Consider the following 134751-nt stretch of genomic DNA (forward strand, 5'->3'; position numbering starts at 1 on the left):
TTGTCTACTCTTCTTAATCTTAGTTCCAATAAACCTAATTGATATTGGTCATCCTCATAAATTTATCTAAATCTCTAGATGCAAAATTCCTAAAAGTGATCAGTCATTAGAAACTCGAACCTAGAATAAAATATTGTTTGGGCCCAAAATGTTATTGGGCCAAGTGTAGGTTCGAAGCTTTTTCGAGTGTATTATGTGGCTGCCTGGTAGTTTCGGGCCGTTCAGCAAAGGTGGTCGAGTCATATCGCAAGGAGGAATAGTTCGAATAAGCAGGGGGTCAAAGAAGTCCTAATACGATAAGGGGTCCTAGTGCAATATGGATTCTCGACCAACATTGAATATGGCCTCAAAAAGGGGTGAGTTCAAAGTCCTCATAGGAGTAGGATTGGTCGAGGTAGAGTTGGAACAGAACAAGAAGTCCTAATCCAGATATGGTTTTAACTCGATCTCAAGGAGGATTTGTTGCTATAAATACAAGACATCATGCAACACTCAAAGATCTCCAACTCAACACATAATTGCCCTGTGCAACGCTCTCAAACAACTTGAGATTTTTTATTTTCTTTTTCCGCCAACACATCTTCAATTTGGATAAATAACACTGTGAAGGCAACCAGTGAACATCTTTAGTTTGGATAAACAACACTATCACCGTAAAATCAGTCGACCGTGAGGCACCTTCAGTTCGGATAAACAGCATTGCGTCGAGGCCAACTGATTACCTATCCAAGTCTCGGTCGAGAAGGGTTTCCGAATCCTTATTGGCAGAGGTCATCTTATTAGCCTTCTCGGCGAAGTAAGGTGTTACGAGTTACGACATTCGGCGCATTGAACGCCGAGTGATTTTATGATTGGATACTCACAAGTGAGTTTCAAAGTTCGACATTCTGACGGCCGAACTATATTTACCATCAAGACATACATCACCTTTGAATAGTTGTGTCCATATAGTCTAGTGTCGATTCGACATGCTTATACTCTCATGAATATAATCACTGTAACCGAACGTAGAACCAGCAGCCTTGTCTTCAAACTTGAGAATCCAAAGGCCGAGATTTGTTCGTTCCTTAGCTGCAATTGCAAGATAAAGAAGTCAATAACGCGCTTAACGCAACATCAACAAATTTTACTCCTCGGCCAAGCTTGGCCAACGAGTTGGCACGCCCCACATTTAACCGAAGGACGTAGTTAGCTTATTAGTTACTCGGCCTGTGCGCCACGTAGCTTTTGTAATTTTTAGGGTCAACAAATACCCACAAATATTAAGAATATAACATGGCATATAATCGGATAATAATTAACAAAGTACTTCGCAAATATTCATGTCATGGCTTCATCATAAACCTTAGAAAATAACTTAGTTACACATAGAAATAAAAATAAAACAAAGATAGAACCCGGAAACCATGGAAAAACACGTCCCTAAACTCTTATTGCGGAGATGGTGAATGGTATAGTATGGTGCGGTGCTATAGGTGGATGGGATGATGGATGGATGGATGGATGGATGGCTGGATAGATGATGGATGGATGGATGGATGATAGATCATAGGGACCTTATTTATACTAGAAAACCCTAAAAAGTCTGGGAGAAAGTCTCCTAAAATAAAACAAACTCCTAAACAATTAATGATACAAACTAGGAAATAATCCTTCTTGACTTGAGAAACACGTCTTCTTCCTTGCACACCAATTTTGGTGTCGATTTATCTTCTAGAAAATTCTGTAAAAATATGGGAAACGTAGCTTTATCTCTTATCTTTCCAGGCATATATCGCATGCCACTAGGAAAAATCGGGAAATCCTTCAAATCTTCATTCTCCTACGGCTGAGCAATTCTGACGGGAAAACAATTTCTGCGGGATTGATTTGTGAAACTGGAATGACTGGCTCCATGGAAAATTATGAAATTTGGACATAACAATCTTCAGCCTTGTAGCTTCCTTCTCCAATTAATCTTGCATCAAAACTCCTCCGGAAAGTTGAATTATCTCCAAAAACGTCCTAAGTGCACATAATGGATGAACTAAGAAAAGGAAAGTAATAAGGCTCCTTTAAGATCAATTCCTTAACAAAACTTAGGGATAATTAATATGAAAATATGATAAATAATGCACCTATCAAGTACTACCAACATAACATGAATATTTTTCAGAACATGCCTCGAGCTTAGAGATCTAACATAAAAACGAAAAGAAAAAAAGCCCTCCTAGATGCATTTTGGTCATTTCACATATCATGGAACGAATCTACAAGAAAATTAGAGACGAATCTAGTAGTAACATTGCTCTTTTTTTTTTTTTTAAACAAACGATATTATCTACACTAATTGGGATATGTTGAGCTTAACCTTACAATGTGCTAATAATAATGTGATTCAAATTCACCTAACATCACCCTTAGTTTTGAGTTTTGTGATACATTTCTTTTTTGTTTTGCTAATAATTTACATATCTATTTTCGCAAAAATAAAAAAATAAAAAAAAATAAAATTACATATCTCTATCTACAAGAAAACTAGCTATGTTATGCCATATTTCCTATTATTCAATGTCAATCCTAAGGATATTCATGCAAATCCCATACCACCTACAGAACATTCGGCAGGTGCGAAGCGCAAATCCCCTACTTCACCAAATCGAGTCCATACCGATAAGAGATTAAGGAAGAAATTGTAAACGTATTTGGTTCCCTTTTTTTGCGGTGTCCTTGTCACCTTGGTATTTTTGTATTTGCAAGGATGAAAGTTCTATGAATACCAGACTGTTTGTATTTTGCAAGGATGAAAGTCTTATGAATACCAGATAGGAAATAGGTAAAATGCACTTCTAGTAGGCTGGTATTGTCATGGATTCACAAACACGGGGTAAGATTTGAATACCCATATTTTTTTGGGCTTCAGGTTCACCATGACACTACAATGGGTTTAGATTATTATTTAAGTGCTGGCATAATGTTAATGCAATTGACTTGTTAAATGTTAGTAAAGTGATTCAAAAGAGAACCAAAGACATTTACAATTTCTTCCTTAACCCAATAACCCTCTTAAAGGTGTGGACTTCTTTTTGGCCAAGGCCGAGGAGGCTTCCGCTCGCCGCTACAAAGTCCTCGACCCAGAGAGAGAGGCGGCGAGAAACTAGTTCTTCATCAAAACTGCTCTAACACCTCTGACTTGCTACCTAGCTTCTGTAAGGGCTCTCTTCATTAGTGAAAAAGGAAATTGTTATTAGCATTCCAAAAATCTCATTTTGCACTCCAAACTTTTTATAATTAAAAAGAAAAATACACTTGTAAGAAGTTGTTTAGACTCGATTTTACATTTTTGGCCCAAGCAATCGAAGCGGTCGGATGATTATGAAAATTAAGGGTTTTTTTCTTGGCATTACTATTGATTTTAATCGTAGTAATTATCTTGAAAATATCCTTAAGGCTTGCGGAGACACGCATGGGATTCTTTTGTAGATAACCAAGAGTTTTATTGGATGGTAGAGAAATTAAAGGAGATTGCACAGTTGGCTACTTGTCAACCCTTTACAATTAATGCAGCAGTAAGGAGAGCCATGGGAGGGCTTGCCGTGCAACTTGGTATCTAGTCAGTTGCAATAGTTCCATATTTGAATAGGTTTGCATGCACATCCACATGGAAAATTTGGATAAAGTTGAATTTGTGAGATAGTGATGTGATGTGATTAGGATGATTATATCTATGCAAAAGAGGTAGGCTAGGTTATGATGATGACACAAGAAACCTAGGTAGGCTAGGTCTTTGGTTGGATAGACTTTTATTTTGATTGAAAGTCACATATAGTCATCTAGAAGATAGGCTTTAGCCTATGCCACAGATCAATATTTCAATTACGCAAGTAAGAGTTGCAGTTGGACTCTACAGAATTATCAGGTCGTGCCAAGCAAAAGTATGGATGCTATAAATACAAAGTCGTAGGCAACAGTTGCTCATCTCCAATTCAACACACAAACTACCCTACGCAAACCCTCACTTTATGCGAAACCTCTCAACAACCTTGAGATTTTTGTTTTCTTTTTTCGCTAACACATCTTCAATTTGGATAAACAGCACTGTGAAGGCAACCGGTGAACATCTTCAGTTTGGATAAACAACATTGTTACCGTAAAATCAGCCGATCGTGAAGCACCTTCAGTTTGGATAAACAGCATTGCGTCAAGATCGATTGATTACCTATCCAAGTCTCGGTCGAGAAGGATTTTCGAATCCTTATTGGCGGAGGTTATCTCATTAGCCTTCTTGGCGAAGTGAGATGTTACAGATTACTGGGCTCGGCACATTGAACGCCGAGTTGTTTTATGATTGGGTATTCACAAGTAAGTTTTAGAGTTCGGCGTTCTGATGGCCGAATCACATTCACCATCAAGGCATACATCTCTTTTGAGTACTTGTATCCATATAGTTTGGTACCGGTTCGGCATACTTATACTCTTACGAATATAATCACTGTAACTGAACCTGGCGCTGACGATCCGTGAACTTCGCAAGACTAGCAGCCTTGTCTTCAGGCTCTAGAACCCGAAGGTCGAGACGTGTTCCTTCCTCGGCTTCAGTCGCAAGATCAAGAAGTCAGCAGCGCACTCAATGCAACATCAACACATTTTACTCCTCAGCCGAGCTCGGCCGACGAGTTGGCATGCTCCACATCAACTGAAGGACGTAGTGAGCTCATTAGTTAGTCGGCCTGTGCGCCATGTAGGCTTGGTAGTTTTTAGGGTCAACAGAAGTGTAGAATGAGATTTTTGGAGTGCTAATAACAGTTTCCATTGAAATTTTTAATCTTTCGTAAGCAGAATGTTTTTTAATTAGGAATTGAAACAGCAATCAAAATTCCACCCCCAAGCTCAACTTTCTATATCATAAGGTATTTTTTTAGCAACCCAATCCATCATTAGTTAAATAGAGAAGAGATTTTTTAGTATGCCGTGAATATAACGTGGAACACCATATGTCATTATATAATTGGGGGACACTTGAAGAAAAAAATTCTCCAATTATGGTGGCGTAATTATATCTATATGGGCTTAAAGCCTTAGATGCCCTTTATATATACCTTTTGGCTTTGAGTTTGAGGAGGGTTGATAAGTGCCCTTACTTACCCTTAACTATCAATCTGGTTGCATATGTATTAGGAAATGCTAGTAGGACGTTAGTTAAATTTAACAAGAGTGACTAACAGGTAGAGTTGCATGACGGCGTGAGTTCAAACCGCGCTAGTCTAACATTTAATCTAACAAAATCTATCGTTTGACAAAAAAAAAAAAAAAAAAAAAGCAAATAAAAGGAAGATAACACATCTAGGTTCGAACTTAAGACCTGGAGGCATCATAAAAGAAAAAAGGTGCAGAGCTTGCTCATGTGAAGAAACCATAACAAGTCCAGTATATAAGCTGATGTGCAAATGCACTTCTCATTTCTTCGAATCTAAGGCCATCTCCAATGGACAGGGCCATAAGCCATGTTTTGGCATGAAATGAGAAAAAAACCATCCCCAGTGAAGGGTTGGGCCGAAGGAGAAAGGGACCTACATGGCCAAAAAGGAGCCTGATGGCCATCAGGCTGGGTAAAACCAGCCAGCTTGTTTGAGGGGCCTATTCTGTCACAGCCCACTTGTTAGCTGACATTAGATTTTTATTTTTTTAGGACGAAATTTAAAAAAAGAATTTCCTTTTTAATTTTTTTTTCTTTCTATAAATACATAAGTGTTGCAGTCCTATTAGATTAGGAATGTGATTGTGTAAATCCTAATGTATCTAGGAGTATCTTTTATATTCCTATTAGTAGTTTAATTCCTATAAGAGATGTAATCCTAAAAGGGTAAGGATTGTACCTATCCTACTACTATAAATAAAGGCACAATGAGGTGATATAACACACATCTCATAATTACATATCTCTATTTTCTCTCTTGTTGCCATCGGCCCCTCTCCCTCTCTGTCATTTATACAGTTCAGTCAAATAAGCCTACAACACGTTGGTAGCACGCTCTTGCCAGAAGCTAATGAACTGAAGGATCATAGGAGGAGGTTTTCTTCTACAAATTCAAAGGCTTTCAAGTGTTTTCTGCCAATTAGGTTCTTTTAAAATAAATTAAGATATTTGAAACGATCTTGAAACATGAAAATATTCCCCATGATGCATGAACCTCCTATATTTATATTTTCCCTTCAATTATATATATTGTATATATATACACTTGTCAATGCATTACGCATTTATGCTATGTGGAATTGTGAGTCAAAGTATCAAAATTAATTTAGAAGCAATTAAGGGTTTTTAACCCTAGAGATTTGGAAAAAAAAAAAAAAAAAAAAAAAAAAGGAAAATTGGAATTTTTGCAACACCACCGCCGCACCACTGTGGCACCACCACGCTGGCTTGAAGCCTAGCCATGTTGAGGAAACGGTGTAGGCTTGTTACCATGTTGAAACCCAACCAAGCTTCGACCTAGGTTGACCAACCCCACAAGCCTAAAACCCTAGTCCACATCCTGAGCCTATAACCCCAGCCTGTTGCTACCACAGCTAATGTTTCAGGTTGGGCTTGTCCCATGCCCCCAACTTCGCTAGGCCTCGCATGAGCTGACCCGCAAGCCAACTTCGGCTGGGCTTGCTTCCCGCGTTGGCCTCGGCCTAAGAATGCTAGCAGCTTGCTGCTGGGCTTCTTTTCCCTCGGCCCATGGCCTATTGCCACTTTTGTAGCCAACCTAAGCCTCTAGGGCTTTGCTCTACTCATGACACCCAAGCCTAAACCCTTTTGGGCTATGGTTTTCGAACCCAATGCTATTTTTTGGCATTTTAAATAATTTTAACTCAAATGTTATTATTATTTTTTGCTTCTACAATTGACCCTGTATGGTCCGATTTATTGAATTAATTAAAGTGACTAGCAGTCCATTAATCTGACAATTAATCCAAAATTATTAACTTGAAGTTCACTTTTTGGCATTAACGATTCAATAAATTATTTCGTTTCTTTAAACCGTTGACTATCTTTCATAGCCCCGACACACTCATACTTGGGTTCATGAAGCAATCCACAAATTCACTATACGTTATTGTATATTGTATTTTGTGTTCTTGCAGGTACCCCTATATGAACTAAACGTTCATAAACTAAATCGAACCTGTAGTTTCGAATTTAGTGTCTTTGAAACTCGAAGTTTTCATTCAAAACTTACCACATGAAACCCGCAGCTTTCATGCTTAAATTAAACCAATACATGTCTATAGAACCTGAATGTTCTACGATATATGTCTATACGACTAACCATGTTTTGGTGTACCCTCTGTCTTAGGGACATGTCAAACTTGAACAAGCTCGATTTCACCGCTCTGGAAGTCTCTACAAGAAACTACTTGAAATAGGTTCAAGACCTGAAGCTTCATCTTACTGCAAAGAGTATTAGAGTTACCATCGAGGAACCAATTGATGATGAACCCGTCGACGAAGCTCAGAAAGCTACTGTTATGATCTTCATTTGAAGACACATCCATGATGCACTGCAGACCGAGTACCTCATAGAAGAGGATCCCCGTACCCTCTGGCTCGCTCTAGCGGATCTTTTCAATCACTAGAAAGACATTTACTTGCCTGAAGCAAGACACGACTAGCAGCATTTACACTTCCAAGACTTTAAGTCTGTGAATGAGTACAACCCGAAGTTTGTAGAATCTGATCACTGCTTAAGTTATGTAAAGATAACTTAACCGAACAGGATCTCCTGGAGAAGAACTACTCGACCTTTAATGCCACCAATATTGTCCTGCAGCAACAATATAGGGCACATAAGTTCACCAAATTTTCAGATTTGATATCTGTTCTATTTCTCGCTGAAAATCAGAACCAACTTTTGATGAAGAATCATTAAGCTCGACTTACTGGCTTGAACGCTCCGCCTGAAGTGCATGTGACATATTCTAGCAGCCACAACAGACGGAAACCTTGTCGTGGCCGTGGTGATGGGCGGCAAGGCCCAACATAGACCCAAGGTCCACCGAACAGAGGCTTACCCAAGGGAGGAAATATGACCCAGAAGCACCACCCTCTTGCCCCAAGGGCCCCAAACTTTAAGAATAAGGGAAAACCTACCGTTCAATCGAATTCCACTGAATTGGACTTGTGGATCAAATGATCATTGGTCACGCGTATGCCGAGCTACCCCGAGGCTATTGCCAAGCATCATTCCCGTCATGAGATTGACTTTGGGCATGTAGAACATCTCGAAGATGTTACAACAACTATTCAACCCTTAATTACAAAGATTATTCACGACCTTCCCTAAATTTCTTCAAAGGATTCAAGGGGATATTTGCGGACCTATCCAACCAACGTGCAGACCATTTAGATACTTCATGGTGTTGGTTGATGCATTGACACGATGGTCACATGTTTGCTTATGGTATGCACACAATGCTGCATTTGCGAAACTCCTAGCACAAATTATTAAACTTAGGGCTCACCACCTTGATTATTTAATTAAGTCGATTCGACTGGATAATGCTGGAGAGTTTACGTCACAAACTTTTGACGATTATTGCATGTCTGTTGGGATTGATGTTAAACATCATCCCATGTTCACACCCAAAACAGCCTGGGAGAAACTTTCATAAAGCGACTTCAAATAAGAGCTCGAACTTTGGTTATGAGAACCAACTTGCTGGTATCTGCTTGGGGCCATACAATATTGCACACAGTTATGTTAGTTCACTTGAGGCCCACCACTACCCAACCTCATTCATAATTACAGTTGGTTACTGGATATGAGCATGATGTCTCGCATTTACGTGTGTTTGGGTGCGCAGTTTATGGGCCAATAGTGCCGCCACTACGTACCAAAATGGGTCCTTAGAGAAAAATGAAATCTATGTCAGTTATGATTCGCCATCCATTATACATTACTTAGAGCCCTTGACAGGAGATCTCTTTACCGCACGTTTTGCGGATTGTCACTTCGATGAGACAACCTTTCCGTTGTTAGGGGGAGATAAGATCATTAACTTTCTTGTAGAACGTCGCGAATTGTCGTGGATTACTCCCATTATGTCTCATTTAGATCCCCACACGCCTCAGTTTGAAAACTGAAGTGCGACACATTCTAGATCTTCAGAGCATCACTCAAAGTATGCAAGATGTTTTTACTGATCTAGTAGAGGTGACGAGATCATATACCTGGTGCAAATGTACCTACAAGGATGGACGTACTTAACGTACGCCGAACGACCATTGTGGAAGGGCCAGAACGACCCCGAAAGTGGGGTGGACGCAACTCCCACATGGCATGGTACACTGGCAGCTAGCCAATCATCTGCTCCTACCCTGAAGCATGGCAGACCTCCTGGTTCAAAGGATTCATAACCCGGAAAGGGAAAACGACACAAACTAGTGAACCTAGTATGAATCCGACCATTGCTTACTCATCTGTTCCAACACATGAGGCCATTCTAGATTACGGTGATGTCCTAGATGAGACATACCGGCCTCCCAAGAATCGTGAGATTTCGGTCCTTTACACAGTTTTGTACGAGGTTTGAAATCGGAATAAGATGATTGTCGATGATGCATTCACGTATACCGTTACTTCTAACATCATGATTAACGATGACATTGAACCACATTCTGTTGATGAATTTCGACATAGAACAAATTGGTCAAACTGGAAACAAGCAATCTAGGTCGAACTCGATTCGCTTGCGAAATGTAAGATTAAAAATAAATAAATAAAAAAACCCAACTAAGAAATGAGAGAGAGAGAGAGAGAGAAAGAGAGAGAGAGAGAGAGAGAGGAAATAGAGTACATTTTAAGCTTCTTCCAATAGAAGGAAAGGGCCGATGAGAATGGATAGATTCAGATTGCATTATCAATGGGTTGCAGGTTTTCATGGAGGCTCATATTGGATCTTTTTTTTGGATTCTAAAGAATTCTTTTAAAAGGCTGAGAGAGAGCAGAAGATTCGAGAAATGCAAAGATGGAGATCGAACATTTTCTCCCTCGTGGAGATCAAACGTTTCTCTCTATTGGTCAAACAATTATTTTTCTTGCTCATTGATTTTCCACAAAGTACTTAAGAAGAAAGACATTGTAGAACTCAAGATTTATAAACCATGAAGGATTCTGAGTGATTTTAAATTTGGTATGTGATTTCTTAGGATGGATGGTAGGTTTTATAAAGAAAAAAGAAGGATGAGGTCGTAGATAATGCCACATGGCACATCGTGATTGGTTAAAAATCTTATCGAAATCTATCATCAAGGTTTCTAAACAGATAGTGACACGTGGAGCAACGAAATTGGTTAAAAATATTATCGAAAATCTATCATCAACGATTTTAAACAGATAGTAACACATGGCGCGAGAAAAATTAGTTAAAAATCTATTCGAAAATCTATCTACAAAAATTATACTTTCGGATAATGACACATGGCATGACTAGATCGGTTAAAATTCCTACCCGAAATTAAAAATGAAGTTATTTTTATTATTTTATAAAATAAAAATACTAATATTTTAATACGAATAGTTTGGACTATTCAGTATAGGGTGAAGATTTACTGGGATAGTTACTGTTCACTAGATTGAGTTAGCCATTGCCTAGAAGGGCCTTACTACACTGAAATTGCTCTTAGACCATCTCCAACCAAAATGGCTAAATATAACCCCGTCCATAATTATAGTCCTGCAAGATATTATTTTTAAATGAACAGTGCCCGGCTATATTTATATATCATCTCCAACCAAAAAGGGCTAAACATAGCCCCTCGATAATTTATTATTTTTAAGTTTGTTCTTTTAAGTTATTGGTTAATTGAATTAAACTACCATATTAAAATAAGGTTATCTAGACATATTTTGAGTGTCACTTGTCGCTAAATAAATAAGCCTTCAGATTTCTTATCTTTATATAATCTCAATAATTTTTTAGATAGGATTTCAAGTGACACAATGTCAAGTCTTTCCTTTGGCTGAAGTTGTGGTCATATGAAAAAAAAAATATTGAAATGAAAGTCTATTCTTCAAATGTATTCAATTGAAATGAAGTCATTATCACAAAACTCATATCCGAAAGATTCTAATTCTGATTAAAACTAAAAATTTAAATAAATAACAAAACACAAAAACCTAAACCGGAGGAAAAATCGAAAATGCAAATGAAAATTGGATTATTGGAGGCTGACTATGAATGCATGCCTAAACATTCACCGCACAGCATTTCCCAAAAGTGAATTGTTTTACCCGTGGCCGTTGGATTCTTACAAGTTGGATCTGCAAAGAGAATGCAGCAGTAGCTGCTGGGCCCCAGAAAACGGGCTGGGTATCAGGCCGAGCTTGGCCAGCCCGGTAGCCCTTTCGCCATCTTTTAGCTTGGTGGACTCCACTAAATTTTAGCCCAGTTTTTAGGTTGGAGTGTAGATTTTGTTCAAATCATGTCATATTTTGGCCATTTAGGCCATTTTTCAACAAAAGAAAAAGCTATATTTAGCTACCATCCAGATTATAATTCTGTAAGAAATTATTTTTTAATAAATAGTATTAGACCATATTTATATACCACCACAAACTGAAGGGGGCTAATTTTTAGTTTAAGTTTGTTCGTTAATTTATTGGTTAATTTAATTAAATTACCATATTAAAATAAGGTTTTTATATATTTTTTGAGTACCACTTGACGCTAAATCAATAAATCTCCATATTTCTTATCTTTATATAATCTCAATAATTTTTAGGATATGACTTTGAGTGACACGTGTTGCTAAATCTTGTTTAAGTTTCATGTTATTAAATATTTTAATTTTACTTGCATGTTAACAACTTAGACATTAATTCAAAGATCACAATTTAATTGAATTACAACTTAATTGAAATACAACATCTTAAACATTAAAACTACAACGGTGGTCTAAAGATGTTGAGCTCTTGCATGACGGTGTGGATTCAAGTCCCGTCAGTGGTAAATCTAACAAAATCTATCGTTTGACCAAAAAAAAAAAAATACAACAACTTAGATATTAAAGATTACAACAAATTAGGAGTTTAAGGAGTGAAGAATTGAATAGAAAGAGGTAAAATAGTATGGAAGGTAAAAAATAATGTGAGAAATTGTGTAGAAATAGTGAGAAAAATGCTCCTAATCGTAGGAAAAAGAATACATTAATATCAAGTGACTATGCATTTGGATACTCCCCCTGAGTTAGACATAACTTCCAAATAAGAGAACTACAAGCAATTCAATTCAGACAATTTACGCATACCGATTCCTTGGACGAGTTTCTGAAAAGTAGACTTGGGCAATGACTTGGTGAAGAGATCAGCCAAGTTGTCTTGGGAACAGATTTGCTTGACTTCAATGTTCTGATGCTGTTGTTGCTGGTGAAAGTAAAAGAACTTTGGCGCTATGTGCATGGTTCGAAGAAGTTGCAACTAGCATTTGTTTGGTAGACCTCCAAGATATAGCGGTGTCTCCAACGGTAAAAACATAACCCGTTTGAGAACGTGTCCTATGCGGGTCAGACAGATAACCAGTGTCTGCGTAACCAACGAGGTGAGAATCAACTCAAGGACCGAGGGGAGCGGCGGCTCATCTCGAGGATTCATGGGTGTAGGACAAGCCCAAATCCATCGTACCTTAAGGTAGCGAAAAATGTCTTTAACACTATTTCAGTGTCTGCATGTGGGTGCATTATTGTATCTAGCCAAAAGATTAACAACGAAAGAGATATCGGGTCTAGTGCATTGAGCCAAGTACAATAAAGCACTAATTGCGCTTAGGTATGGAACTTCAGGCTTCAAAATCTCTTCCTTATCTTCCTTTGGATGAAAGGGATCTCATTTAGCATCTAGAGTCCGAACGACCATAGGAGTACTCGAAAGCTTCGCTTTATCCTCATTAAAATGTCACAACACCTTCTAGGTGTAATTCTATTGATGTACTGGGATTCCATCTGAACAATGTTCGATCTCCAGACTGAGACAATATTGAGTTTTCCCAAGATCTTTCATCTCAAATTCCGATTTCAAATGCGTAGCAATTTCCTCAAGCTCTGCAGGAGTTCAGATGAGGTTCATGTCATCGACATAAACTGCAACGATTGCAAATCTGGAATGTGACTTCTTAATGAACCAGCATAGGCATAGTTCGTTGTTCACATCACATAACCCTGGCTTGTCAAATATTCATTTAGATTTTTATACCACATCCCCCCGGATTGTTTCAATCCGTAAAGTGATCTCCTCAATCTAATCGGGAGAGTGCTCCATGGTCTAGAACTATTTGATCCGATTAATGGAAGTCCTTCTGCACTTTCATGTACATTTCCGTATTTAAATCCTCATAAAGATACACGGTTACCACATCCATAAGCTACATATTCAGTTTTTCAGAAACTACCAAACTGATAAGGTAGCGGAACGTTATGACATCCATTACGGGGGAATACGTCTCTTCGTAATCAATCCCAAGTCGCTGAGAGAAGCCTTGCGCCACGAGGCATGCTTTGTATCACACTATTTCATTCTTCTCATTATGCTTCCTTACGAAAACTCACTTGTAGCCCACATAGCCCACATGCTTCACATGTGGATAAGAGACATGGGTGGTTGGGCAGATGAATAACCTTTGGTGGATCTGCCATTACATCAACAAAGGTGAAGCAAAGGCACGGAGATGGTTGCTGGAGAAGAGGAGGGATTGGGCGGGGCAAGGAAAGAAGATGGAGAAGAAGAGAGGTGTTTGGTCTCAGGTATAAAATGTGTTTGGTTACAGTGATGGCAAAATATTAGAAGAGAATTAAATGACATGTGTTCTAAAATTATTGGGCCAAATTAAATGGTCAGTAAATTGAGTACTCTACAGGGAGTACCTAAGTATTATTCTATTATTAAGGGATGGCGGAGGATTCGAAAGTAATGCAATAATTTAGGAGGGAGAGATTTTCGAACCCAGGACGCGTGGGTAGAACCCAACACCAAGTCCACTAGAATATTGATCCACATATACTCAAATCATTTGAACCAAGGAATTGAAGCTCAAATCCTTGCTGATCCTGACTTTTTGCTAGGTTTCTTTTACATTCACAAGATGCTTAGTCAATATATCTTCGTCTTCTGTAATCCAACAAATTCATGCTTAATAACGTGAGGAAAAGTTTGCCTTACTTCCTGTAGCCTCAGAAAAGAAGTTGTATCTCCATACCTTGTGCCATTTACTTCCGACCAAAATTTACCTAATGTACCCTTAAGACTGGTGTTCGTCCTAAGTGAATTTGTAATTATTAATTATAATAAGTCATAACCAATTTCAGAGAACTTTCCGACCAAAATTGCATCAAATTATTTTTCTAGATATCTTAATGGTGATCAAATATCAAGACAATTAGATAGTTTAGACACGATGATTAATAATTCAAAACAGACATGCATAATATCATATGTAAATTGAAAAGAAACTACACGTTCTTGCAAAGGCTCATAGCCTCGCCTAGCAAAAGAAAGTTAGTTACACATAATTATAATTAAAATCAAAGGAAATATTATTAAGAAAGATGATTGAAAACACCTTGTGTATATTACCAAAAAAAAAAAAAAAAAAAAAAAAAAAAAAAAAAAAAAAAAAAAAACCTTCCTAGAAAAGGTATTCTAAAAACTAAGAATCAAAATAAATTAAGATAAACTAGGAAACATAATAGAATAAGATAACTATAAAATACATTCTCATTCAAACTTTTGGAAATCTGCCTAGCCACAAAGGCTCCCACGTTCAGAGCCTTAGTCACCTCCAAAACAGGTCCAATATGACTCTTTCTAAAGCTTGAGATGTCTTGAACATATTTCCAGAAGGTTCCATCACCAAAAGACACCATATTGGATGACAAAAAGTCCAAATAAGGCCAAAATGTCTCTTTGATAGCTTTGCGTGCTGGCCTTTTATTTCATTGCTATAAAGTAATCGCTTGGTAGAAAAATCTGAAACTTTAATACAAATAAGTTGAGAGGCTTACAAATATTCTCCAATTAAAATCAATCCATCATTCATTCGTTTGATTACTTTTTGCTCAAGAAGAAACCTCATGTCTTACATTAAAAATATAAATCAATCTCAACAAAACATACCAAGAATGGGGTAAAATATATAATATGAAATCAAGTCATCAAATACCTCCAAACTTAGCTTTTTGCTTGTCCTCAAGCAAAACAAAACTCAAAAACAAAAACTAAACAAACAAACTAAAAACTTACAAGACTTTACTAAAACAAACTTTCTCTTTCAAGTCGCAATTCATAAGAAACGTTAAAAATTAAACATCTTTCCAAAAAAAATATAACTAATCTCACCATAGAGACGAAGCCATTTTGAGTCAATTAGAAAAGAATTCATGAACTTCCTTTAGTGTAAAGTGAACCTACATAGTTAAGAAGACTTGACTAGAATCCCTACTTCTCACCTTATTTATTTAATTTATACTTCACACATACTAACTTTAATATATATTTTTTCTATTTTTTTGCTCTCTTTTTTTATTTCAATTTTTTTAGGAAAACAGTGGTGGTCATGCAATGTTAGTTCCCTTAAGCTTCCAATCCAACTCTATGGTGGAAGTAACCTTCACCCTGTCTATTTGTTCTACTGTTTAAAATAATCTATAGATATTAACTTAAAAAGTTGAAAATTTTAAACTGACACAAAATTTAAAAACCTAAAATTTACTTCCCACCCCCAAACTTAAAGCACACGTTGTCTTCAAGGTATGAAAAATAAAAAGAAGTAAAAACCAAAAACAATGAACAAAAATAAAAGACAAGAAAAAAAAATAGAAAGCCTAGAAGAAGTTTTAAAGAAATCCTAACCTAAAAGAAACGAGAAAAGAAACGACATAACAAATAGCAAATAAAAGCAAGTGGTCATTTACCAAAATGGTGGAAATGTGTTGATCCTTAGGCTAGATATAAGGGCTTCAACATTTTCAATATGTAGGGAATAACAGTTTGAATTTTCATTTTTTCAATATGTAGGCTAGATATAAGGGCCTCATCATTTTTCATCACGTAAATCCAAAGTTTCTAAGCACACCAAATTAGCAAAATATGACAATAACATGAAAACAAGTAACCTTTAAGATAAAAAATTATAAGTGCACTAGGTCATCAATATTACTTGGGATATTAAGTTTTTGCCATACATTGTCTAACTTCAATACCCTGAGCAATTTTAAGGTGCGTTTGTTGCACTGGATTAATTTCAGAGACTAAGCTGGATTTGCTTGACTTAAACTAAGTAGAACAAAAATAATGAAATGTTTGATGCAATACTAGACTATATCCTAGACTAAATGATGAAAGAAAACAAAAAGTGATCAACAAACTGAATTTTTGGTCTCAGACACAGAAAAGTATTAAACTACTACAAGCTTAAATCACACAAAGGTCACATCAAAATTAGAAAAAAACTTAATCACAGAAAGTTCACATCATGGACAGCAATCACTAACAACAATTTAGCCATGAATATGTAAGCACATCATAGACAGGATTGGGAGGTCACTGCATAGACAGGATTGGGGGGGGGGGGGTCTCTGGGAGGGATAATCCCCTCTCTCTGATAGTGATGCACAAATCACACATCGCGTTTTTCTCATCACCTGCTCCAAATGACAACAAAAAAAACATTTTAAACAAAACCCATATACCCAAAACTCAAATCACCCATGCAATCCGTACCTTTTCTGAAAATCACAAGAAAGATGCAAAATTTTCTAACCTGATTGAGCTTCTGCAGAGATGGGCATGGCCGCATGGCCGAGATACTCCCACAGAGAAGCGGGATTCTGATCATCCGCAGATGCTGCTAATTTGCTGAGAGTCATTGCATGTACAATAACAAGGAATGGATCTTAAGGGCTTCAAGTTTGTAATCAGAGGGGAAAAGAAGAACCCAGAAAAGGGTATTGAGAAAAAGGTTGAGGAGAAGAAGCAAATCAATGAGGTCGAGGAAGACGAAGCCCAAAGCCCGTGCAGTCCAAAATCGAGGTCCAAAATGACGGAGGCGTGATCGATATCTTGTCTAATCTAGGTCGGAGGTGAAGATGGAGCAGGAAGCGACGAGAGGATGACAAAACTAGTTCTTAGCTAGTCCCATGGTATGCGGGGGGCCTTGCTAAGACCGCTTAGCGCGGTCAGTCGAGGTGAGTCCTCCTTTTATCCTATTAATGTTAATCCTGCCGAGCAACAAACACCAGACTGGACTAATTTTCAATCTAGTAAAGTCTAGTGAAGGCTAAGAAGGACAAACAAACGCCCTTGTAAGTTCTTAACAATGACGGTAATAATATATTGTTTTTTTCAAAACGATAACTATAGTCAAAGTAAAAACCTAACATGTTTTTCAATTTTTGCTGGAACATGTTTGTTACTTATTCTAGGACAATAGATGGTAAATCTTCGAACGGCAATTGTTGTTTGTTTTTTTTATCATGACACCAAATCAATTGACAATATGTAAGAAGTTCAGCTTCTTCGCTTTAAGATACACAAGTCTCACATAAGATCATGGATGCAACAAGTTTTGATCTTAATCCATCTTCCAACTTGAACCAAACACCGAGATTTCAATTAAATAAACATTCATATGCTAAATTTTCCATGATTGCTAGATTCAGTTCAAATCCCGGTGTTTGGTTCAAATTGCAAGAATGAATTCACTTGATAGGAAGATCAAAACTTGTTGTTACCATGATCTTATGCGAGACTTGTGTGTCTTGAAAGCGAAAAAGGTGAACTTCTTACATATTGTCAACTATTTTGGAGCCACGATTAAAAAAAAAGCAACAATTACCAAAATTCGAAGAACTTGCCATCTATTGTCATGCACGTATGTTAGGTCCTTCTTTTACTTTGGCTACAGTTAGCGTTTAGGAAAAGACAATAGATTCACTGGTTAAAAACTTAAAATTGCCCAAGGGTATTGAAGCTAGAAAATATATGGAAAAGTTTAATGTCTCAAATAATATTGGTGACCTAGTGCACTTATAGTTTTTGAGCTTAAAGTTACTCGTTTTCCAAGTTACCATCATCTTTTGCTAATTTAATGTGCTTAGAGATTTTGGATTTACGTGGTAAAAAACGGTAAAAATCGATGAGAATTTGAGACATTTTTTCGAAGATGAAACTGTTGAGACACTTATATTTACCCTCCATATTGAATAGTGAATAGTTCAAACTGCCATTCCCTACTGAAGGCAATATTCAATCTCATAACTGAGTACACTTCTTGTTGAGTTAACTATTGTTAAAAAATTGGTAGTAACCCACAGTTTTTACCTTTAGACTGGTTAACAACGTAGTATCTGATGTGACCATCTTGAGTCTCTAAGTCGTCCTATATCAAAGTAGGGATATATTATGGTACATGGTATTCAGCTTTTCCAATTTATACATGTTGAATCTAGTTGGAAAATATATTAGAAATATTAGGACCTGTTTGGTATCCTATTTAAATTTTTTTTATCATTTCTCAAAACATGCCTTAAGAACATTTCTTGAAAACAGTTTTCTTTAAAACTCAAAAATTTGATTGGTTTGCGATTTAAACTAGATAAAGAGATCTAAAAAAGAGGGTCACAAAAGAGGGAGAAAGAGGAGAGAGGAGGAAAAAAAGTAAAAGATGATTGGAGGAAAAAGAAAGAAAAGAGAGGATCAGACGAGATAGAGTGAAAGAAGAGTGAGAGAAAGAACCGAGAGAATGAAGATAGCGGATTGGAGGAGAGACAAAAAAAGTATAAAAAAAAAAGGGAGAGAAAAAGAAGAAAAGAGAGAGAGAAAGAGAGATTTGGAGTAAGAGGGGAGGAGGGAGAGAAAAGAAAGGAGTAAATTTAAGTTTAAAAACTCCAAATACTCATTTTTTATGTTTTTAGAGAATAAACTATATTTTTGAGTTAGTCTTGAGTTCCGTTTCAAAAGTCCTGAGTTCAGTTTTTGAAAATAGTCCTAGTCCTACCAAACAAGTTTTTAAGGACTAAAACTTGAAAATTGTTTTTGAGTTTAAAAAGTTGGATTCAAGTAGAGTACCAAACAGGTCATCAGCTTCTCACAATTCAAAGCTAAAACTGAAAGGAGAAAACATTTTATCAACACAACTCGCCTTTCGGTCCCACAAGAGCCTTTCCTCATCTCAAATTTCTTCTTCATGGACACTTTATCAACACTTTATATTCCAGTTGCTTTATTTGTAATCTCCTAGTAGGCGTCGCGTTATGTTCAACATGACGTGGATTGTATTGTTAGTTAAGTGTTGACATTATGATAATGCAAATGACTTTCTAAAATGAGAAAATCCAATTTTTCATTTCGACGTGCACTTGTTAATTACTTGATTGCTAAACAGTACGCCTGAGCTTGCATTTTCAAAAGAAAATCGCCACTAAATATAGGCGCTTGTTGTCACCTTATTGCCAAATAGTACGCCTGAGTTTGCATTTGCGGCCAAGGGAGCTTCGATTCGCAGATGCGAAATCCTCTATGTGTGGTTGGGGCTTATCTTTAGTGTTTTTATCTAAAATTTAACATAGAAAACATGAATAAAAATGCTCTAACGGTGTAAATATAAGCAATAGTGCTTTAGGCCAACTGTGCATCGAACTTTTGTTTTGTGGTTTACATTTTGTCGTCAAATAATTACTCAAACTTTTGAATTTCAGGAATGACAAGTTAACAATCAATTTATTTTCACATTCTCTTAGTTTAAATATATCCTTTTATCAAACAATACGCGCCCTAATCTTGAAATTAAATGTTCTTTTCTTATCACATAGGGTTTAATTTTCTTTTTCTAGGTTACTAAATAGATTTCCAATGCCTACTGGGATTTGGAATAATATAGTTCCCAATTAATAGAATTTAGATTTGTTGCCTGCCGATGATATAAAAGCTCTGAACTTACTTACGCTTGTTATTTTGAAACTTTGGGTTGATATGAATTAACAAAACTCGAGACTGAGTTTGATTTCTACACAGAAGTGATCAGGAAGCTTGCTTGTTATTCAGAGAGGAGAGGAAAGGAGAGTAATACACAAACGACAATGATGGAGGCCTATGGCAATGGTGGCGGAGGAGGAGGACCGAATTGAAGAAGGGAATGGTTGGGTGCTAGGGGAAAACACTGACACGACAAGGCAATGTTTCTGGTTGGGTGCAAGGGGAAAACACTGACACTGACACGACCAGCCAATGAAAACATGAATGAATGCCACATTATTGTATTGGGAAGCAATGTTTCTGGTTGACGACCAGGCAAAAACAATGACACGAAAATGCAACATTGCTATCAATGTGCCAAAATTAGAATGCAAAAAATGTGTTTGGAAAAGGAAAGAAGAGAGACTGAGAGGTGGAGGAGGGTTGACAAGTGCTCAACATAGCATCAACTATTGATCTGGTTGCACATGACGAATTATTGGAATGGGAAGTTGTTTAAAATTAACGAGGGAGACTGAGAGGTGGAGGCTGTTTCGGTAGGTGATCTAGAATAAACAATGAGGAGGACAATGCGTAATTTTCTTTCGTTAAGGTCCTCATATGGTTAGATGAAGCGGGGCAGAATCTAGCTCATGTCGAGAATTATTTGTGTTTCGTTCACTCGTATGCTGTACATAAAAATTCATTTAGTTATTTAGGGAGTTATTGTGGTAAAGGGGTGGGAGCAAACCAGGTATGCAGCTGCATTCATACGGCATCTGGTGTATTGTTAAGAGAAAACCGATGTTTCTCCTAAGGGTGTTTATTTAACTCTCAAAGCATTTTTTGAGAATGTTTATATTTCTTCCAGACATGTCAGATAATTTTGTACCAGTTTCTGTTCCTGCCACAGGAAACCATATGCTCCTTAAATACTGTATGAAATGAAATCCCAAATTATTCCGAATTCGTACAACCAGATCTCAAGCAACATAAAAAATAATTGGAGAAAAAGTAGAGCTCCATCAACATTTGGGACAGAACTCCAATGTTATGTATTCTAATGAATTTTCAATATACAAGCAATGGAAAAGACCACAAAAAATCAAATCTGTTCCATAGGCAAGCAGGTTCCATCAGTCTTGCCTGCTAGCCAGTGGTACCACCTCTGCTAGAGGAGTTGACAAGGGCGTTGGGAGTGGAGACGTTCTGCAGACTGGACATGTAGGGTGCAACCGCAGCCACGGATCAACGCACTTAAGGTGGAAGACGTGTCTACAATCTGGCAGCAGCCGCAGCGTGTCGTTGCCCTTGTAATCCGCAAGACATATGGAGCAGCAGGAGGAAGTGGAGTCTTTCTTTTGGAGCTTGGCCTCGGAGTAGAGCATTTTTTGGTAGCTCTCAATCGTGTTGTCATCGAGTCCTATGTCCACAACAAAGTTTTGCGAAACGGGTGGATCAAGGGTGTCTTGAGCGATCCTGAGTCTGGGCGGGACAGCGGGCTGATGAGTTCCGGTGCAAAAGTAGGAGGCAAGGGTGATGGTTGTTATGAGGAAGAGGATGCCAACTGATACACCAATGGCATAACCGAAACGACCAATGTTGTTGGAGCCGAGGAAGCCGCCGGAGTCGCTTGTGGCGTTCATGATCTTTCCCTTTCTCTCTCTTCCTTGAGAAAAAAGGCAAGAAAAAAGAATTGAAAGGGAAGGAGGAGTTGCAGATGATAGAAGTGGTTTTGGTTTGGTCAGCCATGGCCTCAATGACAAGAGAATTGGTTATTTGGGAAAGGGTGATGCTAGAGAACAAATTTTAGTTTTTTTATATTTTTTGGTAAACCACATGATGTAACGGTTAATAATTACATTTACTTTTTAAATTAATAAAAGAAAATTCAATTATCAACCCTCACATTATTTTATTTGCAAATGATAATCTAAAAATTTGATCTCTTGCATTTTGGTTTAGATAATCAAGTTTTGCGAAGTCAACTATTAGACGAGAGAGAGGAGAGAGAGGCTTGGTGGAGTTATAATTAAGGGAAGATGCAGGAGGAGCTAAGTAGAGAGAGAGAGAGAGAGAGAGAGAGAGAGAGAGAGAGAGAGAGAGAGAGAGAGAGAGAGAGAGAGAGGTGAATGAGGCATTACATGTGAATTTCTTTGCGTTACATTATGGCTCATGTGTCGGAAATGATTCATTTCACCTAATCCTCCTCATCAAACAATCCGGTCTCTTGAAATTTGATCCAACAGTTAAAAACAGAGGCTCATTCTAAAAGTTATAATAACTTTAACTATTGAATTAAAGTTCAAGGGTCTGGATTGTTTGATGAGAAAGATTAGGTGGAAATGATCCGGAGAAGATCCCTTTCCTCATGTGTCTGCAAGTTTTGAAGGTCAATGTTTTGTGATATAATTTTTCAGGTTTAGCTGGTTGTCTCTTGTGAGTAACGTCTTTCTTTCCACTTGGCATCTCTATTTCTTATTTGAGCAATTCAATTAATCAATTATGGGGAATTGCTAGCTAGCTAAGTCGCCTCTCACCATTCATCATCTACTCGGTTGACGATCAAAACTGCCTAACTTCTCGACGTTTCATAAAATCGTTTCTGCTCAAAACTAACTACGTGGAAAATCGGATTAGCTATCTAATTGTTATCAAAAAAATAATCAATCTAAGTGCTTGGAATATCACACTAGTAAAACGACTAACCGATTTTCATTTTTCAATACAGTTGATTTTTTGCATGAATAGTTTCTTTCAACTTGAATTGTTTTGATTATCATATAACATTGCATGATGAAAAAGAAAAAGTGAATGCGGTAGTATTCTCCATTAATTAATTCTCTCTCTCAACTAAACCATTCATGTCCACATCTGATGGAATTCTCTTATATTTTTTTTCCCCATCTGTTTTGGCGTGCAAGGGCCGTTCCATGCATTGCAAGGTTAGTTGGTGTTTAGTGCTATTTTATAAAAAATGAGGTAAGCTGTTTTTCATGTGCCCACAGAAAACAAGATACATGCAGATAATAGAATATCCTCTCCAATCTCTATAGGTGAGATATGAATTGGAAGTTAGCATTTGTTTTTGGTAACATCCTTATTCTAAAAATAATTAAAAGAAATAATTATTTGGGGTTGTCTAGTTTTTTATATTTTGGTGATGCTACAGGTTATTCTATAAATTAGAGATTTTGGCTGTTAATTTTTTTGTCAAAGATGCAATGACCGTTAACGGTCAAATACTCTGATTCAAAGAAAAAGTTCTCTTCATGACTAGTCGATCTTCAAAATTTAACGTCGACAATTTTTTTGAAGTTCTACTCCATTTCTTCCATCAACATGCCATCTAATCCAGTCTAAATTTGATCATTATGTGTCATAACTGAAATAAGGTTCTTAATCAGTTTGGATTTTAAAATTTTGAGAAAGTTACATCCAATATTGTTGATTGGTGTCTAAACTGTGCAATTTTAATTCATCCAACGGTTCCAACCCAATGTGAATTGAATCAGAAATGAATTGGATGGTTGATGTTGTAACAAAAAGAAAAATAAAAGTATTACAAAATTATTAAGGAAGACTTGAAAAGAGACTTTAAGAAAAGATATGAAGTACATGGAGCTAACGAAAGACTTGGTGCAAAAATCGAGCGCAGTAACGTTCTAAAATTCATACAACGAATCACCCTTAATAGAATAAGACGTTATTATTGTTATTAAAATCACAAAGTTAATAGAAATAGACGTGTCATAAAGATTGGTGAAGTGAAAAAAAGTGTTTTGATTAGACCATCTCCATACCCAACATAGTTTCTGAAAGTTTTACAGACTTCATAAAATTTGTAATTTGATTTACCTACAAGCCGAAGAAGCATGGAACAAGTAGGTTTTTATGAGAAAATACGTTCCCTATCCAAACATGTCCTTAAAGCAGGCTTCATAAATAAATTCAGTTAACCTTCTTTATTTTGATTTACTGATTTTGGAAAGAAATTTTAAATCAAAAACAAATATACAATAAATACTCTTAATCACTTTATGGGTGACAATTGCTTGTGTTTAGGTTTTCTAGTTTATATTTATCTTGTGTCCATGCCAACTCATTGATTAATCAACACAAAAATGATATAAGAATTCATATTATTCACTAGAAAAATAAAAAGGTAATATACTTTTATAAGACTCCTTTGCAGTGTAAATAGCAACTTCTTAATTAAAACATTAGTTGAATATTGTCGGTTATATTTTTTGGTACAAGCGATAGTATATGAATAAAAAATTAAATTTATGACCTCAAAGTCTCATTCAAAGCTTTAGACAAAGGTGCTATATATTGATATATTGGGTCCTCATGGCATCTGATACACATTCTGACCAAGCAAATAAGTCAACTTCAAATTGTATTTGTTGTTCGTAGAGTGTGTTATGACCTGTGGCCGCTTGCCTAGTGGGGACGGCTCCTCTGTTGTGGATGAACGGGAAACCCGACTCTACGAACTCAAGGAAAGCTGCACAACAGTAGTAGGGGCATTAAGACCAAGCTTTTTGTAGTGCTAGCAGGAATGCAAGTGAAAGAATAAAGTGTAGAGATAAATGTTCATCATTATTTTTTTTTTCAACGATGTTCTTCATTACTTGAGTTACAAGCTTTTTACATGTTGATATGTTTTAATCTTTCTAATCATGTAAATATCAAGTCATATATTGTATCACATGATGGTGGCATTTGAAATGCCTCTGTGAGTTTTTTCAGCTCTAGAATGGTGGACTGCCATAGCGAAGTCACAAGCTGGTCCCTTATTTATTTATTTATTTTTAAAAAGTCCCATTTTTTTTTAAAATATCATAGGTTCAATCCCTAGCGCTTGTAAATCATACAATGGTGGTCAGATGGTGGCTGAAATGCCTATATGAGTCTTTCGGATCCCAAAAAAAAAAATCATATTCTTATGGATTTTGAGTCGTTTATTGTTTAAGGCCTTTGGGCCTTTACGAAAAGTTCTTTGCTTCTCAGGCCCAATTTCAATTTCTGTTTTCTCCAACTCCGCATCCTCTCTAGCTTAACGAAAAAACCTATTTTCTTTGTCCTCCAAAAATCCCCAAACGTCGGATCAATCATGGCGGTGTTTCTCCCATGGACGACGACCTTGATGATCGCGATCATGACGATGATGGCGGCGGTGCGTTTAATCGACGGTAGCAACAACAACAACGTGTACTCGCCAGAGCCGGTCCAGAGATTTTTGAGGCCCAGGGCGACACCAAAAAAGTGCCCTAACTTTATATAAGAAAATTATTTACTTTCACACGTAAGACATCAATAAAATTATATTTAGAAAAACACTTCAAACTCAACATTTTAGAAACATAGAAAGACTAATTTATTTTGTATCAAGAGAAGAAAACCAAAAACCTCCGGGCTTACAAGTAGATAGATGATGACTTGTGTTTTCCATCTGAACTTTGAAAGTATTTTTGTATAAATCATGAGGCGTTTTTTCTTATTTACTAACCTTGTCAATATGGGACTAAAAAAATAATGATGTTTTCGAGTCTTTAATTGATATGTATTAGTAATGAATAGTCACTAAATTAAAACCTTTTGATGACACATCATATAATTTTCAAATTTGCTCTAAAAATTTGGTCTACGTATTACTCATTGTTGAAGATTAGACTTGAATTGAAACAAATATTTAAAAACAACAATCCACATAGCTACTAGCTAATAATTAAAAATAAATTAACAACCAAACAAAAATTTGTAAAAATTGAAAATTGAAACAAATATTTAAAAATAACAATCCACATAGCTACTAGCTAATAACTAAAAATAAATTAACAACCAAACAAAAATTTGTAAAAATTGAAAAGAATAAACATGCACATAGCATTTCGAACGTAGAATCTTTTGTCAATTTTAAACAACAAAAATCATTGCTTCTAATTAAACTTCTTAATCCTTTAACCAAATTTTATAAATTCATACTCTTATGAAAAGAAATTTGTAAAAATTAGAAAGTAAATAAGCACAAGTGGTGTTTTGAACCCAAGACCTCCTCATTATTTTCAAATGATAAAACCACCACTTCTAGTTAAACTTCCATGTTATTGAACCAAATTTTATAAATTTATACTCTTATGAAAACATATATAAATATATCGCCCTAATAATTTTGGTGCCCCCGTTTTTTTAGGCCCCGGACGATCGCCCTGCCTACACTGGACCTGAGCCGGCCCTGTACTACTTGCCGTGCGCGGACACGACAGTGGAGAGGTCTGACGGGTTCACCTTCGGAATTGCCTTCGCCTCCAAGGAATCCTTCCAACGAAACGGCACCGTTCAGCTGTCTCCCTGCAACTCCAGACTCTCTCTCTCCTCCAATGCCCAGATCTCCGTTTTCCGACCCACAGTTGACGAGATCTCCCTCCTCTTCCGTCAACTCCTCCTGCTTCAATCCGGTTCGTTCTCTCTCTAATTTCCCTCTTTTTTCCTTTCAATTTTTAGCTTGAATTAGGGTTTTGATGTGCTTGTATATCAATTGCAATTTTTTTTTTTCATTTTTTACAATATTTGAAATCGAACATTTTGAACCTCCTCCAAGTATCAAACTTGTACTGGAAAAAGGATGGGTGCTCCAAATGTTCAGGGAGCTCCAGCTTTGTTTGCCTCAACAATCAGCACTGCGCGATCAAGACCTCGAGCTGCATAAACCATGGTGGCTCTGTGGACTGCAGCCTAGGAATCTAACTGGCATTTTCTGGCACGGACAAGCACCTTTCGGTTCTGAACTCATGGTATGAATTTGCAAACCTTAGGCAGTACTCACTCTATGGTCTTTATTCGAATTTGAAGGACTCCCTCACAAGCCAGTACGGCAAGATTTTCTAATGTAAAGGGTATGTGCCATTAGTCTTGTAAATTTCCTACTACTCACTAGATTTCCTCATTTGTTTCGTAGCGGTCGAGGCAAATATTTGTTGTAAACTAATTTTAACTTTGAGGATCATTTTGGGAATGTCATTACATTTGTGAGATTCAATTCGAATTTCGAACTCTATTTCTGCAATGCATGTTTCATCTTTACTTTTAGGTTGCATTACTCGTGAGTATCTGCAGTCGTTGTGGGTGTCTTGGAAAATAAAAATGTTTGAACAAACTCCCAAATGAGGAAATAGAATTGTGCAAGGAGAAATGAAGAGCGTAAGGGGGAAGGAAAGTACAACATAATTCAAAGCGCGTACCCAAAAGGTGTGGCTTGAATGTCATGAAACATTTAGTGCTACAAGTGTTTTAGCCGTTAGGTTATATTTCTTTCATTAGTAGATATTCTACTTCCAATCTTACTCATTTATTTTCTTGAATATTGAACTATGTGCAAAGGCGAATACACAATTTGTGAACACAAGAAAAGTTGCCTTAATGTGAAAGGAAAATCAAGGGAGTCTCCAATAATATACGAAGTATGATTCGCTCCCCTCCTATTCTCATCCCCTTCCCTCCCCTCCTCTTACATTTTGTTTTTTGTCTAATTGTCTCTATAAAAAAAAATCAATATAAGATGTTAATGTGCCTTAATCATAACTGTTCAAGTAAGAGGGGAGGAAAGGAGAGAACTTTCAAACTTCATATATATATTAGGCTTTTTAGTCAAAATGATCATTGAGATTTGCATAACATATAACTTTGGCTCCTGAGATTTAAAATCAATATAAGTGGTCCCTAACATTGTCCACCATCCATTATTTTGGTCATTCCGTTAAAAATTTCCGTTAAGTTGAGTGTATAACACATAACTTTGGTCCTTGAGATTTTCATAACACATAACTTTGATCCCTAAGATTGTCCACTATCAATCATTTTGGTCATTCCATTAAAAAGCTCAGGGACCACTTAACGGAGTTTTTTAATGGAAAGACTATAATAATGGATGGAGGACAATCTCAGGGACCACTTCTATTAATTTTAAATCTCAATGACTAAAGTTATGCGTTATGAAAATCTCATAGATCATTTTAGCTAAAAAGCCTATACATTAAGGGTTTTGTTTTTATTTTGAAAATCGTTCTCTTGTTCTTTTCACTCTTTGGGCTAAGTTGCCAATTCCAAACTAACCCGTCCACTGGGCCTTGCCAAAATAGAAAGACAATCATTAAGCATCAACGTTTTTTGTATGTCTTGATTTAATTTATTTAAGTTCCCTTAAACTCCTAGTAATCCTCAAGTCAGCTATTGATAATTGGCTGAAACATTAATAGAAAAGAGAGCAAAAGAAAGCAAAATAATAAACCATAATTAACTTCATGATATTATACGATATTCATCTCATGCTGCAGCCATTTCCCCATTGGAAGTTCGAATATGGTCCAAGAGAATCGAATAAAGTGGCTCATCGATTGATGAGAATGGGTATAGTTTCAGTTAACCCGGGTATTTGGCTTGAGGATCTCCCTAATGTAATTTTTGATCTAATATTTGAGGATAGTTATATTAGTTAACTAATTGGTGCGAGACGCTCTTTTTTCCTTGGTCTGGGTTGAAATCCTCGACAAAATTTTTATCGAGACTCATTGTAAGTACCTTACCCCATCAATGAATATTGTACTTCCACGAAAAAAAAATAAAAATAAAAAAACTTCTTGATGTTATAAAACATTGTATTTTAAGTGTGATTGTGTAAATCCTAGATTAGATATGATACTAACTATTCTTCCCTATCAGGATTTGTATTCCTGGGAGGAGAAGGATTTTTCCCTCCCTTAGAGGGAATAACACATCTTCTACACAACCCTACAAATGCATCTCTCTTCGTACTCTCTCTGCTGTCGCGTTTCCCTCTCTCCTTGTCAGATTAAAATAAGCCACAACACGTTATCAAAACACTCCTACAACTGCGTTTAGGAATCTGATGTGGAAGTTTTTTGCATCAAACCAGTTCATCAATATCATCACGCAATCAAGTTCTTCCAAAACAACGGTTTTAACTCGATAATTTTGTAGCCATGATAACATGGACATTCACCATAATGCATGACCCAACTTTACGTTTTGCAAATTTTAGATTCTACATAAATTGTGTATGTATTATATCCATAATTGTTGAATTTTGTGAATTGATATTACCATGAATTACATCAAATATTTGTCCATGCATTAAATTATATGTTGAATATGCATGAAATTGAATTTATTTATAATCTGGGATGGAAAAAAAAATTAAAGAAACAAATTAGGGTTTTTGTGAAACCCTAGCACCGCCAGCTTTAAGCCGTGCCATTGTGCAAGCAGGCCAGTAGCCTGCATCGGTTTGGTGAGCCTAACCCAATCCCAAAGCTACAAGCCCAGAGAACCCAAACGATGCATTCCAGCACCACCGTCCTTAACCCACACCCTCAGCCTGAAGCCGAGGCCTTCCCCGTCTATTTTTTCAATGAAACCGCAACCAGCAGTTATGTGCTTAGGACGAAACTCATCGTTTTCAACAACGATCTTCGAAAATTCCAGAAGAATTTCTTGAGTTTTTAATGGGATCGCCTTGAATCCGTTCGATTCACACACCCACGATGTTAAAGCTTTACCTCCGTCGCCAAAAAACTTGGTTCTCCGATGAACCATGGCTTGCCTCAACCATGAAAAACTGCCTGAAGCGGTGCCACTGACCATCTCTGGCGAATTCTCCCGGCCTTCTTTGGTCCATATCGCATAACACCCTTATTTTTTGGGCTTGCTTGTTCTTATCGCCTTGACCCACATCACCAGCCCTTTGGGCTTTGGTAATTACTGACCCGAGAACCAATTGAGCCCTTCTGGGCTCCTGCCTTCTTTTATGCACCGCGCTACACACGTTCCCAACCTTTTGCTAGTGTGTGTCTGCGCCGCACTGGAACAAACCTCATGTCTGGGGCCTCCATGCATGGGCCTACGTGTACCTACCCGCACTTAATCCATGCTTATCTGAGCCTTTGGTTTATTGAGCCTACAACCCACTTGTGGGCTTGGGCCCACTGTTTTGAGCCCCAAGTTTTTAATTGCCTATTTTTTAGGCACTTTTTGGGTTTTATAATTTTTTCACCCATACTTCAATTTTGTCCGAAGTCCAAATAATTAATTCAATTATAATTTTAAACATGAAGATCTATTTGCATATTTTATTGTTGCATATTTCTGTATATATTTGTGTTTGTCTGCAAGAACATATGAACCTGAAATTTATAATTCTTTCGAAACCCGAAGTTTCTAGAAACATGCCTTGTTTGAAAACCTGAAGTTTTCCTTAAAAAAAAAACATCACCCATAAAAACCCGAAGTTTTTCATGTAACTTTAAACCAATAAATATCTATTACAACATGAATGTTTTACTCCTATGTGAATGGATTGATTTTTCTCCATTACACTAACCACATTCTTGTCCATTTATTTTGTGATAGGGACATGTCAAATTTGAACAAACTCTACTTCACCACTTTAGAGGTCTCCAGAAGAAACTACCTCAAGTGGGTCCAAGATCCATGAGCACTTTGGGTCGCTTTGGCTGATTGGTTCGATCACCAAAAGGACATCTTCTTGCCTGAACCAAGACACGACTGGCAGCATATGTGGTTTCAAGACTTGATCGAGGAAGATCTCCTAGTGAATATCTATTCGACATTCTCTGCTACCAATATTGTTATGCATGAACAATATAGGGCTCAGAAGTTCACTAAGTTTTCGGATTTGATCTTTTTACTTATCGCTGAAAAGTATAATAAGTTGTTGATGAAGAATCACCAAGCTCGACATACTGGGGTGATTGTTGTGCCTGAAGCACATTATAGGACAAACCAATGCCCAAAACACCAACATAGACGTGGTAGGGGAGGCCAAAAGTCATCCCGTCAAGGTCAACAGAGCCAAAGCTCATCTAAGGGAGGAAACCGAGCCCAGAAGCGCCCTAACCTCTCTCACAAGGCCCCAAACTTCAAGAATAAAGACAAAACACTTGACACCATGGATGTGGACATGTGCTATAGTTGTGGTTCAAATAACCATTAGTCTCGTGTTTGTTATGCTTCCTCGACAGTTGTATTTGAATATCATTCTTGTCGTAAGAAGTTTGAATTAAATTTTGTGCAAATGGATGAACCAAAAAGTACCAAATAGAGGTTTCTGATGCACTTTATTCTCTATGTTCCGAAATAACGTTGTTGAGTTTCAAGGACATTAGAGACAATAATTACCACGCTGAAACCTATGTAGAAAATAAAGTTGAATTTATATGCATCACGTCCTACGAATATGGCCAAAAATGTATTTTAGAGAAGATGGAGTGTATCCCGAGTAGTCTGTATACTACAATTATACACCTTCTAAAGAGCCAATATGTGGCCGACCTTACCTCAAGGACCACACATGAAATTACACTTTGGCATGATTGTTTGGGACACCCTGGACGAACAGTGATGTGCCACATTCTCAAATCATAACACGGGTATCCACTAACCCGAAGTTTAGGTTCGATTCAAGGAGTTGCATGTCAAACCTGCTATATAGGAAAGCTTTATTAGGCCTTCTTATGAAAAGATTCACTCAAATCCTCCTACTTTTTTACAAATGATTCAAGGGGATATTTGTGGACTGATTCACTTTCCATGTGGACCATTTAGATATTTTATGGTTTTGGTTTACGCTTCCACACGTTGGTCACACGTGTGCTTGCTATCCACAAGGAACGCTGCATTCTCCAAATTGTTGGCTCAGGTTATCAAGCTCAGGGCTCACCACCCTGATTATCCGATCAAATTTATTTGATTGAATAATGCTGGAGAATTCACATCTAAAACTTTTGATGACTATTGCATGTCGGTTGGGGTTGAAGTTGAACATTCAGTACCCTATGTTCACACCCAGAACAACCTGGCAGAGGTATTAATTAAATGCTTACAAATGATTGCTCGATTGTTGTTCATACGTACCAAGCTTCAGATCGCTGCTTGGGGCCATGCAATATTGCACGCAGCCATGTTGGTCCATCTGAGGCCTGTTGCGACCAACTATATAGCGTCATTCAATTGGTTACCAGATATGAACCTGACATATCACATCTGCGTGTTTTTTATTGTGCAGTCTATATGCTGATTTCGCCGCCCTTATGTATAAAAATAGGGCCCCTGCGAAAGATGGGAATCTATATTGAATATTATTCTCCTTCAATTATTCATTACTTAGAACCTTTGACAGGCGATCTTTTTACCGCTTATTTCACATATTGTCACTTTTATGAAACAGTTTTCCCATCATTAGGGGAAGATAAGAACGTCACCATTCCTAAATAACAACGCCAATTATCGTGGAAGACTCCCACTTTGTCTCATTTAGATCCCAGACCATGAGTCTGAAACTGAAGTGTAGCGCACATTAGATCTTCAAAGCGTAACTCAGAGCATGTCAGATGCTTTCATGAATCTAGCGTGAGTGACAAGATCACATATTCTAGTTGCAAATGTGCCTGTAAAGATGGATGTACCAAATATACGAGGGACTTCCCTCCTGGAGGCCTAGGATGCCACTTTGGCAGATCCACATACATTAGCAGTTAGCCAATCCTCTACCCCTACACAAAAACATGGCAGACCACTTGGTTCAAAGGATTCATACTCCAGAAAAGGAAACCCACGGCACAAGCTGTTAAGCATACTATGAATCTGATTGTCTCTTACTTATTTTATCCAACTAATGAGGAAATTTTAGATTACAGAAATGTCCTTCAAGAGATGAATTTACCTCCTAAGACTCGTGAAAGACGTTTATCGACGATTCTTAGGAGGTAAATTCATTAACATATGTAGAAAATGAGTAAGATTATCGACGATGCAGGAACTACTACATATGTAGAAATAAGATGATTATCGATGATGCATTAGCATATGTAGTAGTTCCTGCAATCATATTGAGCGATGACATTGAACCCCGTTCCGTTGATGTATGTCGACGTAAAACTGATTGGTTAAACTGGAAACAAGCAATCCAAGTCGAACTCGATTCGCTTGTTAAACATAAGTGTTTGGACCTGTGGCTCATACTCATCCACATGTGAAGCTCGTTGGCTACAAGTGGGTTTTCGTTTGGAAGCGCAATGGGAAGAACGAAATTGTACATTACAAAGCTCGTCTTGTTGCGCATGGCTTTTCACAACGCCCCGAGATTGACTATGATGAAACTAATTCACCCATTACGGATGTGATTACTTTTCGCTACCTTATCAGTTTGGTAGTTTTCGAAAAACTGAGTATGTAGCTGATGAACATAGTAACTGCATATATCTATGGGGATCTTGATATAGAAATTTATATGAAAGTTCCCGAAAGACTTACATTGATTGGATCAAATATTTTCAAACCCTGGAATATGCTCTCAATTCAGTTGAGGCGTTCACTCTACGGTTTGAAGCAATCCGAAAGAATGTGGTATAACCTTCTAAGGGAGTATTTGACTAGTCAGGAATATGTGAACGACGAACTATGCCCTTGCATGTTCATTAAGAAGTCACATTTCGATTTTACGATTGTTGCAACGTATGTCGATGACATGAACCTCATCGGAACTTTTAAAGAGCTGGAGATAACTGTAGAGCACCTGAAGGCAAAATTTGAGATGAAAGATCTAAGAAAGACTCAATACTGTCTCAGTCTCGAGATAGAGCATCGTTTGGATGGAATCTTAGTACATCAATCGAACTACACCTAGAATGTGTTACGCTGCTTTAATAAGGATAAAAGAAAGCTTTCGAGTACTCCTATGATCGTTCGATTGCTAGATGCAAGACGAGATCCCTTTCATTCGAATGAAGATGATGCAGATATTTTGAAGCCCGAAGTTCCTTATCTAAGTGCGATAAACACTTTATTGTACTTAGCTCAATACACTAAACCCGATATCTCCCTTACTGTTAATCTTTTGGCAAGATACAGTAATGCACCAACATGCAGACACTAGACAAGTGTTAAAAACATCTTCCGTTACCTTAAGCGTACTACGAATCTGGGCCTATTCTATCATTACGGATCCTCGAGTGATGCTGCACCCCTATCTCGAGTCGATTCTCGCCTTGTTAGTTATGCCGACACATGTTACTTATATGACTTGCACAAGGCGTGCTCTCAAACGAGTTATGTCTTTACCGTTAGAGGCACCACAATATCTTAGAGGTCAACTAAACAGACCTTAATTGCGACTTCGTCTAACCATGCTGAAATTCTTGCCTTACACATAACTACTCGGGAATGCTTCTAGTTGAGAACAGTTGTGGGCAATATCTGAAGCTCTTATGATCATTACCCCCTCGTTGACATCCCGATGACGATCTATGAAGATAACGTAACATACATCGAACAACTTAATAAGGGTTACATCAAAGGAGACAACATCAACCACAATGTGTTGGAATTCTTCTTCTCATATCAACAACAAGAGCATCAGAAGATTGAAGTCACGGAAATCCGTTCATAAGACAACCTGGCCAACCTCTTCAACAAATCACTACCAAAGGCGACGTTTCAGAAGGCTGTTCAAGGAATAGGTATGCGTAAACTTTCTAAGTTATAACATTGTTAGTTCTCTTTGGAATTATGTCGAACTCAGGGGGAGTATCCTGAAGTATACTTGTAACATCCCACATCGCCCAGGGGAATGGATCCTATAAACCTTATTTGTATATTCTTATCTCTACCTATAGCACAAGGCATTTTGGGAGCTCACTGGCTTTGGGTTCCATAGGAACTCCGAAGTTAAACGAGTTTGCCAGCGAGAGCACTCCTATGATGGGTGACCCACTGGGAAGTTCTCCTGTAAGTTCCCAGAAACAAAACCGTGAGGGTGTGGTTGGGGCCCAAAGCGAACAATCATGCTATGGTGGAGTCGAACCCGGGATGTGATGGGGGCTTGGGCCGGGATGTAACAATACTTGCTTGATCTTAATGTACTCTTTTTCCCTATGATTAGGAGCATCTTTTCCTTTGGGTTTTTGCTACCTAACGAGGTTTTGACGAGGCACCGTTGATTATATCCCTTATGACATCCGGCAGACGTTTCATTTGACTTTGCATTCTCTCACGCATTTTTCCTTAGACTATGGTTTTGTCCCTACTTGGTTGTTACCATAGCCATTGGGATTTTTGTGAGACTTAGTTCCATTTGCAAGTTCCTACTTTACTTTAAGATTAGCGTGTTCCCAGAATCAATGCTGACAAGTCGACTTCCTCAATTCTACATGATGCTGAATCTACTTGAGTATTTGCACATTCAAAGGGGAGTGTTATAAACATTGTATTTAAGTGTGATTCTGTAAATCGTAGATTAGATTTGATACTAGTTATTCTTCCCTATTAGGACTTGTATTCCTTGGAGGAGAATGATTATTTCCTCCCTTATTACTATAAATAAAGACAATACATAGGGTAAATAACGCATCCTCTACACAACCTTACAAAGACATCTCTCTCCCTACTCTCTCTGCTGCCGCGACTCCCTCCTTCCTCAACAGATTAAAATGAGCCACAACACATAAATAACTATACCCACCTTAATGTTATCACTAATTTAATTAAATGAAGAACAATAAAATTATGATTTTAATAATACATTCCAAAATCGGGGAGCTCTCACCACTTGCAAATTGGCCCCTCTATCACAAAGATGAATCTTAAACCTCGAATTATATAAAGTTGTACTAGATTCTTTGAAGGATATTTACCTTTAATTAACCATCATGCAGGAGATGTAATCGCCCATTACTTGGGAAGGACAAAGATTAAGAAACGTTAATCCACTTGCTTAGTGGCAATCCCATTTCGTCCACCCTAGCGATAATACTTTTTAGTAATTATTATTTGAACAATACTTGACTACTCAAATATGAGTAGGAATTCATACTCATAACTCTTAGTGTTTTAATTACAGAGCTTTGTGCTTATGATCAGAATTGTTCATACTATGAATCACACTGTAAAGATCATATATGCAAAACATAAATTAAAACTAAGGTCGTTTAGTTAATCTATTGTAGCAAATACATAGATGGTTTGTAATGTTTTTACCAATACCGTTCATTTGTTTTTAAACAGTTTGATGACTAAACGACCTTAGCTTTAATTTATTTTTTGCAGAGGCGATCTTTATAGGGTGATTTATAATATGAACAGTTCTGATTATAAACACGAAGTTTTATAAATAAACAATGAACAATTTGAAAATTTTTAAGTAGAAGTTCATACTCATCTTTAAATAGCCAAATATTGTTGTCATTATTTAGATAAAAGTGAAGAAAAGCATAATTTTTTTTTGTTTGGCTTAATTAGTTAACTCCCTTTCCTGGTGAAGTGAATTTGCATACCGCGTAATAGGTCTTTACCGATAAGAGGAAAACAATCCTCCTAAAGACCCAAAAATACGACACAAAGTGAAAATTATTACATAAATAATAAACATAGCCAATCCAATTTTAAGATGCCGATGAACACCATAAGTATACATAGTAAAATCTTGCATGCGATTTCAACCAAAAAAAATCCTGCATGCAATCACGTAAACACCATACACCTGTAAAAAACTCTTTTATATTTTTATTACATATGTAGATGTGAAAAGATCAAAACACAAACACAGTGGATCAAATCCAAGCAAAAATAATTGTATTCACACCAATTATATTGTATTATTGGCACTCCGTCCGATTACGCCATGTAGATAAATGAGAGCTAGTAGCATGCCACTTAACTACTTAGAAAAGCAAAAGCAAACTAAAAAGCGCAAAAAATGTGGAAATCGATCTGTATATTTGGTCGGTAATTAATTTATGATATTTATGATTTTATTCACTCTTTACATAAAAGTGGTGCATGTCATTCAACAAATTTCATATCATACTTTTGGTTAAAAAAATTATATCGTACTTTTTAAAACGATAACTGATATATAGTAGAGTAATTCTAATTGCCTAGTCTTTTATTAGTTTATCTGTTGTCATTTTATATGATACAAAATTTACATGAATAATATCATTCATGTAGAATTTTTTTTTTATAAAAAATATGAATTACTTTTTCTAATTATATTAGAAAGAATCGAATTTTGAATCTATTTAATTTCCACCTAATTATCTCACCATAAAGCGTACCCTAGACCTAATATTACCTAGCTAGCTAGGTCAAGGTTCTTCTTCCATGAATCTCTCTATATGGCCATCACTTTCTTTTATGCTATTCCTTATAATAGGTTTTCATTATTTTCTTATCGTTTTCGATGCTCTCTGCTACCTTATCTTAACAATAAAAATTACCACCACGTATGGCTCGACCTCTTTGTTATTGAAGCTAATCTTTTTCTGTTAGGACTTGGATTATGAATTCTAATTCACGCTTGTACAAACAAAAACACAAAGAATATGGTGTACATGTCCACTTGATCAGCCTATTGTGGATCGATCCAAGAAAGCAAACCCTTTAGACGTTGACAACGAAATAAAGCTCTCTAGTTCTCTCTCCATCTCTCCTGATCACATGAATCCAAAAGGCCATGCCAGTGCTGGTGGTATAGTCTGCTAGCTAGGGTTGAAAGATTAAAAGAAAGTTCAAAAGCTTGGTTTGTGATTAAGTGGATTGCAAACCTAACAGGCACAAAATAAAGATCAGTCCACCTTTTGTACGTGTCCCCAGATTTCCCACTTGGCGGCTCGTCGTCCGCCATCGTGGAGTCATTTTTGGGTGCTCCATATATATAATGGACACGGTTCACAGTTCACAGTTCACAACCCATAGTGTCTTGAGTGGTGGAAAGCTTTCTCAATTCAACATCAAACAGGGAGAAAGCTGAAAGAGAGACAAAAAGTCACAAAGGTTTGTTCATTAATTAGGAGTATATATAATTGTTTGAGTCATGAAGCCATGCGTTGATCACAAAGCAAAGTATTATTTCGCCTTTTACACTAAAGAATACCGTGTTCTTATCATTTTAAGTGGCATACGTCCATTTTTGAAGGAGTGTATCTCTGTCGGTGTACCTAGAAAAAAGCTAATAAAAACAATAAAAATAATTGTTTGAGTGAGTAGCTTCTCTCTTTTGTAACTTTGTTATATATTAACCATGCACCTTTATCAACGTACGTACTACTTGGCTAACGATTTTCTTGAATAATTGAGGAGAGAAGCTAGCTAAGACCAGAGACAGGCAACTAGACATCTGCTTTGAGAAACTGAAAGTATGGGCATGGCAGAGGAGACTAGATGTAAAGTGATTTTCCTGTTTGGTTAGCAACAATGGTTGGACTAGTACTACTTCATATAGGTATGCATGCATGCTTCTTGAAAAAGAAACATTATTACTTGTATTCTGTGCTGACGCTGAATTTTGCCATTTTAAAGATACTATTTAGGTGGGAGGACTTGAATGCGTATACTAGTACCCTTTGCCAAGTTGTCATTTTTTAATTATACAAGCAATATCGAGGGAAGAAAAATAGAATGTAAGATTTCAAGTAAATCGATGAATACTCTGAATTACTTGAGCTACAAATCTCTTATACCATATTAATCACGAATACTACAATTCAATTTTTTTTTAACTAGAAATATAAACAAATAAATGAATCAAGAAAAATAAGATTAATACTTTCCTCTCATGAGATCAGCAACCGTACAATACCTTACAATATTTAAAAGGTAGCACTACTGTCATGGTGAACTACTCAAACAATACTTGATAATTGACATATATGTTGTTGGGCCATTAGTAATATACAATTGATATGTCATGAAGCCATTAGTAATAGATAATTGAATTGGTATTTTTAGTGGAAGTTGTACGTATCCAGAACTTGGTTACCAATGAGCAAAACAATACTGTAATCTAGGGTTTCTGAAGTAAGAAATTGAAGAACTCAGAAGAACTTGAAGAAAGAAATGAAAATGCAGAAATTGAACCTTTCAATTAAGGAAGTTTTAACGAAAAGTTCAAAGTACTGTTCACTTTAACGAAAAACCATATTTTTACACTAAAAAGTCAATCAGTGTACTATTTACTTTACCCTTTATTTTGTCCTTATCATTAAAATTCAAAATTTTCAAACTCTTTTTATTAGTTTTCCTTTCAATTAACCAACTGAAGTCATTTCCACATCAGCTATATATAACTATCCAATCTTCGTTTATCAACTAAGCTATTACACTGCTTACAATTAAACAACCAACACACAAATGACAAGCGTACATATACACAAATGACAAGTGACATCATCCAGCATCATCTATGTTATTAGCTCCAGCTCATTAGAAGCGAAATTAATTATATTATTAACGTTAATTAAACCTGGAACTAGGTAGTTAGTGTCTGTTGAAGTGTAGCTGTTATTTGAGACCTTATGACAACTTGAATTGATAGGTTGCTCCCTGCCCTATCAACCATCCTCTCCAGCCCTCCAAATAACCAAATAAGTTGCTCACTCACTGTCATAGTTGAACTAAATTTCTTGAAGCAACCAAATAAACTTGAGGTACGTCTCGGTGTTTGTCGGGGTTTTGTAATCTAGCTATATGTGTTGTTTTAGTTTTCTTGTAAAAAGTAATGAGAGAAAAATAAACATTGATGTATATGTTATTAGCATCTTTGGTAATATTCCAGGTTTTGGATCAGGACAATGGATCTTGTCTCATCGTTCAAATCATTGGTGTAATCTAAGTCTTTACCTACTCAATCAGACAAGACCAAAGTAAAAAAGTAAAGCAAAAGTTCAAGTAAAAGGAAAATGACTAATGGGGACTCTCGCAGTGCCCAGTAGGAATTTTTTATTTTTTGAACAACCAATAGTATCTAAACTCAAAGAGTAGGAGTGAGTTAAGCCTTATAATAGACTTGTCATAATAATGTGGTTTAACTTCGTCTTTGACGATAATTGAACCTAAAACCTCTTATTAAGAGATTAAAAAAAATATCACTGAATTGTAGTACTAAGTTGCAAAAATGCAAAGTAAGATTTAAAAGTTATTTATTTATTATATCTTCTCGGAAGCAAGAGGTTATTTAGTTAGAAAAAAAAAACAGCGTCTAGGATCGTGCTTTAATACTAGATGCAAATTACATAGGGTTAAGTGCTTTAATACCTAATTTAATTACTCTTCATATTTTAATTTTGACAAGGGTAAGTCCATAAAGAACAAGGTCCATTCTTTGTAGGTTGCTCTAAGCTCTTATTTAAGTTAAAAGTTATTGTTTCGAAGAAAATAATGAGATGAGTCCAAACATTTCTTTTTAGTCATATATGGTCCTTTTAACTCAAATTCGATAATAAATTAAGTCTAAAATCATTTTAAGTATTACCTAAAATCATTTTAAGTATTTAAGGAATCTTATTCTTGTTTGTATTTTGCTTCCAATTAGGGTTTCTTGGGAAACTCGAGTTTGAATTTTAAGCAACCCTAACTCAAATATAAAAGAATTCATATGCTACATGATTAACTAGTTGTACCATGTTAACAACCTAATGCAGTTAATAATCACATGTTAACTAAATTTGAAGAACTCGTGCATCACTGCTCTATTAATTTGCAAAGCTGCTTTTTTTTTTCTTTTTTCTTTTTTCCAATTGGAATGGAAGAACAACGTTGCGGTGTTACCTGACAAAACCTATTGATTACAAGTAATACTATGGAATAATTTACCCTAAAATACTGAGTTTATTCCTTACCAAAACAGAACTTTGTTTTTATTTGAATCCTAAGCCGTACAAGTAGAATTATTGACTAACAAAAGATGATTACTAACTTACCAAAACCAGCAACAGCTTGTTAGACTACTAGCCATAGCCTGCGCATATACATATAAGTTATAATACATTCTTTGGATAAATCACCTTCTACAACTAATTCAGTAGTATTAGGCCTTCCACAGTATAATGGTACCACACTCATGTGTCTAATATATTGAACTATCATGTGTCTAATAAATTGGTATTACACTCAAATTTTTCGGTCTACTGTAGAAGTGTTGATTCCTATATGAGTTTAATATATTAATATCACTCTCATTTTTTTTCAACCTACTGGGAAAGACCTTAGCATCACGTTACTATGTGCCTAATGAAAACAACTTGAAATTTTGAATTTTTGAGTCTTAGATTAATCTTATATAAATAAATTTAATCAAATTAAAGCATAAAACGATAAAAACCGAGCTAGCTACTACGCGCCTAAATATCCTTGTATCTGTCTGTTCACAAGAACAACTGAAAAACTACCACGACAAGGACTGCAAATTTGCACATATCTTAGCAAGTTTAGTGAGCCTGACCAGTCCTCCTACCAACATTTCTTGTGGTCCAACCTTTCGTATTTATTCATTTCGTACTTATGAATTTCGACCTTTGGTTGCTTTTTCTGGACTAAAAGATAAAGTTTTGTTAATGATTGATGTTTATGATTCCTGAAATCGAAGATTTGGTGATGTCACATGAATGTACTGAGCTTTGCCGCTAAGCAAAGGGAAGCAAAACACTGGCCAGTGGGCACCTCCAAATTAACCTAATTATTCTTCAAACATTCGACGCAAATGGCCGGTTTAGAAACACAGCCAAAACTAAATTAAATAGTGTGAGGGAGTAAATGGCACATGTGTAAAGAGCTGAGAAGGCCGATTCCCCATTTTCCAAAAGTCCCTGTCCACTTAATTCCAACAATTTTGGGGACATTGCCGGCTTCCTATTGAGCCCAAAATCTATGGAGGGAGGCATAAACTCATCAATGTTGTTGATTTGTCTAATCATTATTTTCCCTCTAATAGGGAACAAGGGATTCTCTCCTAGCTAATATGCTTCGGGGCATCTTATAAACTGAATTTTTTAACTGTTAAATTTTTGTTCAAGTATGTAATGGCCAATATTTTACAGTTAAAAATCTCTAAGTAGTTTTTCTCGTTTCAAAATAATTTTTCTTATTAACTAGCTAATAATGCTACCATGCCTTAGCTAGCTACATATTTTAAAATGTGTACCTTAATTACTTGTACTTTTCAATCCATTTGGATTAGGCATCTTTGTCCAAAGCAGGTCTTTTATACAAGGAAAATAAAAGACTAGTTCCAGATAAATCCTAGAGCAGAAACAGATTTGAGCCAGTGACAAAATGCCCCAACGTAATTAGGTTAAAGAAAGTACTACAGCTACTACTTGGAGATAAAATGAGAGTTAACCCGACCCAACAGGATCCTCTTCAGATCCTTTTGGTGAAGATCATGGGGATCTATGAATTATGTCTGTTCATTGTACATCGTGAAATCAGTTTTTGTCAAGTATTGTTTGTGTTTAATTTTAAATAAAAATATTTAAAATAATTTCTGACCGCACGATGTACGTTCAACGGACAGAATTGATGGATCCCCAAGATCCTCACAAAGAGGATCCGGTGGAGGATCCGGATTCTAGCCCTACTATGTTGATTTAGACATGTTGAATGACAAAGCAAATTTTAGAAACTGTTATTAGCACTCTAAAAATCTCATTCTACACATCTCATAAGTGTATTTTTCTTTCTAATTATAGAAAGATTGAAGTACAAAATAAGATTTTTGGAGTGCCAATGACAATTCTCTTATTTTATTATATTAAATATGGGTCAGGATCAGGAGACACACACTTTTTAACACACATTTTGACACACTTTCCTTGAGCCCATTCCATAATGTACTTAAATGATCCAACCATCTATCTTTTTGGTATTTCCTCGAAGATAATCTCTACAAAAAAATCACTCAAATGCGAAACCATATAACCGTTGGATTTATTTGTAGTCATTTTAAGTGTTTCCTTGTGAAACCTATTCGTCTATTTTCTTCACTACAATAAACGTTTTAATGGTTTTTGGATTTGTCTCATTTTTTGTAAGGATAATGTATGAATGATAAATTGAAATATAGACAGCTCGGCCTTAAAGAAACACTACTACATTTAACAGTTCTAGCAATGAAGAACATTTGATCATGCAAAGAGAAATTCCGTCACATAAATATTAAAGCGACAAATCTTCGTCATTTGCACAAGTTGTTGTGCAAAGGCCGCGAAAAAAGATTTGCACGACGTGAACTTCCTTGCGCAACAAACGGAGCCCCATGAAAAAATGAGGTTTCGTCGCAATAAATGTATTGGAACGAAGCTCTTCATCGCGGGAAGAATAAGGATACAAGAAAATGTTTCAAAATGGGTGTTCCTCGATCCTAACCCATTAAATATAAGTGGTATACGTTACTCGTCATATTAAAGGTTTATAGAGATACTATATATATAAAAGAATAACTTTCATGTAGTCATAAAATTTTTAGGTCCCAACTTGGACTGGTTATATATTGGAATAAACCAAGAGAAAGAGCTCCAACGTATCTAATCCAAATCAAAGTAAAACAACGTACATACGCGTAGAAAAGGAGACATGTTCTCAATCTTCGCTTTACTATGCATCTTCTAGGTAATCATTAGCAAGAAAAATCCAGCAACTAGCCAAACATATTGAATGACAAGACAAAGCCAAACACATTGTGCATACTCACGATCAAAAAAGTGAGAAGATAAAGGACACGAGTTGTAATTTTTTGCGTCTTACTATTTTTCTTGTATCTCACAACCAAATTAATTGCCTGGCAAGCCAAAGGCAAGCCACTAGTTGGAAATTTTTTTGTATTCTCATATCAGAAGATAAAAAAAAGGTTGAAGTACAAAAACAAAATAACAACTTTAAAAAATAATGCATATGTGTTATCCCAACCCACCCATCCATCCAATAACTTGATGGGCCAACCTAGAAAAGTAGCAGATGTTTGAGTTAGCAAACCTAGAAAAGTAAAATATAAAAGTAAAGTCATATACTCATATGATTGTATATTTTAATATCTTAATTATCTTATCTTTATGAGTGTTAAGCTTAAACTTATCTGTCACGCACTTGTATTAGTAATAACAAGGGGCACTTGTGAATAGCGTGACCACTTCTCCAACATAGATGGCATACTCAGATTCTCAACTAAAATAAATACCAAAAGAAATCTAAATTAAAAGAAAAAAAAGCATAAATGGAGATGTAGAGATGAGGATTGATGCGTGGTTATACCATCATTTCTTTTTACCTTTTGGGTCACTTGGTATTGTTTTTGTGGGGGCATTTTTTCACCACCTTCATGTTGTGGTAGCAGAGTAATGCTAGGTAAACTAAATTTTGCAGACTAAATGATGTGTCATAAATAAGAAAAAGGCATGTCAATCAATACTTAAGTAACAATACAATAATCAACTTTCATGTCATTTAGTTTACAAAATTCAGTCGATAAATTTAGTCTCACTAGTATTACCTGGTGATGATAATATGCTCATATTCTATTTTTCATTATTATTGGATAAGTTTAAATTTTAAGATTTGTATCTACCAACTATCTCAATCTTGAAATTTAAACTCATTTAACTTTAGTGATGAATAAGTTAAGAAGCATCATCATCCACTAAGGGTGGTGAGAAAAATAATTCCTTGTTTTTGTGGCCGCTACCCTCTCACTAATAGATCTCAACACCCTTGGTTTTGAAGTTGGGATATATTAATTAAATACAATAGCCCCAAACTTACCATATTATTATTATTATTATTATTATTATTATTATTATTATTATTATTTAATTAATAATACAAAAGTGAGACAGGGAGAGAGAAAATGTGTACGGTAATTTTATAGTATTAAGTATGGCACAAAGGCACATATTAGAAAGCGGGGTTGCATGAAAGCCAAAGCTCATTGGCCACTGGTGTGGAGTTCCATAGCACTTGTGCGCATATATCATCGCTCTCTTCGGCCGTTTTTCTCTCCCCTTATCTCTCTCTCTCTCTCTCTCTCTCTCTCTGCTTTGCTCTTCTGCTTGTAACTGTACCGACATGGCTCCTAGCAAATGGGGTTTCTCTGCTTCCGTTTAGAACTCAAATTAAGCTGCTCCTTCCACTTACTCTACAAGCACTTCTACAATTGAGTTCTTCTCCACCAACCTCACTGTTAAAACGGTCTGTTCGGAATCTTTAGACTTGTTTCTATGCTTTCCTTCTTTTCTTCAGTTATTTAGCTTCTACGGTTGCGATTTCCGGTTTTCGCTTACATGATTGTTGTTCTCTCTTCTAAGCAATCATATTTTTGCTACCTCACTGCTAAAAAGGGTCTGTTCGGAATCGTTAGACCTGTTTCTATGCTTTCTTTCTTTTCTTTCAGTTATTTAGCTTCTACGGTTGCGATTTCCGGTTTTCGCTTACATGATCGTTGTACTCTCTTATAGGTCATCATATTTTTGCTAATATCCTTCACAATTCAGTATCTTTTGTTGAGTTTGTTTTACTCTTTCTGCTAGTTCTCTTTTTTTTTTCTTTTTTTTTTTTCTTTTTTTTCCTGTTATCTCATTTTTATGTATGTCTATTTCCTTCTCTTTTTTCTTTCGAAATATTCCATTTATTTATTCCCTAAATTCAGCTTGTTTTCATCTTCTATGTACTAATTGGAAGCTCATATGAGCAGTTAGACATTCTTTTCTTATATCATAGGAACATTTTAGTTGCATATTGTTGTCAAATATTTCATTAAAATCACACACAGAAGAGGCATGTTGGTCGAGCGATTAGTAACAGAAGGAAAACTGTCCTCTTTGGTGGATTTATTTCAATAGATACATTTCAGTCCTTCTCCTTCTTTAACTGAAAGGTAGCATAAATGGTATGTTTTTAACATTCAACTTTGAATTTGCAGGCATTGTATGGAATATTTGAATTAGAATTAAGTAAAACTCATTGCTGGGATCATTAATTTTGGAGGACAGTATGGCTATGCAAACTGTGTATTTCAAGGGACATGAAGGAATTGCCCCTAATCCCATAGGCCAGTTTTCATCTTCATTGTCAGGACCTTGGTGGAGTTCCTTGGGATCTCAACCGGTGTATGGTGAATCCTGTGGCCTGTCGAAACCTTCTACTAAGGAGCAGCCCAATACTGGGGACCATTTCACTGCCACTAAACTTGCCGGGCGGGGTACTGAACAAGGACTGGAAAAAGGGAACACAAATCAGTTCACTATCTTTCCTGGTATAATAATCTCCTCCTTTACTTTTGATGTCTTTCCTTTTCTAAAAGACTTCTATTTATGAAGTCTTTTGGTCAATAACATTTACGTAGTGGTTTTGAAAAGAAAGGAAATGCTTTACTAGCTTCTTTTTTGTCGCTGAAATTTCTGTCTGAAGATAAGGTTCGTATCCTTCGTCATGAAGATCCCTCGTTGTTTCCTTGTTCATCATAGACTGATTGGAGATGGGCTAAAATGTGGGGTCAGGAAACGTGTTTTTTCTTTTCGTATCAAACATTTAAGGATTCCCCTTGGCGATGATTGAAGGTAAAGTGAGTAGCAAAAGTTTAGTCATATTTGGTGAAGAGAGTGAGTGTAGTTAGTACTTGAGAGATACTTGAGGGGGTATGAGAATCTTTCTTCGCCAACCCTCGAGGTAAGTTTTTTTTTTTTTTTTTTTTTTTTCTTTTCACGCGATCTTGTCGATAAGTTTTCTTAAATATCATTGCTGCAGCAAATCATGAAGAAACTAGTTAATAAGGTGCGTGGAAGATGAGAAATGAGATAGTAGAAGAAGGTTTATGAAAAAGACGCACCATTACATGTTCGAATAATATCCTTTTCGGGATCATATGTCAGAGCTTAAGCTGCGATGATCTTAGTGTTAGGGGTTTTAGGAAGTTAAGGTGGAGTTTCTTTTACTATAGTCTCCTTCCCATTAAATTTGATTATGCTGATGCGATATCGGATATCTTATAATTTTTAAGTATGATCTTCATCAGGTTTAGAAATAATAAAGAAGGGGCTTATCTTTCCCCTAAAGATCGGAGCCTAAATGTCGAACCATCTAGATGCATTCATTGCTTATATGTTATAGGACGCTACTAATTGTACCTTCATTTGGAGTATTCTCATGAATCCCAGGGAGAGTAAGAAAATTATGAAACTGTACGCATAAGGTTTAGGTGATTCTCTAACATTGCCTAGAAAATCAGTGATAGCAATAACATTAACCATGTTCCTCCACTAAGCACCTCTCTATGCCCCTCACTCACCACTCATTCGAGCTCTTCTTTACTCTGAAGCCTGATTGTGTAGCCCACCCTTGTCCCGGCTTAATTATGAAGAAGAGGTTGTCTCAGATCACGTGGGAGTCGGAGCCCTACTGCTGAGAGTTATTTAATTTTAACTGCCTTTTAGTAATCTGGGTGAGAGGAATATGAAGGACCCATGAGAGACTGGTGAGGGTTTTGACGTGAGCAGCATTAAAGCGAGCTTTAATCCTTTATCGACACTTCTATTCCAAACTGCTCTCGAAATGCCACCTTGTAGGAATTAGGTACAAAATTTGGTTGTCAATTTCCGAAGCATTCTGAGGGTCATTTCCAATGCAATACTATTGGCTGCAAGTATAGAAAATGATTCGTAGAAGCGTGCGAGTGTAGTTCGCAGTATTATTATGGAAATTAAATGTAGACTTGGTAGAGTAAGCTTTTCTCCTGCTGAGTAGACATGCCAGAATGAAGGAAATTACTTTATAAAATAAAAAAATGGTTACAAAGAATGGATGTAGATGCTGTAGGAACAAAGTCTTGGTAGTTGATGTTGTCCACTCTACGTGCTTTGAAAGATCGAGTTCTTACTCAACAACGAAATAGTTGTTGATAATTGCATTATTAGTTACACTTGTTTTCTCACCTTTCCTGACCTTCTGTGGCAATAGAGATTGTTAAACTGGTTTGCCATTACAGAAAACCTTCCATCCTCCCTCACAAGCCCTTGTTAACTAGAACCGATGAATAAATTATCGACTCGTTTACATTATCGTTCTTTCACAACTTGTTCAAAATGATTTACTTCTCAACCAGAAGTTATATTTAGTCATGGTTAACCAGCCAAGTAGTTTCTCATTCAGGTGAATGTTAATTTTCAGGGGATGGACAGAAGTCCCAGGCAGCAATCTCTCTGCAATCATCTCCGGGAAAATATCATGGTCATTTTGAGCTTGGATTCAGCCAGCCAGTGGTAAGCCTTTCTTTTTCGATTACTTTTCATTTATTTATTTGTGAATCAATAACTGTTTTAGGAATAATGAATATGGTTTTTGTCAAAATTGCTGATAAGTCGATTCTTTGTTTGGAACTTGAATTGTAGATTTGCGCAAAATATCCATTTATGGATCAATGCTATGGACTATTCTCAACCTATGGACCTCAAATTTCGGTGCTTCTTCGATCTCTTCTCCTACCTTACTATAAATGGAGCTATTACTTTTTTCAATCATGTTAATTCCTTGAAAACAATATTTCTATTTCTATGTAATCTGCTAATTTTGGAATATACTATCGTTTTCTTACTGGTGCATTAAAATGGAAATATGAGAAATAGAACCAGTTTAAGAAGCATGAATCTCTATTTACGTTCTTGGTTCTCTATGATAATTTTAGCTTTGCGAACTAGAAACCATTTAGGATTTAACTTAGAAAGTCTCTCTTAGCACCCCTCTGTGTATTTTCGTGAGTTAGAGTAGGCCCGTCTTTGCTTGTCTTTGAGTTTTACTCTTATTAAAGTCGGAAAATGGTCAAGGCAAGCAGAGAATCCGTTTCTCTGCGAAAGAGGCAGTTCTTTTGAGTGTAGCAAATTTACTGATGCACGTACTTATCCGTTTGCTTAGGGACGCATTATGCTGCCACTGAACTTGACTGAGGATGAAGGACCAATCTATGTAAATGCTAAGCAGTACAATGGAATCATGCGTCGCCGACAATCCCGTGCGAAGGCTGTCATTGAGAACAGAGCAGCTAGACTGCGTAAGGTATGACATCTGAATTCGATAAGATGCAAGTTTCAGAAACAAAATGCACATCTGATGAAAAAATATTTCTCTTGTGCAACGACATAGTCAGTTAGAATGACCTACGATCTATTTTGTTTCTACAGCCGTATATGCATGAATCGCGCCATCGTCATGCAATGCGCCGACCAAGGGGCTGCGGTGGTCGTTTTCTGAACACTAAGACTATGAACAATGGGGACAAAGGAACTGAAGGGAAGCAAGTTGGTGATGGGCAGCTGTTTAGGCTTTCGGGTTCTCAGAGTTCTGAAGTCCTGCAATCCGATAGTGGAACTTTAAACTCGTCAAGGGAAACGAATGGCAGCATTTCTAACATATCCGGATCAGAGGTGACAAGTACGTACTCTAGGGGAGACCTTGATTGTTTTTCAATCAATCATCCTGGTCCCTCCTTGCACTCTCTCTCAGACATGAGAGATAGTGCGCGTGGTATGGTCATTCCAACCAAATGGGTTGCAGCAGGAGATAACTGCTGCAACCTCAATGTTTGATAGCAAAGGAAAAGATGGGGTTGGTGCCAACTCCGTTGCCTCAACCCCATCTACTCCGCAACCAGATGGAGAAGCCTTGTTGCAGTTTCTGTTAAGGCTGTTGCAACAGGCTTTCGGTTCTAGGATTGTCCTGCCCCCATTTGGTTGCTGTCGAAAGGCAAATCATTCTTGGCTAATGCTTGCGGAAAAGTTTTCCTGCCGTTCGATGCAGTCATCCTGTTCGGGCGGCTAGCGAAAACAGCGGAAACCTTGAAGCAGCATAAATTAATCAGTAGACTGTATATATGGCTCTCTTCCCATAAGAGGAATCAAAACTTAAGAGTCTGGTGTGTGTTTGTGATAAGAAAAAAAAAAAAGCTAAATGTCTTGTGTAATACTGTAATATCTTAGTGTCTGGATTTTTGACCTACTTGATTGGTGTGATGTATAACTGAATGCTTGTGTTGTGTTCCGAACGTTTGGAAGAATAATGTATCATATTTTAAGACATATTTCTTGCCTTATCGATGTCAAGGAAGGAGCTTTCCAAGCGTGGTGATACTCAAGCCAAGCACCTAAACAACACATATCACATATTGTTATAAAAATTTCCACCTAGGTGCACGATGGCTGGCCACTGTCTTGATTAATCCCTAAGCGTTTGAAAATTAAGAAATGGCTTCTAGACCTACTTAGGCGCCGGTCTAGCCAATCCAGACCTGCCTAAGTTGTGACTCTCACTTAGACAAAAAGTAAATAACTTTCATTGAATTTTTTTTCTTTCAATAAATTATAAGAGACTTGTTGATTATTTAGATAAACTCACATTATATGCTTGTTTCCCATGGTTTCATTATGTTCTATTACTTTATAATCTATATGTTATTCTAGTTTGCAATTTATATATCCCAATGTAATTATGTACTTTTTAATTGTAAGAAGAAACTTATTTAAATGATAATATAATAAATTTACTTAAATCTGTCGGGTCTGCCTAGGACCCGTCCTACGCCCAGCCTAGGCCCCGCCTTCCCGACTAGCGCCTACCTTCTTTTAGAGCAACTCCACTGTTGCTTATTGCCTAATTGGGATAGGCAACCCAATCCACTCTCCTCTCCCCTAAAACACTTCAGCCCACTCAGCAATTGGACCTAAGGCGAGCTCGATGGAAAAGTCAGACAATAATCACCTAGCTCAGCACCCTACCTATGTGACGTAAGGCTGACGTCAGCCATCAATTTAAATTATTAAAAAAATTACAAAGAATATAAAAAACTAATTAAAAATATAAAAAAATATAATTATTTTCTATAAAGATGTAACCATGGTCTTCCATTTTACAAATACGTAGCCACATTCTTCCACTTTACATTACATTTCAATATTTTCGAATACTTTTAACTAATCTTTTATTGTTATATGAAATTAAAAATAAAGTTATCTTTTATTATTTTATAAAATAAAAAATATTAATATTTTAATATGAATTACCTTGGCTATTCAATTTAGGGGTGAAGATGCACTCAGACAGTTACTATTCATTGCAAGCAATTACAGTTCATTTAAGAGGATTGAGTTGCATATTGCCCAGGAGGCCTTCCTACATTGGAAGTGCTCTTAGAGCCTTGATATCAGGTGACGTTGATCTAGGCTCATTACCAAATTCACAAAGCAATACTTCACCATGGAATTTTGATTAGGGGTGGGTTCAAAAAACCTGAACCGAACATCGAACCGAGACTGAAAAAATTGAACCGAATTGAAAAAACCGAACCAAACTGAATTCTTTTGGTTCGGTTTTGGTTTTAGTGGTCTGAAAATCGAACCAAACTGAATTAATTAAATTGATATTTATTTTATTTTATTTATTTAATTATCTGTTTTGGATATATATATATATATATATATGTATATGTATATGTGTGTGTGTGTGTGTGTGTTGGAATGTGTAACGGGTAATTATTATATTGGGTAAAGTACAAAAAACTACCTCAACTATTGGTGTCACGACACTTTCATACCTTATTTTTTAAAATTAACAATGGCATACATCATCTTTAGAATTTGGTCCAATGTTAAAAATAATAATAAAAAGTTAAAAAAATAAAAAAATAAATAAAAAACCATCAGTTCATCCCTCCCCTCCCCTCCCCCCTCTTCTCTCTTCTCCCCATCTTCATTTTCTTCCCCCACCTGCAAACCCAAAAAAAAATAATAATAATAATAATAATATATTTGAAAACCCAACAACCCCCCCTGCGGAAGAACAAGAAGGAGAATGAGGAGGAGGAGGAAGAAGAAGAAAAGGAAAATAAGGAGGAAGGAAAAAAAAAATATCCCCCCCACCCCGGTCGGCGCGGAAGAAGAAGAAGGGAGAAGGAGAAGGAGGAAGAAGAAGAAGAGGAAGAAAAGGAGGAGGAAGAAGAAGAGGAAGAAAAAAAAATTTGAAAACCCATCAACACCCCCCTGCGGAAGAAGAAGAAGAAGAAGAAGAGGAGGAAAAAAAGGAGGAAGGAAAAAAAAAAAAAAAATTTGAAAACCATCAACTCCCCTACAGAAGAAAAAGAAGGAGAAGGAGGAAGAAGAAGAAGAGGAAAAAAAATAAATAAATAAATTTGAAAACCCATCAAACCCCAAATCCACCACTCTCATCCATTATCCACATCCTCTTCCGCACTCATCCTCCACCTTCTCTACGCACCCATCTTCCTGCCGACAGGATCTGGGTTTTTTTTTTTTTTTTTTTTTCTGGGTTGCAGGAGGGAGAAGGGTGTGGGTGTGGGTGTGGGTGTGGGGGAAGACAAATTGGATTTTTTTTTTTTTTTTTTTTTTTTTTTTTGGGATTTGCAGGTGAGGGAAGAAGATGAAGATGGAAGAGGAGAGAGGAGGAAGGAGGGAGGAGTGGGGAGGGGAGGGACGAAATGAGGGTTTTTTTTTGTTCTTTCTACTTTTTATTATTATTTTAATATTTTAAAAAATATTAAATAATTGTTTTTTAGTTTTTAATAATTCTTTTAATAGAAAGTAGGTCCCGAATCAAGCCACGTCAGCACTTAACAGAAAAATTAACGGAGGTATGACATTGTCACAAATTCGTAAGATGCAGTATGACATTGTCAATTTTAAAAGATGAAATATAAAACTATTGTAACCCCAATAGTTGAGATAGTTTTTTGTACTTTACCCTATTATATTATTAAAATAACTAAAGTTGGTTGACAAAAGTTGTATCAAGCACATGGGTACTTGCTTTCTAAAGATAGAAATCTATCTCTCTTATTCTCTGTTGCCTCAAACTACTACCCATTTCTGAGATCTAGCAAAGAGCCATCTTGAGCCCAAAGCCAAATGGCTCTCTTCCACATTTCCATCAGTGCCTCTTTCTCAAAACAACCCATGTCCTTTATTTCTCTACTCTTTGCATAAATCTCATCGCTGCAACCAAAATCACAGAGCCTCCAAGGGTACATAAATCTGTAAACTAACCTCCAAGGGTGCATAAGTATGCATACCTCATTAGAAGATCAGTCCCAAAAACAAACCCCTAAGGTAAAAATCTCTCTTGGCTGCTATTTAGTTCTATTGGGTTTATTTTCATGGAAAAATCAAAGAACTAACACATGTATGCGTTTTCTTTGTGAAAGCCCTCGGATCCACAACAAGAAAGATACGATGACACCCAATAATGTCAAATCCATGGCCAATCATCCAACTCCTGATCATCAACCATAGAATCAAAACTGCACTCCCGATCATCAGTCATAGAATCAAAACCCTTATCAGGTGTATAGCTTCCATCTGCTCTTGACTGCCCAGTTAAAAAATAAAAATAAATTAAGAAAATAAAAATAAAAATAAACAATTTTCATGGAAAAACCAAACCGAACTGAAACCGAACCCAAAAAAACCGAAACCGAAGAAAAACCGAACACTAACTTCGGTTTGGTTTCCGATTTTGGCCAAAAATCGAACTAAACAGAACCGAATCCACCCCTAATTTTGATTATCTTCACGAATGTGTGATGAAAGAGAGTGGAGTGTCAGAATCAGAAGCCTCTTTCATCACTCAAGGGTTTAGTATTTAGGGTTTAGGGTGTGTTTTACTGTTTCAAAAATATCCCCAGTAAACAATGTACATGAATCTCTCTGCAGACCTGCTCTTTCTTTCTCTCTCTCTCTCTCTCTCTCTCTCTAAAGTCTCTCCTCTTCTCTCCCTCGACAAGGTCTTTACCCACAAACCCTGGTTCCCAGCCGTCGGCCCCTATTTTGGTTGGGGTTGGTGGCAACCCTTAAATTTACTTTTCCTGCAACTCTTAGCTTTCCTTACTTTTCTTGCTTTACTTTTGATCCTTATATCTGAGCTCAATGTCACTTTCCTTTAGCTCAGTCTCAGTTTCCCTGGGCTCTTCTCAATTTTCTTGGGCTTTGTCTCAATTTATGGCAATTCTTGTCTCAGATTCAGAATTCATGATTTCTTCCACTCCAATGGTTGTTCCTAGCTGCGAGTCGTCGTCCACCAGCCTTTGCCACTTGACTCATCTTGTGTTTCCTCCATGGATCTCTTTGGGAGACATGCTTTGGGTTAGGTGGCTCTTAAAGTGTTTCTAACACTATTCGGTAGGATTATGGGAGCACTCATAGCGCGGGTGAGTTTCAACCTCCGTTTTCCACTTCATCCAGTTGGTTTGTTGGATCTTCTTTGGTGGCAGCGACCTTGTGATGGTGGTGGTGGCTGCTTAGGTGGTGGTGGCTGGTCACTCGTTCCAGATCTAGGGTTTTATGTTTTAGTGTGTTATGGGCTCTCCTGTTAGACCCTTACCTTATATTTTATTTGGTTGTATTATTGCTTACTTGGTTGTTTTGGTTTGTCTACGGACTTTCCTAACCTTGTATTAGGCTTTATTTAATGAACTTCACTTCTTTTGGAAAAAAAAAAAAACAAAAAAAAAAAAAAAAAAAAAGAACAGTGTACATGTATGTAAATAAATCCATAAAAGGGGTTATCAAATGAAAATCCAAAAATCCAGAAAGCTTATCCATGTCCCACACGTGGGCATTCGTCTTAGTCAAATGGGAAGCCCCTTCGTCCCGTCTTCTGCCACTCGAAGACCTTCCGTCCCCAAACACCATTTCCTCCCACACAATGCTCTCCATGGCTTCCACAAGCACTTCTTGTTCTTCTCCTCTCTGCAACAAAATCTCCAACTTCTCAATCTCCCACTCACTCACTCCAATTCCCACCCACTTCCCACCACACATTAAACTCCTAAAAGCCCTCAAGCTCAAAGCCTGTTTCCACAGCTTCCCTCACCTCTCTCCTTCCCCCAGTTTCCGCCGCTCGTTGGCAGCGTTCGACGGCTTCGAAGTCGAAGAAGATAGTGAAAGCCAAGGCGAACTAGACCCAGAAGCAGAGCTCCATGAAAAGCAAGAAGAAGAAGAAGAAAGAGAGGAAGTGCCAAAGATATCAGACGCCGGGAGGCTGTATGTGGGGAATTTGCCTTATAATTTGACTTCGACCCAATTGGCTGAGGTTTTCGGGGAGGCCGGCACGGTGGTTTTCTCAGAGGTTTGAGCTCTTCTTCTTCATGTTTCCATTGTTTGATTTGATGGGTTTGTAAATTGTTGGTGATTGTGTTTGTGTGGTGTAGATTATTTATAACAGGGTCACAGATAGAAGCCGGGGATTCGGATTTGTCACAATGTCAACTGTTGAGGAAGCTCAGGATGCCATTAGGATGTTTGATGGCTCTGTAAGTATCAGCGAAATGTGTTTCTTGTGTTAGTTGATTCTTTTAACATGAAAAAACTCGAGAACTGTTATCCAAGAATGTCTATCCTTCGCTACCAAGTGCGATATGATTTTTTTGGAATGTCAATAACAGCTCCCAGAAACTCGAACTCTTTTCGGTTTTTAATTGTTTGGGATGGTGGCAATGGTTGACAGCAAGTAGGAGGTAGAACTGTGAAGGTGAACTTCCCAGAAGTGCCAAGAGGAGGTGAAAGGGAAATTTTAGGACCCAATAGCACAAGGACAGGGTTCAAGGTGTACATAGATAGTCCACACAAGGTTTATGCAGGAAACCTTAGCTGGGGTTTAACTTCACAGGGTCTCAAAGATGCCTTTGAAGAGCAGCCAGGGCTGTTGGGTGCCAAGGTCATATATGAGAGGGTTTCTGGACGATCCAGAGGTTTTGGGTTTGTGACATTCGAAACTAATGAGGCTGCGGAATCTGCTATCGCTGCCATGAATGGAGTGGTAAGAAAACTTTGAGTATCTTATTACGTTGCCAGACTGTGAATACGAGCAGTTGGTTAGGTTAATTCTTAAATCAATGTGTGGTCTAGGTTCACATGGTTCCGTAATAATCCGTGTGTTTGTGTATGAAATTGCAAAACAGGAGGTTGATGGGCGGCCTTTGCGATTAAACATGGCGGCAGAAAGAGCAAGGCCTGTTGCTTCCTCTCCGGCAGCATCAGAAACAACTGCACAAGACACAGACAGCAGTGAATTGGTCTCTCCTCCCGCATCGGAAACAACCACAGAAGACGGAGACAGTGGCGAATTGGTTTCCAGCGTTAGCATCTGAATTTAACATTGCACTAAAGAGCAGCCTAGTACCAGTGTTACGAAACAAAATGATACCGAGGCTGCGGTGATTTTTCGGTTGCAGGGGCAGAGTGAGACTCGAGTTTTTCCAAGGAGCGAGTAATTAGGCCTTAATCATGTATAAACGAATGGAAAACAATTTCAAAGTAATATTGTTTCATGTATAAAATAAATCAGTACAAATGTACCTATTATTTTAAAATGGGGCCAACAACTCCTCGGAATTTTTCTTCAAGTTCCCTGAACAATGGAGGTTTTCTTGTTTTAATGGTCAATTTTGTTAACATGGAACTGCATCGAGTTTTTATCATAACAACCACAATGATTAACTTCGTACGAAAATGTAATGCAGCCTGAGAACAAACAAATTAATCTCTTAAGCAAATTTAGGAAAACTCCCAACTCCTAGCCAGAGGCAGCTAGCAAATAAATACAGAATGCAGTTTAACTAATTTCCCTACTATCCATCGATGTTGTTGAGTATGTCACTTTTAGAAGAAAAAGAAGAGGGTTACGTATTGCCATCCCAATAAAAAAGAGGAACTGAATAACCTTCGGCACGAAGGAGTTTGGCTTTATCACTGAGGGTCATGACCATCAAGTAGAGAATCTGCTGCAGAATCCAAATCCTGAGGAAAGAAAACCCTGCACAACAGTATGTTGTTATTAATCAAAGCTCATACCGTGCGGTGATTGATTCTGCTGGCAGATATGGTGTGGAAAAACTGGCATTATCATGATCAGCTTGCACTATCAAAATTCATAAAAGCCAAAATACACAGCGAGAGGTAAGATTTACTCCATGAGGTTCACTGCACATCTAAAGCAAACAGAGACTAGTACAAAATCCAGAGTCCAGGAACATTTACCTGCAAGTGTTGTGATACAATGTCCGGCTCAGCTGACCTATGTCATTGATACCTTTACAACCAGCTACCACCTCAAGAACTTGCCTGAAAAAAAAAAAAAAAAAAAAAAGAAACGTCATGTTGAATGACGAAGCAGATACAGAAATTAGGAGCTAAAACAAAATTTACTTCAGATGAACATGCACTTGCTAAGAAGGAAATTGTCATAACCGCCATGTTCAAACTAAATTCCATGTCCTAATGTCAAGTTCATGAAATGAAAAATAGACGGACCACAATGTCTTAATATCAAGTTAAGCCAAACAAGAATGTAAGAGACGGACTTTTCCCGACAAAGATAAATGCATGTGTACTGCAGATGTAAAAGCCCAAGGTTGATGATCACTCAATTGAGGCTGCAGATAGTATCTTCCAGATAAAATTTGGCTTGAGACCCATCTATTATTGTACACAATTACGCAGTACTATGGCTTCCTAAGCAGTAAATGGTTTGTGTTAGGGGAAATACTATTCACTGAACAATAGAACAGTCCAACTTCACGCTATAAGAGTTTTCTTCTTACACATTACAGGTTCATTATTCTTTTTTACCACAAGAATAAAAGAAAAGAAATGGAGTTCATAATATGGTGGTAGAAAAATATTTCCACTTACCGAACCAAACACGGTTCATTGCGGTCTTTAACAATGCACTCCTGATCATACTTCTCTTTCTTCTTCGAAGGCCAAATGGACTTCACAAATTTAATCCCAGCACTTGTGTTCTTGATTCCACAATATGGAGAGTCTGTCTCAATCATCATCCTCTCAATAGGAATGTCCCTCACAACGTCGAGATTCTCGGTTGTCTTCAGAGAGCAACCATTTACTCCTGTTTAGAACCAAAAGGTATTCATGACCTCTATCTAAACCAAGATAAAGTGTTCAATATGTCCATCATAACTAACAATTAAAAACACTATTTTATATTCAAACAAGCAAAAGAGGAACTTTGTTCTCTCCTTTCAAACTTCAGATATGCAATAAAATCAGAAAATCAAAAACGTCAATGCAAAATCTGTTGCTCTATTTGCACAGGTTACAAGAAATATATATAATCATTTTTGGACAATGATTTGTAAATTCAATCAGAAATTCATTCTTATGGTGCTCATTACTCAAGATTAAAATAACCAAGTAGCCAGATGTGTTATATAATGAGGGAAGAGAATCGGTAAATTATATAGGGCAATAAGACAAGTTAGACAAAAGATACCCCTGACCCTAAAAAAGTAAATATTTAACCAAAATCCAGTCTATAAAAAAATTAAAAATAAAAAATCTTTCTGCACAACCCCATTTTGCCTGCACTGGGGTCATCTTATTCTCTATAAAGCCCCCAAAATTTCCAAGTACCAAGGAATGTAGGCTAAATTAGTCATAGTGCACTACAGAATATTAGATAGAGGGATTTGAAAATGACTAGACGAAATGCACTATGGGGGATTTGTAAATGACTACTTGAAATGAGTCATTTGAAAATCCTTTATTTAGTGGCTATGTAATGCTCATGTAGTGCGTTTTCAATCTCTCTTATTTAATGTTTTGTAGTGCATAACCATGAATCTTTAAGCATTCATCTACACATAGGATTTAGAGAAAGAAACAGTCATTGTAAACTTTTGCAGGCATAGAAAGATTTGTATTAGAAGACATGCTATTTTTTATAATGTTTTCACCTATATACATGTTGTTGATGGAAAGAAGTTTATCACGATCTTCTGCACAACCAGTAAATGAGTGGGCCACCCCAGCGCTGAATCTGTGAAATAGTAGAGGAAATGTGACACGTCATGCACACATGTACAGCACACCACCATCACATAGAATTGAAAGACAATCATAAAAATTCATTTAGTGCAGTACAAGGCAAAAGGGAAAGAAGACAGGGACGAGATAAACTTGCAGCTATTCTTTCTCGTTAACAGAAATGATTATTCATCAGAAAACTAAAATGTCCAGCTGGTATTTCAGTTGTCAAAAGTGCAAGTTTAATCCAATTGTCCAGTTTATTCTGCATCCCCAGTATAGTAACTTTGGAATTTGAGGGTGAACAAAAATTGAAAAAATAACTGAGAAAATAAAAACAGTGATGATGTTAACCACCACATTTTGACTCTAGAATTACGGTGCTAAGGATTCTCACCTGCCCCTATTTCGCTGCTACAATTTCACAGAAATCTGGAGCAGCTGCACGCATATGCAGAAACATGGGAAGCTTAGTGGCGTGTGCCAATTCAAACTGCTTCTCAAAATACCTGGAGTTCACAATACAGAAAAGAAGATGGAAGAGACACAACGTATCTTGTAACAGAATGAAAGTAAAAGCGTGCAAGCGGAAACAGATAATAAGAAAAACTACTTTTTTCAGAAACCACGTACTTTTTTTGGATCTCTGCTGGGCAAAACTGAAGCCTGTCATAGTCCAGTCCACACTCACCAATTGCAACCACCTTACAAGCACAAGAGAACGAAATAAAAAGTAAAAAATATATTGCTCCATGATATGAATATCTGACCAGACCACTCTCTCAAAGATGTTTTAATGACTTGAAACCCTATAATGCACGCCTCATGTTCCTCGTGATATAGAGAACTTAGGGTACGGGGCACACCTTTCCTTTCTCAATGCCCTCTTTGGCCAATGACAGAAGCGCCTGAAAATGCTTATCCGGATCCCCACTCTCTTCAAATTCCTAAACAGAATAGACAATGATCCTAATTCTCAAGCATCTCTAACCAAAACCGGAAATCAATAGACACACATATCAACTTCTTCCGCAGTTAAAAGTAAAAAGTAAGAAAAAAGGGCAAACCTTGCATCTAGTGGGGTGCACACCAACCGTACAAAAAAGCCTTGCTGCAAAAAAAAAACCAAGAAGAAAACCCCCCAATTGTAGCTCAAATCGACATTTTTAAAACTTGGCAATGACATTTATTCACAACAATACAGTAACAGTAACAAAACAGAGCAAGCAAAAAAGAACCATCGGTTTCCGCAATTGTTAGAGCTTCCTTTGATTCCTCAAGTGATCCACCAGTGACCTACATTATCCATAAGCCTAGTTCCAATTTCAGAGCGCATTAAACCACAACAATTACTTAACAATTCAAATCGAAAAGGAAAGAGAGTACGATAATGCGGTCGACGCCGGCAGTCCAAGCCCTGCTCAAAACCGTGGCTATGTCCGAGACATGGCACTGCTTTCCATTGTATACTCCTCTGAACATCCATCTGTAATTTGCATTTCTTCAAAATTTCAGTTTCGATAGTCGAATTTGACAAGTATGAAGTTTGATTTTTGGCAAGACAAAACTGGCATGCCAAGTGTTTGATGAAATGCCTGAGTGACTGACCTGTGAAGTTGACGGCTATGTCTATATTGGGCATCACCAAAAACAGCAGAAAGAGAGAGAGAGAGAGAAAGAGAGAACGTAAGAAGAATGAATGGAGGTACGAATTGAATTGTTGCAGAAAGCAAGGATTTAGGAAGAGATACTTGCCTATCATGCGGATTGTTGCCATGGCCACGGCGAGAGGAAAAGGAAGAGCTGGTGCTCTAATTCTACAAAATGTCTGGTCTCTGGTTTTTGTATCGGTTAGGGTCCGGTTTGGTTCGGTTTAAAACTCAAATCCATCGAACCGGTGATATTGGTCAAATCATGATCGAATTTTATTGGGTTGGTTTTTCTTTTTACTAGATAGAACCTAACTATAGCTAATGAGACGTTTACGTATAAATTAAATTGAATTAAATTTTGATTACAAAGTGCTCCTAACGTTTACTAAATATTGGAGAATAAAAAAAATGATGGGATACAAATGAATTTTGGAATTCAATTCCTCATTTTGAAGAATTAAACACTGTATATATTGTAGCATTCCAATTCCAAATGATGTTAAAAATCCGGAATAATTTTTTTTCACTTATTAGGGTTAACTGATTTTATGTGAATTTTAAATCGATTTTATCTGTTACAAAATTAATTAATAATAAGCAACCATTTATGTATTTTCTTTTTTGTAATAATTAAGCTAACAAAAATGAAAAATACAAAAAGAAAAGGAATTTAGCTTAGGACCAAACCGCCAAAACAGTGGTTCGGCTTCAATTTTAAAATAAAACTGATCCAATCCGAACTATACTCACCCCTACTTAGTATCCACATGGACCACGTTTCTTTTGTTCATATCATCAACTGAATCTATGAATGTCTTTGCTCTTTGGCCACTACTACAAACTATATAGATCTCATTCTCTTTAATTAAAAAAAAAATACAAAATGTCATAGAAAGATCACTATATATGAAAATAATGCACTCGTCAACCAACCAACCTAACCAAAGAAAGTACAAGTATATATATACACAATACAATATACGTACAAAAGAAATGGAGAGAAAAATAAGAACAAAAATGCATATGGACCACAGACATATCTCACAGCAAAAAGGTGAAAATTAAAAGCTAAAGAAACGAAATGGTAACCAAATGACTGTTAAATTATGATTTACTAATTAGGCAGCGTCGAGGCCAATATAATCCCGACGATGATGAGTAAGAGTATGATGCCGTAACAGGTCCATTTACGGGTGTTTTTCTGGAAGAACCTGGCTTTCTGCAACTGCTGGGTGCCGGAATGCACGTACGAGTTAGCTCTCTCCACGTGGCCCTGAATGTCGTCCAACTGGTCACCTTGAGCTTGCACAAGAACTGCCATGTCCATGAACACCTGGTGCAACTCATTCAGATTCCTTTCCATGGCCTTCACACCATCATGTCTCTCTTGAATCTCTTGTATGGTGTCCAAAACCCTCCCTCTTCCTTGCTCTTGGATTGCCTTCTGTAAAAATGTCTCGCTCTCGCCTACATACATATGCATATATAATTGTTTGCAATTTAGTATTTAGTTGTATGAGCATCGTTGATACTCCACTCACTAATTTTGCACAGGGGTAGAGGTAATTAATAACTTATTACATTACTAATCACTACTCGTAACTTTATTAATATAGTACTAATCCTTACTCCATAGTTTCATAATCGATCATGTTTTAGGTATTGAAAAATCATCCCTCCAAAATTCACTTCAATCGTAAGTGGTTTGGTTGTCAGACTCAGACCTAATAAATAAACTAAGATAGTATTATTAGTAATTAAACAATGAAATGTTCATAATAATAATATTCAAAGGGTTAAAATGATTTCTAAATTGAAAATTTTTTTGTAAAGGTGATCTATGAATGAAAACCTGAATAAATGGGTTATTATACAAAATGGTCCCTTAGATTTGCATGATCAATAGAAATGGTCTCTGAGATTGAAAATCAATAGAAATAGTTCCTGAGATTGTCTACCATCCATGATTTTGGTCCTTCCGTTAAAAACGATTTTGGGCAATTTTCAAAGCTTTGTAACTCAATCGTTTTTTAACCAAATTCAACCCATAATATATCAAAATGAAGACAGGAAAGTGTAGAATAAGATTATATCTATTTGGAAGCTTAATGGTTGCCGGAGATGGCCGTAAAATAGCCTGAAAGGTGACTAGTCCGCGAGAAAACTGGAAAACTTGCCGGAAACTGGGTAAACTTTAAACGTTCATAACTTCTTCAATACTCAACCAAATCGAGTGATTCAAAAACGAAAATAATATTTATTGACAAGACGAAGAGAATTGTATCTTTTTTTAAGGCTAACTCACCGTGGTTTGGTCGGACAACTGTTCGAAAGTGGCTAACTATTTTCGACTTAGCCACTTTCGAGCAGTTTTCCGGCCAAACCACCACGAGTTAGCAGTAAAGAAAGATACTATTCTCTTTGTCTTGTTGTGAAGTATGATTTTCGTTTTTGAATCACTTGATTTCGTTGAGTATTGAAGAAGTTTTGAACGTTTAAAATTTACCCAGTTTCCGACGAGTTTTCCAATTTTCCCGCGGACCAGTCACCTTTCAGACTATTTTCCGGCCATCTTCGGTAATCATTGGGCTTCTAAATGATATAATCTTGTTCTACACTTTCTTATCTTCATTTTGATATATTATGGGTTTAAATTGGTTAAGAATTGATTGAGTTACGAAGCTTTGAAAATTACCCAAAGAGTTTTTAACGAAATGACCAAAATCATGGATGGTGGACAATCTCATAGACCATTTCTATTGATTTTCAATCTCATGAACCATTTCTATTGATCATGCAAATCTCAAGAATCATTTTGTATAATAACCCTGAATAAATTAATTAGATTATCATATTATGTTGTGGAGGGAACTCGACTTACTAAATTATTAGCGTTTCCTTAGTATATAGATACATGTACATCATTACGTATATGGCATGACATCTTAATACGGTGTACAAATTTACACAAATCATAACATGTGTATTATATATTATTAAGGGTTAATCTCAGTTTACTACCCTTAAATTTCTTGGCTTTCAACATTTCATACATCAAGTTTTTTTTGTCCCAGTCTGATACCTAAAGTCATAATTTTGGGACACTGTCATACATCAATTAAGTTTTCCGTCAGAACCTTCTCTAACTGATGACGTGAATGATAACTGGACACCACGTGGACATTAAAAAAAATTAAAAATTAATGTCCATGTGGCGACCAGTCATTATCCTACTTGAGCACCATACCATCAGTTAATGGATGTTCTAACGAAATCTTAACGGATGTATGAAAGTGTCCTACAATTATGATTTTAAGTATCAAACCAGGACGAAAAAAAATTAATGTATAAAATGTTAAAAATCAAAAAATTCCAAAACAGTAAACTAATATTAACCGTATTATTAATATCTAACTTCTAAACCTCAAATGAATCCAAGATCTGCATGCCCAAGTGTATCAAATATATGAACCAATATAGTCTTTCATATCAGTAGCACTCAAACCTAGATTCACTCTAGAACTCGCTTCTAGGGACAAATCATTTGTTGAATAAATTTGGTGGGCGTAACTTTATTGACCTGCTATTTTTATTTCAAATATTTCACACATGTTATGTTACCTGTAGAGATGAGAAGGTCTAGGGTTTTGTCGTCGGGGTTATCTCCGGTGACCGTGAAGTACCTACGCTGAACGGTCTCTCTGTGCTCCGATGAGATCTTGTTCCTCAAGTCGTTAAAGCTATCCATTGAATCCTTTAGCTTCTTCCTCAGCCCATTGACCACCGACGTCCGTGTCCGGTCAGATGAGGAGCCAGGACCGCAGCCGGGCAAGATCCGATTGGCGGCGTTGGACTTGTCCAACGCATCCAACTGCACCTTAAGAACCTTAGCGGTCTTAAGGGCGGTATGGACGTCCGCGTCCATGCGGGATCGGAGGTCCTTGAGTGCCTTGGAGTTGTGGAGAGTCTTGCTCTGCTCGTGTGCGCTTTGCAAGCTCTTATTGATCTTTTGAAGCTCATTGAGCTCGTTCTGGATCGACTCCACGTCCTGGAAAAACTTGTTGAGTTCGTTGGATGTCGCCGCCATTTCAATGACATGGTGGTCCAGCGAGTCCTCGGAGAAGGAGCTGGAGAGCAAATCGTTCATTTTCCGATGCCGTAATTTGCTCTGAGATCATATACTCTCAGAATGTTAAGCTTTTCTCTCTGAGTTTCTATGCACTCAAAATTTAGGTTTTGGATACATGTTATACACAGAGAGATGTTTTGGCAGTCTTTCTTGACCTGCAGGTCAGGTTTTGGCTGCGTTTCAAGTTCTCAACTACCAAATTTGAAGGGTTCAAACAAACATTATCCCCCAAGTACCAAGTACATTCCTAGCAGCCAAGGACCATGTTTTTTCCAACCTTCTGGAATCTATTTCTAGAAATGTAGGACCGTTGTTGTAGACTAGTGGAAACATGCGCTAACAATCTGCCATGATATTTTTTTGGGAGCTTTTAGAGATAAGGACTTACTAAAGATGATTTTTAGAATATAGCCTGCAAGGTTTTTAACATCTAGTGATCTTTCATTTTAATGCGCCATAACATGCATGTCACCTATAATAATACCACATATTTTACCACAATTTACATGGTTGTCATCTTAATTTTTTAGAATGTAACCTACACTTCCTGATTTCAAAAAAGTAATAGAAGGGGTGCGAAAATATTCATATCACAGAATTGAAAACAAGACATGAAAGCAGGCTACAATTGCACCTGTAATCAATGAAAATTTTCAAATTTTAAAATGGCAACTGTCACAAAACAGTATGTTAGGTATTGTTACCTTCTACAACTCCATAAAATCTATTTGAAGCTACAATAAAAAGAGAAATTATTGCTCGGGTTAACGATTCGTTGCCTTTGTCGGAACCCAAGAATTACTTGTAAGCTGCGGTTTGTATTTTTATTGTTTTAATCAACACATCAGTTGGTACGGTTTGTGTTGTTGTTGTCTTAATCATAAGCTATATAGTGTGGAAAATGTGTGTAGCTCTAATAATCAACACACTAGTTGATACCTGTGTAGCTTTTTGGTACAATTGGTATGTTTAGGTTTGATAGTTTTCATTGTTTTAGCAAGAATAGATTATTTTGCAATGCACACCATGTGTTTATTGAAATCCTATGTGGTAAATTTGCATTTGGTGGTTTTGTTTTTAATTTAGGTACGGCCAATTAGGTCCGATCGATTCAGTACAGTCAATTAGGTATGCTATATAGGATGTGAAGCAGAGATGGAAACATTGTAAGTAGAATAGGATGTGATGTAAAGGTGGGGGATGAAATCTCATTGAAAAATAGTGTAATGTACATTGTAGCTGGGTAGGGATTGAGGATATGGCCTAAAGTATTTGTTGGCTGTGAAGTGCCATCATTTTTTTGAATTTTTATATGGTCATTAAGTCCGGTCGATTCGGTATGATCAGTTAGGTACGTTACTTAGGATAGCTTCAATCGTTTCGGTACAGTCAATAAGGTAAGGAAAACTTATGTTTGATTCCAAACAACATGTGATGACTGATATTTGATTCTGAACAACACCAGATTAACCATTGCTACAATTGAAAAACTTATATATGTTTGCTCAGTTCTCTGAGCTTGACAATGATTTTTACAACAATGGGTTGCCTTCAAATCCAACACCAATCAGCAATCCCAGATTGGTTTACGGGTTCAAAAGCATGGAAATTGCCAGTCAATATCACAGCAGCTTCACAACAACTGTAGGTGCAGTTGACGATGAGTAATAAAACTAAAATCACCGAAAAAAACATAGCTCTATCAATTTCTGGTTCAGTATATAGAAAAGAAGCGTGAACATTGTCATCAGCAGAGAAGGAGGAAAAAACTTCATTGCCGCCAAAGATGGGGAATTCCATTGTAACCAAAAGAGGAGGGATATGAAGAATCAATAAATACAAAACACTAAAACATTGATTTGTAGGAAACTAAACTACAATAATTCTATTTAAAAAATGATTAAATATGATATGGAATACCATAATCTGACGTGAAGGACTATTTTTAGTTTTTAATCTTACATAGGGTATTACTGAAAAAATAATCTTATTTAGGGATTCAAATGAAGTTTTCTATATTTTTTTTCCTCAAGGTTTAGGTTTGGAAATCCTTTGCTCTATCTTGGAAGTAGGAAATCTTACATGCCCCAATCACAGATTGACATGTCTGCAATAACTTTTCTTTCTGTATTTTTTATGAGTTATTTTTGTTTACATGTCAAATTGTGATTAAAATGTAGAAAGTCTTTGCATATAAGTTAAACTAAAGTTGATTAATGCTATCTAAACACACAAAAAAATTGACAAACTATCTAATACAGTTGAATCTCATATACAACCGTATTATGGATTGATCTTTGGGGTTAATTACCGTAACTTCCTTTCAGTAATTTTGCGATTACCAATCAAAATGAAAGGTAACAAAGGACATCGATTGCTAAGCTTAAGTTTTGACCCCAAAAAAAACAGCACAAAAGTAGAATTACAAGCTTAAGTCATTTTTTTACACAACGGGTGCGCACAATATACGCCATTTACAAAATTTAAACTTAAAACTTTTCATTTACCAATGACGATAGATACCACTTGACCGTAATGCCAAGTGACATTTTAATTATGTCATTTTCTTGATGCCCCCCTAAGAACCATTTGTGATATCCAATATTTATTAATATTTGGTACCACATAGTTATCACTCATCTCAATTTTCAGATTCCACGGAGAAAATAAAAAAAGAAAAGAACAAAAAGAGCATTTATACGTGTGATAATTGCCAGTTGCACACTTCCACGTTTAATGTCCATCCTTCAAGTAAGCGAGTTAGAGTCAAAATTGATCTGCCCCCTTGACCACCAGGGCTCTCCAATATTGATCAGAAATGTCCATCCTTCAAGTTAACAACTCACTCATTATTTTGGCATGGAGGATGCAAAAGGATACAAGAATAGTAACTTAATACTACGGTCGAGCGATATTTTTCTTTACTTGTAAGTGAAAGTTTTAAGTTAGAATCACATGATTGTGAAAATTCAGTTTGGGAAATTCAATCTTCACCGCTTATATTTCAGAGTTCAGACTACATTGGATCCCCCCCCCCCCAACCCCCGGGGCGCGTGGGAACTTTCACTAAGTCGTTGCCTTCCTAAATTTTTCCATCGGAAAATTAAGGACTCATGCTTATTTTTTTGGCCTTTTTCCCCCAATTGTTAGTTTTGGGGATGTGCTATCCACACACTTCATTTTACTTCTCACACACTCTTTGATAATTTCTGTCTATTGATCTTCTTCAATTCATCCAATCCGATGGCCAAAAATTAAAAAGATATGTGAGAAGTAAAATGGGGTGTGTGGATTCACACCCCTAGTTTTTTTATTATTATATCCAAATTTATGTTAAATGAAAGCATGTATACAACATGTAAAGATAGTTCAATCGCTTCGTTCTTTAAAATAATTGAAAACCCTAGATTTAGAAAATGTCAACCTATGCAAATATGTGTGATTATGTAGCTTTTGTGTCTAAATGTCTAGTGAAGTGTCATTTTTTTCTTCTAAACAAACGATATTATCTACGCTAAATGAGTAGACTAAGTCTCATAATTGACTAGTAATAATGTGGTTCAAATTCACTTGGTAAGAATCGAACCTAAGACATCTCACTTATAAGTAAAGAGAAATATCACTAAATTATAATACTAAGTGGTTACATTCTAACTTTTAAGTATTTTAAATTTCCAACCACTTTTCCCACCACACGTTTGACTCTAAAACTGACCTTTACAAAGGAAAAGGATCCTCGTGATCATGACCGTTCATCTTACATCCAGCGGTCAGAAATCATTTCAAAATTTCAAATTTAAAATTAAATATAAATAGTACCTAATGAAAACTAACCGCATGATATACGATAAATGATCACATGATCCTTAGGATCCCGAGAGATGCTTTTCCCTTTACAAAATCCATAAACAGAATACGATAGCTAAAAAGAACACAAAAGGTTACAAAGCAAGCAATGAACCTATACGAGAGCTTGTATTTTTCTTTTTCATTTTTTTCAGACAAAGCAATATTTTAAGCTATCTTAGTACCGGAAAGAGATTTAAACTTGATACGAGTAAGCAAACACAACTCTGATCAACTGGTCAAACGTAACAAAATAAAATGAAGAAACCCCTACTATAAAAAATAAATAAATGTCACAAAAATTAACACAAACAATAGGAATGTGGAATATGAACAAATCACAATACTCTTTACTCTCTCCTCTCCTACTGCGGCGGCGATGGCGCGGCGGGCGTCGGATTATTGCTATTATTGCTACCGCCACCCCAATTCCAGGGCTTCAAGCTGAGGATCACGATCAGAATAATAACCAGCAGCAGAATAATGGCGAAGCAAGTCCACTTGCGGGTGTTCTTCTGGGAGGCCCTGGCCTTGGTGAGCTGCTGGGTGCCACTGTTGACGAACGAGTTGGCTCTCATAACGTGGTTTTCGATGTCGTCAATCTGCTCCCCCTGCGCCTGCACCAGCACGGCCATGTCCAGGAACACCTGGTGCAGCTCCTGCAGGTTCCTTTCCATGTCCTTTACGGCGTCGTGTCGCTCCTGGATCTCTTGAATCGTGTCAAGGACTTGGCCCCTCCCTTGCTCCTGTATTGCCTTCTGCAGAAACGTTTCGCTCTCTCCTGCAGATTTCATTCCCAATTTGATTAATCAAATGGTTCATTAAGCATTTATTTTTTCAACCAAAAAAATAGTTCATGAAGCATTACAATTGCAGGATTAGTTTTTAAATTGCGACCGAATTGGAGCTTTGGTCTTTAAATTAAAAATGATTGAAACTGGTATTTGAATTCACACAAAATGTGAAACCTTGGTCCTTCGTGCCAATTCACTAAGAATTTCCGTCACAATTAAGCGACACTAATAACAAAATCGAGTAACATAATTCTTCAGGCACTTTCGCTTTGCATGCTTAATTTTGACGGAAATTCTAGTTCGAATTATGGTTGCACTTTAAAGTTTTAAATACTAAATCCACGTAATTTTGACGGAAATTCTGACTAAAGTTATAAATAAGGATCAATGCTCTACATTTTGTCAAATTTAAATCGAATTTTAATGAATGCTTAGTTTTAAGGTAAAAGCTATAGGTTAGTCAAAGTTTGGGACTAATGTCACAACCCTCTTTACTTAATTCCATTAAGCAGCAAAATAAATGGCGACGAATGATAGTTAAAATGTTAGAATGACGGATTTGCCCTTACCGGTGGAGATGAGAAGGTCTAACGTTTTCTCGTCGGGATTTTCGCCGGAGACGGTGTAGTACCTCCGCTGTACGGTCTCGCGGTACTCGGACGAGATCTTTTGCCGCAGAGCGTTGAAGCTGTCCATGGAGTCCTTGAGCTTCTTGCGCAGGCCGTTGACGACGGAGATCCGCGTCCGGTCCGACGACGACCCCGGCCCGCAGTTCGGCAGGCTCCGGTTCGCGGCGTTGGATCGGTCTAGCGCCTCGAGGCGGACCTTCAGCACCTTGGCCTTCTTCAGGGCGAGAGTGACGTCAGCGTCCATGCGGGATCGGAGGTCCTTGACGGCGGAGGCGTTGTGGAGCGTCTTGCTCTGCTCGTGGGAGGACTGGAGGCTGAAGTACACGCGCTCGAGCTCCTTGAGCTCGTCCTTGACGGACTCGACGTCGGCGAAGAACTTATCGAGGTTGACTCCCGCGGCGCCCGACCCCGCCGCCGCCGTCGACCCCATCTCGATTACGTGATCATCGCGCCGCGGCGACTGCTCCTCGCTCCGGAACCGCGAGAAGGAGCCGGAGAACAAATCGTTCATGATTTTGCGAGCTTTGAGTTTTTCAAATCGAAATCGAAACCAAAATCCGATCGGAATCGATAAGAATAATTGGGAATTTGGAATGAATTGGAGATATGAAATTTTGGGGAGGGGGTTTGAAGAGGAATGTGGGGGGTAGATTTAGTCAACGAGGACTCGGACTGTTCAGCTGTGAGAAGAAGAGAAGGGGATGTGGACGCGGTCTGGTGGACTGGTGCGAAAAACGAAAGAGGTGATTTCTTGGAAGGTGAACTGTCTCTTTTATGATTGGGCCACCTGGTAATCTAGAGAGAGAAAGAGGATGAGAGAGATAGAGAGAGAGAGACTTGACCCTTAATCCGGAGAGATATTTTTCAATGGGTCATTTGTAGTATGACATTTCGTGTGTATTGAGTTGTTTTCCGGCACATTGAAAACTATCTTGTTAGCAAGAGAGACTTAATCCTTAATCCTCTGTTTGTAGCCACTTGGGCTAATTACGCGTAAGGACTAAGGGGAAGGAAAAAAGGAAAAATTAGGAATTTAAAGATTGAGTAAACGAGTTGGAAAGCGAGTTATAACACATGAGACTTGGGGCCTGTTTGGGATTGAGGTGCTTAAAAAAAAAGCTACTATGAAAAAAAGCTATGAAAATTTTTGGTGTTTGGTAAACTTTGAAAATCAACTTTTTTTCAAAGTTGAGGGTGAAAAAAAGCCCAAAACCAAGAGATGACAAGAAGCTGCAATTTGCAGCTTCCAAAAGCAGCTTATTTTCACCCACACACGGGTGAACAGTGTCCAGGTTTAATGAAATATACCATAACCCAAAACTGCCCTCGGCTTTTCCTTCACCGACGCTCTCCCCTTTCTCCAAAACGCTCTCGCCTTCCCTTCACCAAAACGCTCTCGCTCTTCACCTCAGAGCTCTCTCGCATAACCCGAACCTCAGGCTCTCTCTCGTTCTCTCGTTCTCTCGTTCCGTCGTTCCAAAAACTACCGATCTCGTTCTCCAGGTTTCTCCAGGTAAGCTTCTCATTTATTTGTTTGGATTTTTCAAATTAGGGATGGGGAGATTAGGGAAAGAGGGGTGGGAAGAGCAAAGGGATGAGGGTATGGGTGTCGGGAAAAACAATTGGGGATGGAGGGTGGGGAAAAATTAATTGGGGAAGGGTGATATGGTTTGTGGAAAAAATTAATTGGGAAAAAATTAATTGGGGAAAAAATTAATTGGGAAAAAATTAATTGGGGAAAAAATTAGGGTTTGTGGAGGAAACAAAAAAGGTCTGCTTCTGATTCTGATTTGGGTATATGTCAGGGCTAATTTGCTTTGAAGAAGGTCTGCTTCTGATTTGCTTTGAAGAAGGGCTAATTTGCTTTGAAGAAGGTCTGCTTCAGAGGGTTTATATTCTCCAAAATTCTGGTTTGTTTTCTTTGTTTCCTAATTGCTTTATATTATGGTTAAGGTTGTTTAAGGAAAATATTGAGTTGGGCAATTCCAACATCTTGTCCTAGTTTATTTTGTCAAGGGCGTGAGTTTTTTGGCTGAGGACATATGAGAGAAGGAGAGGTAGAGTGACGGCTGTGTTTTGGGTGGTTGGGTTCGGAAGAAACTGGAGGACCCTTTGACAAATTTAGGGGAGAGGGGGTGGACATTTTGTAACATAAAGTTCTCTACTGGGATATTATGGGGGATTGGAATATTTGTTTGTGTCAAAACAGAAAAAGGTTAGGATGGACTTGTTTGGAGACAATATGATCAGTTTGAATGAACTCTCATGTAGCTTTATTAAGATGGTCATTTTATTTTTATAATTTGAGAGTGAAATATTTCTGGTCCTGTTTTCTTTTGATAGTTTAGGAAAAATATGTTTTGACCCTTTTCCTCTTTGTATAGCTGTATTATGTGGTGCTTGTGAGGGAAAGGAATGCTAGAAGTTTAGAACCTTTGAGGATACTTTGCAGCAGTTTTTGGCCATTTTTGTTTTGTCTGTTTTTCAAATGGATGTCAGTACATACTTTAGAGTTGTACAGTATAAGTGCATAGACTCGTGTATAGATTTTAGATCTTACTTTGCCCCCTCTTCACCTTCTCCCTTCTTCCTTCTTAATGCGCACCTCTTTCCTATACCTTTCTTTCTCTGACCTGTTCGTCCATTTAGCCAATTACTGGATAAATTAAAAGTAGCAACTTATCTTGTTTCCTAGTCTTAAAGAGGTTTAATTAATCTCTGCCAAGTGATTGAAAAAGTCTCACATCAGAATGACAAGCTCTCCTCTCTTTTTTTTTGGGTCATGCTATTGGTTCATTGTCCAAGTTATTTTGTGTGCATTACTGCATTCTCATTTTTTTTTTTCATGAGTTATATTTCCAAAAGGCTCTGTGACTCTATCTATTCTTTAACTCAGATGTAAATTCTGCAGCATCGATAGACTGCTAGGGGCAAATTGAATTGGTTTATTTGATTAATCAAGCTAGTACACTGGCTGCTATTACTATTAATAGGTTGGCCTGGAGTAATCTCATCTTAGTCTTTTACCATGTCCGTCTCGAGCGTAGTTCTAGGAGTAACAATTGCAAGTTTCAAACTTTAGAAATAAAAAAATCCTAAAACAAGTATCATTTAAAATGAGTATATTGCTGTGAACTTTTGCATTTTTGACTTGTGAGTCCACTTGTACCTCATTCTTTGTCACAATAAGGATAATACAATAATGTATTCTATGTTAGTTATAGTTGTCTTTGGATTGCAGGGTGAAGAAGTCTCTACCGGAGGATTTTCAAAAGAAAGCTGAAGCATCTCTATTAACGGGTTTGGTATCAGCTTCCCTTGCCACACTCACATGTTATCCTTTGGACACTGTGAGAAGACAGATGCAAATGAAGGGCACACCTTACAAGTCGGTTTTGGATGCCATTCCAGGTAGTGTTAAATATTTTTACCATCTGGCACTGAGATACAAGTGACGCATGGTGTTAAATATTTTCACACATGTTCTCTCTATTAACGGGTTTGTGTGTGTGTGTGTGTGGGATTCAAGTTATGGTATATAAGAAAATTTTATTATCTTGTTCTTCGCTTCCGTCTCTGTTTGTAATGAAGTTACATTTTTAGGTCCATAGTCAAAGTCATTGATCTGAGTTGATGTTGCTGGTGCAGGTATTGTGGAGCGTGATGGACTTGTAGGCTTATATAGGGGTTTCTTGCCTAATGCTTTGAAAACTTTACCGAACAGCAGGTTCCATGCACATCCTGTCTATTTTTTTCCTCGTGCATTATGTTAAAAGTATGCGTCGAATGATCTCATTCCTAAGCGCAGTTTTGGTTATTGTTCCATGCTTGGGGATCTATCGATGCTTCAAGCCTTGTACTGTATTAGCTGATGAAATCTCCTTCTTTCAACTGCAGCATTAGGCTCACTACTTACGACATGGTCAAGCGTCTCATTTCAACCAGCCAAAAAGAGTTTCAGAGAATTGTGGAGGAAAATTGCAGTAAACACCGTTAAAAGGCTGTCAGTTGAACAGTCCAACATTTTGTGCTGCTGTATTGTATTTGGCTCACCAAACTACGCGAGTACTAGGAGGCTTAACCTTCACCGAATTTTGTTCCCGACATCATGTGGGACTTGTATTGTGAGGACTGAGCTGCCCAGTGAATGCTTTGTCCCGAGGTTCTAATTTTGTAGGACAATCATTAGTGAGGACTGAGCTGCCCAGTGAATGCTTTGTCCCGAGGTTCTATTTTTGTAGGACAATCATTAGTTCTAGTTCTAGTTAGGTTGCCTATTTTTTGTGGAATTTTGTATTCCACCTGGCTATGCAGTGAGTTTGAGATTATGTTAGGTAGAAATCCTTGTTGTAATGTAATTGCTACAGGTAATGGAAGCTGTTCTGATTGTAATTTTCATGTAGTAATTCTTTTCTTGGCTCAGTTATATCAGAATTGAACACACGATATTATAACATGTACTAATGAATCCTAGCTATTCACTCTAAAATATTTCTATTAAAGTAGTTTGTCATACTAATTAATATTTAAGATAAAGTTTATAAATATTTTTCTTCTAAAAATAAAATATATTTAGTAATTCACTTTTATTTGTTAAGAAAATTAAATTAATAGCACATCTAGTAATATACCCTTTTTGGTCATTTCACACAGTCACAGCTGTTTTACAAAAAAGTTTACCAAACACTATGATACTGCTTTTTGTTTCCAAAAGCACTTTTACAAAAAAGTTTACCAAACACTTTGCTGGCTTTATTTCACAGCCGCTTATTTTCACAGCACAGCCACTTATTCTCACAGCAGCTTTTTTTCAAAGCACAGCAATACCAAACCAGCCCTTGGTCGGGTGTTATTGCGTTTTTGGATTGTGAAATCGCCAATGACACACCCAGCATAAAACTACTTCGTCGGCTTTATACACCCACGCGGGCACAGTTCTTATCACAGGCATTTTACACGCGTGTTTTCACAACTCCTACACGAGAAGAAGTTTAGGGAGATCACTAACGAAAAATGATTTCTGCATACCAATTTTTCTTTCTACACAACCGTGCTTCCCCATCTCTTAATTCTCCTTTGATTTCTTCGACCCACGACCATGGGTGTGATACCGTCCTCGACGTCCATCACGTATATCTCCTTAAGAATTGTAATCGAAACATAAAGAGATACGGCCTTTTTTGTCTAATGAAAAGGGGTACATTCATCCATGTATAACAATTTCGGAGTACACCAACTAACATTCACTGCTCTAATTATTCAGAGAACAAAATGGAAAAACAATTTGATTTCATCTCCTAACTTTCCTAACCCTTTCATAGTTCCTGCTGTGCTAAAATAAAAAATCGAAAACAAAAGAGAGACATCGCGAACATTATAATTTACAGGCCGAAGATACAAAACATAGGACACCCATCGTTATGGAGGACGTAAAAATGAAAGAAAAATTTCAATCTGACTGGAGTACGGTAAGGTAATATGGATATCCCTGGCATGTCCCGGAAGACCCTCTATCCCGATTTTCTTGATCGTTAGAAAGTAAAAGGTTCCAATGCAAAACATAGTTCGACAGGTCATGTGTCCCGGGAGAGAATACACAAACTTGAAGAGGAATTTCAGTTCTTGACATAGGATCAAGTTGGACTCTAGTTGAGCTTGACCCGGACCAAATAAATGGGGAGACACTCTCCACAGGGAATTGACTTACTGACCTGGGATCCAAAGGCATCGGAAGTCACTTTGATGTCAGTCGCCAGTGAGAGGTCATGCCATCCATCTTGGTTGCCAGAAGACGTGGCAGGTTGAACTGGAGTTGCATCGCCTGAATGATCACTAGCACTGGAGTCTGAGGTGTTTATGCGTACAAATGAAACGACATCTGATGAGTTGTAGATTGTCATGCTAAGATTTATTTCACAAAAGGAAGCAGAGAAGTTATGATACAAGGTTCGAGGTCCGTCCACTAGCCATGATATAGGACTTGGGCTTGCAGTACTGTAGATTAACCGCCATAATAGAAGTCAGCGTAACATAAATTAAAACAAGAAACTACAAAGTTAGCTAAAGAGAGCAAAAATCCATTTTGAAACAAAACTTGCCTGCAGTGACATGCATGATGAGAATAAAGATGCGGTGGCTCGGAAACTTCAGGATTAATGTCATTCTTCAAAGGCCGGGAAATCAATATGAAGTCAACTGGATTAGTGTCTCCCTAATCCATACAAAAAGAAAAGGGTCAGTGTGAAAAAAATGCTGAGAAGCAGCCACAGTGCACAAAAGCATAAGCTAATGGGTCATGACTTGTACATGTTCTGATGCACACTTTAGTTCCCCTTCAAGACATGGTGATTTATGAGTCAAACCAAATCCAAACAGTGTCATGAACAAAAAAAGATTGTCGAAATGATATAGCAAGAATATATCAACCTTATGTAAAATTTCCTGGTGCAGTCTTTCATAATGGTGGAAATCTGCCAGGGGAGAGCTAGCTATATCAAAAAGTGGTCCATTACTGAATCTCAAATCAGTTCTCCGAAGTCGGGAATGGGAAGATTTCTCATCTTCAGAAGTTGATGACTTGCCATGATTCTGAATCCAAAATTAATTTCATTCATTAGAAAGAAACGAGGAGAGGGGAGGGGAATAGAGAAAGGGGATGGGGGGGATGAAATTCTGTAAAAAAAGATGGGACCACAGTTTCAGCTTCTTCACGAACCTTGAGCATGAAGAAACATGACAATGCTTGATGAGCGGTCAAAGATTGTGAAGGAATGATGTCATCGACAGGTTGAAGTAATGAGATTTCCCATTGGTTCCCAACAGATGACAACTGTTGAATTTCAAAACTTTCAGAGCTTGTCTTGTTGACAACATCCATGCGCACAAGAAACTCTTGCAATCTTGATGGACAGGGACTAATAAGGAATGACACATCCAATGACGGCAATACCTATGAAAATGAATGTTCATCATTGATATATTGTAATCAATATATTTGAAGATAAGCATCTATTTCAAAAGATTGCATTGATTTATAATCATAAAAAAAAAAAAAATAAAAAAAACCATGAAATACTTCTTAGAAAAGTGAATCAAATCAAGAAACTTTCATAATTGACATTGATGCACACACCTGCAAATTGTAATGCATGCGTAAAGTGCGATATCTCATGGTGCTTGAAGTATCGCCCATCTCATAATATATAGTTATGTACAAGGAAATGTTCCCAGGAGCAGCTGCCCGAAACCAAAGAGGCCACAATAATGGTGTTTCCCCTTGAATAATTGTGTCCTGAAGTATAGAAAGAGATCAACATAAAACACTAAGAGCAGAAACTGGAAATTTATAGCTTCATTATTACAAACCGGGAGAAATTGGATGCTGACCTCTAGAAACAGGGCCTGAGAAATGTCATTAGGGTTAGCATGTTCAGCAGACTGATCAGAATTTGTCTTTTCTAAGCAAGCAGGAAACTCGGTGTTCAAACTTTCTCGCTTTCCAAGATTTAAGAATCTAGGATGACTAATCCTTATTTTCAGATTCTGCAAGAATATCAGGCCATAACATGTAAGCACATTAAACAGATTGTAAGAATATGGTAAGCCCCTGCCTAACATAAAGGTGTATAATCATTAGCTCATGCAATGGCATCTAGTACAACAATCCTGCATGGCAAAGTGATCAAAGAAATTTCAAGACAACTACCTAGACTGCGTCCTAAACAATGAAGAGCAAACAAAAATTTCACAAAAACAACACAGATAAACCAACTAGCTGATTATAGATTTAGAACATAGAGTCCAACTGAGCATACCTTCACAGCAAATTCAGATTTGTTCTTTAACTCCAACACAAGATGCCGTAAATCTCCCGCATATGCCCTTTTAGGTGGTGGATGAATGACACCCTCAAGCTTGGGTACACTCTGACATAGGAAAGAAGATAGTCAGAAGAAATGGATGCCCGAACATAGTCATTGAAGAATTTTGAGGTGGAAAGAATAGGAGGTGGGAGCAAACACCTTAACAACTACAAACTTTAAATTATCACTATGAGGATGCTCAGCCTTCTGTATTCGCTTTCTGCTTATCTTCTTCATGGGGTTAGTGTCAAATTTATGGAAGCCAACAACAGAACCTGACAACTTCCACTTTACACCAACAATCTGTAAAATGCCTTCTATTCTAGGAGTAACCGTTAGTTGCACCTGAAGGGAACGGGAACTGACAATAAGTAGAATTTGAGAAGTATAATAATGAATTTGTAAAAAAGATAGTTTATAAAATGTGTTATGGGAAATCAATTTAACTATATTTTTCAAGCAGAAAGAATAACCAGACATGTAAAATAGATCTCAAAATGTCTTCAAAATAAATAAACAATTGAAGTTGGCACAATGTGCACAGGAAGTACACAGGAAAAAATAAAAATGTAGAGGACTGAGAAAAAAAGGAAGAAAAGACAGTGATTGAAGTCATGCATCATATTAGCTAAAAACTCAGCTCTATTTTATTCTTAGTACAAAGTTACAAATCAAGTTAAGAATGAGAATTATAAAAACATATATTAAATTTTAGTAGTATAACTAACCAGTTTTATTAGTTTCAATCACAAGCAACTCTCTATCATATGCACAGATCGTGTAGATGCAAATTAATTCACTCCATAGACTAAGAAACTCTCTGTCCTAATTGTAATCTGATCCTCTGGAGAGTTGTTCTTGTTCTGTTCTTGGTGGATTTCTTATCCACTTCTGTGTATTACACTTTTCTTTTCTAATAAACTGTTATAGTTTCTTCTCAAAAAAAAAAATAGACTAAGAAACACCAAAAGATATATAGTACTCAGTGATTTGAAAATTTTGCAAAAGGAAAAAATGTGAGAAAAGGGTCTTAATTACTTTACATTTATGGAGGATCCTAAAACACTTCATTCTGCAGTACTTTAACAACACAAATGAAGTACTCACCACAATTTTTTCACCTCCTGCTAATGAAAAATCAACACCAGACAAAGAAAATAAAGAACTCTCAAAGTTCACATCCCTGCAAAAGTCAAGCAAACAAATCCACCTTAGCAGGTGCAAACATGATAAGAACTGAAATAGGGATACTGATATAGACAAGTAATGAATGTTTTCAAAGCCAAAGCGTAATTATCAAAGCATTTATGAGTAAGCCTTTGGGACACAAAGCTCTACAACAAGAAATATACACTGGTCATGGTTTAAGCCCCAAATACACTGACTTATTAAGTAGTCCATGGGACAGCCTAATATCCATTAAAATCATGAAATACGGAAGCGCACAAGCCCTACTAAAAGGCCCAAACTTGGCAAAGCCAAAACTCATTTTACAAACCCAACTGGTTCTGGTTCATATTAAAATAAAATAAGTAAAGAATCCACCGGTTGTGCAATATAAAGGCATGCGGTCAGCCAAACCAATGACAGACAGTATTACTACAGGTTGATACTAGTCTTGCCAAAGGAGAAGATGAGATTTCTCTACGAACTCCTCAAACTTTCAGTGATGTCTTGATTAAGAGCTTACAGAGTCATTAAAAGATAACTTTGGCCAGTAAGTATTCAAAAATAAATAAATAAACTATCAATTCAGCAACAAAATAGCTCATGCCCAGTAATGCAATAAGATGCTGAAAGTCATCGCCCAATGCAGTTTAGGGTTGCATTGCTCTGAATGCCTCACCAATGCCTTAAAAATACTGAAAGTAATTATAAACAATCATATACACACCTATGAATTAAATTAGTAGATTCCCCATCCTGAATCTCCGTCAATGAGCTACTTGCATCTGCATCATCACAAACCGATCCACCCAATGATTGTGACATGTGCTCGCCAATAATCAACTTAAAGTAGTTAAATTGTGTTTGTGTGTGTTGGGGGGTAGTTACCAGATTTCATTTCATCAGAGCCTGCAGAAAGCTCGCATATTAGGGAAACACTAGACAGGAGGAGGGGGATTTGCAATGGGTTTTTGAATTCGATATCAACCCTGACAGCTTCTGCATATGGTAATAAAGAACAAAATATCAAGAAATGTCAACAAAGCGTAAAATAACCCTACAATATCTTCTTTCTTCAATATCAATGGCAAGAAGAATGTGCATTAATCCTTAGAAGGATGCAATTTAATATATAAAGTACAAATCATGCAACTTTATATATTGATCGTGTTCATACCTCCTGCAACACAAACATTTGAATCTTTGTACTTCTTTGGGATAAGCTTTGATTGTAACTCCAACCAATTAGTTCTAGCAGTAGACAAATTTGGAATCATTTCCTCCTCTAAGGAGACCCATATTCTTTCCTTGACATTTGCCTGGAATGTTTGTAACACAACACTAGCAATTACAAGCCATGGTCTAAAAACCTTAAAGAGTCATTCAAGAAAGTCCATGAGAAAGGAAGGCTTCTCATCAGCATCACATATAGATGAAAGGAATAAGTATGATCACATTTTCTGCGCCTATGATCAAAGCACAAATTACGTGAGTTTTCATAAGTAATTCATGCTCATTAGTACATCATACTACGTGTACCACATTTAGAAATTCCTATACAACACTCTCAAGATTCTTTTCTTGAAGTTCGCAAAAATTCAGTCCACAATTTAGTAAGGCTACAAAGCAGAATATGTGTCCATAAGAATAAACAATCAATTTGTAAACCTTCATTTTTCCCAATCATGTTGTGTGTGTGTGTCACAATACATTCATTGATATGTTGTACATGGTTCTGCAAAAGCAGAACTCCAGCAGCAGCATAGGAAAACTAAAAGAGTCAAGCATGTCAAAAGACTTATTCAGGCAGTTTTGTTTGTTGTACGTTGTGGCAATCCCTACACTACAATTTGTAACCTCGTTCAAAGACTTTATGCACCTTGGGAATATATGCATTAACAATGCAAAGCCCCTAGAGGTTTACAAGAGCTGGCATATTTCCATCTATTTGTGTTCCACTGCTGTACCAAAATCACCGAAACAGCAACATCCATATATTTTTCATAAGGGAGGTACAACCCTTATATACAATAAGAACATCATCCTCATATTCTACAAGTAAACTCACCAGCCTCCTAATAGCTTCATCAAATGGGAGAGAAATAATGAAATTACATGGAAGAAATCATTGAAAAATAAGGAAATAGAGAGAAAAGGGGGAGCATTGAATAGAACATTTATAAGATAGAAAGGAAATATAACTTACAGCTGCAGATGATGCATAAGTCCGATGATCCTCAAAAATTACCCTAAGAGATGAAATATTGATCTCTGGCAATTGAAGCTTTGATACTTCAAATGTTTTCCCTGCTTTCTATATAATCGAGGAGGAAAGCTCAGTTAGTTTTTAGTAAAACCTAGTTGAAGGACTATGTTGATCTCATTTCAATTGCTTAAAATATTTTAAGAAATTTAATCTGTTTAATCTAAGAAACATAACGTAAGCAAAAAGCGCAAACCATAAAAGAGTGATAAATAGGACAGAAGTCTACTAATTTTTGCTACAGAAGTTGCTAAAACTTCCGTTCCAATTTGAACAGGTCTGTGGATGTCTACAGGGCCTGAGAAGTTATTCTGTTTCCTATCAGGATCATATTTAACTTTGCAGACTCTGGGGGTGTAGAATCACCTAACATTTTAGTCCACCCTACGTGGTGTATGCATGTTTTAAAATACCAAAAAAATTTAAAATATGGCATTAAACTCATTCTGAATGCAGGTTAATGAATTTAAAAGGTCAAGCCAAACAATATTATACCTTGAGATCTGAAATGAAAGTTAATTTTTCCTTCTAAAGAGCAAATACAAACTATTTTAAGGACCTTACACTTTTTCCTTCTCCTCAATCAAGCACAGAATACAAAGAGTACTAGTGCTGACCTGAACAATTTGAAGGAAGTCTCTCAGGAATAACTCCTGCGTTTTCTTGGACTGATGACTACAGGCCAGGACCTCCAACACATGATTTACAGCCAAATCATATAGCCCAAGAAGAGCATACCACCTGAATCACAGAAATTGTATGAAATATGCTATAGATTGGTCCGCAAGAAGTTGGCATGCAAAACTACATACCAAATAAAGCTGCATCTAAACTTACTGTCCAATATGGAAATGAACATGGTCTTTGATATGACACCACGTAGTCCCTGTATACACAGACATGGCACCTCTATATGTGCGAATTGCATGTTTGACCTGAAGAACACAAGGCAAGAAATCTTTTTCAAAAGATGCAGCATTTATTTAAACAAGTTAAGTTGAATAAACTAAAGAATAGCTACCTGATCACATTTCTTGTAACGGTCACCAGAAAGAACAAGATGAAATCCATATTTGTGCAACATAGGCGGTCTAGACAGCAAGTAACAATAAGAAGCTTGCTCAAGCATTACAGCGGAATGTAGTGGCTCCTATCAAAGAATTAGTCAGGAATGAGAAAACAAGACCTCCTAACTGATTATAGAGAAAAGCTAGCAGTAAGACGCTTGCTCAAGCATTATAGCAGACTGTAGCAGCTCCAAAAAAAGAACTGGCCAGGAGTAAAAAAATGTTCCCGTAACATATGAAATTGAAAAATGAGCATAACCTCAGTACAAACACGGAAGTAAACAGTTGCAGCCTCTTTATACTGATATCTTGCCTTCAACATCTCCACCCACCAAAGACCACACCTAGTTGCATTTTGCTGGCTAGATGGTGCAACTTTCTGCTTGGATACCAATAAAATAAAATTAGGAAGAATCAACCAGAAAGAAGAACAGGAAAGATATGGGGGAGCTGCAAGTGGATATTATAACGTAAGTCAACAGGCTAGAAAATTTGCCAATTTAGCCAGTCAAGTTCCAGAAAAAATGCAGAACAATCCGTGCAAATGCAAACCTGAGAATCTATTGAGAGCAAAAATGGAATTGTAGGACGTCGGAGTTGGATTTTAGGTGGATGGGTTGGATTGGCATGAAACTGATGAGGAGACAGCATATTGGTTGCAAGGCCTTTAACTGGAAGATGAAACTTGAAAAGTTTTGTTTGCCTGTGGAAGGATAGATCCCTTTGGTTTGGTGGGTTTTACATGACAGCTTCCCAGGATTGTTGGGCTGTGACTAGAGACTAATCATCTAACAAAATATTTTGAGTATTAAGAGTGAGCTTGTGATGAACACTAATGCTATTAAAATATGCTTGATTCCTAAAACTCCATTTGTTCAAGTCATCGACTACAGACCTACAATTTGGTTCACTAGTATCTACATGATCTTAGCTAAAGCTCATATCCCTGAGATTGAGAGAGGCATTGGGTAAGGTCATGTGATACCTATTCCTCAAGGGCTTTCGGCTAGCAAACATATTAATCTCAAACGAAACAGGAAAATTAAAAAATATACATACTAAATAGGTAGTAAATGCGTTTTCCATGCAATACTCTGCATCCTTTCTTGATTGGTCTAACATGAAATACGCAAGCCCCATCATTTCCTGCAAGAACAAATGAAATAAGTGAGATTTGTTACACCATGAAACCCTCACAACAAAATAAAGACCTTTTAGCCAAGGGAGAGAAATCGAATGTAGGGATACATAAGCAGAGGGGTAAAATCAAAATCCAAAAAAGAAATATATAAAATTAGGGAAAAAGTTACAATCCAAAAGCCATTAAACCCACCTGTACGCCAGCATAGCGTTTCCAGGCTTTGTCAAGCTTGTAATCTGTGGATATTAGGCGATAATTTGACAATGCAAGTTCATAATCACGTAGCATGAAGGCATAATCACCCAAAACTCTAATTTGGGATTCAATGGAGTTAAAGGTATATCTAGAACAAGGAATGTAAACTCCACATTAGTAGAATAAAAGGATATAACAAAGAACACGTAGTAACAAAATAATAATGAAATGAAATATATTGTACAGCATACGTAGGGCCACTGGGAGAATCCACCACATCATCTTTTCCTTTTCTCCACCATAGATTTTTTATTTGATTCCTAAAACCTTTCCTTGTTGCAGCAACCTGAAAACCAGAGAGTCAGACATAATCTAATTAATTACACATATACCAATTGTACACTAGAAAGTAAAATACTCACAGAACTAAAGGTAATATTGTCGAGTTACATACCTGCTGATTAAGCGCACGTATTTTTTGCTCCATGTAGGGAATAATGTGTTTAGTTGATAAATCTTGCATAAGATCCCTTATCTGTCCCAGTTTGTACAAATTGGATATCATGGTCAAAATTCTGACGTAAGCAAAACATTTGAATTATCAACCTAGCATAGGATTATAAGAAAATTAGATAATGAGCAACAAAAAGTACTTTACCTCATTAAAATCGTTAATATTAAGGAAGCAGCGAAGCGGTTGACTAGGTAAATCTTCAAATTTCTGTCAATAACACACACAAGCATAGAGGCTCAGCTATAATGCATCTAATTACTTTGTACAATAATACCATCAGACAATCTACCTACGGAAAAGCAAAGCAGAACAAGGTAAAAACAGAGTACTTCAGAATAGCTTACATAAAGCACCCAGGGATAATCTTGATGTTCAACCACACCATCTTGAGAAGAATTAATGCATAGTAATTGACAGTCAGAGCCAAAAGTGCTCCTCATTTCAGTTAAAATTTTAGTTGCCCTGCAAAAATAATAAGACTTAACAATATCAATTTTCCATTGTTGTCACCCTTGATTATCGAAAGTTACTATTTCTCTTAGAGAGCTCATCCAACAGAAAAGTTACAAGATTGTTTGAAAAGAAAATAAGAGAAGAAACAAGTAGAAGGAAAGAGAAACAAAATGTCCAACAACAAAAAGCCCACAATCAATATAATACTTCCCTCTCCCCTCTTTCCAACACCAAATCTAGAGAGGAACTCAAGAGACCTCACTCTGATTTTTTATTTATGTTTATAAGATAGGACTCTATTGTTTCTTATCATTCCATCCAATGAGTTCACAAAATTTCCAAACATGACATAACCACAAAGTTCAAGCTTTCATTTGAAGTAACTCCAAAATGATACTCCCCGAATAAGGAGTAGCAATCTCTTGACAGCGCATCACAATACTAAACACCTAAAGAAACTTCCTCCAAATATGAGTGATAAAAGGACAATGCAGGAAGCAATGACTAATACAATTTGCATCTATAAAGCAAAACAGGCACCAATGAGGTGGTCTTCTTTTTTGGACTATGATGTACACCCCAGAGTATCTAGCAAGGATTAGAAAAAAAAAAAAAAAGATTTAGATGAAAAACACCAAGCACATTTTAACTCCATATGAAGCAAAGGGAACTGAAGATCAAGAACACTCACAATTCTCCGACATTCATGTAACACCTAAAAGTCAAGAGCCAATAAACAGATGTAGAGGGAACTGAAGAGGCAAACAAGCAACTGAAGAGAAAGCAGCATACTGATTTAATGACACCGATTATTAATGAGGGAAGAAGACTCCCAAGACAAACTTCTACCAAGATCTACTCCTATTCCATCCCCCCAATTTTACTTTGCTACCTCAATGGTGCATCTTAAGCAAATCTGCCTCTGAATCAACCGACCACCTTTTTTCATTGTCCTGTGACATTGAGTTTATGGCTGATGTTGTTCAGGGAGAAGGTATCTCTTGGGTAATACCAAAGAATTGTCTTTCCTCATCAAAGCCGGGGTATTGTTTGTCTGTATGTTTCATGCTGTGGTTTAGGTTGTTTGGATGCAGAGAAATGAAAGGATCTTCAAGGATTATGGGGAGCAAATAAATTTCAGTTTCTATCAGTCTAATGGTCTTCTGTTTCTAATGAGTTCACACTGGAATATCAGTTTCCTTCCTTTGTCTAGATTGGAAGGCAGCTATTTGCTAGTCTGGCTGTTTTTGGCTCTAGGCTGTTGTTTGTTTTTGTTTGCTTGGGTTTGTGGTCTTTCTTGTGGTAGGAGTGTTCAGGCTGGTATGTTAGACCACCCTCTCCGTTTGCTTCTTTTGTTAATGAAATTGATCATTATTAAAAAAAAAAGTTTCAAATCTTCATCCTTTCCTGTAGAAAATCTCTAGGATTTTGTTCGCTCTTTGGGAGTCTAAATATAGACATGAAATTAGTAGGAATAGTACTTAAGACTGACTGCATGAGCATGAGTTATAACCTCTAGGCAAACAAGGACATTCCCAGAATTTTACAATTCATAATCCCCGAATTTCAGAAAGCACGGATTACACCCCGAAGGGTGCCTAAGATAAATCAAGGCCACCCACCAGCTTCGCAACTCATACCCAAATCAGGGACACCCTTATCTGAACATTGATATCCACCATAACACTCTTGAACACCTTGATTATGAAGCTCAATAATCCTAATATAGTTTATAAGAGAACTAAGAAGACTATTTGGATTATCAATGTTAGCTTACCTTGTTTCAACTCCATGTACCTTGATGGTATGAAAATAGCCCTTAGTTCCTTACCTCCCTATATTTACTAAATTCAGTCAAATGTGTACACAAATTAATTTGCTAAGTTCTGAGACTGCTGACCAATAGCTATAAAAGTTTTATGGCCATGCAGATTCTTCATTCACTTTCTAACATGATTAGAAGACCAGAAAGGTACGTACTTCTCTAAAGGTCCATCTTGATTATCATGCACTAGTAAATAATGCTTCAAAATCCTTGGGTCCATTGCCCCATTAGTAAGAAGGGAGGGCAACTTGGTCGAGTTAAAGAGGTCATCAAATCTGTTGATGGGCTGATCATCCTTTGAAGAAACTACAACGAGACCTGCAAGTAAAATCAACAAGATAGTTACATCAGACCACCAATTAATACCACAAAAAGAAAAAGTAGCATTTTGAGAACTACGATTCTCTGACTGATAGCGTGGACCAGACTTTTTGAGCTTTGTCATTAAATTGTAACTAGATAGGCAAAAGATAGGTACTTTACAAGTTTCAAAGGTACTTTATAAGTTTCAACATCTTACATGCCACAGGATGATCAAAAGCTTCGTGGTCTGAAAAAGACACCGTATGCACAAGCTCTTTATTGAAAAACTGAAACCATGATGGTTGAACTTCAGATTCCGATACTGCAAAGGAAAGCCATAATCAATGTTAAAAATGCAGATCTGGGTAAAAATAAGCATTCATTTCAATTTCAATTGTACAACACAGGTGCACAGAATAGCCTATGAAAGATAATTGCTCAATCAATTTCACAAAATCTAAAATTAAGAATAACAGAAAATAGTTAGCCACAGCACAACTCCCTTGAGAGCAGAATAGCCTATACGAGGAATAATACTTACTGGATAATGCATTATCAATTTGAGGCAGGTCCGAGCACAATTCAGAAAGATCTTTCTCCGCAGCCTGGGTTATGACTTGTTTCAACCTCTCTTTTGCTACCTAGGTGAAGTTAAACAATATATCTCAGGCTCAGACAGTTGAGAATCCGAGAGGATATTAACCTTAACTATAAAACTACATATACAAAACAGACATAATATTCAAACCCAAAAGGGCCAAAACCCACCTAAACTTCAATACGATACTTCTTCTCATTTTTTTCTCCCTTTGCTACTGAGAACATACCACGATGGAAAGCAGCACAGTGTACATAAGAGTTTGAACCAGCCAACGAGGAACATTTAACATTTAACAAGTTGGACTTGTAATTGTTTCAACTTGAGCTTAAGTTTCTTCTTAATGCTTACTCTGTCTACTCAATATCTAACAAGTATAGTCCTTTTTCCCTTTTCCCCTTCCCATCTCTCGGTTAATGTCCGTGCTTTCAAAAATCAAGTCAAATGTTTATATGTGCCAGCCTAGTAGCCTACCAATATCAACTAGTCAAATTAGCAGCCAAGAAAACTTGAGTTCAACTAACTCCAATTTATTTAATTCGCACATTTTCACAGCAACAAAACAGCACAATCGAAAAATTACCTCTAAGTTTGGTTGCCGAATATCCGACTCATAAAACAACCGCAACCCGAACTTCTGAAGCCTGTAGGGTTGATCACTCGCAGTCCGCACCGGCACTGAACCGAAACCGAAACACAAAAATCTCAATTTCCACCCAAATTCCACCATCAGAAAACCCTAACACACACATAAATAGGTGCATAAATTAGTAGAGAAGTGAGAAATAAGAGCGTGGCGTTCACCGTCGATGTTGTTGAAGACGCAGAAGGGCTTGAGCATTTGAACAAAGGTGAGGCCGTTCTTGAGGCAAGCTTCTTCGACGAGGGGCGTACGGAGGACCATGACGACGGGAGTGATCTCCTCCAATAACATTCTGCCAAGTGGAGTATTCGCCGGATCAACCATTTCTCTGGAAATGCGCGGTGAAATTGGCGACGGCGACTCGGAGTAAATGACGGGACTGAGTCACTCACCGGGTCGATGCTGGTCGGGTGAGTCAGGCGGGGGCTGGGCTCTCTCAGATCCCGGGCGTCAATGAAAGATCAGAGAACGAGCGATTCTGGCGAATGAAATCTGCGTAGAGAACTCAGAGAAGAGCTTCTACGACTTGGTTTTTGTTTTTGTTTTCGTTTGTTGTCCGGTATTCGGGTCGGGTAATTATTTGGGCTTATCGGGTTTGTCGGTGGGAAGCCCAATTACATCACTTGGACGCGTGCCCGTTCTCAGCAGCGCGCACAAACATATCTGAAGTGGGAAGTGCGGTCCGTGTGTTCGTTATAAATGTCAGTGCGCTTCCTCCTTGGCGCAACAACAAGCTGCCCGCTTCCCCGACACCTCCTCGCCGCGCCCAAAATCTTCGCGTTTCGCCCTAGGATCTCGACACTCGCCATGTCCGGACGCACCAACTTCCAAGGCGGTCGCCGAGGCGGCCCTAACTCTGGCGGAGGCCGCCGCGGTCGCGGTGGCGGCGGCAGAGGTGGAGGCGGTCGTGGGGAGGTGGAGGTGGAGGCGGCCGCGGCGGAGAACAGCGTTGGTGGGACCCGGTATGGCGCGCAGAGCGACTGAGGCAGCAGGCTGTCCAGGTAGGCAGTGCGTTAGATTATGTGTTTTGCTTTGGTTAATTGAAATTTGAAGAGTTTAGAGTATCTGTGGTAAATTAAGGAGTTGTTTGGTACACACTTAACTCATTGGCTTCGAAAACAAACAAAAATTGGATATAATATGGGTACCAAACAGGCCCTAATGATAATGGATATGATATGGATAGCAGATAGAAGTTCTTGATATGGGTTGTTTGGTATTCTATTTGAAACGAATTTATAGTTTTCGAAAATGATGAATGTAGCTAAATCACCTTGACTTGTTGGTTTCGGAAACAAAAAAGTTGGATTCTAGTGGATAACGAACAGCCTGTAGATGTAATGAATATGATATGCTTGGCAGATGGAAGTGCTTGATGAGACGGAATGGTGGGGAAAGATGGAGGAGATGAAGAACGGAGCGGAGCAGGAGATGGTAATTAAGCGTAATTTTAGCCGGAATGATCAGCAAATTCTATATGACATGGCTTATCAACTGGGGCTTTACTTGTAAGTAGCCTCACTAAGACATTATTTCGTACATTTGGTGTGCAATGCATAGTCCTCTTATTTATATTTTGGGTAAAAGCAAAGCTGCTTATTAGTCTTACAATATCATTTTTTGCATGTTTTTTTATGCTTGGGGAAGGAAAGCCATGCATACAATAAAGGGAAGGCTTTGGTGGTCAGCAAAGTTCCATTGCCGGACTACCGGGCAGATCTTGATGAGCGCCATGGTTCCACACAGAAAGAGGTACGACATTACTTAATGATATTTGGTACAATGCTTCAAATTTGTGCCGGAGTATTCATTTTGTGTTTTGTACAGATTAAAATGTCTACAGAGACTGCCAATAGAGTTGGGAGTCTTTTGCACAGCTCGCCGTCACAGGGGGAAATATCTGTCAATGGGCCTTCTGGGTCAGGGCAGGGAAACAGACAAACTTCAGCTAGCGTAATTACGAGTAAACCTGTTGCCCAGTTAGAGCCTGATAATGTTAATGAGAAAGAGAAACTCAGCCTTCAACTTAAGGAGAAACAGGAAAAAATGAAGGTACATACATGCATATCATACTTCTTGTTTCGTTTAATGGGTTTTGTTGGGAGATTTATCGGTGCTATTGGTTACTTATGAGCAGGTGAGCAATAGTTTAAAAGCAATGCAATCGTTTCGAGAAAAGCTTCCTGCTTTCAAAATGAAATCCGAGTTTCTGAAAGCTGTTTCAGAAAATCAGGTGCAATATTTTGCCCACTTTCATTTAAAATTGTCCTTTTTATCCAGAACCTATGCAAACTCTTGTATGAATTGCTATTTACGATGTTTATTATAGTCTAAATGGAAAAAAAAATGGTTTGAACATCTTCTGCACAGAGAGAGAGAGAGAGAGAGAGAGAGAGAGAACCTAATTGGGACACTCTGTGAGTTGCATCAGATGAAATTCATTGGTCAGTGTATTTGTAAATATACCACACCATTTCGAGATAGCTCGGTATGGCTCACGAGGCATATTGCAATTTTGCAATGAATCCCCAGATGTGTGTACAGCTTACTTTTTGTAAATTTTAGGTTACACTTGTCAACCTTCCACGATAATTTGGCATAAAGATACACATTTATTTAGGTCAAAATTTGAAAAGTATTTCTTAGGTGTTTGCTAGGAAGAATAAAGGATGAAGGTGGAATATATCAACAGTATTGACTAGGTGTTCATCATTTTAGTTGATCTTGATCTAGTGGTCTATATTGATCTGATGACTAGATACTTTTTACAAATCTGTTCAGGAATAGAGGTTCTGTTAACTGTTTACCATATAACTGATCCTTTTTTCCAAGATGCCACCAATTTGCTTACACTTCTTAAATTTGTTTACAATCCAGGTCTTGGTAGTCTCTGGGGAGACAGGTTGCGGAAAAACAACGCAGCTTCCACAATTTATTCTAGAAAATGAGATCTCACGTCTGCATGGTGCTGACTGCAACATAATATGCACACAACCTCGTCGTATTTCTGCTGTATCTGTTGCAGCTCGTATATCCTCTGAAAGGGGAGAGAATCTTGGTGAAACTGTTGGTTATCAGATCCGTCTTGAATCAAAGCGCTCTGCTCAAACACGACTGTTATTTTGCACCACTGGAGTGTTACTTCGACAGTTGGTAATATGTTTTCTCTGTTATGTTTCCAACAATTGGTTTAGACTGGTATCCTGGTTAGTCCTTGTTTTCTTCCCTAGCTAGCCTTCAACAACGTATTAATATGTTTTTCTTTTAACTTCTTGACTTGGATGTTGCTTGATGTGTAGCTTGATTCAGTCCTTAGGTTTATGTTTGTTCTGAGACCTTGAGATAAATAATTGTTTAGATCTCCCCTGGGAAAACAAGTTGTTTTTGTTTATTCACGAGTTATAATTTTGTGCATCCTAGCACTCAGAAAAGTAATGTTAAAGTGTATAATTATACTTCGCAAAACAATGGTGAGTGTTGGAACATTTGTTAGTCCATGTTTTGGAAACCTCCTCCCGTTTATTTTCTGTAAAAGCTAAACCCTATCATCTAGGGAATATTTTTCGAGTTTTCAAATTAGTTCTAATGATATTGGTAGTGGTAACAACTTTGTAACATTTAATACATTCTAAGTTACCTTAATATACTCTTTAAGTCAGTGCTATATCATTGATGGTAATATGCTTGTATTCCAATGGCACCATTATACATGGAATCTTTCTAATCCATTTAATCCATTTAATTAATACTATCCGCGACAACTCTCTTGTATTTGATGTTGACCTACAGGTTCAAGACCCAGAATTAACGGGCGTGAGCCACTTGCTGGTTGATGAAATTCATGAAAGAGGCATGAATGAGGACTTTTTACTCATAATCTTGCGTGACCTTCTTCCTCGGCGTCCAGATCTACGATTAATTCTAATGAGTGCTACCATCAATGCTGACTTGTTCTCCAGATACTTTGGAAATTCCCCAACAATACATATACCAGTATAATTTTCTTCTTTTTCTTTTGATTTACTTGAATCTTTTGAGTTCAAATTTAACATACATGTTTAAATGTTATTGTTGTTGACAAATGGCAGGGATTAACTTTTCCTGTGGCAGAGTTATTTCTGGAAGATATTCTGGAGAAAACTCGTTACGCTGTCAAGTCAGAGTTTGACAACTTTGAGGGGGGGAATTCCAGGAGAAGGAGACAGCAAGATTCCAAGAAAGATCCTTTAACTGAATTATTTGAGGCAATCCAGCATTCCCTTATTATTCTCAATGTCCTCGTTGAAATCTACCTAATTATCTTCTAGTACACATTTTTAATACTTGTACATGTTTAGAGAAATGATACAGCTCTTGGTTCATTAAAATATTTGATGGCATAGACTTATAATCAAAAGAATGTCTGTGTTTATAATTTTTAGCTTGAGCATTTCCTATATTGTTTGTGTTAAGTATTTATGAGGATAATGCTTTGGACATGCAGGATGCCGATATTGATGTTCAGTTCAAAAATTATAGCACAGCTACAAGAAAGTCTCTTGAAGCTTGGTCTGGTTCACAGCTTGATTTGGGGCTGGTAAATCACTTACTTTAGCCCCAGCATTGCTTTGAAGAATGTGTTGCATCTCACTCTCTAATGAGCATATGCTGTCATGCTGAAGGAAGTTTTTCTATGTAGAAAATGAATTCTTGTCCTTTATTAAAAATGGATAAAACAAATTTGCATTCAAATCATCATAACTTTTGTAGGTGGAGGCGACAATTGAACATATATGTCGCAATGAGAGAGATGGAGCAATTCTTGTATTCCTTACGGGCTGGGATGACATATCAAAGTTACTTGACAAAATTAAGGGAAATAGATTCCTTGGAGATCCCACAAAATATATGGTTCTTCCCCTGCATGGGTCAATGCCTACCGTCAATCAACGAGAGATATTTGATCGTCCTCCCCCTAATAAAAGGCAAGCATGTAGTGTTGAAAGAATTTGAAGTTCTATTCTGTTTAGGCATTGAGATTCATCATTTGATCTTATCTTCTATATTTCATGTTTTATCTCCATGTCCTTTGGATCATATGCTCTCGTCTATACGATTAAAAATCATTATGCTTAGTGTTTTCTTCAGTTGAATCAATTGTTTGAACTGATTGAAAATGAAATATGTGCTTTTGTTGTGAGCTAACTTGTTGGTAATCAAAATTACCCTGCATGATCCATATTGTTATATTTTATTAAGACCTCCTTAATCTTGTTTACTTCACCTGTTTTCCAAATATTAAATTTCCTTGTATTTATGTTTTCAGAAAAATTGTGCTAGCAACAAACATAGCCGAGAGTAGTATCACCATAGATGACGTTGTGTATGTCATAGACTGCGGAAAGGCAAAGGAAACCAGTTATGATGCTTTAAACAAGTTGGCTTGTCTATTACCATCATGGATTTCAAAGGCTTCAGCACATCAGGTATAATTTACTAGCAGAAGTAAGAGAATATGAGGCTTTGCCTGTATTTTGGACTCGCTGAGACCAAGCTGGAACCATTTTTTGTTTGGTAAAATGAGCATTAATTTTATTGCTTTGGTGCAATGATTTCAGAGGCGAGGGCGTGCTGGCCGTGTGCAACCTGGAGTTTGTTACAGACTATATCCGAAAATGATCCATGATGCAATGCTCCAATATCAATTACCTGAAATCCTCCGGACGCCGTTGCAAGAGCTATGCCTCCACATCAAAAGTTTGCAACTTGGAGCTGTTGGGTCATTTTTGGCAAAGGCACTTCAGCCACCAGATTCTCTTGCAGTTCAAAATGCAATTGAACTTCTCAAAACCATTGGAGCTTTAGATGACACAGAGGAGCTTACCCCGCTTGGTATGTATCACTTTATGCAACTTATGTCTCTACTGAATATGTGCTCAGGTAGTTGACCAAATATCTTACGTAACAGGTCGCCATCTTTGCACGCTACCATTGGATCCAAACATTGGGAAGATGCTTTTAATGGGTTCTATATTTCAATGCCTCAATCCTGCTTTAACAATTGCAGCTGCTCTTGCTCATCGTGACCCATTTATACTACCAATAAATAGGAAAGAGGATGCTGATGCTGCAAAGAGGTCCTTTGCGGGTGATTCTTTCAGGTACAGCTCATTAAACTGAGGCATATTGCTGAGTGTTACAAGGTTGAGCTTGTTCTCTATATTATTGTATCTGTTTATTTATTTTCTTGCAGTGATCACATAGCTCTTGTGAAAGCTTTTGAAGGATGGAAAGATGCAAAACAAAATGGAGCGGGAGCAGGAAAGTCGTTCTGCTGGGAGAACTTTTTATCCCCTGTAACATTGCAGATGATGGAAGATATGAGGATCCAGTTTCTTGATCTATTATCAAATATTGGCTTTCTTGACAAATCCAGGGGTGCTAATGTAAGCTCCTTTAAGGGCTTGTTTGTTAATCGTTTTATGTTCTGTTTACTTGCTGCTTTTTTTTCCTAATTACAAGACAATATGGAACAAATTTTACATAAAAATTGAAAAGTTTAAAATTGATTTTCAGTTTTCAGCGTCTAACTTTTAGTTCACTTGGATGATGTGCAATAACTAAATATAACATGTGCGTGCGTGCAGGCTTACAATCAATACAGCCATGACTTGGAGATGGTGTGTGCGGTCCTGTGTGCTGGGCTCTATCCGAATGTCGTTCAGTGTAAAAGAAGAGGAAAGCGGACAGCATTCTATACTAAAGAAGTTGGTAAAGTTGATATCCATCCTGCATCAGTCAATGCTGGGGTTCATTTATTCCCTCTCCCTTACATGGTTTATAGTGAAAAAGTGAAGACAACCAGCATTTACATCCGAGACTCTACGAATTTATCAGATTATGCTCTACTTCTATTTGGTGGTAGTCTTATCCCGAGCAAGACCGGGGAGGGCATTGAGATGCTTGGAGGTTACCTTCATTTCTCCGCATCAAAGAGTGTTCTAGAATTGATTCGGGTAATGCCTCTCGAGATCTTATGTTAAATCCATCACCTCTAGAGGACAGCAGTTGCTCCTACACTATTTTATTTGGATAGTGAAAACAATGTTCTGAATATTTGTCTTTCGTTATGGCTTTTTGCAGAAACTGCGTGGTGAACTCGACAAGCTTTTGAACAGCAAGATTGACAACCCAGGATTGGACATCTCCAGCGAGGGAAAGGCAGTTGTGTCTGCTGTGGTAGAGTTGCTGCATAGTCAGAATATACAATATTGAAAACTTTGTTCCTTTCGGACTGTCACGGTTTTGGTAAAATTTTTGCAGTAAAATTTTGTCTCCCATTATGTAATGCAGATGTAATTTGTTTCGTTTTCCATTTGAATGCGCAGCTTAATTTCTTGTGATGTCTTTCTTGTATGACGAGTCTTTAGAAAAAAGTGGCTACGAAGTAATCGTTTACCATCATGTGGGCATCATAGCTTTTTCATCAATGAATATTGTTAAAACTAAACTTCGAAACAAGATAGAAGATTACTTTCTTGCTGATTGTATAATTCTCCATATGAAAGAAATTTTTTGATGATATTGATTCAGATTCATTAATCGACAGAAGGAATGTATATGAGACACAAGATGAATAAAGAAACATGGTGCAAGGATAATGTATAAAACAAAAATTGATAATGGAAATGACTTATGATTGTTTTTCATTCTTTGGTTTTAATAAGGTTTTAAAAGACGCTAATTACTAGTTGGGCGGTGGACTAGAGCCTAGTGCATAGGCAGGTAGACGGAGCCTAGTGCCTAGGCGAAGATTTTTAGAATAGTGATTTTAATTTTCATGTTGTATACAATTCCATATATACTTTTCCACATTTCTCTGATCAACTCTTCTTTTATTCATTCTCTATTCCGCGTATATTTTCCTCTATATTTTTATTCAAAATTAGAACGAAAAACAAATTAACTATCAAATAGTACTGGATTGTACTAGGGAAAGACATTTATTGCTTCATATGGATCGCACTTTAGCTCTTAAGGATGATGGAACTTAAGTATTAAAGGTAGGGTTTCGAAGCCTTAAAGATTAGTCTAAATGGTGAGGACGAGTGAAATAATGAGTTAGGATTAATATATGTTTAAAGTTAAAATTTATGTTTGTAGTTTATATTTCTCTAATTAGAAGGCCAGAAACATACTTTGGTGTCTTAAGGCTTCACAAAAAAAAAAAAAATATTGGATTGAAAAGCCCCTTAAACAAAAAAAATTAGAAATGACCGAATTTGATGCATGAAAACACGCAAGGGCAATTTTATAAAAAAAAAAAACATAAATCTGAAATTCGTTTTATATTTCTCTAATTAGAAGGTTAGAAGCACACTTAGGTGTCTCAAGGCTTCACAAAAAAAAATAAAAAAAAGGGGATTGAAAAGCCCCTTAAACAAAAAAAATTAGAACTGACCGAATTTGATACATAAAAACACGCAAGGGCAATTTTGTAAAAAAAAACATAAATCTAAAAATCCGTTTTATTAGAAGTAAAAAAAAAGAAAAAAAATTAAAAAGGGGAAAAATGTGATGGACTAAAGACGCTAACTAATAGTCGGGCGGCAGATTATAGCTTAACGCATAGGCAGTTAGACAGGTCCTAACGCCTAAGCGATAATTTTTAGAACAGTAGTTTTAATTTTCATGCTGTATACAATTCCATATATACTTTTCCACATTTCTTCGATTATCTACTCTTCTTTTATTCATTCTCTATTATGCGTATATTTTCCTTTATATTTTTATTCAAAATTAGAACAAAAATCAAATTAACCATCAAATAGTACTAGACTAGATTGTACTAGGGAAAGACATTTATTGCTTCATATGGATCGCACTTTAGCTCTTAAGGATGATGGAACTTAAGTATTAAAGGTAGGGTTTCGAAGCCTTAAAGATTAGTCTAAATGGTGAGGATGGGTGAAATAATGAGGTAGGATTAATATATGTTTATAGTTTAAATTTATCTAATTAGAAAGGTAGAAGCACACTTTGGTGTCTCAAGGCTTCACAAAAAAAAAAAATGGATTGAAAAGCCCCTTAAACAAAAAAAATTAGACCTGACCAAATTTGATACATGAAAACACACAAGGGCAAATTTGTCAAAAAAAACATAAATCTAAAATTTCTTTTATTAGAAGAAAAAAAAATTAAAAAGGGGAAGACGTGCTGGACTAAAGAGATATTAGGACATCTCCAACCGACTTGGCCAAAGGGCTATAGGGCTAAAAATAGCTCAAAATGACACGAAAATCGTTTCCAACCAAGGGCTAGGCCAATGGGCTTGTTGGCCCCATGAGGCCAAAAACTTGAAATCAAGCTAACCGGCTGGCCTATTCCAGCCAACCCCGGGCGGCCCAAAGTTTGAATTGCAATAGCTACATGGCTTTAGTATGACGCTAGCTGGCAACGACTAGATGACATCATGTTGATGCCAGGTTACCGTTGCATTTGAATTTTTTTCAAACAAAATTTAAAAAAAAATTCTAATTTTTTTTCCCTATAAATACCTAAGTCATTCCTACACCATTTCTCACATAATTTTCACCATTCCATACTATCTTTAAATTATATGAGAATTATGAAGATGATGATTATAGTCTTTAAATTGAAGTTGTTGTTGTCTTTAATATTGAAGTTGTAGTTTTTAAATTGAAGTTGTAGTTTTTAAATTGAAGTTGCAGTTTGATAAATTCTTCCACAAATTTCATTTCAATTCAGAATTAGAGAGGCGTGCACAGAGTTTCCATCTTACGAAATTCCCAATTACTTCTCAACCAGGTTCGCTACATATTATCTTATTACACAAATATTTTTTTTAATAGCAAATTGTTTCTCCGTTCATTGCAGAAATAAAGGAGAAGAGAATGAGGGCGAGGGAGAGGATGAAACAGGGAGACAAATTGACAAAGAGTCTTATATGTAAAGAGTCAAACAATGTTTTTTTAAACGCCCAAATTTGGTCATGTAATCTAAATGAACTGAAAAAGGACCCACTCATGTAATAGATAGTGTTCTAAAAATCAACCTAGACGGCACCTAGGCGCTAGGCGGTGGAGTGCCGCTCGGATTTAGTCTAAATCGCCAATGAAAGTAGAACATCTTATTGGGCGACTTTTGGACGGATCTATGCAGGATTAGGCAGAGTTAGGTGAAGTTGGTCAAAGCTGGTCGGGGCTAGGCGAAGATAACTGGCTTATGTGCAGAACGAAATCTGGAAAAAGAAGTTTCAGAGCACTGGAGACTCGCGAAGAAGATGAAGTCTGTTTGAAACTTACCCGACGTCGTTTAGGTTTAAATAAAACTTTATGACTTTTCAATTGTTTAGCTTTTTTACGGAAATGGATCATCTCCGGATCCCTTTCCACCTAATCTACCTAGTCCAGGATCCGAACCATTGAAATTTGATAAAACAGCTACAATTATTATCACTTTAAAAGGACCCCTGTTTGTAGCAGTTGGATCAAATTTCAATGCTCCGGATCCCATATTAAGTGGATTTGTGACATCCCACATCGCCCAGGGGAGTGATCCTTATATGTATATTCTCATCTCTACCTAGCACTAGGCCTTTTGGGAGCTCACTGGCTTCGGGTTCCGTTGGAACTCCGAAGTTAAGCGAGAATGAGGCTTGAGCAATCTCATGATGGGTGACCCACTGGGAAGTTGCTTGTGAGTTCCAAAAACAAAACCGTGAGGGCGTGGTCGGGCCCCAAAGCGGACAATATCGTGCTACGGTGGTGGAGCGGGCCCGGGAAGTGATCCATCCCGGGCCAGGATGTGACAGGATTAAGTGGAAAGGGATCCAGAGATGATCCCTTTCCCTTTTTCACCTCTCTAACCGGACCCACCATCTTCTTGTTTTGCTACCATTTCGCCTCCATTCGTTTTATTTTATTTTTTCTCTTACCCCACATATTCCGTTTTGCAGATTTTGACTATTATTCTTTAATTTTTCTAACTATTTATTTGTGCCCACGTATTTAAGACCCACCATATTTTATGATTCTTCTTTTTATTTTTTGGTTTAAGGCTCCACCATATTTTGCATGTGCTAAAATATTTACTTTAACCTCACACATAAGAATTAACCTAAAACCCTCACCTTACATATACTTTTCTTTTGAAAAAAAATAGCCTATTATTTATTTTTTATTTGTATATCAATAGTAAATTAAATCAACTTATAATAAATATAATCAATTTATAATATTAAAATAAATTTATTCAAATCTGCCTAGGCACCCGTCTAGACCCCTCTTAGGCGCTAGGCCACAGCCAGTCGCTCAACTAGCATCTAACATCTTTTAAAGGATCACGGGCCATGACTTCATCCCCAAGATCAAAGAATTAAGAGGCCCAAACCAAGAGGAATGAAGATCTTACCTTTTTGGGAACCAATTTAAAGAAGTTCTTAAGTCTTGTAATAGATTTAAAAGGATCATGGGCCATAACTTCGTCACCAAGATAAAAGGATTAAGAGGCCCAAACAAGAGAAATGAAGATCTTACCTTTTTTAGGAACCAATTTAAAGAAGTTTTTACATGTTTCAAACCCTAAAGTACGCAAATGTGGGTCACACCATTTTGGCCCTAGATAGTGCGCCTAATAAAAAAATGTATAGTAAAATCTCACAAGGTTTTGCCGTACAACTTAATACAAGTCTTGATTAAGAATGACGATGATCTACATTTCCTCCGATGTGCATGATTTTGTAGATAATCAAAATAATTTTGGGCCGTTGATAGAAATAAATATATGATTTTAAGCTGGACATGAAAGTCCAAAATCAATACCCAATCCAACGCATTTCACCATTCCCATTAGCGCGTGATTAAAAATTTGTTAACTCCCCAAAAAGACCTTTTACATAGGGCGTGAGCACGTACGAAGAAGTTAGTTTCTATTTAAACTAGCATTTGCCTACACACTTTGTATGTATGAACACATTTTTTAGAAAAGGAGAAGGAGAGAGGAGAGAGAGAGAGATAACGTGGGGGAGTAAGAGGTTTTTGTTTTTGTTTTTTTATTATTTATTTATTATTTTTAATATTAGAGCTATTTTAACATTACATATAGGTATAAAAAAAAGTAAAATTTGGACATGTGAAATTACATTATTGCCCATCATTTTTTTTTGTGTGATAGAAGACTAATTTATCTTTTCACCCTCTTTTAATTGACAAAGAAAGTTTTATTAATTAGTAGAGATTAATTAATTAAACCCCAAAACAATAATTAAAAAGTATTGAACAAAAATGATTAATTAAAATGATTTTTTCGAGCCAATACCTATTTTCTCTCTCTCATTCACGTCGGTGACACGTTGACAAACCTGAAACCCTCCTCCCCTCCTCCTCACATCAAAACCCCTACCTTTTGTTCCGGGGAAGAACCTCCAAAACCCTAGAAATTCAAATTCAACGACTCAAATTTCCATGTTTTCTTGATAGACACTCGAAAATCACAGCGAATGGGTCGCCCCGAGCCTTGTGTGTTGTTCACCCAGACCTTCGTCCACCCCCATCTCGATGAATACGTCGACGAGGTTTCTCTCTCTCTCTCTCTCTCTCTGCAATTTTTTGAAATTTTAATTGACCGCCATTCGGTTAATTTAATGCCTGTTTTGCAATTAATTTACGAATTTTGATTTTTAAGTTACTCTTACCTTCTATGGACTCTGTGTTGCCAATGCATTGATCGAACTATGCCGTGTGTATAAATTTCTAAATTTGTTGAATTTATGCTTGGTTTTTACTATTAGTTAAATGTTACTCATTCGAAGCGGAATTTCGTTTTTTAGGTTTTGTTTGCTGAGCCCATTGTCATCACTGCTTGCGAGTTCCTCGAACAGAACGTGTCGTTTGCTTCTCAGGCAGTATCACTTCTCGGGTAAGCGGATTTATTGATTTCGGAATTGTTTCAGCCTTTACCTTTGCTTGTGAATTTTAGAATATTGTGATAGGATCTTTTAGATTAGGCCTGAACATGAACATGCTTGTCATTATATTCAGCATTCACTTAAGCTTGTTACAAATACCGTATCTTAGATCCGGCCCAAAGCATATGCTTTCACATCTGACAAAATGTTTTTCTATCTTACGAATGCCATATCTTCTGCTGTAGAGTTTTGGTGGCATCTGCTATTTTGTCAGATGTGAAAGCATGCGTTTTGTTGCACTTTGGGAATTCTGTTTGTCTTGATGTATATCCCCTAGATATGAGTTGTTGCTGCGGATTACATGTTTAGAATTGTTGAAATTGGCGAGTTCTTTTACTTAATATTTCTATTTCTTATTAAAAGAGAAAAGAAAAAAAAAACATTAGTACAGTTGCTATTGCAAAGTTTAGTAACTTAGTTAAAAGATTCAAAGTCAGAAATCTAGTGTGAGAAATTTTATGGGATAACCAAGGAGAAGGGATAACACAGGAGTTATTTAGTGAAGGGGAATTCGTTTTAAGATCTAAGGAAAATGTGGTTTAGGTGTTGGAATCTTGATTAAGAGGAAAGCCCCTTGATTGTGGACAAGCAGTTAGCATGTTGTCACCTGAAGTAGGTATTTCCATGGTGCTAGGAGGTGGGGTTCCCATTTCAATGTGGTGTTCAGAGGCTCTTGAAACTCTTCTAGAAGCCTTTGAAGAAACATTTCACAGGGAATGAATTCCTTTTCTCAAAACCTTTGCTTTGATATAGGATTAAATTTCTGAAGATAAATGGTGTGGGGATAGGTTGCTTATACTCGTGATGTGTCAATTGCCAATTTGTCACTCATCCTCTTACCTATTGGGTTGGAATTTAACTTCTAAAGGAGCCTAAATGTCTTTAAATTAACGAAGGCTTTCTTCCCTATTATCAATTTATCAAAATTCAATGTTAACTTTTATTAGGCCTGGTTGATATGGGCTTTTCAATTAAAATTTCCTAAAACTTAAAAATCTTGTTTTAATTGGTTGATTGATGACATGTGTTTACCTATTCTCAATCCAACCCAACATAAATAATTTGGAATTCTAGGATACATAGTGAAGTACAAGTGCTTGTTTGGAGAATTACTCATGGGAGAGTTGAGACGTACAACAATGTTGACCGTAGGAGGCCTGATATATTTCTTTCACTTTCATGGTCTTGTTTTGCAAACTGGAAGCGGTCATTTTTGTGGAGAATCGTTGTTGTGAAAGCTTTTGGGGGAAGTGTTGTGTATTGACATTTTTTTTTCCATGTGTATGGCTTGGAATGGCAAGAACTTTTGAATAAAAGATGGAGAGGAGGTGTCAGAATTTGGGGACAGATCATAGAGTCAGGTTTTGGGCTTCTCTGTGGGCATTAGCTGCAGAGTTTTTAGAGATATCCCTTTGCTCTTCTGCATGCCTGTTGGGGAGATACAGTTTATTGATTAATTTCATTGAAGTTTTTTTTTCCTGTGTTAGTAACATGTTGAGGAAGATTGAATGAAACTTTTGCATTAGATATCACACAGTTTAGATGGTAGGCTTCTTGTTCACCACTTAACATTATGGCTATGTTTGGGTGAGGGACTAACGTAAAGTTAGTAAGGAATGGACTACAAAATGTTAGATAGAGGGGATTAGAAATGCACTTCATGATCATTACAAAGGAATATGAGAGGGATTTGCAAATAACTACTTGGAAGGAGTCATTAACAAATCCCTCGTACATGCTTGTGTCATGATTATGTAGTGCATCTCTAGTCCCTTTTGTAGTCTATTTCTTCCTCACTTAGCCTCCATGCGTTGGAAATTGGAAGCTCCTCACCCATACTTAGCCTGTATTTGTTCTCTTTCTGAATTTCAAAAATAGGTTTCCATTCTTATACCAAAAATCAATAAAATTTTGGGCTTTTACCACTGAAATTTAGTTTGCCTGTGCCAGATTATGCATGATAGATATTGCATTAGTATCAATGTAGTATCAATGTTTTGAAGTGCTAATTGTTGTTTACAGGGCTACTTCACCTCCTTCATTTGCTTTGGAGGTATTTGTTCAATGTGAGGGGGAGACAAGGTTCAGGCGCCTATGTCAGCCTTTCCTATATTCTCCTTCTTCTTCAAATGTGCTAGAAGTAGAGGTAATTATCATATTTACACATGATTATGGTACATGCTGTATTCTGCAAATTTCTGCTCCTGTTTTTGAGTACCTTCCGATGGTGGACTGTCAATGTTGAGATGACAAGTATGTTCCTGTTTATAGATTTATTTGTTTTAGCTTTTTAAAATGTGTTTATTCCCTCCGTAAGTAATGATTTTAGGTCATCTTAAACTTCTTATGTGTAATCTACTTCTTTATGGAGTAAATAAATTTCTAGACTAGCACTATACTAGAAAATCATAACGTAATGGGTGGACAAATGCACTTAGAGAAAAAAGGGTTGGGAACATTTTGGTTTCAGTTTGTTTTGTTTCTGTTCCCTTCTACTTGTCCTAGCTATAGGTGAACCTAGTTGTTAATATTGATGAACAATCTCCTTATGTATTGCTGTAACACACATTTACAAGCACATCGTTGTTTCTTCTCTTGACTATTCTCACAGGAGTCATTGCTTATCTGCAGGCTGTTGTAACTAATCATCTCGTTGTAAGGGGCAGCTACCGCAGTCTGAGCTTAGTCATATATGGTAACACGGCAGAAGATCTAGGGCAATTTAACATTGAAATTGATGATAGCTCCATAACTAATCTTGTTAGCTCTACTGAGGGAAAGCTTGAAGACCTCCCTCTTGCTTTGCATTCAACTAATCTGACAACTGGGGAATCCATATCAGCTCTTAATACTCTATCTCTACCTGTTGCGGCATCAGATATATCTGTTGAAGCTAAGCATTTATTACAACTGATGTTGAAGGTTTTTGAGTTGCCCAATCTAGGTGATGCATTGCATAAAGTTGTCGCTGCTGTAGTAACAGCTGCCACTTCTTATGTCACCTCCTCTTGGGGAAGATCCAACGAGTGTGAAGAGTTGCACAATGTTCTTAGTGAGGCCAGAACAGAGGTTATGGAGCTCTATAAAGTCTTTAAACACAAATCAGGGAATGGCTTAGCTGAATCACATGAAGACAACGGGCATTTTGAGTTTGAGGCTGAATTAGCAAATTCTAAACAGTTGGTGGATGTGTTAAGTCAGTACTTTCAGTTTAGTAGGGACTTCTTGAGTGTTGTGCATCACCAACTTCCGCAGGTGATTAAATTACAATTTCTTTCATTTCTGTACTCCATATTTTCGAAATACACCAGACAAAAGGGCGTGCTCTCTCTCTCTCTCTCTCTCTCTCTCTTTCTACTTGTGTGCCCACAATGAATGTGATCCATTTTAATGTTTTATCTTTGTTTTCAGAATACAAATGTCATGTTGGGGTTGAGTGTGGCTTTTCTTTTGTGCTCTGGAAGAGAGAGTTGCTTTCATTTTGTTAGTGGTGGGGGAATGGAGCAGCTTGTACATGCTTTTTGTTGTGACAAGCAGAATTCTACTGCTAGTACATTACTACTACTTGGAGTTGTTGAGAAGGCTACTCAGCATTCTTTTGGGTGTGAAGGATTTTTAGGTTGGTGGCCACGTGAAGACGAAAACATCCCATCTGGTGTCAGTGATGGTTATAGTAGATTGTTAAATCTGTTATTGCAAAAACAGCGTCATGATATTGCTTCTTGTGCAACTTACGTCCTTCATCGGTTAAGATTTTATGAGGTTGCTTCAAGATTCGAGGTATACTTTCACTTTTGTGACACTGTTTGTGGTTTTACTTGTGTTTGTGCGATCTATATTTTAAGTGGTTTCCTATGGTAATTCTATTCTTTGCAGTGCGCAGCTTTATCGGTATTGGGTGGTCTATCTACTGTTGGTAGAGTCACAAGTGGAACTCTGGACATGCTTATCTGTGCAAAGTCACAACTTAAAAAGCTGTTGGTCAGTTCAGTTGTCATTTTGTTGCTTTTGTTTTCAGCTATGTGAAACCTTTGGATATATTTTTTCCACTTTAGATGTCACTGAAACTTGCATTGCAGTTTTTTTGTTCATACTTAATAATTACTTATTGACAAGTATTTATGCAGAAATTGATAAATTCACGTGGTCCAATTGAAGATCCTTCTCCAGTTGCCCAAGCAACCAAATCCTTGATTCTTGGTCAGACTGAAGGTTTGTTGTCATTCAAAGCATCCAATAACTTGATTGCTTCTTCAAATTGTTGTTTCTCAAATTCAGATATCGACATGCATTTGCTGGCTCTTCTCAAGGTAAATTTCCCTGTTTGCTCTTTCAGCTTCTTCCTAAAAAACTGAGCTATGGTTAATTTATATGGTTTATTTGTATAGTCTCTATGATGTATGGCCTATTACTGCTCCTTATTTCACTATTATTCTAAATTGCATACCTTTTTGTCATTAATTTTAAAAGGGTGAAAGTCTAGGCTGGGGACTAACTTTGTTAGAATTGAAAACTATACTTCTCTGAACATTGGCAGACCAAAATAGAGAGTTAGAAGTAGCATGTAGCAAGTAAACTAAGTATGTGATAGTAGGGATGCGGTGGAGAAATATAGTTTTGGATAGACCTGACTGACAGAGGTTGGTCCATGTTAAAAAACCTGACTCCCCAAAGACTTGGATGTTTATGTATTATATGTTAATGAACATAGGGGTAGAGTTAATATTTTATTAGCTCAACTCTATATCCAAATTGTTGCATCACCGTTTATTTAATCACTTGGAAAGGGACTAAGAAATACCTTGCAGTACTTGGATCTAACGGAAGACTTGGCACAAAACCGAGCTCAGTGGCGTTCTAGGATTCATAGAGCCGACCCCACATAGTGGGATAAGACTTTGTTGTTGTTATTCAACTGCATGATCAAATTAAATCACTAAAATACCCTCAAGTTCGTTATCCAGAATCAACACAAATTAAACTCTCTAATCTGTTCATTCCCTTAATCGGGTGAAGTTTTGTCCAGAAAATTGTTTTTTCCAACTTGCCTATCATTTTCCTGTGTGTTCACACTCTCTCTTTATTTACATCACAGTTTAAATTTAGGTAGTTGTTCTTGTTTACTCTATGTATTGCAATTTATGTTGCAATTTGCAATGGATATTTTAAGTTTTTTCATTTTTGCTCAATGTTTAAACAATATAACCATATTAGTTTTTGACTAAGCAATGTTTAAAATACCTTGGTAACAGGAGAGGGGATTTCTACCTCTATCAGTTGCAATATTGTCGTCATCCATATTGCGTTCAGAAGTCGGATGTGTGAGGGACATATTTGTGGATGTTGTGTCATCAATTGAGGCCATAATTCTCTCCCTTCTTTTTTGTCGCTCAGGTCTCTCTAATGCTCTCCTATTATCAAGCTTCTTATATCTGTCAAATCCAGATCATGTTAATGACAATTATGACATCACATGTTTTCTTACTCAGGCTTAATTTTTCTTCTGCACCACCCTGAACTTTCTGCAACAATAATAGGTGCACTAAGGGGTGCTAATGATGTGAATAAGGATGCGTGTCTTCCTCTTCGATATGCATTTATTTCATTATCCAAAGGATTCTTTTGTGCTCCACAGGATGTTGGAATGATTGTTGGGGTCCATTTGAGGGTGGTTAGACTTTTGGCCCCTGTTGATTTTAAAATCTCTGTTACAGACTTTCAGCTAAGAGCCTAAGATAGAAACTTTCTAATGCTTTGGTGCAGGTTAATGCTGTAGACCGTTTGCTTACTGCAGCACCTAACTCTGAAGAATTTTTATGGGTGTTGTGGGAACTGTGTGGTCTTGCAAGGTGGAACGGAATTCATCTTGGTGATTCTCAGTTGTTAATACATGGTCTTTAACCACTTTTCTGTTTTGATTTGCAGGTCTGACTGTGGACGTCAAGCATTATTGGCTCTGGGGTATTTTCCGGAGGTACTGATGAATTTGCTATCTGAAACCATATAGTAATAATTATTGCACAAGTCTTCTTCCAACCAGTTTAAACTAGCTTGATTTTAAAATACAACTTTTTTCATCTATATGGAACTTATCTTGGCTTTTGGAATCATTCTTATATTAATGATTTACTAAATGGTAACTAATTTGCTAAGTTCTTATGTTGAATTCTAAATTTTTCATGTTTCACATTATATTTTTGAAGTTTTGTTTTGTTTGATGGGTACAAACAGTTTGAACTTAGGCCTCATATACAAGCCAAAGAGGGTTTACGAACTAACCTAAGCAGTATTATGCAATTTTATTTTGGTATATAATTATGATCACAAATGTAGATTTGTATGTTAGTTTTACAAGTTCCAAAATCTAACAATGTAGTATCTGTGGTATCTGAACAATAGTTCTGTATGTTGTTCTTGGTATTCCTATTGTTAGATTATCCTTATAGATACATACTTCAGTTATTGACAAATAAGTGAATATCCATTTTGTAGGCTGTTAAAATTTTGATTGAAGCTTTACATTATGCCAAAGAAACAGAGCCGCTTGCTAAAAATAATGGTTGTGCACTTGCCTTCATCTAAATCTGAAAGATTGACAATTATGTACTTTTTTTAGTTATGTATTTAGTATTTACTCAGTTGATGTTCTGGATATTCAGGAGCCTCGCCGTTAAATATTGCCATATTTCACTCAGCTGCTGAGATTTTTGAAGCGATTGTTTCTGATTCCACTGCATCTTCTCTTGGATCTTGGATTGGACATGTTATGGAGCTCCATAGGGCTTTACATTCCTCTTCTCCTGGGTCAAATAGGAAAGATGCCCCCACACGGCTGTTGGAATGGATAGATGCTGGTGTAGTATATCATAAAAATGGGGCAACAAGTCTTATACGGTATGCTGCTGTGTTGGCTTCTGGAGGAGATGCCCACTTGACTTCAAACATACCGCTGGTGGCAGATTTGGCAGATGTAGAGAATGCAGTTGGAGATACATCTTGTGGTTCTGATGTGAATGTTATGGAAAATCTTGGAAAGTTTATATCTGACAAGACTTTTGATGGTGTTAATCTTCGTGACTCTTCTGTAGTACAGTTGACAACAGCATTTCGCATTTTAGCGTTCATTTCAGAGAACTCAGTATGTGATTTTCTACTTTTTTATTTACCGTTATAGTGAATTTTTTATGTTGCTCATGTTTATTTTGTTGATGTAGACTGTTGCTGCTACTTTGTATGATGAAGGTGTTATACCAATAATCTATGCAGTTCTGGTCAATTGTAGGTCTATGCTTGAGAGGTCCTCAAACAGTTATGGTATGTTGATTGGAAATAGTTGATTTGCATATATATTGTATAACCATTATAAGTGTTTCTTTGAAAAGTTTGCTACCAAACTTGTCCCATCAAAATCCAAATATTTCTACACTGTAAACTTAGGGGGAAGAGGTGATTTCAACATCACCTCAACTTTTCAGTGTTAAGAGTTCTCTGTACATTTATATGTCCTTGCTCTCTGTTCATTAGGTTCTTTGCTGTCTTCAATTTGGCTTCCCCAACTTTTCTTCCTCTTGCTTATAAGTTTGTTGCAGTTACAGATTCCTCTCATTTCTTTTAGAACCTTCTCCTCAAATCAGACACTTCCTTATTGTACAATATTCTGATATTTTAATAGGTCCATTTTGTTTGACTTGTGGAAAATTTGCTCTTATTTTGTCTTGAACAGACTACCTTGTTGATGAGGAGTGCAATACTACATCAGATTTATTGTCGGAACGTAATCATGAGCAGAGTTTAGTTGATCTTCTTATTCCTACAATTGTGTTGTTGATCAATTTGTTGCAGAAATTGCAGGTTTGCTACATTTTGTTCCTAGCTTCTATTTGATTGATTTATATATATGGGAAGTTTTGTTTGATTGAGAGAAGCAGCATTTCACATTGGAGCAAAGTTGTCTGTAAACGGTTACCATCTAATCTGGATGCTCACATCATTCATGTTAGAGATTCTAAAATGTTGGTAATCTCATTGGATAAAACAACCTTTTATCTAGGGCGTAGGATAGATGTGTTGACATTAGCAGCTATGGTTTTGGTCATATTATATCAAAGGATTGGTTGGCCTTAAATCTAACTAAATTTTGAGAAAATCATGACTAACAAACTGTCAGATGCTGAAATGTTGGTAATCTCACTAGATAAAAAAACCTTTTTATGTAGGGCATAGGATAGATGCGTTGACATTAGAAGCTATGGTTTTGGTCATGTTATGTCATTGGATTGATTGGGTATGAATCTATCTAAATGGAATTTTCCTTTCATTCTACCCATGACTAGTAGAAAAGAGGGAAATCTTTTCCTTCTATGTAGGGCAGAGAATAGTTGTGTTTGGTTTTGTCCATGAATATATCTCATTTTTGTGAAAGGATGCTTTCACTACCTCACGCTATAAACAAACTGTTAAATGTAAATTTCATTACATCCTACTGATTTGTAAAGAGGAAATGTTTGATTGTTTCATCCTTCTGTTTTTAGATCTGGGAATTGCATGAACTTGCTGCTGCATTTTAATTTCCAGTTCATTTGGGACTTGCACACTGTTTGTATTTGTTAGATGTATGCTCTCACCAGTTGTACGTTAAAATGTGGTCTTTTGACTGCTATCTGTAGGAAGTACAAGAGCAGCACAGAAATACCAAGTTATTGAATGCCCTTCTACGATTGCATAGAGAAGTAAGGTAACTGTGTCATCCTCATTTTCCTATTCCCTAGACGTGTTAGTTTTATTCATGCATAATTTGACTGAATTTATTCAATTGCAGTCCAAAATTGGCTGCATGTGCAGCGGACTTATCCTCTCCATATCCTGTTTCTGCACTTGGTTTTGGAGCTATCTGTCATCTTCTGGTGTCGGCACTTGCTTGTTGGCCGGTCTATGGTTGGACTCCTGGCCTTTTCCACTCCCTCCTTGCTAATGTTCAAGTTCCTTCTTTGCTGGCCTTGGGTCCAAAGGAAACATGTAGTTTGCTTTGTCTCCTGGTATGCATTTCTTCTCTTGTTCCTTTCTTTTGTTTTTGGGAATATCGTGTAGAACAGTCATTGTAAGTGATTTAGTGAAAGATTAAAGATACGTACGTTTCATAAGGAGCTTGACTTAGAGCTGTCTGAGACTTTCCTAGTAGCAGGATCATTAAAAACAGCAGTGGTTTAGCATGCCTAGTCCATTGTAGTTATTCATATTGCACTTAACAACCCTTGTGCATCTGTAACTAGTGGCGCTTTCCATTCCCGGTTTCTGTTTATTGTGCGGTAGCTGTACCAAAGAGAGTGAATACATACAGCATCATGTTATACTGATTATTCACTTTGTAAATTTCGGAGTGATTCTTTTCTTGGCCGATAACTTGGACTGTATTCAATGCTTTTGGTTTAAGAACTGCTTGTCTAAATTGTTATTTTGATATAATCAACGATCATTGACAACATCTAGTTTCTTTTCTGATACTTTGTTTATTGAGTTGGTAAATGTGGCATACTTTGCCTAAACCATCAGTTATGTTATAATTTCCACCTTTTGTGGGCTGCTAAACAACGTATGACACAAGTTTTAACATGTTTTCTCTTGTGTTTTCTTCCTTTCTGGGAATGCAAGAATGATTTATTTCCTGATGAAGGGGTCTGGCTCTGGAAAAATGGGATGCCCTTGTTGAGTGCCCTTAGAAAGTTGTCTGTTGGGACTGTTTTGGGTCCTCAGAAGGAGAGACAGGTCAATTGGTATTTGCATCATATGCACCTGGAGAAGATGCTCGGCCAATTGACGCCACATCTTGACAAAGTTGCCCAGATTATTCAACATTATGCTATCTCCGTATGTGATTTCTTTCAGTGAAGTTACCTGTTATTTTACTTTTTGTTTTCTTTCTCATACCTCTGAGAGAAAAGAGTAGGCAGCGGACCCACTCTTAATGAATACTTGCAGCTTTTGTCATCTTGCACGACTAATGAGATCACTTTAAACAGGCACTGGTGGTCATTCAAGACATGCTTCGAGTCTTTATTATTCGTATTGCTTGCCTAAGAGCTCAAAGTTTTCCCGTACTTTTACGACCCATATTCTCATGGATTCGTGATCATGCGTATGATACATCTTCGCCATCAGATACGGATGCTTATAAGGCAAGTTTCTTGCCACTGTTAAAAATTAATAGTTTGTGTATTTTTGTATATTTAAGTATCCTCTTCTCTTTCCAGGTTTATAGATATATTGATTTCATTGCTAGCTTATTGGAGCATCCATGTGCCAAGGTTTGCATTTTAATTTCTGATTTATTTTGTTCCCTTCCTTTTGTATATCAAAGAAGCATTGGATTTTTAATTTCGGTTTTCCTTTTGCAGTCACTATTACTGAAGGAGGGTGCATTTAAGTTGCTAATCAGAGTGTTGGATAGTTGTTTAGTTGCCACTGAGACAGAAGGAATAGAGAATCTTGATGGTAGAAGTTCAGCTACATTTGGATTCGGTTTGCTCAATTGGTGCCTCCCTGTATTCAAGTCCTTCTCATTGATTTTCATTCCTCAAGCATCTCCACACCATGCTGGGGGAAATGATTTGTAAGTAGATAATATACATATACATATACATATTAATATTATTTCTTTTCTTTTTAATTGGATCATACAATTTGAATTTGTGTATGCTAAACTACTTCTGGTTTAACAGGCACGAATTTGAAAAGTTGAGTGCTGAAGATTGCAAAATCTTTTTAAAGTATTTCCTCAGGTTTTGTCAGGTAACTCTCTCCTTCCTCTGGACCTGAAGTTGGATAAGTGTATGTTGGTCAGTGTGATATTTTTTCAGTAGCTAGTTTTTGTTGTTTACTGTCTGGCTGCCCAATGGGTCTGAAAGAGTAAATAAGAATTGCGCTTGAACACAAAATAAGCAAATACTTGGCATTCTGAAGACATTTGGGAAAATTGAGCATTAAAGATGATAATGATAATAATTTTCTGGGACTTCCTTCTAACGATTTTGAGCTGTTATGGAATTATTAATGTGACAAGCGACTATATCAACTTCACATTGTAAAATGTTCACTCATATTACTAATAACTAGACGAGGAAAGAGTTCTTTAGTTATATATATATTTTTTTTGCAAGAAAGTAATTGGGGAGAGATTGAGAAGTATAAAGCACAATGGACGGTCCATCAGAATCAGACAACTAAAGATATAACCATACTATTCAAAACCGGTACCAAATGGAAGAAACCAGTAAAAGATTTGGCTCTTCTTATTTGATTTGTTGAGAGTATCCTTCCTTTCCAGGTTCTACCAGTTGGAAAAGAATTACTTGCCTGTCTTACTGCTTTTAAAGAACTGGGTGCTTGCAGTGAAGGTCAAAAAGCTTTAGCAGCCACTTTATATCCTGCCCTCTCTGTTGAGGACCATGAATGGAGAAAGAATCCCCCATTGTTAAGTTGCTGTAAAAACTTGTTAAGATCAGTTTACTCTAAAGATGGGTTGTCAAGTTATGAATTGAGGCTGTCAATGCATTGTCTGTGGGATCTTTCCGCTTCTGCCTTGATGGGGAAAGGTGACTACTCTTACCTTATCGGCTATTTTACCAAATCATAATTTTAGGGTAGACTTGTTAATTGTTGTATGTTTTGAGTTGTTTAACATTGCCAATTTGTTTGCCTAAAAACCATCTAGGTTTCATGGCATTGTGTCCTTGAACTATATTCTTTTTTTCCTTCTACTTGTTTCATTTAGTAGTTTCACATACTTGGCAAACTGCAGAGCTATAAAAGATGAGTGTCCCTTAGGCCTTGTTTGGCACATCGTGTAAGACACCAGATAGTATTATATAATACGAAACAGGTGTTTGGTGAGCTTTCATACTAAATAAGCACTGGATTATTAATCCGGCCCCACCTATTGTCTCCCTTTCACCCGCTTGTTTATCCCGACCAAAACCTTGGGATTATTTAGTTGGGTTCACGCGAACAAAAACACACTGGCTTTTCTCCAGGCCATCTCGCCATCTGCTTTGCACATCACAAACTTCTCAAGGTATTCTTTCTCTTGCTCTTTCTCCATTCCCACCTCCGATCAGCATCAAGCAAATTTCAAACGGAAAGGTTGCAGATCGAACTCAAATCACGCCGGGACACATTTTTTGGCTGGTTCATTGATTTTGTTGATGTGTGGTGATTAAACTCAAAACTGGGCAAGATTTCATCTGGGTTTTTATTTCAATGGATTAGAAACTCAGAGCTGGGCGAGATTTTATCTGGGTCTTTTAATTTAATGGATTAGAAGCTCAAAATTGGGTTTTTGGCTGCCATGATTCCCCTGGAAGGATGGAATTGATGATTTTTTAAGTGCGTTTCATTTTTGAATGAATGAATCTGGAGGTTTGCTTCTGTAAATTGAACCCACCTCTGTGCTGGGTTCTTTCTGCACCGCTGCTTGACACCAACCACCCACGCTGTTGTGATGGCTGCTGGGTTCTCTCTGACAACTTTGTTTTTTTCTATTCATTTTCTTTTCCAGCAATCATTAAACTGGGTTTTTTTGCATTTGACAACTTTGTATTTTGTTTTTTATTCTTTTTCTTTTTCATTAATGATTAATTTTTTTCTCTTAAAAAAAACAGTTGTAAGTTTTCTTATCCGGTACAGTACACAGTATAAATAATACGACTATTAGTCTGATACTATACCAAACGTCTGATTAATTAGTCAGCACTATCCGATGACAAATTATCGTATCCGACTGAAATAGTTAGTACAGTCTGAGCTACAAACGAGGCCTTGATGTTAGTTTTTTTTTTTTTTTCCCATATGTAGGGAGTTTGTTGCTCACTGAGGCTAAGATGGTGCCATATAATTAATTTTTCCAATGGGCCTTTTGTAATACGACACACATTGGTTAGAATTAGGAGTACTGGGATATCCTTGAACAGATTTTGAAATGCTTGCAAGTCAATTTTGACTTTTGAATATAGTGATTTTGGCATTAGTTGCCAAATATGTATACTTTAGGATTCATTAAAATGTTATTTCCCAAGTAAACTTTTGGCTTTTTTAGAACCATTATATTAGAATTCTATTTCCTGATAAGTAACTTTGCATTACAATTGTATGACCTTACTTGAACAGGGTTTGTGCTACAGGTTGTACTTTTCTGTCCTTGAGTTCTGAAGTAATATGGGGTGTCTCTATGCACATGTGCTATAATATATATATTGGCTTTGGTTTCTTCTGTTCGGTATCTGCATTCTTTTAAGCTTTGGAATGGAATTTGTAATATCCATGTCACTGGTTAGACTTATTGCTTGGCTCTTTGTTAGATTGAATCCAGACATGGTTGTTGCGGTGAGACTCCTGTTCGGAGTGTCTGATGATGTTATAGCTGAAGCAGATGGTGTGCCTGATGAAAACTTGAGCTGTATTCATGAATTGACCTCTCAATTGAAGACCATGGAGGCTGCCCATATTGCCGGCTCTGATACTCAAACCCTTCTGTATCAGGTATAACTGGTTTTGATTTCTTCTTTCATGGGATTCTTTGTAATCTCCAAAATTGTTTGCATAATTTTAATATCTGACATTGTCTTCATGAATGCACAGGTTTTGGAATCTGCGAAATCATTAACATTGCTATTGCAAAACCCTAGTTCGTCGTTAAAGGTGGATGATGTCTTTTCTGTTGATTCCATACCTCTGCCACCAAATATTCTAGTTTCTTTAAATACCCATATAATGCCAGATGGTGGTGCTGAAATGGATTGTGATTGTCTTTACCAAGGATCACTTGGAGACAAGTTTCACTGGGAGTGTCCTGATAAATCATCAGAATCAAATCTTAAAAGGAAACAGCCGCCATCACTTGATGGCCCAAATAGGCGTGCAAGAGGAGAAAACTCCCCGGCTGAAACTGCAAATCAAAATGTGTTTCCACGAGGACTGGGTTCAACTACTGTGTCATTGGGTCCTACTCGTAGGGATACCTTTCGGCAGCGCAAACCAAATACCAGCAGGCCTCCTTCCATGCATGTTGATGACTATGTTGCAAGAGAAAGAAATGATGGCGTTTCTACTTCTAATGTAATAGCAGTCCAGCGGGTGGGATCTACTGGTGGGCGACCTCCGTCAATTCATGTAGATGAATTTATGGCCAGGCAAAGGGAACGCCAGAATCTAGTGTTGCCGGTTGTTGTGGATGCGGCTGTACCAGTGAAGAGTTCAACTCCTGTGAATGACACAGCTACAGAGAAGTTCAACAAGCCTAAACAATTGAAAGCAGATCTTGATGATGATCTTCAGGGCATTGACATAGTATTTGACGGTGAGGAGTCTGAACCTGATGACAAACTGCCCTTTCCTCAGCCGGATGATCACCTGCAGCAGCCTGCTCCTGTCATTGTTGAGCAGAATTCTCCCCACTCTATTGTTGAAGAGACAAAGAGTGACTTGGCGACTCCAGTAGCATCTAACATGGATGAGAACACACAAAGCGAATTTTCTTCTAGGATGTCAGTATCACGTCCTGAAATTCCATTGACTCGTGAACCCAGTGTTTCTTCAGATAAAAAGTACTTTGAGCATTCTGATGACTCGAAGAATGCTATACTACACAAGGCTTCTAGTGGTTTTGACTCTGCAACAGCAGCAAATAGTCCTAGATTCCCTGTTTTTGCTTATAATAACTCTTCAGCATCTTCCATACAGGTACCAGTTGATTCTAGGATGACTCCACAAAATTTCTTTCGAAGAGTAGTCCGCAACATGCTGGCAATGTGCCTCCAGGATTTTATGACCAGAGATTTCTTCCAAATCAACCTCCTTTACCTCCCATGCCACCTCCCTCAACAGCTGTGATATTGCAGACTTCTGATTCTGTTCCAAGTCAATCATCACCTTTTATGAACTCTATGACTGATGTACAGCAGTCACTTCCGACACCCTTTCAGGTACGTTCTGTAGACATTTTTCTTCACCTGTCTCGTGTAGCTGTCTCTTGCTGGTTTATATGCATTTATGTAACCTCTTTGCTGTGCTTCATTGCAGATTCGCTCAGATTATCTTTCTCCCTTCAATAATGGTTCCACATCTTCAAGAAATTTCATCTCTTCTCCTAGTGGGGCTGTCAGACCACCTCCACCACTTCCTCCTACACCACCTCCTTTTTCCTCTAGTCCATATAATTTAACACCCAATAGAACTATTACCCAGTCTTCAGTATATAATCAGACAAGTGTGGGAACAAGTGAACTTCTTCATAGCTCTACCACACCTTCAGGGGCCAGAGTAAATACCTACTCGCCATCTCAGCACATGGTTTTCCGACCTGGTTCTAATTCTATGAGTCCTTATGGAAGCATCCCAACTCAGCTGCAAGGCGACAATGCAACTGTTTTGCAGAATCTCTCTACCGCTCAGTCTTCCATTCAGGCAATTCATTCCCTTGCTCAGTTGCAGCCGCTGCAGCCACCACAGGTTCCACGCCCTCCACAACCACCTCAGCATCTTAGGCCACCTATGCAAGCTTCACAACAGTTGGAGCAAGGTGTATCTATGCAGAACCAAGTTCAAATGCATTCACTACAGATTTTGCAACAGCCACACGTTTCACCTATGCATGCGTACTATCAATCCCAACAGCAGGAGTTTGCTCATGTGCAGCAGCAACAGCAAGTTGACCATTCTCAACAGCAGGCAATGCATCAATCAGGGGATGGTACATCCCAGCAACAAGATCCAGCAATGTCATTACATGAATACTTCAAGTCTCCAGAAGCTATTCAGGTATTTGTTACGTAGGATACTTGCAGAGCGAAAAAACCTTTTCATGAGTTCTGGATTTCCCTTCAATTTTGGAGACCATTTGGTGTCGTCTTAGGGGCAAAAATGCATCTGTGAAGAACTTCAGTTTTAGAGCTTTCTTCAAGTATACTTTTTAAAATGAAAACAAAAAACAAAATTTTTTTGTGAAAGATGTTTCTGGAGATGCTCCTTCATATGGACCCTTGCACTTTCTGTTTAAGCTTTTAGATGTGTTTGACCGACTTAACCTTTGCTCTCTTCTAATTAATCGTTTTCCTTCTATGGCAGTCTTTATTGAGTGACCGAGATAAACTTTGTCAGCTTTTGGAGCAGCATCCAAAGTTAATGCAGATGCTTGAGGTATTTTCTTTTGTCTTGGGCTCCAATATCAGCCTGCTAATTCGTGTATCCTCTTTATTCATAGTGTTGCTTTTCTTAATCTTGAATGACGGGGAATACATAATGAACACCATATGTGTAGGGTTTTAGATATAAATGAGGCTAAAATGTTAAAAAAAGAAGCTATAAAACGTTAGATACAACGTATGTGAAATGACTATAAATGGTTTTGAATGAACCCCAAGGAATCTTTGTTATCAGGTGTTTTAAAAGTTCTATTCTTTTAATTTCAGTTTTGGTTAGTATGGACCGTAATAATCTGATAATGTACAACAAAATGCCCAGGCTTGAATTCTCTCCTCCCATGTAGGTCCTTAGTTGACAATTGACATGCGTATGACTTGATGGCTTAAAGCTTCTTTCCGCTGGTCTTGTCTTTGTTTGCCCTGAACATGTCTTTCTATATTTTAATAACCGAGTTGAGTCTCTTCCTCGTATGCCTTTTGGTTTACTTTATTTGTTCTCTCCTTGTATGTTTCTGCCTGGAGAAGGGCATATTTCTTGTTTGTACTCGTTGCAAGGTGACCTCGGATGCTATGCCGTTCTAACGTGCTAGATTTGTTTGGTTCTTGTGAATTAACAGGAGAAGTTGGGCCAGATATAACGGAAGGACCCAGAGTCGGAAGAGTTTCTCATGCTTCCTAGGAGGTTAACCTTTGATCAATCATTTAATTTTTTGGTCACCTGAAATTTTGTATCGCTAATGTACTATAAAACTGTACATTATATTTTTCCAACCTTGATAATGTAATTCAATCCTATAAGAAAAGGTGTCATATTAGTGTAATTCCTGCCTGGTTTAATTAGCTGCAATGCAAACGCGTTTAATCGGTAGCTCGAATGTGCATTTATGACCTCATCAAAAGTTTTCACTGAGGTTTTGTGCTCCAATTTTGTATACTCGGGTTGAGTTCTTCCAAGGTTGGCCAATTTGTTGGGTATTCAATTATACCTGTCGTGTGTGACACACCCTGACCGTTATTTGGACTCCGAATCGAGCTATGCTGTCTAATACCTAGAAGGTGATGAAGTTATGAAGTGTATTGTAGTGGAAAATGTGGATAAATTTTAACCTAAAAGTGCCTAAATATAAGAGTGCGCTGTGAGCGGGAATGAACTTATTTCATACGTAATGTTAGACCATAAGTATAGTAGAGTGGATTGAAAATCATACCATCGAAGGTAATCTCCAATGCCAAGAATTGTCATGAATCCTCGTCAATAAGAACGCTCAGTTATTAAAACTTGGAGGGGCGAAAAACAAGGGTGAGTGGGCTTGAAAATAAAGTTTTATAAAAACCTTTCTGAAAACATTGTAACCTCTCGTCGTAAAACAAGTATAGTTTCTAAAATATACTTACTAAGTATAGTATAAAAAGATACTTACCATAACTTGTAAAGTCTCAAGAATTCATTACGGCACAATATCTCGTAACTAAGGGCAGGAGATCCAAAATCACAAAATCTCAACAGTATTACAAGTAAAATCAGTTGCTTAACAACCTATGCTAGCACACGAGTTGAAGTCGCCTAATGTGACCTGTACGACTGAACTGATGCTCATCAATCTATGCTAGCACACAGAGTCGAAGTTGCCTAATGCAACCTGTACGACAGGATTGAGCGTAATCATAATATATGCTTTAGTGCTATAATCACGTGAAGACTGACACTATTCGCAGTCACCTACGAGTCAGAGTTGCCTAATGCAACCTGTATGACAGGACTGGCACCTACTTGGATCCAAGACGAGCGTGCGGTGCGGATGTGAACATACACGTGAAAGACTAGCCATGGCCCTGGGTGATCATTAACATCGGGTGCAGCAATGTATGATGAGCAGATAACATAGATATAATCATGCTACAACAATTCAACAATTCTAGTCATTATAATACTATTCATGACCATAAATATAATTAAGGCATACCCTTAATAATAAGCTTACCTGTGCATTCTGTAGGATTATTTCGTCATTTCCCAACAATGAGGCATTTCTTATAATGTTAATTTAATCATGCCAATCTCGTAGAGAATTTATTTATAAATGTATATATGGAAACTAACATATATATATATATATATATATATATATATATATATATAAGACCCACTCACTTGAAGTCCGCGCTACAACTTCCTAGCACGGATATCGAGGTGTCACAAACGATCGTTGCCTAGAACAAATATCGAATTATGTCTTAGAATTCTTATTGATAGAACATGTAACTTACATAAAACACATCCCCAATGATGTTCTAGAATGATTTGAACCCCATTGACCAAAAGTCAACCATTGGTCAAAGGTCGACGGTAGGGTCCACAACCCTACGTAACTCGATCTGGAAGATCTGCACCTCGGATTTCTGATTTGTAACTTCTCAAGAGTTTCAGTAAGCTTCTAAAACAACATCCTAAAGTTTTGGAACGATCCAATAGTCAAATCTCTGCCAATCGCTAAAATTAAGTGGCGACCAACGTTTTATTTTATGAACTTAAAAATCCAATTCGGGAAGATCCGTACATCAGATTCCCAATCTGTAAATTCCTAATGTCCTCAAATATTATGTACTATAACGAATTAAAGTTTGGTGATGATCCAACAGTCAGATCGTCGATTCATTTAATGTCCAAGTGACAGTCTCTATCAAAACAAGTCTTACGGCGAGATTTCGTCAATTGAACGTCACATATGGAATTAGGGTATCCAAATTAGTCTAGGAAGGGCAGATGGGGTCTCGGCCCACGTGCCACCGCACGTGGTGGCCGGCTACCGCGGCTCACCGGAAAATTTAACTATTTCCAAAAATTCTCAAATTTTATAGGAATGAAGATCTCAATGAGTAGAGCAAGTTTTATACCTGTGGCCAAGTCCAATTTAGCCAAGAAATGCTTGACTTTTCCCACAAACGGCCGGAACCCTAGTTTTGGGTGTGCTTCGATTTGACTTCCATGTGAGCTCCGACGCCTCTACCGTAGCTTGGACTTTGTTCCAGACATCAAGAGAAGTGTTTTGGTGGTGGAGATTGATGTGATTTCCTTCGAAAATGGCCGATCGCCGGTGTGGCTCTTCGCACCCAGCGATGCAATTCTTCATGATTCTGAGCCTAATTTCTTGGATTTGGGGTGGAAATGATAAGGAAAGGGACATGGAGTACTTCCCAGGTGGTGGTTCAGCTTAAATCATCGGAATTTGGCCGGCGGAACCCACGGCTTCCATTGTTTTTGACCGGGTCGGGTTCAAAACGGGTCAAGGAGGTGACCCAGTTTCTTCCCCTTCATTCTTTCTTCCCTCATTTCCCTCATTTCTTTCTTCTCCTATTGGTTCATTCCTTCCTCTCTCCTCTCCCATTCGGCCAACCTCTCTCTTTACGCTTACACGATCGTCTCGTCGAGAACTTCGAGAGTACGGTAAAATAATAACTCGTACGTGTCACGAAAAGTGGTCAACAAAAGTCAACAATCTAGCCTCTAGGGCATTTTTGTCAATTCACTCATTTAAAAATTAATAAAATCATAAAGTTAGGGACGGGTTGTTATAGCGTGCATGTAGGATCTTACTATCTTCTTGTCAATTTTAGGGTTTTTATCACAAATGGTCCCTGAGTATACAGAATCAATCAATTTCTTCCCTAAAATTCATTGCCGTACATCAATTTGGACCTTCAGTTGAGATTCCGTCAATTATTCTGTTAGTATGTATATGGAACCCACAAATTTAATGGTGACACATGTATTATGCAAAATAAGGGTTTTTATTGCAAATGGTCCCTGACATTGATTAAACTCCTCATTTGGTCCTTGAGTTTCAAAAATCGACAAATTTGATCCCTGACTTTCAGTGGCGAAGCTACATATAGGAGCGAGTCTTAAGCCCCTTTGGTTCGGCCGGAAACTGGAAAACATGGTGGCTATTTCTGTGTGTTCGTACTGCTGCACTGCTTACTGTGTGCAGGGCTTTTGTTTTTTAGAGTAAAATGACATTGTTTTACTTGCTATTTGAAAAAAAAAAAATGATAATATTGTGCTCGGAGAGGGGGGGACCACTGGTCCCTATTCCCATCCAACCCGTTCCACTTTTCCTAAATGACCAATCCCTTTAATTTCAAATGTGTGCCCGAATCCTAGAAAGCATTAAAAGGCCACGGCAGCTACCCAATCCAGTTATGCTAGCTTTCTATTCCAACTGCCACGCCACGCCAGACTCTAGATGCCATGCCAGCAACCCCTTCCCAAATTTGAGGTAAATTTTTTATTTTTTGAGTTTATATTATTTCAAACCCTAATTGATTATTTTTATTTAATTGATATAGAATTATAGGATAATACACTAATATGGTTATTGATTATTGATAATTGATATGAGTTCTATGAGTATTGATGAATGAAATTGTTGTTTAGGATGAAAAATAAATTCTTAATTATTGATTGATTAATTGAATTATTGAATAATGTATATGATTATACATATTGATTAGTTGAATTGAGTTTTTGTTTATTTAATAATTTGTATGATTTTTGGTATAGATTAATTGAATTGTTAGTTTTATTAGTTATTAGTCATATTGGTATAGTTTACTCTAGGATTAAGACTCTAATATATATATATATATATATATATATTTTTTTTTCTTTCCATTATACAACGATACTATAAGACCTTGGACATAGACATCGAATGCTTGATTATCCACCAAATTATCGTGAAGCAAATCGTAAACACTATCTCTAAAATACCATTGCCAACCTAAATCCCACATTATGCCAAGGAAAGTTAGCGATAATTGATGTTTTATCCCTCATTAGTTTGTCATTTTTTTAACCTTGCACTCCTTTAAGTTCGTTCCTCCCCTCGACAATTCCTAGCGTCGCCACTGCTAACTTTCACTACCGCAGATCAATTTAGTCATTCTGTTAAAATATCGTCAATACTTTTTGTTAGTGTGCTGATGTAGTCCTACTAGTCCAATCATATGGCGCCACGTGGATTAACTATAAGAAACTATTCTTTTAAGAGTGAACCAACTGACGAGTATTCCGCGCTGGCATTTTCTCGTAACTCACAACCCCAATTAGATAAAAAATTCAATCTAAATTCGATAAAATCGAATCCAAATTCAATTCAAATTTGATAGCATTATAACCAACTAGAGGGAATGAGAAGTGAGTTTAGGGAGGCCAAGTGCTTTACCGGTGCCATGGTACCTTCTTTTTCATTTTTAGCACACCAAGATGAAGACGATGATGTCTTTTTATTCTTTTAGTTTTAGTTTTTAGTTTCTTATTTTACTTTTAGTTTTAAATTTATCGATTTTTGAAACTTATGGACCAAAATGAGAAGTTTGATCAATGTTAGGGACCATTTGTGATAAGAAAATCTTTATTTTGTGTAATCCACTAGTCACCATTTTATTGGATTTGTGGGTCCCACAAACAAACTAACATAATAATTGACGGAATCTCAACCGAAGGACCAAATTGATGTGCGGTAATGAATGTCAGGGACGATATTGATTGATTTTGAAAGTGAAGGACCAAAATGATGAGTTTGATCAATCTCAAGGATCACTTGTGATGAAAACCCGTTAATTTTATAACTGAGAAAAATTATTCGTTCACAAGATGGACGATGCTTGTGGGGCTGCTATAGGTTGTTTAGAAGTTTTTTCGAGTTCTATAATGTGACAGTATAATGTCACGTGTATAAGAAATGAGCTTGGGGGCCGATTCCAAACCAGATTTTGCGGAATTGTAGTCGTCCTTGTTAGAGTTTAGGAAATATCGACACAAATATTCATGGAAATATTGATATCGATGCAAACTTTGGGAAGTTTTAAAAGAACAGAAAATGACTATGAAACTATAAGGACACGAAATTGATTAAATATTGATCAATTAAACATACAATTTTCATAAACTTTGACATATCAAATGAATACATTGCATGTGAGTGTGTTCTTGAGATTGTAACACACTAATATGCAAAAACTTCTTGATTTTCAGAAGCTTTCATGATTAGGTTCTTTAATATTTCGACGACACGGTACTTTTTTTTGTAACACACTAATATGCAAAAACTTCTTGATTTTCAGAAGCTTTCATGATTAGGTTCTTTAATATTTCGACGACACGGTACTTTTTTTTGTAACTCACTGCCTTGAAATATTTATTTCGAAAATTAATATCGGTGATAGGCCCAAACTAAATTCTTGTTTATTTTACTACCATTAATCGCGATCTTTTAATTAAATTCCTTAATTCCACACATGATCTATAACCATAATTCTCTTACCAAAACATACAATTATATTCTCAATTATGTAACCTTGTTTATTTTATGGCTATATCTAACTTCTCGTTAGATTGCCTACGTGCCATTCGGCGGGATCAAACCATTCGTAGTTCACAATCACTTTACTAAAAGATAATTGAACACACATATAACACAATCATCATCATCATCATCATCAGTACACAAGCCAAATCATGTTTAATAATCATAGGTCTATGGCTAAACATATAAAAATCACATTTCAATAGAAATCATATTCATAAAATCAAGTCATATTCACAAATGATATTAATATAAGAAATTAAGGTAATAACCATCTCACATATATTCAAGTCACTCTCTAACTGATGTAGGCCCCCCCAGACTTCACTTAGTCTCCTGTAGTACTAATTTTAGTATTTATAATGTTTCGAGACATGTTGACCAAAAGTAAACTCTCGATCAAAGGTGGGGTCCACATTCCTACGTAATTTGATCCGGAAGATCCACACATAGGATTTTGGATTCGTAATCTTCTAAAATCCACATTACATCACTAGAACAACATACTAAAATTCCATCTCGATTCGACGGTCGGATCTCTGCCAATTTCTAGAATTAGGTGGTGATCAATAATTTGTTTTACAAACTTAGAAATCGAAGTCGGGAAGATCCGTAAGTCGGATTCCCGATCCGTCATTTCCTAATATCCTCAAATATTACGTTTTATTTTGTATGAAAGTTTGGAGACAATCCAATAGTCGGATCATCGATTCATAATTTGATCAAGTAGTGTATCATAGTGAAATTAGGTTCAAACGATCAAACCATGTCATTCGAATATCAAATACAGATTCAGGACATCTAATTGAACTTAGGCATTGTCGGCCCACTGGCCAAAGCTCCGCCGAGGGTGGCGGTCAGCTACCCTGACTTTCCGAAAAATTCAACTATTTCCAAAAATTAAGAAATTTCACAGGGTTGTATATCTCAATGAGTGGAGCAAGTTTCATACCTGGGCAAAGTCCAATTTGGCCGGGAAACACCTCAAATTTCACACGATTAGCCGGAAACCCTTGATTTTGGGTGTTCTTGATTCAACTCCAAAACAGCTCCGACGCCCCAAACAATGCATGGGATTTGTTCCTGAGGTTAAGGGGAGTCTTTCGGTGGTGGTGGTTGCCGGAGTTACCTTCGGATTTAGTGGATCACTGCCAATGCCTGCCACACCCACCGATGCATTTCTCTACAAAAACACCACCAATTTCCTTCTAATATGGAAGAGGGAAGGATGATGGTCGGTTTTCAGGTGGCGGCAGAGTTTGAATCACTGGAAAACTGATGGAAAAGCGTCGGAAAGGTGGCGCATGAGTCAGGTCTGAAGGGGTATACGGGTTAGCCTGTTTCTCCCCCTTTTCTTCTTCTCTCATTTCCCTCTTTTTTTTTCCTCCCTATTGGTCTGTTCCCCTCCTTCTCTCCTGCACTCTCCTTTTCTTTTCATCACAGCCACACACGTGGCTCCTGATCAAATCTCCAAAAATTTTGGAGCATTCCAGATTTTACAATTAAATGACTATTTTGTCCCTAACCTTAATAACTTTTAACTTTTTCATTTTAACTCCATTTCACAAACGGTTTGCGCCTATGCGTTTGTAGGATCAAGCTCTATCCAAATACGTCAAGAATTAAGATAAAATACATGAGGATAAAAGACATCCCCGTATAATTACGTTAAGCCAACTAGGGTATTTTCGTCTTTTTCCCCTTATTGTTAAAATTTTACGACGTAAATTATAATAATTTCCAGAAAAAAACTTTAAAAATTTTCAATTAAATTTTTATAACCATAAATCGATTTATTTTCGATTTTCTCCACATATTCATAATCATGAAGATCTTATTCATGTATTTAAATTTTCAGGGTATTACATTTTTTCACCTCCATAAATGTTAGTGGTTCAAAAAATCTACAATTTCATGAAAATGTCAATATATCAATGAACGTTCATGAAAGTATCGATATTATTGTAGTTAATATTATTTAGGAATGTGATCGTATAAATCTAAAAATAGATTATGATAGGATTTTGGAGATCTAATTCTTTTATGACTTGTATTACTTGTTAAAACCCACATGATTAGTATACATAAGGCATAAGGCCACCAGTGAGCGTGTACAATTCACAACCTTACTATAAATAAAGGCATAAGGTCATAAGAGAGCGTGTACAATTCACAACCATCATGTTCTCTCTTTCTCTCTCTCTTGCCGTCCCTCTTTTACCCTCACTCAACAAATTTTCCTTCAACAGTATATCAACGAATGTTTTCATCCGTCGCCTTTCTACTGATGTGTTTCTTAAAGCTTAGTATGAGCTTTTGCTCACCTGTGCATGAAGGGACGAAAGAGAACGGCTAAGATTTATGAAAAAACATGCGTGAAGAAGAATTTCCAAGCTTAGTATTGGTTTCCTTCCCAAAAGACGCATAAAATTCACGAGCTGACGGATCCAAGAAGCCCATGATCCAAGAGATCCTCCATAAAGTATAACTGTATATGTGTAGCTAAGCACCGATCCAAGGGACATTCCCACTTTAAGAAATTCTAGGCTCAAGAGCTCCCACATGCTCTAGCTTTGTAGTACTTTGACTTGTTCTTGGTGTAATGTGTTTAATACCAAAAGATGAGGACTAGAGAACAATTTGTGTTTAGGTTTATATGGTTGAGAACATATCGATGCCATTGCTAGGCATACTACTTAAAGTACAGTATGGATTCGTTTTACACTCATTCCCGAACAAAGGTAGGTAGTTAACCAAACTAAATTAGTGCTCACAATTTTTATGCTAGCGATAGTCTACACTGTATTAATCTAAATTACGGAGAGACAACTCAACTTGAATGCAAAGGGAAGCACATTACTTTAACCTGTAATGATGTGAAGGTTAAAGAGTCCCACATCGGTGAAAGGAAAAACCTTGCAAAGACTTATAAGAGGTTGGGCGATTCTGGAACCCCAACTTTCTTCATGGTATCAGAGTAGGTTGGCCATGCGTGCGTCACCCGATTAGTGTGTCCACATGCTAAGCTTAAAAATTCAATAAACATCAAACGGCGTGTTGAGAGTCTCAATTTCATGTTAGGAAAAGGAGGATTCTCAATCAGTAATAAATTGGAGTGATTAGTTTTAATTAAACATAAATAATAAAGGGACAACGATTATTTGCCCTCCCACTTCCGGTGCTCTCCTGTTTGTGTGATCACGGTTAAGCCACGTTAACATTTTATATTACTATTCATTTTTGTCTTATTATCTCTATAAAAAAAACAATATAAAATGTTAACGTGATTTAACCGTGATCACACAAAACAGAAGGGCACGAGAGGGTACCGAAAATGGGAGGGCACCTTGTGCATAATAAAGAAGGCTGCCTGCTCCTCAAAGGGTCCTGAAATTACCCGTTTCGAGGGTTTTGCTTCCTTCAACTCCCTCACGACTGTGCATGATCATGGCATCATTATCCTTGTGCTACGTGTGGCAAACACCGACACCCGCTATCAGCCTACGGGGACGTGACACACGCACAACCCTAACTCCCTTTGCGGCCTCAACGCCACCGAAACCTCCTGTGCACGGGTGCATACACACAGTCAACATTTCTATATAACAAACTTCACTCTTACATAATACTAATGGCATTAGAGTATATTAACTCAAAAATGTGAAACTTTCTATTGCCTATTTGGTTCATTGGCGATGATCACTTTTTATTTTGTTGAAAAGATTTTGAGTTCAACTCTCATAGATATTGAAAACAAAGATTAATTGTAAGTTTTTACATACATGTATGAGATAAAATCTCAACACATATCCTCATATTTGGCATGAATTAAACCAAATAATTACACAATACAAATTAGGCTTATTCTGATATCCTGATAGAACTAAAAACGTACCTTGAACCAAAATCAATTAGCAATCGTTGAAGACCATAATTATATATTGAAAAATCAGAGTTTACATTATCAATGTGAGAAAATCTCTCAACACACTACGTACTAGTGTGCAATGTGCATGGGGTTGTGTACTCTACACTAATGCTTTCTTAATTATAATTATTTTACCCCATATAAGCATATAGACTATACTATTTCATTTACATGCAACCCAACTGAGCCTTCTCTCTCTCTCTCTCTCTCTCTCTCTCTCTCTCTCTCTCTCTCTCTCTCTTTCTCTCTCTCCAACTCTGAAAGGAAGAGGGAGTGTTGGAAATTTTGATGAAGCCTAAAAAGAATTGGGTCATTGGTGATGGAGAGAGCAGGATGGAAACCAAACGATGATCATCATCACACATCTCCCAATTGTCCCCGGTGTGGTTGTTCCAACACCAAATTTTGTTACTACAACAACTATAGTTTAACTCAGCCAAGGTACTTTTGCAAGGGTTGTAGGAGGTACTGGACCAAAGGAGGGTCCCTCAGGAACATCCCTGTTGGAGGTGGCTGCCGCAGGAATAGAAGAGGGTCCAAGTCTTTAAGGCTATCCGCCACCACCACCAGCACTACAGAAGGTCCCGCACATCACAACACAAATAAGAGTAGGGCCAGTACTAATGAGGGTGCTCATAATTCCTATGGCACCAACGTGTTGGGTGATTCCACAAGTCCCTCAGTGACTCAAGATGGGTCACATATTGATCTTGCACTTGTTTATGCAAATTTCTTGAAGCAGAAGCCCGATAATTCAGATAGTACTACCGGATCTGATCATCAACTACCAAAATTTCCAAGCGAATTCGACCCAGCAGCTTTAGATTTTTCGAGCATGGAATTAAACATGAACAATGCAAGCTCAGACAATACTAGTACTCAGTTAATGGATAATCATTATCATCAAAATGGTCTTGTTGGGTCGCTTGGATTTCACACTCTATCTCATGATCACTTGTCCACTGAAAATTGTAGCACCAATGACCGTATGTACTTTGGTGGATTAGACCCATTAATTCATCATCCAGAGAAGCATCATCATCAACACACAAGTGAAGTAGTACAATATGCAAGCGATTTTGGGTTGCCACCATTGCCAGGCCAAGAGGCATTGTGGTCTACTACTTCGCAAATGATGGATAGTGGTAGTCATACAATGCAAGTTGGCACATCGATACTAGGACATGAACTTCATAATCCCAACTTGTTAATGGATGGTTGGAGCCCGTTTGATCTGCCATGTAACGAAGCTTTCTCCAGGAGTACATGATGAGAGAAGAAATGTTGTTCATTGCTTTCATTTTGTTTTAATATACTATGAATATGATTAATTATGTATAGAATAGATTGGAAATTAAGAATCACACCATGAATAATCCATAAATATAAATATGATCATTTTACTTCAGTTTTGTGGTAGTATGTACTAATTATAAGCGTTTCATTCAAGAAAAATTAGCTGATATTTGGATTTTAAAACTTCGCTGAAATAAAATAATGACAACATATTACCAAATCATTTCATCAATTGAGATTTGCATTTTCATCATTTCAACCAATTTCCCTTCATTTAATTAAAACGCGATCAACAATTTCAATTTCCATTTTAGTGAGTGAAGCACATATGTAATGCAGAGTATTCAACTAATCTAACGAAAGGTATTTCTCAATGTTATCTTATCAGTTTAAGAGAGGATTATTTTGTAGCTAGCTAGAATTTCTTAGTTACTCTAGGATATCTTTTCAAAATTCATGCATTGCGCAAATGAAGCTCCTGTATAGAATTTCTTTAATTTGTAAGTTAGTAGACCTTTCTATTATTTAGAAGGTCCCACAGAAGCTTCTGTGGCTTAATTGTTCCCCTACTCACTAAAGTTCAACTACTCGATCAATTTCCGACGAGGAAAATTATTAGTGCCAAAGCCCTACGATAATGAAAATTATTACTTGGTCAAACTGCATGTAGGACTGTAGGTTGACATGTTCCAAGTGGTGTCTCTTCCTCTTTTGAAGGGAAAAGTAGTCACTCTTGTGCCATTTATAACCGTCATTCGAATTAAAAATAAAAAAAATACATACGAAACTTTCAAATTTATTGAAAGCATGTTCTGGGTAGACATGAAACCCCATGCAGCCAGCATGCGCAAGTTTGAAAATTTCAGAGGATTGACAATTGGAATGAGTCCCTAATAATCTCATATATATTGATGTGTGTAATAATGGTTTACTAGGGGAGGTTGCCAAGGTTAGTTAAATATTTTTGAGGATTACATGAAATTTAGTGCAACACATGATCCCAGAAGCTCCCATGATCCAAGAATTAACTGACTTCCACAACCTTCTTCCAGCCGACAAAAATCTAGTATACAGTGCCTGCAAAGTTTGATCAAATCATATATTGATTTGTAATATGAAGATTAGTGCTCCCCAAATCTATCTTGCAACATTATGAAATCGCCAATGAGAAGTACACGTTCAAATATGATTTTACTTCATTGATAATGTCAACGGTAATAAAAAACTGCTTAAGATCTAATATGATATTTCCAGAAAATCAAATTTAAGGGGGTGTATTGGATATATAGTTTGATGAATTCTCATAAGGTTATGAATACATTGGATTTTAAAGGAGTTTACTTGACTTTCATGGACTCCATGTGGATTTTGATTGAATTATACATGACCTTTAATAGAGTTTGTGAGACTTTTATCATAAATTTTAATAGAGTTATGTGAATTGTCATGAACTTTTTATTGATCAATTTATTAATTAAGTATTGTTATTTTTAATTTTTTTTCACATTATTTGAAATGATTATTATGATCATGACAAAGTGGTCGTATAAGGTGGTGGATTTGCCCATGTGGTATTTTTGGCAATATGGTGGTGTATTTGGTGGCAACGTTAATAGTATGGGTGAAAATAGTGGTGGTGGCGTTGGGATGGGTTGGTAGTGATGTTGTGGTGATGATGGTGGTAGAGGTGGCAAACATAATGAATGTGGTGTCAGTGATAGTCATGCTGGTGGTAACGACGACAATAAAAAAGTGGTCATCAAGGGTTGTGGTACGGTGGTGATGATCTTGACACGATGGTGAAAATGGTACCATGGTGATAGTCATAGGAAGGTGGTAGTAGTCAAGGTAGTATGGAGTGGGTGGGGGTGGCGGGGAGAGGGAGTGGGGTGGTGATGATGCCTATGGCAATGATGGTGGTGACAACGATGATGACCATGGTAGTGGTGGGCTAAAGAGATGGTGTTTGGGCCATAAATGAAATAAGGCATACTATAGTACTTATTTATTTTTATTTACGCAAAGTCACACAACTCCGGCCCACTAACTTTGAAGCCTAAAATTGGGGCTCAGACGACAAATTCATTTCACTTTAGCCCGTGTAAGGGCTTGGATGGGTTCCTATCCGAAGCACATCTGCCACATAGGCAACCAAAGCTTGGGAATATCTTGCCCCCTTAAATGCCTATGCATATGTAATCTGACACACTGATGTCATTACTGCGATCGTGCTAATCGTCTCAAGACACAGTTGAAGGCCACCTACCAAAAATTATAGTCACTGTCAATGCTAAATGTGCAGTCTACCTTTACTTTAGCTCAATGATATGATCGAGGTTGCTCATTCTCCTTCCCTATAAATAGAGCCTAAGGTCTTCAAGGTCGAGACCTTCGTCAAGTTCAATCTCTACGATTAAACAAAAACTTTGAGTAATTATTCAATTAACCCAACTGCTTTTCATCACAAACCCAATTGCTCTTTAGTAAAAACTCTCTTAGCTCTTCAACTACAATCTCAAAGCTTTTCTTCAAAGCAAATACTGCTTACGATCCCTGAGATATAAAACTTTCACAACTCTGCCACCTAGTGGTATGATTTAGTTGATGTACAATTCCAGCCACACTGATTTCCTCTATGAGAAACATGTTTTGCACTAAGTCTAATCAGACACCAATGATCTCAGTACACTCATTTAGCATTATCTTTCCCTTCATGGACTGAATCTTGCTAGATTTTTACTAATTTCTTTACATTTTCAGTCAATTACATTTAATTATGTAGCTTAGCAGATCGGCCTAGAATTTACTTTTGTGAAACGTTTGTAATCTTGATTACATCATGAGGTGATTACATTTTGTTTCTCGTTAAAATTTATACTTTACTTCCATTTAATTTTTAGGCAAGCATACACGAAGCTACACTAAACTTTAAGTCCACATTTGCTCAATGAACAAAAAAGAACTAAATTGAACCAGTGTCCCACTTGACGCACAATCATTGGTTAAAAAGTCAGATTAATGCGCAACTTTCACACACAATCAAACATAAACTTTATTTGTTGGCAACCTTCAATAGTGGCACGCCTCTTTCTCTTGAGCCACCCTGTGGCACTGAGACCAAAAGCAACATTCAGGGCAAATACGTGTTGAACCCAGTCCAAACTCCATCCAAGTTTTGACACCAACAAATGATCATGGTAAGGTGGTGGTGGCAACATGGTGGTGAAAGGGTAGTCATTGCATATGGTGAGTGGTGGAGTATATTATCAAAAATGAAAAAAAATGAAATCCATTAAAATGTTAGGGGTAGAGGTTGTATTTGATATGCAATAAACTTACTAAAAAATAACTCAATGTTCATCAAAGTCCACGACCTTTTAAAATCCTTTAAAATCAATGAAACTTTGAATACACCTTTTTTTTTTTTTATAGACTCGCAAAAAGTCATAATTGAATACCATAAGATTTTTTGACTTTTTAGAAGACATAAAAAAATCTTTTTTCAATACAATGTGTCTTATATTTACTCCTCCGAAGTCTGTATTTCCTAGATTTCAAAATCAAGTACATCAAATTCCATATACAATACATTCCCCCGCCGCCGTAGTCATTAATAGGATTCCTTTTTCTACAAGTATTGTAATTAATTGTAATCCTTGTATGCTCAAAGACTTAAGATGTATACAACTCTTTAAATGAAATCATCCAATATCCTGGTAATCCATGATCCACAAATAACTAATCAGTAATTCGTAGGGCAACTAGAAGCTCTTCAATTAATAGGCTAATAACAAATTATATAGTTGGTATTCTAAAAATTTAATTATGACTCTTTATAATTAAGATTATTTTTCTTTATATATATATATATTTGACCGATTAATTCATGGATAAAATAAAAAACATCACCTAGTCAATTGCATGGTACCCAGTACCAGTTCTATGCCTTTTATGTTAGCATGTACTAGCTAGGTTATTTTATAGTTTCGTCATCCATCACGCAGTCGAATAATCGATCACATAATCTTTGGTGAACGAGGTGAAAATTAATTTGTTTAATTTCCAACTTTCCATTGTTGCGATTGTAAGTTGCATATGCTGACCTGATCATAATTAAGTAGTGGATTGCAACTTGAAAAATTACTGAGACAGCATGCTTCTAATTGTCTAATAACATACAAATGTCGGGCGATCGAACTTGGATGATATCCTCGAGTCATGATATATGCAAAAGTCAGTTAATTAAAGCTTTACGATGTGCAAGATGTTTTTGGCCCCTGAGAGTAGAGAGAGGCACAAGATTTGCATGGCTTTATTGTCACATATTATTAGTTGACTATGAGTTTGTGCTTCTTTTTTTTTTTTTTTTTTTTTTTTTTTTGAGAATTGAACTTGCAACGAATTAAACTATCTAATCTGCACCACATAATATGCTGGGGTTATTATTCTAGCATGTTCAAACAGCATTCATGGTAGGTGTAAAATAGTCATATAATTCATGCACTATTTCTTTTGTGGAGTCAACTGTTGATTTACCCCTTGAACTTTCACTTAACTTTTGATTCACCCATGAACTTTTCCATTGGAAAATTAAGGACTCAAACTAATTTTTTTTAGCTGATATGCCCCCTATTGTTAGTTTTTCATATATTCCATCTATATTTCTGTTAAGTGAGACCATGTGCACAACATGTGAGGGTAGTTAAGTCAAATCACTCTTAAAAATGATTAAAAAACTGAAAATAAATAAAAAGACAACTTTCCCTCTATTTTTTCCCTCTAATTCCTATCCTCAATTTTATTTTTCCCTCTCATTCCTGTGCATGAGAAATGACTATATGGTGTTATTGTCTTCATAAGTAGCTAAGTTAGTCTTTTTCTTAAAGTATGTACTACCATTTATTTTCTCTAACAAATAAATAATTTGATAAATGCTCATGGTGTTATTGTCTCCAAAGCAGTACATTAATATAAGAAACATGTTCATAATACTCATAAAAAAATGCTCAAGATAATTACTTACTTTTCATAATATCATAATAATCCCAATACAATTCCAGAGAATGATCCTTAAGAAGTTGGAAAACATAACACCCTCAACCTTACTCAGCCATAAAAAATGAAAATAAGTTCAGGTACAAGATTCCAGCCAACCGAGGAAGGCCATGGAAAGTGTAGTTGATCTCCACGTGTCATGTGCATTTTGAGCAAAATGTTTGTGCTCTTGTTTTGATAACTAAAACCTTATTTTGCTTGTATTTGGTTAAGTGGAATGCCCATATTTTGTAATCGAGATTCTATGGGTTATGTTCCTTATGGATGGTAAAATCTCTTATGTTTTCCAACTTCTTAAGGATCATTTTGTGGAATTGTCAAATTTTAAACCTAAAATTTAAATTTGAAGGCTTACATGGCACTTTGACATCTTTTAAACTTTTGCTTTCTAACCGATATGTCAAATTTTAAACATAAAATAATAATTCATATGTATTTTCTTCGCATTGGGAATGAAAAGAAACAAAAGGATAATGCTTTAAACCAATAAAAAATTAATAAAAATCATTTAATAATTAATTAAAAAAATCTGAAGGTGCTGTCAAATTTGGCAGCAAGGGGGAGAGATGTCAATCCATGTCATGCCACATTAGATTTGGCTTCTCAGTTGGAAAACATTAATGCTGTCTTTTGTTACCGTTATTGCTGATTTGGACAATTTGACATCTCCTTTGGAGATGCTCTTATGACATTATGAAAAGTAAGTAATTATCTTGAGCATTTTTTATGAGTATTATGAACATGTTTCTTATATTAATGCATTGCTTTGGAGATAATAACAACATAAGCATTTGTCAAATTATTAATTTGTTTGAGAAAATAAAAATGGTAGTACATACTTCAAGAAAAAGACTAACTTAGCTACTTTTGAAGACAATAATACCATATGTCATTTCTCATGCAGAGGAATGAGAGGGAATGATAAAATTGAGGATAGGAATTAGCGGGGAAAAATAGAGGGAAAGTTTTGTTTTGTATTTTTTATTTTTTTATTTTCACTTTTTTTAATCATTTCTAAGAGTGGAATGACTTAACTACCCTCACATCTTGTGCACATGGTCTCACTTAATAGAAATATGGATCGAATATATGAAAAACTAATGGTAGGGGCAAATCGGCTAAAAAAATTAGTTGGAATCCTTAATTTTCCAATAGAAAAGTTCAGGGGGGGGGGGGGAATCGAAAGTTGAGTGAAAGTTCAGGGGGTAAATCAACAAT

The 134751-nt window shown here is 37.0% G+C and overlaps 11 protein-coding genes, 1 non-coding gene and 1 pseudogene across 15 annotated transcripts; 8 read left to right on the forward strand and 5 right to left on the reverse strand.

The window, feature by feature from the left end:
- Positions 1–21103: 21103 nt before the first annotated feature.
- On the reverse strand, positions 21104–21613 carry LOC125470844 (RING-H2 finger protein ATL70-like). The gene has a single exon (XM_048570510.1). The coding sequence runs from the start codon at positions 21611–21613 to the stop codon at positions 21104–21106; it is 510 nt and encodes a 169-aa protein (XP_048426467.1).
- Positions 21614–25131: 3518 nt separating this feature from the next.
- Positions 25132–27035, forward strand: LOC125470840 (annotated as a pseudogene).
- A 10847-nt stretch (positions 27036–37882) lies between these two features.
- LOC125470876 lies at positions 37883–38000 on the forward strand. Its single transcript, XR_007253255.1, has one exon. It is a non-coding gene; the product is annotated as a U5 spliceosomal RNA (small nuclear RNA).
- A 6749-nt stretch (positions 38001–44749) lies between these two features.
- LOC103952736 (nuclear transcription factor Y subunit A-10-like) lies at positions 44750–49896 on the forward strand. Its single transcript, XM_009364403.3, has 6 exons — positions 44750–45020; positions 45751–46083; positions 47994–48085; positions 48215–48283; positions 48735–48875; positions 49001–49896. Exons 2-6 carry the CDS (start codon positions 45822–45824, stop codon positions 49403–49405), a joined length of 969 nt encoding a protein of 322 aa, XP_009362678.1. The 5' UTR covers positions 44750–45020; positions 45751–45821; the 3' UTR covers positions 49406–49896.
- Positions 49897–54376: 4480 nt separating this feature from the next.
- LOC103935230 (33 kDa ribonucleoprotein, chloroplastic-like) lies at positions 54377–56226 on the forward strand. Its single transcript, XM_009344993.2, is given in 6 exon segments — positions 54377–54413; positions 54416–54435; positions 54438–54950; positions 55033–55134; positions 55329–55640; positions 55783–56226. Coding segments are annotated over 6 exon segments (1158 nt in total). The 5' UTR covers positions 54377–54391; the 3' UTR covers positions 55972–56226.
- A 120-nt stretch (positions 56227–56346) lies between these two features.
- On the reverse strand, positions 56347–60537 carry LOC103935226 (deoxyribonuclease TATDN1-like). The gene is given in 13 exon segments (XM_009344988.3): positions 56347–56636; positions 56861–56944; positions 57515–57731; positions 58579–58661; positions 59046–59062; positions 59064–59157; positions 59282–59352; positions 59515–59595; positions 59716–59759; positions 59887–59944; positions 60035–60134; positions 60257–60277; positions 60404–60537. Coding segments are annotated over 11 exon segments (912 nt in total). The 5' UTR covers positions 60131–60134; positions 60257–60277; positions 60404–60537; the 3' UTR covers positions 56347–56569.
- A 595-nt stretch (positions 60538–61132) lies between these two features.
- On the reverse strand, positions 61133–64626 carry LOC103935218 (syntaxin-121-like). Its single transcript, XM_009344982.3, has 2 exons — positions 63922–64626; positions 61133–61767 (listed from the first exon to the last, which is right to left on the reverse strand). The coding sequence occupies exons 1-2, from the start codon at positions 64445–64447 to the stop codon at positions 61415–61417; spliced, it is 879 nt and encodes a 292-aa protein (XP_009343257.1). The 5' UTR covers positions 64448–64626; the 3' UTR covers positions 61133–61414.
- Positions 64627–68529: 3903 nt separating this feature from the next.
- LOC103935224 (syntaxin-121-like) lies at positions 68530–70404 on the reverse strand. Its single transcript, XM_009344986.3, has 2 exons — positions 69639–70404; positions 68530–69056 (listed from the first exon to the last, which is right to left on the reverse strand). Exons 1-2 carry the CDS (start codon positions 70207–70209, stop codon positions 68641–68643), a joined length of 987 nt encoding a protein of 328 aa, XP_009343261.2. The 5' UTR covers positions 70210–70404; the 3' UTR covers positions 68530–68640.
- Positions 70405–71063: 659 nt separating this feature from the next.
- Positions 71064–74154, forward strand: LOC103940574 (probable envelope ADP,ATP carrier protein, chloroplastic). Of its 3 annotated transcripts, XR_007253228.1 has the most exons (5): positions 71064–71211; positions 71504–71608; positions 72940–73109; positions 73347–73425; positions 73596–74154. XR_007253228.1 is itself a non-coding variant. In XM_048570552.1 (4 exons), exons 2-4 carry the CDS (start codon positions 73061–73063, stop codon positions 73693–73695), a joined length of 228 nt encoding a protein of 75 aa, XP_048426509.1. In that variant the 5' UTR covers positions 71414–71608; positions 72940–73060; the 3' UTR covers positions 73696–74154. The 3 variants fall into 3 exon arrangements, 2 of the variants coding, with proteins under 2 accessions (XP_048426509.1, XP_048426508.1); XM_048570552.1 differs by lacking the exon at positions 71064–71211 and having other exon boundaries at positions 71414–71608; XM_048570551.1 differs by lacking the exons at positions 71064–71211; positions 71504–71608 and adding an exon at positions 72802–72851.
- A 772-nt stretch (positions 74155–74926) lies between these two features.
- LOC103935216 (trafficking protein particle complex subunit 8-like) lies at positions 74927–88304 on the reverse strand. The gene is given in 29 exon segments (XM_009344979.3): positions 74927–75400; positions 75402–75692; positions 75797–75909; positions 76125–76286; positions 76414–76647; positions 76831–76989; positions 77085–77240; positions 77513–77623; positions 77720–77905; positions 78668–78743; positions 79455–79512; positions 79616–79726; positions 79905–80046; positions 80934–81041; positions 81608–81731; positions 81828–81925; positions 82012–82140; positions 82317–82436; positions 83117–83203; positions 83391–83541; positions 83645–83739; positions 83848–83928; positions 84052–84114; positions 84252–84369; positions 86341–86503; positions 86706–86810; positions 87030–87129; positions 87670–87764; positions 87891–88304. Coding segments are annotated over 29 exon segments (3852 nt in total). The 5' UTR covers positions 88054–88304; the 3' UTR covers positions 74927–75147.
- A 287-nt stretch (positions 88305–88591) lies between these two features.
- LOC103935215 (DExH-box ATP-dependent RNA helicase DExH1) lies at positions 88592–95172 on the forward strand. 2 transcript variants are annotated; one of them, XM_009344977.3, is made up of 16 exons: positions 88592–88730; positions 89092–89237; positions 89382–89481; positions 89557–89781; positions 89867–89962; positions 90607–90882; positions 91519–91722; positions 91818–91973; positions 92213–92305; positions 92479–92693; positions 93035–93194; positions 93327–93600; positions 93677–93869; positions 93962–94154; positions 94356–94724; positions 94852–95172. In XM_009344977.3, exons 2-16 carry the CDS (start codon positions 89092–89094, stop codon positions 94981–94983), a joined length of 2832 nt encoding a protein of 943 aa, XP_009343252.2. In that variant the 5' UTR covers positions 88592–88730; the 3' UTR covers positions 94984–95172. The 2 variants fall into 2 exon arrangements, with proteins under 2 accessions (XP_009343252.2, XP_048426505.1); XM_048570548.1 differs by lacking the exon at positions 88592–88730 and having other exon boundaries at positions 89100–89237; positions 89377–89481.
- A 4888-nt stretch (positions 95173–100060) lies between these two features.
- LOC103935214 (protein virilizer homolog) lies at positions 100061–117707 on the forward strand. The gene is given in 30 exon segments (XM_009344974.3): positions 100061–100303; positions 100559–100647; positions 102719–102842; positions 103328–103951; positions 104108–104476; positions 104573–104677; positions 104824–105006; positions 105949–106090; positions 106186–106367; positions 106460–106545; positions 106622–106670; positions 107189–107255; positions 107356–107834; positions 107911–108010; positions 108420–108547; positions 109363–109430; positions 109515–109731; positions 110345–110560; positions 110713–110868; positions 110944–110997; positions 111088–111302; positions 111412–111481; positions 112017–112221; positions 112224–112284; positions 114046–114226; positions 114326–115463; positions 115466–115668; positions 115766–116503; positions 116810–116881; positions 117504–117707. Coding segments are annotated over 30 exon segments (6417 nt in total). The 5' UTR covers positions 100061–100228; the 3' UTR covers positions 117525–117707.
- A 9794-nt stretch (positions 117708–127501) lies between these two features.
- LOC103935228 (dof zinc finger protein DOF3.5-like) lies at positions 127502–128452 on the forward strand. Its single transcript, XM_009344991.2, has one exon. It carries the CDS (start codon positions 127502–127504, stop codon positions 128450–128452), a length of 951 nt encoding a protein of 316 aa, XP_009343266.2.
- Positions 128453–134751: the final 6299 nt, after the last annotated feature.

This window comes from the organism of the source record quoted next, unplaced genomic scaffold (genome assembly GCF_019419815.1).
Source record: "Pyrus x bretschneideri cultivar Hongxiangsu unplaced genomic scaffold, Pyrus_bretschneideri_v1 Contig53, whole genome shotgun sequence".
Taxonomy (NCBI): Eukaryota; Viridiplantae; Streptophyta; class Magnoliopsida; order Rosales; family Rosaceae; genus Pyrus; species Pyrus x bretschneideri.

Bases quoted from the DNA above. Each gene is read 5' to 3' on its own strand.
- LOC125470844 (XM_048570510.1), bottom strand. From the start codon at position 21,613: ATGAACGCCACAAGCGACTCCGGCGGCTTCCTCGGCTCCAACAACATT.
- LOC103952736 (XM_009364403.3), top strand. From the start codon at position 45,822: ATGGCTATGCAAACTGTGTATTTCAAGGGACATGAAGGAATTGCCCCT. The intron at 48,086-48,214 runs GTAAGCCTTTCT...CTTGAATTGTAG, and splicing joins TTGGATTCAGCCAGCCAGTG to ATTTGCGCAAAATATCCATT. The intron at 48,876-49,000 runs GTATGACATCTG...TTGTTTCTACAG, and splicing joins GAGCAGCTAGACTGCGTAAG to CCGTATATGCATGAATCGCG.
- LOC103935228 (XM_009344991.2), top strand. From the start codon at position 127,502: ATGGAGAGAGCAGGATGGAAACCAAACGATGATCATCATCACACATCT.
- LOC103940574 (XM_048570552.1), top strand. From the start codon at position 73,061: ATGCAAATGAAGGGCACACCTTACAAGTCGGTTTTGGATGCCATTCCA. The intron at 73,110-73,346 runs GTAGTGTTAAAT...TTGCTGGTGCAG, and splicing joins GGTTTTGGATGCCATTCCAG to GTATTGTGGAGCGTGATGGA. The intron at 73,426-73,595 runs GTTCCATGCACA...TTTCAACTGCAG, and splicing joins AAAACTTTACCGAACAGCAG to CATTAGGCTCACTACTTACG.
- LOC103935224 (XM_009344986.3), bottom strand. From the start codon at position 70,209: ATGAACGATTTGTTCTCCGGCTCCTTCTCGCGGTTCCGGAGCGAGGAG. The intron at 69,057-69,638 runs GTAAGGGCAAAT...TGAAATCTGCAG, and splicing joins AGACCTTCTCATCTCCACCG to GAGAGAGCGAAACGTTTCTG.
- LOC103935218 (XM_009344982.3), bottom strand. From the start codon at position 64,447: ATGAACGATTTGCTCTCCAGCTCCTTCTCCGAGGACTCGCTGGACCAC. The intron at 61,768-63,921 runs GTAACATAACAT...ATATGTATGTAG, and splicing joins AGACCTTCTCATCTCTACAG to GCGAGAGCGAGACATTTTTA.
- LOC103935215 (XM_009344977.3), top strand. From the start codon at position 89,092: ATGGAAGTGCTTGATGAGACGGAATGGTGGGGAAAGATGGAGGAGATG. The intron at 90,883-91,518 runs GTAATATGTTTT...GTTGACCTACAG, and splicing joins GAGTGTTACTTCGACAGTTG to GTTCAAGACCCAGAATTAAC. The intron at 92,694-93,034 runs GCAAGCATGTAG...TTATGTTTTCAG, and splicing joins CGTCCTCCCCCTAATAAAAG to AAAAATTGTGCTAGCAACAA.